A 121896-nucleotide genomic window follows, 5' to 3' on the forward strand; every position below is an offset into this window, starting at 1 on the left:
ATTGTTTTCACAAAATGCACTGGCTGCTTGTGTGTTGTCAAAGGCTGGTTTGGTGCTCAAGGTGTGTAGTACATCTGTCTTGCTTGATGCAACCCAACTGCCCTTTATTGCTCCCCAAACTTCCTTATGTCAAGCAAAACGTTCTGAACAGATTGTGCCATCTTCATACTCTATTGAGAAAAATCAGTGTCTGATTGATCCTTTATGTTGGTAACTTCTTGCTGGACTTGTTCAGTGGAGGGTAATTTATGGCAAGTTGAAAAAGAAAGAGCTAGAGGGAGAAATGATATATATGTGTGTATGATCAACCCTTTCCCTCAAAATATTTCTCTTCTTGATACCTCCACCATGTTACCACAGGTGACGTATCACTCATCTCATTTGTACTAAGATTGCAGTACACGCGAGATGCCTATTTGCTTCCACTGCTCTGAGTGGAATGATAAGTTCTAATAAATGTTCACCAACCTATAGTCTTCTTCAGCTGTTGTCCCCTGCACAGCAAATACAACGTAGGTCATGAATCCATAATCATGAAGCTGTAAGAAACTCTTAGCGAGGAACTGTTGTTTTAGAAATCATTAAATTTTCGATCAGTTTGTTTATATGTAATTCCACTCGCTTTTTATTGGCACAACACGAGAAACTGCACAATTACATTCCACTTTAGAGTCACAAATACTTTCCATTCTTCAACAATATAATTGACTGCATATTTCTGAAATTACAGTCACACTGTTCTCCACTAAATATTGCAAATTAGGTCTTAACTGATACTGCAGCATGCAACATGTCTCCCTTCCGAGGCTTACCAACCAGCTCTCACGTTTACAAACTAGACACTGAAAATTAAGTCTTAACTGATACCGCAATGGACAACATGTCCGTCCTCCGAGACTGCTGAACGAGGTCTGATCCTATGGCCAAACCACTTCGCCTGCTATCTAAGATAGGTGCCATCCAAAGATCACCGAAGTGCTTCATCTGCCTTTTCGTTTTGCAGTTGTTTATTATTCTACTTGTTATTAATACTTGTGAAATAATGGAATGATAGCATGCTATCGAGAGATGCTTTAATTTGAAATTCAAGTAAACTGGCTGTTTAGTTTGTCTAATATTAATGATAGAAGTGTGTCATTTTGGCGCGCAACTATCGAAAGCAGCAGCCAATCACGAGAAGGACCACAATTTAGGTGGTCTTTCTCACGACACCTGTACCGAACAAACTATCTTTCATCGGCACCTAAAACCACATTAATTCATCTTACCACAGTTACCTTCTCCACTGCCCTAAAAAGAGCTTCTTGTAGCCAAATATGATGGCTGCAAAATTAGAGATATTACACATCCCCCTCCTTCTGAGATTTGCAAAAACTGGGGTGTTCTCGCAGACAACAATCGATTTTGGAAATAAACAAATTTTGATTTGAATTTTTATATATTTTTCAGCTATCGTGTCTCAAGAGCCATACCATTTCACTATGATTGTACTTTCTTACTGTTTTTTCAGAAGTTGAATCTACTTTATAATTTTTCATTATCAGATTATTAATCAACTTATATAATCACAGACATAAATTCTTTTATTAAAAAGACTAATGTTGCCCTCAGTAAATTCATATATAACCTTATATCCCAAAGTCATTAATCTTTAGCTACACTTTCTGTACTAATTTCATTATTCTTTTAACAGTAAAGTTATTCAAAGTAGTATTATTCTGTACCTCTATGTTATTGGTAGTCTTTTGTTAGCTTACATTCTATTATTTCTACTAGAATACTCTATAGCAGTGCACTACCCCTACCCAATTCCAATCAAAAAATTTTATTTTACTGTTAAATTATTTTCGGCGCATTGTTCTCCATTAAATTCAACAAAAAATATATCATAAGTAGTTAAATTGTCATTCTCAACTATCAGCACATTGCCATCCATTAAAGAGACCAGCTACTATACCATTACTATCAGCAAATTGCCGTCCTTTCAAATCGATAAAACATTCTTTACACTTTACACTCTTCCTCACTATTATGTCGGCACCATGCATTTCTGCACTTATTTATATGAATGCACATAAAGAAGGCTACTTCACATGGTTACAAATAAATAAATACAACACTTATACATTTCACAAATATGTAGAGACAGAAGAACATTATTCTCACACATTTTACTAGAACATACACCAGCAGACCACAACAGCAACCGATATTGATGATTCTGTTGTCCATGATGTGGTCTTGCATTGTGAAACTCCAGACTTTCCAAAGTGGTGTTGAGTTCAATGACAATCAGTCCATTCTCCAGTCTCCAATCTCAACATAGAACTCCAATACAATTCCATGAAACAATACAAAATGCCTTAATTTAGTTTCCTAACAATCCTAAACAAATTTTAAATAAACATATTTTCATACATTATTACAATATAAAAATATAACACATAATTTTTTGTTTTGATTTAGTGTGTTTGTAAACAACGTCAATGTTTTTGTTTTGATCACAGCTGAAGCTACATAAAGCTAGGTCATTGCCCTTTGCATTCTTGAAGAGCTTTGTGTTTGCTCACATCATCTGTTGCTACTGACCTGTTTCCCTAATGAGTTATGCCACTAGCCAGCATCACCTGCTATGCTCTTTAAATCTTATATATGGAGGCTAACAATTGCAATTCACATATACATTGAGAGAACATTTCTGAATCTTGTTTCAGTCATAACGCACAAACACTCATTTACCACATTGTTGATTTAGTCCACAGTATGAGGTACCATTCCTTCTGTATTTGAGTGTCATTATTGCTACTAACTATAGTAGTGGAACTGTATTCATGTTATGACAGTCTGATTTCTGCAGACTTTCATATAAGAGGTTTTTGTGACTTTGTAATATGTGGGGGCTAATTATCTTATTCTTACCTTGACCTTTACTTCACATTCCTTTCATATTTAAACCCTGTGTGTTTTTCACCCTTATTTACTACATTTGTCTTCTGTGAGATTTCCATGTCAGTGTTGACTCTTATGTCAACAATATGTATACTCCCTTGTACTTCATAAAATAGTTGGCAGAAACCACTTCTTCCATACATACAACTTAATGGCTGACTTACATGTCGGCTTTTGCCTTTCCTCCCTCACTCTTCGTTAATGATTGGCTGACTTACCTGTCACGTAATAACAATACTTCACCTTTCTCTCTCTTTGTACGTAATTGGCCAACTCTCCTGCTGCCTAAACTATAATTCTCTGTTTACCTCCTTTCTCTCATCATAAATAATTGGCCGACTTTTCTGTCGCCTAATAACAATATCTCTCCATTTACTGTATACTTCTTTGGCAGAACAATACCTAGCCTATCAATGCATCCTAATTCATTATAGCAGAAACCACTTCGCCATTTCAATTCATACTAAAGGGTAATTATACATCTATTTTGACACAACCTGTACATCATCTCAAGACAACATTAAATTATGTCCATTATTTTTGCCACCTCAAATGCTTCTGTTCTACGTTTTCACATTCACTTACCTGGTTTAGCGTCTTCCGCTTCTGCAGCCTTCAGCTTATTTTTATGAATTATTTAATCTGTGTTGTGTATAATAGTCTTGCTTCTCTATTCTCAAAGTATTTTCAAACATAAAGTTTTGCTTATCGTTGTTGTAAATATTACAAAATTGTTCCACTACATAATTTATAACATGTTTCTTTTTATGTGCATTAATATGGTACTGGTGTCTTGTAACTATATTCTGTCTCCTCTTGCTGGTGTGTCTGTAATCCTATACTTTGTATACTCTGGCCTGTCCACATTACATACTGTCAAAATCTGTTTATTCATCCGTGTGATGCAGATGTTTATTCTGCTGTACTACTTTTCTTTTGTCATAGCTTCTTTCGTTGTTGTCATATTCAGTGTAAGAAAATTGATAGCGAAGACTATTAAAGAAGACAGGTAATAGTTCTGAATCAAAGAAGGGGAAGAACTAACAGCAGGAAAATAAAGTAAAATACACTGTCTGTTAACTCAGGCACCTGGTAATCATCAATTACCTAGCAATACAAAGAACCTTATTGCCTCCTGAGGTCAGTATTCATAACGTTTTCTCGTGTCACTGATTGACATTTCATGTAATAATTGTCGTGGCAGTATTTCCGTGGTACAATGAGGCACTTCATTAAAAACTTTCTCAAATTCAACCACGTAATTTAACCCCAATGTGATGCTTTGTAGAACTGAACTGATAGCTTTGTCTCCCACAAAGAATGCGGTATATATTTGACCATTTTGTTTATTGATATCTTGACTCCATTGTATTTTGGTACGGGACCTTCTAGTACTTTACTCATATCTATTCATGGTATAATGGCTTTTTCACCATCAAACCTTCTCTTCACATTTCGCTCTGTTTTGAGTCCTGCAAGACTAGTCTGTTCAAGAGTGCTTGAAGAAATTCTTTGCATGTCTTACATGTGTTATTGACTCGTTTCCCATGAGTTTACTTCTCCTTCTAACCTACTGGTCACGAATTCAGGTTTTTTTTTTGTTCAGTCATGTTTTCAGGAATGATGCCCTCAAGATGTCTAATGAATGATTAATTTTCCCCCTTACTAAAGAAATGGTGGAATTTATACACATCAGCGTAATTTGCTACATCACTTACATCAATCAACCAGACTTTCCTTTCTTTCTTGTTCACAACAGATTTCTACTTTTTGTTTAACTTCGTTTTCTATTTTGTCTTGCATCTTAGGATGTACTTTCTGCTCTGTTTCTCTCAATTTACACTGAATCGTACTTGTGTTGTCTTTATAAGAGGATTCTACACAAGAAATGTTACAACTAAGTATTTCCTGATCACATTTGATACTTTGTAAATTATTTGTGATTCCTTTGCTTTGCTCTTGTCTTACATTAATAATGTCATTGATTGTTGTTTTTGTTATCCCATTTGGATTCTGAAAGTCCTCATTTAACTCTTCGATTTCATGGTCAACCCTTTGATTTATTTCTGACTTACAAACTTCTTCTTTACCTCATTCATTTGTTTTATAATTTATTTTCTTTCAACACCCATCAGTTTTGCTTCAGGATTTGAATCCTTTTGTTCCAAAACATTGGACGTAATGTTAATTTGAGCTATTCCTACATTACTTCTCTTAACCACTTATGTATTTCACTGTGTGATTCCTTATATGTGTTTCTTGATTCTTGCAAAATTAATTTTAGCATACACATTACATTGGTAAAGTGTCGACTCGAGCTGTATCATGACTTAGTACACGTAATGCACACATTTTACTAAAATGTTCCAATTACAAATCTTAGACTGCTACACATAGGTGCAATACTTACACTACTTTTCTTCCTCGATGTACTACCGCTCATTCTCGTAGTGCTGGGCTGCACCGCTGTTCTCTGGGGCTGCCTGACGCTGCTCTGCATGCTGCTTCGTCTCGTAACATGAAGAATCATGAAGTGATGATTTATAACCTAATCCCATGGACTGTGCACATAACGTTAACTTCTGTTCTCGTCACACTTCAGCACTTCCCATTTCTGCTTTACACTGATGCTACATTCATTGTAACAGAAAAGTTGATTTTGCAGCATCAGCTATAATACTTCAACTAAAAATTAAACCAGTTCAAACACATTTGAAAACCCACTTATCACACTTCTTATGCAGTCCCTTGGTCATTTACAGTTCTTCCTAATCACAGCCTTTATGTAGTTCGCTGGTCGGTTTCAGTTCGCAGTTCCCGTTAATATAATCTAGCCTCATAATTCCAAAGCACTTTGACTTCAATGATTATCTCCAAAACGTATGCCACGTACGGCAAGTAGATAAAGAGAGTTAGATGGAGACATAGGATATACGTGTGTATGATCAACCCCTTCTCTCAAAATATTTCTCTTCTTCATACCTCCTGTGTGTTACCACAGATGACGTGTCACTCATCTCATTTGTACTAAGATTTCAGTGCATACAAGGTGCCTAATTTGATTCCACCGCCCTGAGTGGAATGCATAAGCTCTAATAAATGTTCATCCATCTGCAGTCTTCTACAGTTGTTGTCCCCTGTGCAGCAAACAGAACGTAGGTCGTGAATCCGTAATCTTGAGGCTGTAAGAAACTTCTAGTGAAGAACCATTGTTTTAGAAATTATTAGATTTCGGATCAGATTGTTTATATGGAATGCCACTTGTTTTTTATGGGTAGAACACACACATGGAATGCTACTTGCTTCTTATAGATAGAACACAAGAAACTGCACAGCTACATCCCACTTTAGAGTCACAATACTTTCCATTCTTCAACAAAATAATTAACTGCGTATTTCTGTAATTACAATCACACTTTTCTCAACTAAGTTAAGTATTAACTGATACCACAACAGACAACATGTCTCTTCCCCCAGATACCAACTTGCTCTCACATTTACAAACTAGACATTGAAAATTAAGGTCATAACTGATACCGCGGTGGACAACATGTCTGTCCTCCGAGACTACCGAATGAGTTCTGATCTTAAAGCCAAACCACTTCACCCGCCATCCAAGTCAGGCGCGATCCGAAGATCACCGAAGTGTTTCGTCTGCCTTTTCGTTTTGCAATTATTATTCTGCTGGTTATTAATACTTGTGAAATAATGGAATGGTGGCATGCTATTGAGAGATGCTTTAATTTGAAATTCAAGTAAATATGCTATTCAGTTTTCCTAATATTAATAATAGAAGACTATCATTTTGGCGCGCAACTACCATACATGGTAGCCAATCACGGACAAGGGCCACAATTTAGGTGGTCTTTCTCATGATACCCGAACTGAACAAACCATTTATCAATGATACCTTGCACCACATTACGTCATCTTGCCACAGCTGCCTTCTCAACTGATCTAAAAAGATCTTCTTGTAACCGAATATGATGACTGCAAAGCCACAAATATTACAAATTTATCTAATGTACACTGTGTACCTTCTTTTATTCCTTTAATTACATAGAGAATGGCATGCTGTTCGCTCTTTAATGCCTTGTCTTCTATCTTCCTAGAAAGCTGTGCTTAATGTTCATCAAAGTCTTCGCTATCCATTGACAAATTAGAAAATACTTCGCTAAGCTGGTTGATGGTAGTCTCTGTATTTTCCATGTCTCTTACTCATATCTTGAATGACATGCTTTATCTGCTGCAACTGAGTGGAAAATAGCTCCTATGCTTTCCAGAATTGTGTAATCTGTTTTATAGCTATTTTGGAGCCTTGAGATTTCGACATTTCAGTTTGCTGAGATGCAACATTTTCTTACTGAGATGAAATATTCTCTACCTTAGGAGGTATATTAGTCTGTTGAGATGATAAAAGCCTTAACTGTTTCAAAATTTCCGACAAGGAATCAACTACATTCTGGGTTGAAACCGTTGCTTCTTCCATTTCAGCCAAATCACTAATAGGTTGAACAGTTGTCTTTTGCTCTATCAACAGAACTAATTAACAATGTCCTCAAATGAGAGAAAAATGTTTAATTTTTAGGCACTTTATATGATCACATCACATTCTACAAGTGTAACTCCTGGAAAAAATAGTACAAGTGGAAAAGGTGCATAAAGAATGTCGTTTCAAGATGTGCTTGCCTGGGCAGAGCCCTGAATCGTCAGTCACGTATTATGTAATGGTACTTCACAGCTACAGATACCCAAACTCCATCAGATCATGAAACAACTTTTACAACTTTGATTAGTACTCTATATTAAAGGGTCATGTCATGGTCGCCTATTTTATACTATCGCAAAGAGAATCTGCCTAGTGTTTTCAATTAAGTTTAAGCCTCTTGCCAAGTTACTGGTTTGAATGAATTGCAAATTAAGTGTAATGTCTCTGAGTAATTAATGCTAAATAAATTCTTTGCACAAGCATAAGGAAGCTGATAACTTGAAAATATTAGTTCATAAAGTTAAGAACGTCTTGTCAACATTTATTTCAATGGAAGTTATAGTACAAATAATGATGGGTCTATAGTTCCAATGGAGCAGAAAAGTTTGTAGAATCAACATTCTGTATGCTGTATCTGTATTTGCTGGAAGTATCCCCATTGAAGCAGCAGATCTTGATGACAATGAAACATTAAATAGTCTTTATTCTTCTAGCATTAGAGCCATCAGGCCCTGTCCTTCAGCAGTGACAGTATCTTAATGAGAAATGATTGACAGTCCAATACATTTCCGTAATACAAGACAAGAGAATAACTCGACTCTTGTAACAGTAATGAGTGCAAGGAGGCTTATCCATCAAATCAGTTCACATTAATTCCAAAGGGCCCAAGCAACACTGTATTGCTGCTCATGTGAAATCAAGGGATTGTTGGAAATTGATAAATAAACATACCTTTTGATTCAGAATCTTATACTAAATTTTCTAGACAACACTTTCCTATGAGTTTACAAGTAATTAATTCTCAGTCAATATTATGACTTGAGCTTTCCCAAATGAAGAATTTATACAATGGCAGCCTTTACCAATAGACTGCAATACAAAGACTCTTCCCATCAGAAAACCTGACTATCTCATACACTGGTCCAACTACAAAGGAACGCTGAACACCAGCTCATCTCAGAAACCTCCTATGAAGAAAATAGTAGTTGGGAGTACTGCATTTTGGATGATGTCAGTCATGTGATTAGGCACTCCTTTAATTTACGGTAACTGTCAGACAACACAGGAGGTGGTGGTGATATCGTGAGTCTCTGGTGCAACAGCAGGCTCAAAGCTGCTTACAAAAAGGTACGGCCAAACTTTCAGGAAACATTCCTCACACACAAATAAAGAAAAGATGTTATGTCGACATGTGTCCGGAAACGCTTAATTTCCATGTTAGAGCTCATTTTAGTTTCGTCAGTATGTAGTGTACTTCCTCGATTCACCGCCAGTTGGCCCAATTGAAGGAAGGTAATGTTGGCTTCGGTGCTTGTGTTGACATGCGACTCATTGCTCTACAGCACTAGCATCAAGCACATCAGTACGTAGCATCAACAGGTTAGTGTTCATCACGAACGTGGTTTTGCAGTCAGTGCAATGTTTACAAATGCGGAGTTGGAACATGCCCCTTTGATGTATGGATTAGCACGGGGCAATAGCCGTGGGGCGGCACGTTTGTATCGAGACAGATTTCTAGAACGAATGTGTCCCGACAGGAAGACGTTCGAAGCAATTGATCGGCATCTTAGGGAGCACGGAACATTCCAGCCTATGACTCGCGACTAGGGAAGACCTAGAACGACGAGGACACCTGGAATGGACGAGGCAATTCTTCGTGCAGTTGACGATAACCCTAATGTCAGCTTCAGAGGAGTTACTGCTGTACAAGGTAACGTTGACCACGTCACTGTATGGAGAGGGCTAAGGGAGAACCAGTTGTTTCCGTACCATGTACAGCGTGTGCAGGCACTATCAGCAGCTGATTGATCTCCACGGGTACACTTCTGCGAATGGTTCATCCAACAATGTGTCAATCCTCATTTCAGTGCAAATGTTCTCTTTACGGATGAGGCTTTATTACAACGTGATCAAATTGTGAAAATTTACAATAGATAGGGGGCTGACGAGAATCCGCACGCAAATGTGCAATCACGTCATCAACACAGATTTTCTGTGAACGTTTGGGTAGGCATTGTTGGTGATGTCTTGATTGGGCCCCATGTTCTTCCACCTACGCTCAATGGAGCACGTTATCATGATTTCATACGGGATACTCTACCTGTGCTGCTAGAACATGTTCCTTTACAAGTACGACACAACATGTGGTTCATGCACGATGGAGCTCCTGCACATTTCAGTCGAAGAGTTCGTATGCTTCTCAACAACAGATTCGGTACCGATGGATTGGTAGAGGCGGACCAATTCCATGGCCTCCATGCTCTCCTGACCTCAATCCTCTTGACTTTAATTTATGAGGGCATTTGAAAGCTCTTGTCTACGCAACCCCGGTACCAAATGTAGAGACTCTTCGTACTCGTATTATGGACGGCTGTGATACAATATGCCATTCTCGAGGGCTGCATCAGCGCATCAGGGATTCCATGCGACAGAGGGTGGCTGCATGTATCCTCGCTAACGGAGGACATTTTGAACATTTCCTGTAACAAAGTGTTTGAAGTCACGCTGGTACGTTCTGTTGCTGTGTGTTTCCATTCCACAATTAATGTGATTTGAAGAGAAGTAATAACATGAGCTCCAACATGGAAAGTAAGCGTTTCCAGACACATGTCCCCATAACATATTTTCTTTCTTTGTGTGTGACGAATGTTTCCTGGAAGTTTGGCCGTACCTTTTTGTAACACCCTGTACGCATACACACACACACACACACACACACACACATATATATATATATATATATATATATATATATATATATATATATATATATTGTGAGGCTACAGTGAAGATCCCTAGCTCTTTAAATAAGTGTCTGCAGGATGATCTTGGATGAGCTCCAGCAATTATTCTGATTACACGCTTTTGTGCAATGAACACTCTTTTACTCAATGATGGGTTACCCCAGAATATGATCCCATAAGAAAGCAGAGAATGAAAATAGGCATGGTAAGCTAATTTACTGAGATGTATATCACCAAAATTTGCAATGACCCTAATAACATAAGTAGCTGAACTCAAACGTTTCTGCACATCTTCTGTGTGTTTTTTCCAGTTCAACCCCACATCAATGCATACACCTAGAAATTTTGAATATTCTACCTTAGCTACCGATTTCTGATCGAAGTCTATATTTATTAATGGTGTCATTCCATTTACTGTGTGGAACTGTATATACTGTGTTTTGTCAAAGTTTAAAGATAGCCCATGTGCAGAGAACCATTTAATGATTTTCTGAAAAACGTCGTTTGCAATTTCATCAATTAATTCTTGTCTGTTGGGTGTGATAGCTATACTTGTATCATCGGTAAAAAGTACTAGCTTTGTATCTCGTGAATATAGAATGGCAAATCATTAATATATATTTAGAACAGCAGAGGACCCAAGACCGAACCTTGCAGCACCCCATTCTTGATTGTTCCCCAGTTTGATAAATCACCAGTTTTTTGCATATTATGTGAACTGCTTATTTCAACTTTCTGCACTCTTCCAGTTGGGTATGATTTAAATCATTTGAGCACTGTGCCATTCATACCATAGTACTTGAGCTTACCTAGAAGTATTCCATGATTTACGCAATCAAAAGCCTTTGAGACATCACAAAAAATCTCAACAGGTTACTTCCGTTTACTCAGAGCATTCAATATTTCATTAGTGAAAGTATATATAGCATTTTCCATTGAAAAAGTTTTCTGGAAACCAAACTGACATTTTGTTAAAACTTTATTTTTACAAAGGTGTGAAGCTACTGTACAATACATTACTTTTTCAAGAATTTTGGATAAGGCAGTCAGAAGGGAGATTGGGCGGTAGTTGTTGACATCAGATGTATCCCCTTTTTTATGCAGTGGTTTAACAATGGTATACTTCAGTCTATCTGGGAAGAAACCCTGCTTCAGAGAGCTATTACATATGTGGCCAAGAATCCCATTTATCTCTTGGGAACAAGCTTTTATTATCCTGCTGGAAATACCATCAATTCCATGTGAACTTTTATCCTTGAGAGAATTTATTATCTTCCCAATTTCAGGAGGAGAGATGGGTGGAATTTAAAATTGTATCAAATTGTGTGGGTAAGGCCTCTTCCATTAACTGCCTTGCTTCTTCTAATAATCATTTAGATCCTATTTTCTCTACAATATTTAAAAATAGATTATTGAAAATGTTTTCGACTCCCAGCTTGTTGTTTGTCAACTTTCCATTCACTTTGATTGTAATGCCCTCATCCTGTACTCTTGGTTGCCCTGTCTTCCTCGTAATAATATTCCAAATTGTTTTGATTTTGTTATCAGAGATATAAATCACAGACATGATGCACATGCTTCTGGACTTTTCAGTAACCTTTCTTAATGTAGCACAGTAGTTTTTATAATATCTGGCTGTTTCTGGGTCATTACCCTTTCTTGTTGTTAAATACAGTTCCTTTTGTGGTTACAAAAAAATTTTATTCCTTTAGTATGCCAAGGTTTTTTTGCATGGTTTCTTATAATTACATTTAACTACTTTCTTGGGGAAACAGTTTTCAAATTCTCTTACAAGTGTATCATGAAATAAGTTATATTTTAAATTAGCATCGGGTTCCTTGAACACCTCATTTTCCCTGAAATTTCTAATTGTTGAGTCATTAATTGAATGCACAGCTTTGGAGGGTAGTTTTGAATTACTGGACGGAGCTATGTCATATACTGTAACTAGTTGAGCACCATGATCAGGAAGGCCATTCTCAACAGGACAAGAATTTTACGTTTTTAAACTTGTCTTGGTCTATAAAAGTGTTATCTAACAATGTGCTGCTGTCCTTTACTACCTGAGTAGAAAAATCAATGACAGATGGCAAATTGAAAGAACTGAGCAAGACTTCCAGGTCATTCTTACTATTACACTCTTTCAGTGAATCAACACTGAAGTCCCCACAAATAATAATTTGCTTTCCCCTACCTGACGGATAGCACAACAAGGCATCCAAGTTGTCCAGGAATAAATGAAAGTTTCCTGAAGGGGCCTATATACTGTTACAATTATAAAAGAGCCCTCCTTCAGTTTAAGTTGACAGGCATATGCTTCTATATGTTGCTCTAGACAAAACTTTTTTTGTATCTGAGCTTTTTACACAGTGATAACTTTTGACATATATGGCAACTCCTCCTCTCACCTTATTCTCTCTACTCATATGTGCAGCTAGTTTATAATCAGTGATATTTACCTTGTCCATGTCAGACACAATGTGATGCTCAGACAGGCATAGTATATCAATTACATTATCAGATTCAGTGTCACCTAAACAAACCAGGATTTCATCTAATTCATTCTTCTATCCCGGAATATTTTGGAGAAAAATGGTAACATTATTTTTTATTTTACTTTTGTGAGAATTTACTTTTTTCTTTAATCCACCAATATTTGGGTTAAATATGGTAACATTATCATTTACTTTACTGTTGTGAGAATTTTTTGAGTTTTGGACCTCTTTAGCACCTGCCTTCCTGAACTTCTCATTGGACACTGATATTAGTCTAAAAAAGAGGTACATCCAGGAGTACTAGTGTCCCCCCTTATCGATTTCGCTAACAACCCTGCCAGTTTACCCTTCCCTTTCCTATTGAGGTGTAGGCCATGCCTTGTGAAATCCCTCCTATCAATAGCCTCGACAGGAACCAATCCAATGTCTGGCAGAGTGGTCGCCCTACGCAACTGACCCAACTCCATATTTACCCTCCTGAGAGAGCGGTTCAACTGGGGCTGATCATGCTGCACGAAAGCAGGCAGCAGCCCAACATTGGTATGGGTCGTTGCAGAGGCAATTTTCACCAGGTCACACTCAATACTGTAGCCCTGATCCCTATCAATACTGTTTCCCACTCCACCCACTATCATCACGTGATACTGCTCAGAGAAACCCTTGCAGAAGGAACCTATGTCCTCTACCATCTGGCTAAGACATGCACTGGGCTTGAAAAAGTTTGTGACCTGGTAACTGTCACCTAATTTTTCCTGCAAAATCTGGCCCATGCCTCTTCCAAGGCTGCTACCTAGCAACAAAACTTTCCTCTTACTTTCTACTTTTTTGAAACAGTTTTTATCTATTTATTTATTAGTTGGTTTCCTAGTGAGATTCTCTTGCATCTTAACTACATCTACGTCTACTGGAGCCTCTTCCTTACTTAACTGTGGTAGCAAGGCAAATCTATTGGTTGGGCCAATTGGGAAACTGCCAGACATTGTTCTCTTTCCGTGGCCCCTGTTCCCCACTACCACTTCCCACTGCTGTTTACCCTCCTCCCCCCTTAACCTCTTCAGTTCCTCCCTTGCTCTGTCCAAATCAGCCTGAAGGGCTCTAAAGCCCGTATTACACGATGCGCCTAAACTGTACAGTTATGCACTAGCACCCCTAACGTGCATAACTGTAACTACAGACTGGTTCACTTCCAATCTATTACACCATACATGCTGGATATACCTAGCGCGCATGCGCTGCAGCAGATGAGATGTGCGAGCAGCAGACAATACGGCAGAAAGAAAATAGAACTGTCTGATGTCTTGTAAAGTCGTCCTTTCTACTGCCCGCAACTCAAGGGCGACTTTATGATATACTGGAACGTCATACTTTCAAATTGTTTCTGTGAACTCAAGATTGCTATTTAATAAGAAATTGTTTTTTACCATTATTTATTAAGCAATTGTTTTTCTCTTATATAGGTTAGTACTGTTCTGATTTACAGACTCAACAGTTTTATATTGCGACACTTGGTATATCTATATCGAAATTTACATTTATGCAGCATATTGCACGTGGAGGATCCACTTGTTTTTGGAGTTAATGGCCTCGCAGTGACAGTAAATCTTCGAATTAGGACAGAATCGCGACGAAAACGAAAAGTCAGACATTGTTGGGTTCGACCCTGACTGAAAAGATGGGACGAAAGCAGGGGAATACATTCACTGTTAATGAAAGAACTGAAGCCCGTAGATTCGCAAGAATTTCGGAACTTCGTTAGGATGGACATGGCCTGTTTTGAGAAGCTGCTGTCTATCACAGAAGATGGAATCAGAAAGTGTGACACAGTCATGAGGGAGGCTATCTCACCTTCTCGAAGGTAAGAATTATATGTTTATATGTTTTGTGATCATACCAGCCAAGATAACTGATAAAATACCGGTAAACGCCCTGTTATGTTGCAGGCTGGTTGTAACATTACGTTTCCTGGCGAATGGGGAATCTTTTGAGTCTGGCTTTTAGCCACAGAATAGCACAGCCCACCATTTCAAAAGTTGTTGTGGATGTATGCACTGCAATTTGCAGCACTTGAAAGACCAGTACTTAAAGGTGTACTTGTGTTATTTTTCCAAGTTTTGAATATAAGGTATATAAGTGCTCCTCAGAGTTTTTCAGCCCTCGTCTATCGCACTGGACGAAACTGCAACTCTTTTGTCGACAATCACTGCCAGTTTCTCTTTTCTGGCATGCTGAATAAACAAGAGATGCAATCGAAACAAACATGAACTTTCGTAAGCTAAGGCATTACGATACAAATCGAAAATCACCGTGTGGCGTTATATGAATATTGCTCAGAAAGAAACCATTGCCGACGTATCTTTTATGATACAGCGAGTCACATGTACACCTTTTCTCGCTGTATGCCTGAATTAAGACGCTTAACGCCTCTTTGCTCCATTTCATTTCTAGATTACGAAGTAATCAATAGAAATTACGCTTTCACAAACAGCTAGTATAATAGAAAGTCTACCGGCAAAAAAGTTTTTTCTCTCCGTTTATGAAAACCTACTTACTGAAAAAAAAACGCGGAAAATTTTCAACATGAAAATCTCAAATAAGCTACTAGCCACCAAGCAGTAAGCAAAAAACAAGCAGATAACACTGCAATAGCCCCTTCTGCACATGCGCGAATTATCGCTGCCTACTGCGCATGCACCGATTGATGGCAGTTTAGAACTGGTCTCTATTCCGGCGCGCGGATAATGTGTCTGCTAATTTTCGTAGTTTCACCAGCGGATCGTCGTGTAATACCGGCTTAATTTTCTCCTCCTGTTCAGCTATAATCCTATCTCTTGAGCAAACCCTGCAAAAGAATGGAGGAGTCTCGTTTGCTTCTTCCCCAATTCCTACGCCGCTACAATTTCCCCACTGAAGCCACCTGTCACAACAGCCGCACAAAACCTATGAACTAACTTTCCTACTGCAGCTCACACACTTAGTATCCATGGTAGTTTGGAAATTAGTTAAGAGATTTACTAAGTGACAACGATAATATATTAAATACAGATGTAAATGGACACTAAATATGTTTTGGAAACTAGTAGGTAAGTAAACTATCAGCAAATGTACTTCAATTTGTGGTATAACGCTACATATGCACGTTCAAAAATTAGGCCTAAACAGCCGAATGTAACCGAAACGAACTCTTTGCGATTACTGGAAGAACATGCAAACAAAAGAAAAACCTTTAATGGCAAGCTTGAAGAGCACATTAATGTACGTATTTAATCAGTTAATCTATAGCAAATGCACTTGAGATTGCGGTATAACGCTAAGTATGCACACTCGGAAAGTAAGGCAAGGCCGCGAAACGGAAACAAAACGAACTTTTCGCGATTACTGGAACAATACTCAAATAAAAGAAAAACCTTTAATGGTGAGCTTGAAGAGTATACTAACGAAAGTATTTAATTAGTTAAAAGTGTTCAACTACAATTAATTACAACCTAAATTACTTATCTTCCACGAGAGCTCTGTCTCCACACGTACGGCCTTGTTCAGGGCTGCCAAGGGGTAGCAGATGTAACTTTCAGATCTAGCTTAAACCTCAGACCTGTGACTCAGATTCATGGACACTTTGCAGTTGTGTGATAGAATACCTCTCTACATTTACTCTCTCATGAACATGTACTTTAACTCCAGCAGTAACAATGCAGTTTCAATACTATACACTACCAACAGGCGAGCGTATTTTATAACAATATAAAAAGTACAAATTTCATAAACTGTCGTTGACTTTCATTAACAAAACAGTTTTTAAGTTTTAAATCCGTATTTAGTATTTTTGGTCAAATGTTTGAGTGGAGGAAAAACCATACTCTCTATAAATTAAACTCTGGGTTTTCTTCCAAATTTTTATGGACAAACAATGAATGGAATACGGACAAATAGGGAATTGAATCAACAAGGGTGAGGTCTATCTTTGCAAGAAATATTTAATTGGTTTAAAGTACTCATAGTAATTAAGAATAAAGTAATTAGTGATTTGAGGAAAAATCACACAATGAATTTTAGTCTGAATTTTCATAGCCAAACAGAGCGTGGGAAATGGATGAGTGGGGTATGAAACTGACCAGCATGATGTCTAGTTTCACAATAAATGAATAAATAAAACATTAATTGCCTGAAAGCTATCATGGCAATTAAGAAAAACTTTATTTATGATATGAGGAAAACATTGAAATATTTCACAGACAGTTGCTGATAGCTATGGAAATAAAATGCCAAGAGGCCTAGCAATTTTGTGAGTAAAAAGTTATATTAGTATGATATTCAATTGTCAGATAGGCTTTCTTCGAATGATATACAAAATTCAGCACATTTTGAGAACAGAGGGCACTAGGAAAGCGACTGACGTGTCAGTAATATCATGGTTTCTGGACAGAGCTTGAAAATGAAACAAAAATTGAAAATCTATCAGCCAAATGTTTTGTCTAAAATTAAGAAATAAAATAGATTATATAAACATTTGCTGCAACACTAAATGATGCTTGAAATCACGAACAGTGAATGAGATGTGTCAAATGTTTCTCTAATCTATATTATTTCTTACTTTTACACAAAACACTTGACTGATATTTTTGCATTTTTCAGTTATTAAATCATTTAAGTTTGTGGCGACATTCACAGAAGTAGTTAAACATCGACCGTCACCAGCTAAGAAGGTTTGATTTCTCTTTGCCATGTTCTTTGGAGCGTCAAGCAGGGACCCACGTCTTGGCGCCCTTTTCTTTGTCTTTTGTGCTGTATACATTGTGCCATGAAGTACAACAAATCAGTGTTTTTAGTAATGGGTGTATTATTCGGTATTATAGTACCTATTTATGCCCCAATTGGTGACCCCGAGTTCGTTATGCCACCGTTTTGTACAAGTTAAGTGTTCGGGACTACCGCGCCACGAAAAACGCTATTTACATCCATCGACTTAACCACATCACGGAGACCATGACCACGGGCAACACACCCCCGGAGTTCAGTGTCGACCAGCACAACGAAGAAAGCGTGTTTAAACCGCGGAATTTCCAACACCCTGCTAGAGTGAAATCAGCTCACACTACATTGCCGGAACCTTCTTCCATGCCACTTCGAGTACATAACCTAGATAACAGTCCGAGTGACTCTGGTTTTGTGACGCCATGCTTCCCCCACGTTACGCCGAAATATGAATCCCACCAGCGGAACAACCCCTTCCCATCTCCTACATCTCCAGCAGTGCAACGAAACATTAATTACAGTGTGCAAGCAGACAGCGTTAATTCCGTAGATGGACCTGCTTCTGTCCCGTATAGACTTCAACAGTATTCTTCTGCGAACGTGGCACAGCAACAAGTTGCACAGTTCACGAACGCCTCTGTCAACTTGTTAGGCAGTTACTCTAGAAATGCAAGTGCTACCCTACCTTCGCCAGTGAATGTACCTCAGGACTATTTCGTACCAGTTCATGGAACTTCTTTTTATACGCGCCATGTGAACATTTTAAACAACGCACCATGGTCATGTAGTACCACACCGCTCCAGTCGAGTACATATTCTGCGAGCGGACCAAGTAACGTCAATTGTGAACGCTGGCACAACACGTGTTGTGCCAGCCGCGTAAGTTGACTGTTTCGTTGTGCAAAGCTACCCTACCGCCCAACCGCCCATTTTTACAGTGCCACCGAGCATGCTGGTCACGCCGCAAAGGCTCGAAGATACAGCAATCCCCCCCCCCCCCCTGCATGGGACCTGACATCCACGCCTGCACCTAACCTATCAGCCACTTCCAAACCGCTGCCACCCGAGAGGCTACTGAAACTACCAGCATTCACAGTAGAGCACCCCAAATTCTGATTCGCTTTCACAGAACAAGCTTTTCAATACTATTCGCTCAATGATGACTCAAGATTCATCTGTCTGCTGACCAACCTCCACGACTGTGTACACCTGATCCATGGTTTAGTAAGCACACTCCCACAGGTAGACAAATACACAACTTCCAAGGAGATAATATTGGACGCGTCACCCAGACGTCAACGGAAAAGGTTCAGAACCTCACCTATGAGGAGCACCTTGGTGGCAAAACTCCATCACAGCTGTGGGGAGGCTTACGACTCCTCGTCAATGAACGGGCCCTGCCCAATGAAACCCTCATGTCGATATCTCTCTGTCCAAACCATCGCCAGCCAAGAAGATCAATCAACTGAAGAACGCATCTGCACTGCTGACCATGTGCACTCCACTCTCCAGGCGCGAAATTCCACGCCCAGCAAACCCTGCCGCGCTACAAACTCCCCCCTCCCCCAGCGGCAGGCCGCAGACAACGGCACAACTTAGACGCCAGGCACAACTCACCGGGCCAGCCGAACCAGCTAAAAGCCGCACAAACAGCAGCGACTACACCACCTCTGCCCCTACCCCCTAGTCTCAAGACTTCCTATGATCCAGAGCCGCAAGAGCACCCACAACACTTCCCATTCTGCTACTACAATACCAAGTTCGGATCGGGCGCTAAGAGATGCAGTCCTCCTTGCTACCACCCAAACGCACCACGCAGGTCGGTCTAGGCGTCGCCACCTGCAACGAAAAAGCCAGGCGCCAGACGTCCCTCCACTCAGTAGAGGAGCAACTCTCTACGTGCACTCACATGTACATCAAAGACTGTGTAACAGGCATTCGTTTCCTCATCGACACAGGTGCAGACGTGTCTTTGCTACCACTGTCGATGAAACCAGCAAACATCCGACCACACCGTACACAGTTACGAGCAGTCAACGCTACGTGTCTAAAGTGTGTAGGCTCGACGTCATTTTCCGTACACCTTTCCCCCAAGTGCGTGCCTAAGTCGACTTATCTGGTGGCAGACATTCCAGAACCAGTTCTGGGCATTGACTTTCTTAAACACCATGTACTTTCGCCTAACATAGTGCGCGATACTGTATTTCATGAACCCTCAGGCGAACATTTCCAGTGCACCACTGCGAGTACTCCTACTAATAAGTTTGTGTGACTCGCTCTCAGTCACTTTACAACAAACTAGTGACAAACTGTTCACCGAGACAGACGAGAGGACACGTTCACAAGAACGAGATCAAACGTCGCATGGAAAAGGCTACACCCGAGCTTACGGCCGCCAGACGCCACATCGAGGCGCTACAGCAACACATCACAGAGCACAATACTAAGGTTAGTACCAGTGCCTCGATTTAGTGTGCGAACAGTGATTCTCCACCCACACACAGTGCTAATCTTCCCTCGGCAGACTCCACACAACTGCAACCCACAGACACGGATATTTGTAAACATTCAGCCGTTACCATGACAACCGCGTGCACAAACAGTGATGTCTCGCGCACGGCAGTTGTCACATCGCCACTAGCGCCAGTTTCCAACACCGCGGTTGAGGCTCGTACTCCCTCACCACCAGCGACGCCTCCTGTGCCAGACCAGCTAACTAAAGACAAGGCCGCCACTACATGCAAGCGCAATGCACTTTTTGTGCCGACTCCAAAAGCGTTTGTCACCCCTGCACGGCAGACATCTTCCCTAGAAACGCCCGTCCTGCCACCAACACAGATTACGGCCACATGGCACACTATGTCAGCAAGGACACAAACAGCTGACCTGAAGACAACCGAACAGCACCCTCAGAATACTTCGGACCTGCTGAACCACAGAGGGCGCGTTGACTTCGCGCCACTCCAACAGGCTGCTGCACAACACACGAGTGCTCACAAGTACGCGGCCGCATGCATCGACCCAACAGTCTCGGTCGTTACAAACGTAACCGTCCACAAACCGCGCCTAACTGTCGGATCTCCAATCTTTTGTAAAACTAGAACTCATGCAGACCGCGAAGGAGCAAATTACTGAGCTTTTTCAAACCAAAGTCCTGGAGGCCTCCTCCAGCACATGGTCTACGCTGATACATTTCGTAGATAAAAAAGACGGTAGCAAGAGAATGTGCGGAGACTACCGACTACTCAACGCCCGCACTATTTTTGACAAGTACCCTGTACCCAACATAGCCGATTTTACACACGTACTGTCCGGCTGTAGTTATTTTTCGGTCATCGACTGCAAACGTGCGTATCATCACATACCTATGGCACTCGTGGAAAAGACGGCCAGTACCACACCTTTTGGCCTCTTTGCATACCGTTACATGCCTTTCAGTCTTCGTAACACAGCCCAGACTTGGATTCATAAATGAGGTTCTCTTTCACCTTCATTTCTGATTTGCTTATTTAGACGACATCCTCGTGTTCAGCCCTTCACTAGAGGACAAGACCCTTGTACAAACTGTACTCGATACCTTGCAGGCAGCAGGTATCGAAACAAACAATAAGAAGCTGCAGTTACACCGGATCTCTGTCAACTTCCTAGTGTTTGTGGTGTCATCAGCGGGCATTACCCCCCGCCCGCTAAAGTGCAACCAGAGTTAGAGATGCAGCGCCCAACTACTTACAAGGAATTGCGCTGTTTCTTAGGAATAATAAACAATACAAATACAATACAATACAATACAATACAATACAAAAACAATACAAATACAATAATAAACAATACAAAATAATACAGGAAGCATACACCTGCCGCAGCAGAAGTCCGGGCTCCACTTATGGATGCACTCGCAGGACGGTTAACTTCAGGCACACTACCCGTCCCTTGGACAAAAGAAATGAACTCCGCTTTCGAGAAATTAAAAAAACTTTTGGCCTCAGCGGTTACTATAGCACACCCTCACCCAGAGTCAGAAGTATTCATAACTACAGACGCTAGCGAAAACGCGGCAGGCGCCGTCCTGAGACAAACGGTCAGCGACTCTACCTTCCCTCTGAGTTTCTTCTCGAAGAAATTGAACAACGCGCAGAAGAAGTACTCTGCCTTCAATCGTGAACTATTAGCACTCTACGAGGCCATCAAACATTTTCGTCCAGAGATCGAGGGCCGAGGACTATATGTACTCACGGATCACAAGCCATTAGCCACTGCCATACAGAACCCCCACCCCCACCCCCCCGAAAGACCCACCCCACGCCGTTTTCGATATTTCGACTTCATATCACAGTTTACCACTGACGTGTGGTATATCAGGGGCGCCGACAACGTCGTCGCGGACTTCCTATCGCGAGTGGACGTGGTGAATTCACTTTTCGGTATACCGAACCTTGCTACCTTGCATGCAGCGGACGAGGAACTCTTGATACAGATTTCCGACCAAAACTCGTCACTCAAACCAGTACACACTACTTACCTGGGCGTAGTTGGTGAGATTTTGTGCGACGAATCCACCACGACCCTACAACCGTTCATCCCACGTCCCTTACAGTGTGAAGTGTCTCTCAAGCTCCACAATTTAGCGCACCCTGGCATGCGCTCATCCACAAGACTCGTGACGGAATGTTTTGTTTGGCACAACATGAAGCGTAACTTCCAAGAGTGGGCCCGCAACTGTACACCATGCCAACACAGCAAAATATCATGCCACACTGGGTGTTGTGTGCTGTCCATAAGTTAGTTAGGTTTACGTAGTTCTAAGTTCTAGGGGACTGATGACCATAGATGTTGAGTCCCATAGTGCTCATAGCCATTTGAACCATTTGAACCATGCCACACCATACCCCTCGATGCATAGTTTCCCCACACCCACAAGCCGGTTTCAACATGTCCACATAGACTTAGTGGGCCCCCTCCCCTCTCCGATGGCAACAGGTACATCCTTTCAATAATTGACAGGATGACACGGTGGGTGGAAGCAGCGCCCCTGCCGAACATTACCACAGAGACTGTAGCACGAGAATTCTTCCCCGTGCAGATCGCTCATTTTGGTTCCCCTGCCACCGTCACCCCTGACCAAGGTCGCCAGTTCGAGTCTACATTGTTCAACTCACTCTGCGCCCTTTGCGGCGTTGCCTGTGTTCACAGCAATACAATGGATTAGTTGAGCGATGGGACAGGACGCTAAAGACTGTGATTCGATGCCACGGAAAGCTATAGACAGAGGCACTGCCATTTGTACTGCTTGGCCTCCACACTACCTACAAGGAAGACGTGAAGGGCACAACTGCCGAGTTTGTGTATGGACAGACACTCGTCTTACCTGGTGAACTGGTCATCCCTCACCTGAACCCATCCTCTCCGAGCTACCCACCTAACTCGAATGTGTCAAACTGCATTGCTCTAAACTCCTACCACCCCCCGTCCCCCTCAGCCACACTTCCCCACACACACACATCGCACGAACATTGGAAACCTGCACACACGTAATGCTCTGTGACGACACAGTGCGGACTCCCCTAAAGCCTACCTATACTGGCCCACATAAAATTATTAAACACACAGACCAAACGTTAGACATCGAGGTCAAAGGCAACCCAGTCACTGTATCACTTTACCGGGTAAGAACAGCGTATGTGGAGCCGACATCCCCACCCCCTCCTGTCGAGGACGCAAATTCCTCTAATCACATTCACAGCTCACAATCGAGCTCCCTTATTTCGCCCCCAGCCGCTCCCACTTCTAGGCCCCCTGCAACTTGCAGCACTCCCAGCTCATCCTTCCGAGGTTTCTCGCCCCAACCTTCACTATCCAATTCATCCTGAGCCGAGTCGAGTGACACCAACAATTCTCCATCAAGCTCTTAACCCCCCTCTCCCGCCTCCCCCCTACGCCGGGAACATCAAGATACTCCAAACCAAGCACATATTATCCCCACACTCCCGTGCCCCCAAAGGCAGGTCGGCACAAACCCCTGACCCCTCCCAGCTCCACATTCCGAGGTTTCTCAGCACCAATACCCAGAACTGACCAGGGACTTCCACCAGAGACCCGCATGATTGAACTGCGGATGGACATATCCCCAGAGGACATCACAAACCTCTATATCACCATCCAAGGTGATTCTGCTTACAAACAGTTGGTAAAATCGAGTGTGTCGCCCCCTACTTCCACACCAGCCACGTCAGTAGTGCGACAATTCCCACTCCCGTCCTCCACATCCGTCGACGCAATCAGAGCATTCGTGTGCCCTAATGGGTAAGTGTTCCTGCGTGTGCCGTGTGCATCACAGATCTCAACACACCCACACTCCAGGGTCGGCCAACGCATTCGCCACCCTCAGAGATTCGACGACTACTCCGTCCAGTGCCCCCCCCCCCCCTCGAGCTGCGAGCACAACCATCGCCACCAATTCCAGGAGTTACCAATCATATATCTGCCTGTCGGCCCATACTGACGAGTACTCCATACTGAAAAGGGGGGGGGCGTTATGTGGCGACGTTCACAGAAGTAGTTAAACATCGACCGTCACCAGCTACAAAGGTTTGATTTCTCTTTTTCTCTTTGCCGTGTTCTTTGGAGCGTCAAGCAGAAATCCACGTCTTGGTGCCCCTTTTCTTTGTCTTTTGTGCTGTATACATTGTGCCATCAAGTATAATAAATCAGAGTTTCTAGTAATGGGTGTATTATTCGGTATTATAGTACCTACTTATACCCCATAAGTTTATTTACTCTTTTTATCTTGAGCAATACCTATTTAAATTAGTAGTAAACATTGTTACAGAATTCTTGAAGAAAATGTTATTACAATTCAAAAATATTGTAAATATTTTGAGGTAAAATTCAAATAGTTCACATAACACAGTTTGTGAAAAACTTTAGTCATCACTTCCTTTAAAATATACTTCAAACTTACAACATGTAACAGTTTATATACTACATTTCCTGCATGTGTTTCCCTTAGTCATTGCAGACAATTTTTGTTTTGTTCACATTGTTATCATTTTCTGCTTTTGACAGACTTTCACTTGTACAACAAATAGCATCTACCTTCATCTAGACAAGCTTCCTTTGCTCTGAAGTTTTGCTTGCTTGTCAGTCTTGAAATATCCCTTCATTGCTGAAACCACAGACTTCTGCAGTCCAGCAACATTTGTAGCTTTTTGTTCAATGAGTGGTTTTGTGAGCAGTAGTCTCAATTTCTGAAGAGAAAGTTACCACTTACTAGATTTCTTCTTATTCTAGTCAGGGAAGCTGAGCAGAAACGATGTACAGGGCAACCCAAAGGCCCATTAACATTTGAAAAGTCAATACTTCTGGGAATAATGTAGGTATACAGGAAAAAATGATACACATGCTTGAAGTGATATGAAGTTTTATTGAAATCAAAAAATAATCGATAGATGACATTGCCTTTGATACAAAAGCAATAACTAGCAATACAATTGTTTTTTAGCAAAGACAATGTTCTTTATAACAAATGCCTACCATACTGGCCATCATTTATCAACAATACCTGTAGTCAAGAGACAATGTGAACAGCATTGTACAGCATTTTATCTGGATGCCATAGGTGTTGGCTGAGCACCGGAGAACTCGGCACAGGCCAGTATATGGGGGTTGGAGGGGAGCACAAAACAGTGTCATCTCGGAGCATGACATACTCGCAATTGTCCAGAGATTTCGGGATGTGAACCTTAGGGCGGGAATGGCTGCTGGGCGGAGGGATGTAGAGGTTGATGAAGTGGTGTCTGACGCAGTCCATGAAGGAAGGTAAGTCAGACTGAGGGAGAGAAGCGGAAAGGCTCACAAGTTCGTAACAGCTCTTTGAATGACGAAGGTCTGGGTAGGTTTAGTATTGTTAGTACCTTCTCAGGGGGCGGTGAAATGCCGTCGGCAGAGACCTGCAAATCGAGAAAAGTGACAGCAGGTTGATGTAGCTGCAATTTGTCCTGGTTGGTCTCGATGCCTGCTGCCACGAGAGTGTTCGTAACAGTTTGTACATGTCGAATGTTGTCCTCGAAGGAGGAGCTGAACACAAGAATGTCATCAAGAAATGCACAGCAGAATTCTAGTTCGAATAGCACTTCGTTGATGAAGTGTTGCCAGGTCTGGGTTCCGTTTTTCAGACCTAAGGGCATGAATCGAAACTGAAATAACCCGATGACAATGTTCTGGCCGTATATGAACTCAGCTATTGTGCCTTTGAGGTCTTCGTTATAGATCGCACAAATGCCGAGTAGCACAAGGGGAAGGGCACCCATCCATAGAGAGTTGTGGCATCGAAGAGCTGCCTTGAAAGTGCGGTGCCAGTGCTCGACTAGCCCTTACTTTGCGGGTGGTATGCTGTGGTATGGATGCGCCGGATGCCGCAAATGTTACAAATCTCGTTGAATAGGGCTGACTCAAATTGTCTGCCCTGGTCAGTCGTGATGATAGCTGGACGTCCGAAACGCGATACCCATGATTCGACGAAAGCTCGAGCAACAGTTTCTGCCATGATATTGGGGAGGGGGACAGCCTCGACCCAGCGAGTTGTTCGGTCGATAGACAAGAGAACGTAACGAAAGCCGTTAGAGGTGGGAGAGGGCCGACAATGTCAATATGAATATGCTGGAAACGTCCAGGAGGGACCGAAAAAGCGCTGAGGGGGGTGAAGTTTGCTTGTGTACTTTGCAGCGTCGGCATGCGACGCAGGAGCGTGCCCATTGCTGGCAGTCCTTGTTGACATTTCTCCACACAAAGTGCTCCGCGCAAAGCGTTGAAGACAGCTCGACAGAGCGTGGTTGAGATGAGGGGGCGTAACGTGCCCATACTGTCGTCGCACCAGATCTCACCAGAAATGCCAGGGAAGGTGGTGCAGACGAAGTGTAGTGAAGAGGCAGAGTCTAAAATCAGGTTTTGCGTGTCCTCGTCAGTGGGTTGTAGGTTAGGCAGTTCAAAGAGGTCTAACAGCGAATGAATGGCGTTGACTCATGAAAGGAAATCAGCAACTATATTGTCAGCACCCTTAATGTGTCTGATATCGGTGGTGAACTGAGAAATGAAGTCCATGTATCTGAAACGGCGAGGAGGCGGGTCGGCTGGCGGGTTTGTAATGGCTGCAGCCAGAGGTTTGTGGTCTGTTAAAACATAGAAAGGGCGTCCCTCAACGTCAGTCTTAAAATGCTTGATCACTTCGTAGACTGTGAGCAACTCCCTGTTAAACGCGGAATATTTCCATTGTGCATTGGTGAGCTTGCGCGAGAAGAATTGCAGAGGCGAAGTTTGGCCAGCGACTGCCTGGCTAAGGACAGCATCGATGGCAGTATCGCTGGCGTCTGTGGTGATGAAAAGCTGCGCATTGGGATGAGGATGCACGATGGTGCAGGTCGGCAAGAAGATTTTTGAGTGCAGTGAAAGAGGCAATCATAGCAGGGGTCAATGGAACGGGCCGAGATCCTGAAGTCTTGGTGCCTGGCAAGGCGTCCGTCAGTGGAGCCTGAGGTAGATGTCAGCGATAATAATTAACCGTCCCCAGAAAGCGCCGGAGCTCTTTGAATGACGAAGGTCTGGGTAGGTTTAGTATTGTTAGTACTTTCTCAGGGCGCGGTGAAATGCCGTCGGCAGAGACCTGAAAATCGAGAAAAGTGACAGCGGGTTGATGTAGCTGCAATTTGTCCTGGTTGGTCTCGATGCCTGCTGCCACGAGAGTGTTCGTAACAGTTTGTACATGTCGAATGTTGTCCTCGAAGGAGGAGCTGAACACAAGAATGTCATCAAGAAATGCACAGCAGAATTCTAGTTCGAATAGCACTTCGTTGATGAAGTGTTGCCAGGTCTGGGTTCCGTTTTTCAGACCTAAGGGCATGAATCGAAACTGAAATAACCCGATCGGGGTGGTGATTGCTGTCTTATCAATGTCTTCAGGTACCATGGGGATCTGGTGGTAGGCCCGTTTGCAGTCAATTACAGAACGTGGTCGCACCTGCGAGGGAACTGGGAAAGTTGGCAGTGTTGGGTATGGGGTAGGTGTCCATAATTGTTCATGCATTTAGTCGATGGTAGTCTCCGCACATGCGCCACGACTCGTCTTTCTTGAGTGTCATATGTATGGGCGTAGACCAGCTACTGGCAGAGCGTTCAATGACGCCGGAGCTTAGTAGTTCAGAAATCTGTTTTTTAAGGTCGGAGAGGCGCTCTGGACAAAGTCGACGTGGTTTACTGGAGATCAGGTGGCCTGACATGAGGCGAAGCTTGTGAACCGTGCCGTTAGTGATGACAAAAATGTTGCCGGCGGCATGCAAGGCGGTTTGTTTACGATGTGTGGTGGGCGGGGCAGGCGAGACGGGTTGTGGTGTTCGGAGCCACTCGGCGGATCCGACGGGAGCTGAGGCGGTGAAGTGTCCCATGAGTCAATGTGCCAAGATGGCCACCGGGCTGAAGCAGTCGCACCGTGGTCGGGTGAGCTCGCTAGAGCTAGTGAAGCGCCGGCCTTTGGCAGTAGGATCGCGGGCGAAGCGCTAGACGCGAGTGCACTGTTTGTGTTGTCAGTGACAGTCACACGGCAGCGCACAGGAGCTGAAGTTGCATAGTTCGAGGTGCTGTCCACGAGGGGAGGGGTAGGAGCTGTCAGTTCGGGAACACGTAACGTTTGTCGCGCATGCGCACTCAAATGCTGCCATGTTAGATGGGTGTGGTCCTGTGGAACTGTCAGTACACATTATGGTAGACTTGATAGCACAGTTGCGAGGGGTAGCGGGAGGTAAGCACACGGAGGCTCGATTGCTAGGACTGCAAGCAGATTTGGCGCACTTACTGACCTTGCTTTGTCCTTGCTGCAGTGTCTAATTCCATTGCTGTGTCAGAGAGCTGGAGCTGAGTTTCGTGGAGCCGGAGGGAGAGCTCGAAGTTTTCCTTGTGTAGGTGAGTGACGTTTTCGAGCTCGACAAGGCACTTATGCGTGGTTTCTTGTAACGTCATCGACAGAAAAGAGCATTTATGGTTGAGATGAGCCTGGATTGTTTTATCACAGAGTGGTTTGCACGACAGAGCACAGGGGAAGTGTGTCTTGGATGAGTGATGAAACACGGTGTTTCGCACTAGGTCCGGTGAAAGTTTGTGGTGTCACAAGAAGTCAATGCCTACTACAGGTTCGTCAATTTCGCACACTAAAAAAGTCCACTCGTGTTTGCAGTTTGCGGAGAGTGAGATGACATGTGAAGTTGAACCCGAGCATTGTAGTTTAGTTGAATTCACGGCTTCCAGTGAAGTATGATGAGGGCGGATGTTCGATGACGCTATGGACGTGGGCAGCAGTGAAACATCGGCGCCTGTGTCCACTAGGAAAAGGTATCCCAACGAAATGTCTTTAATGTAAAGTCGTCCACAATCATCCAGCCGTTCTGGGACAGAATATAGCACTGGGGGCTGCCTGTCATGTTGTGTGCAGGAGGCATTTTGGAAGTCGCAAGGTGGTCTGCAGTTCCGTGCCGCCTCACCAAACCGTGTGTGGAAGTAACAGTACGGGTGGTGTGGTTGCATTTCCTGCGGAACGTGCATTGCCAGTGGCGGTGACCGAGCTTCGGTGGTCACAGCAGGCTCAGTTGCAAGAGGGGGCGTGACCGTGGGCAGAGCCGGTGACGTCCCTGTGGTGTCACCGCCAGACACCACACTTGCTAGGTGGTAGCCTTTAAATCGGCCGCAGTCCGTTAGTATACGTTGGACCCGCGTGTCAGCACTATCACTGATTGCAGACCGAGCGCCGCCACACGGCAGGTCTGAGAGACTTCCTAGCACTCGCCCCAGTTGTACAACCGACTTTGCTAGCGATGGTTCACTGACAAAATACGCTCTCGTTTGCCAAGACGATAGTTTAGTATAGCCTTCAGCTACGTCATTTTGCTACGACCTAGCAAGGCGCCATATTCAGTTACTATTGATATTGTGAATCATGTACTGTCAAGAGCGACGTTAATCATTAATGGATTAAAGTTAAGTATTCCACCAGCTACGTCCGTTTTTCTAAATTCTAATTTCCTTATCCTGTTCCAGACCTCACGCCAGCCTGCGTGAGCTAAAACGCGTGCGTTTCGGCCTCCTTTAGTAAAACGGTGTTGGCTCTCTTGCCAACCACAACATTGGCGACGAGGCAAAACCGCGTTCTTATCGATATTGTCCTGATTTACTTGTGTAATGGCTTCGCCACAATCTCCAGATGTACTGTCCAAATTTTATCGCTTACAGAATCAGCAGACGCAGACCTTACTGGATGCCCTTGGACAGCTCGTCCAGGGTCAACGTGCGATGCAAAACGATGCTGCAGCAGCCGCTCCACTGCTAACGCAGCCACAACACGCAGTTGCACCAACTTTTCGACCTTTTGATGCTGCACTGTAAAGCTGGACAGAGTGGTCACGCCAATTTGGATACCATCTCGCCGCCTACAGAATTCAAGGTAACGAGCGGCAGCCCTTTTTGTTATCATCAGTCGGGGTGAACATGTACCGTGTGATAGTCAAATTATTTCCCAAACGCGACGTAGCAACTCTGTCCTACGAAGAAATTTTGTCTGCATTAGATGCATGTTTCAAAGAATCAGTCAATGTAGTTGCAAAACGGTATACCTTCTTTCGTACAAAACGTACGGCAGGTCAGACTAATCGGGAGTGGGTTGCAACCTTGAAAGGCCTTACTAGGGATTGTGCTTCTGAGTGTCAATGTGGACTCCCTTATTCAGATACTATGGCATGTGTTGCAATTGCACAAAACGTTTCTGATGTTCATATAAGGGAACAGATTTTGAAACTAGTCAATCCCTCCCTTCAACAAGTGATGGACATATTGGATCGGCAGGACACACTTGACTTTGCTCAGGAATCCTTTGAAACTTCGCCAGCCGTGTGTCAGGTTAACCGGCCCGCTGGGCGAGCTGCATGCAGCAGTAAACAGCCCTCGCGCCTGGCCGCGCCGTTGCCGCCAGGCTCTCAGCCACGTGTACCGCGCCGGCAAGCAAATGCAGTGCTCAAATCATGCCCGTGGTGCGCTCCTAGACATTCGCGTGAGAATTGCCTGTCACGCCAAGCTATTTGCTTTTACTGTGATAAAAAAGGACATGTTCAAAGTGTTTGCCAGAAAAAGCTCAGATCGGAAACTCAAAATCATTCCAGGCCCTTTGCTTCGCGCTAGAATCGGAATCGAACCAATGATACTCAGGTTCGCGAAACTTCGCCTATGGAAACTCATGCAGTTCATTCCACTCCGCCCAGTGCCACTCTCTCTAACAGTAACTGTGTTCGTCCCACAAATAGTGTGCGTCGACATCGCCGGAACTCCCATCAAGTCACAAGTGATTTTGTACCAGTTTCAGTTCCCGTTGCACGAGACAGTCGCTCTTGTCGTCAGCAGGACAATAAACTTTATGTGGACTTGGCCATTAACGGCAAAGTGATACCATTCCAGCTCGATACCGGGGCTGCAGTTTCACTGATCAATCAAGACACTTACAAACTGCTGGGCACACCTCCGTTGTGTGCCGCAAATGTTAAGTTAACTAGCTATTCAGGTCAAGAGATCCCTGTGTTAGGACAGTGCAGCCTTCTTGCAACATACAAAGAACAAACAAAACTTATGTCATTTTACGTCCTTCGTTCTTCTTCTGCAGTGAACTTGTTTGGTTTAGATTTATTTCAGTTGTTTAACTTGTCTATAGTAAATCAGGTCCTATCAGTGAACCAGACTGTGCCTTCAGACAGTGTTTCTCGTCTATGTGAAGAATTTGCAGACATTTTTGCACCGGGCCTCGGTAGCGCTAAGAACTATAAAGCACATTTGGAACTGAAAGTAAACGCGCAACCGAAATTTTTCAGAGCGCACAATGTTCTCCACGCATTGTGTGATGAGGTCGCAAAAACATTACACGATTTGGAATCACAAGATGTAATTGAACGTGTGCAGGCTTCTCTCTGTGCATCACCCTTAGTAATTTTGCCAAAACCTTCGGGAAAATTGAGACTTTGTGTGGACTTCAAGGCAACAGTGAATCCACAACTAGTTTTGCAACATTTCCTTTACCTTGCCCAGAAGATCTTTTTGACAAACTGTGTCTGGGTAAATATTTTTCGAAGTTGGACCTCACAGATGCGTACTTGCAAATACCAGTGGACGAAGAATCCCAGCGCAGCCGGCTGAAGTGGCTGTGCGGTTAAAGGTGCTGCAGCCTGGAACTGCAAGACCGCTATGGTCGCAGGTTCGAATCCTGCCTCAGGCATGGATGTTTGTGATGTCCTTAGGTTAGTTAAGTTTAACTAGTTCTAAGTTCTAGGGGACTAATTACCTCAGCAGTTGAGTCCCATAGTGCTCAGAACCATTTGAACCATTTTGAATCCAGTGCGCTTTGGTGGTTAACATGCATCTTGGGTTGTATCAATTCAAACGACTGCCATTCGGGTGTGCATCCGCCCCTGCATTGTTTCAGCAATATCTACAAACTGTTTGTGCGTCTGTCCCTACCACAGCAAATTATCTGGACGATATTGTGATCTCCTGAAAGACGGAAGAAGAACATATGGCCAATCCCAGAACATTATTTCAGGTCTTGCGACAAAATGGTCTTCACTTGTGGAAGGACAAATGTGTGTTTTTTGCTCGTGATTTGCCATACCAGGGACATGAACTCAATACCCAAGGCATACATCCCAGTCCCACGCACCTTCGTGCCATACAAGACTTGCCTTCGCCACAGAATTTGAAGCAGCTACAGAGTGTGCTGGGAAAAATAAATTACTATACTAGATATGTGCCACATGCCTCTTCCATTTCAGCTCCGCTTCATCGCTTACGCCGTAAAGGTGTTCCATTCGTCTGGACGACGGAATGGGAACGCGCCTTTCGCCAGTTGAAATCAGCGTTGCTTTCCAATACTTGCCTTACGCCATTCGATCCCCAGAAGCCCCTTTTGTTGATGGTGGATGCATCGGATTTCGGAATTGGTGCTGTGCTTGCGCACAAAGATGGATCGCACGATCGCTCTATTGCCTTTGCGTCCAAATTGCTCTCGTCTGCGCAAAGACATTATTCACAGATCGAGAAAGAAGCATTGGCTCTCGTATTTGGCGTTACAAAGTTTCACAATTTCTTGTATGGTCGTCACTTTACCATCATCACAGACCACAAACCTTTGACATCGCTTTTTCATCCGACCGAGCTTGTACCTCCGTGTACAGCGCAGAAATTCATTCGCTGGTCTATTTTCCTCTCGCAGTACCGCTACGATATCTTGTATTGGTCCACTGCTAAGCACAGAAACGCCGATGCGTTGTCCCGCTTGCCTGTTGCTGAGGATAGAGCATTCGATTCCTCTGAACTTGCTTGTAGGTTCATTGATTCGGAAACCGATGACGTGGTCGAATCGTTTCCAATTGATTTTCGTCGTGTAGCTACAGCCACAGCTGCCGACCCTGTCCTTGCTACCGTTCTGCGTTTTGTTGCTACGCAATGGCCCTTGTCAAAGTCATGGATCGGGGACCTGTTGGTTCGCTGATTTTTTCCTCACAAGGAGAGACTTTTTGTTTGATGTGGTGTTTTGCTGTTGCGTTCTGATAATGATCAGTCCAGGGTCATTGTCCCACGTTTGTTACAGTCCTCTGTCTTACAGCTTCTCCACCAAGGACATTGGGGTATAGTGAGAATAAAACAACTTGCTTGTCAGCACTGTACTTGGTTTGGAATCGATGCCGCGATTACGAATATGTGCTCTTTTTGCATGGTGTGTGCCGAACAACAATCAGCACCACCGCAGAAATTCTTTGCATGGCCAAAAGCCACTTCCCCTTGGCAACGCTTACACATCGATTTTGCTGGTCCATTCTGGAATGCTCGGTGGTTGGTTGTGGTAGATTCATTCAGTAATTTTATTTTGTTGTCCGGATGTCTTCCACGACGTCATCTGCCACCATCCAAGCGTTATCTGCTATCTTTTGCATTGAAGGTCTTCCACAGACTATTGTTTCCGACAATGGTCCACAATTCATGTCCACCGAATTTCAGTCACTCTGCAAGGCCAATGGTATTCAACATCGGACATCTGCGCCGTTTTCGCCACTGTCAAACGGTGCCGCTGAACGATTGGTCAGGACTTTCAAGTCACAGATGTTGAAGTTAAAAGAGTCACATTCTCAGGAGGACGCCTTATTGCTCTTTCTGTCCTTGTATCGCCCTCAGCCCCAAGATGGTCGCTCGCAGACTGAGTTGCTCCACGGTCGCCCTCATCAAACCTTGATCCGCCGCATCAGGTTCCTGTGCAGCGGCAGACACCTGCTTTTGCCCCAGGCGACGTTGTCTACTACCGCCACTACCGAGGTTCACGGTGTTGGTTCGTAGGGCGCATTCTTCGCTGCCCAGACGCGCTATGTATCTGGTTTTGGGGGCCTCTGGTGAGGTGCGCCGCCATCTCACTCAGCTGCGCCTCTGTCGTCGCACGGAATCTGCCGCTCGCTGTCCGTTTTCAGCGACGGTGCTGTCCGGTCAGCGCCCTGGGGACCCATCTACTGGCTCGCCTCAGCCCCAGGTGTTACCAACGCTGCCTTCCATTTTGCCCCATGGCGACGCGCCACCGCCTGTTCTCCCGCCGGCGATGCCCGCAGTGGACGCGTCGCTGCAACCGCCGGGCGCCTCCCTGGGTCATGCGCCGCCAATCGCTTCCCGTGACCAGTTGTCCTCCGACATGGAACTCTTGCCCGCTCCGGACCATATGTCGTCTACGCCCATCAGATGCCCCGGCCCGATGGAGGTCGACCCTTCGGCCCCTCCTGTCTCTCACTGGGCGCATACACTGCATGTTGGCGTGCACCCTGGAGCAGGTTTGCAGGCGTTTCCTAGCTCCCCGCGGTCCAAATGGCAGGGTGAGGGTTGCACAGCCTCGCCTGTTGTTAGGCTCCCCACCTCACCGCATACGTCAACATGGGGTCCTCCCCACGGCGGGCGGAAGCCTATGCCACAAGCGTACGCCGATTTGCGGGGGAGGAATGTGGTGTCACCGCCAGACACCACACTTGCTAGGTGGTAGCCTTTAAATCGGCCGTGGTTCATTAGTATAAGTCGGACCCGCGTGTCGCCACTATCAGTGATTGCAGAGCGAGCGCCGCCACACGGCAGGTCTAGAGAGACTTCCTAGCACTCGCCCCAGTTGTACAACCGACTTTGCTAGTGACAAAATACGCTCTCATTTGCCGAGACGATAGTTTAGTATAGCCTTCAGCTACGTCATTTTGCTACGACCTAGCAAGGCGCCATATTCAGTTACTATTGATATTGTGAATCATGTACCGTCAAGAGCGACGTTCATCATTAATGGATTAAAGTTAAGTATTCCATCAGCTACATCCATTTTTCTAAATTCTAATTTATTGTCCTGTTCCAGACCTCACGCCAGCCTGCATGAGCTAAAACGCGTGCATTTCGGCCTCCTTTAGTAAAACGGTGTTGGCTCACTTGCCAACCACAACAGTCCCAGTAGCTTGTTTACTGCTTTCCGGAGCGAGTGGAACGGTCGGCACAGTGCGGCCCTGGCCGTGTCCGGCCACAGGACGATGAGCCTGAACCTGAGCCTTGACAGGTAGGCAGTGGCTGGCGAAATAGAGCAGTGATGCATCGTGTAGCTTGTCAGCAATTGTCACTGTTTGCTTGACAGGTTTGGGAGGCCTCTGAGCCAGAGCAAAGCGGATGTGAAGAGATAGTTTATCTGACCAGATGGCGAGGAGAGCTGTGTCAGAGAGTAGATCGGCGCTGACCATGGAATGTAGCTGTCTCCAGAGTTGGGAAGGTTTGTCGTTGCTTAGTTGCTCAACATGGAGCACTTGCTGTATTGCTGCCTCAGTTGAGCGTGCAAGCTGACGTAGAACTGTCTGTTTGGCTAGAGTGTACCGGGTAGATGAGTCCGTGGTGTCGACCAGGTCATCAATCAAGTTCTCCTGGTCGTGCAGGTGGGTGATGAGGCACAGAAATCTGGCTGACTCGTCGAGTTTGTAATGGTTGAACACTTTGTCTACGATTCTGAACCAGGTTGTTGCTCTGTCAGGATTAAACGGCGGCAGCATCGGTAAGTATTGTAGAATGTTCGGAAGAACAGGTTGAGTTGAATTCGTCTGAGCACTGCCTGAAAGAAGCTATTGTTGCTCTAGTATTCCAGGAGAATGTGCCTCCCTGGTATGTGGCGACGATGGCTGGTCGGGTGGCAGCGTGAAGGTGATGCGTCGTGGTTGAGCGCAATCCGTCGCGACGCGGAAGGCCGACGTGGGTGAGACACCGTAATGTGTCGATTGTGGTTGCGGAAGCTCAGCACGTTGCGGTTGTTTTCGATTTGATCTGATGTGTCGCAGAAGACCGGCGCGGATGAGGCACTGGGTTGTGCCGAGAATGGTAGCGGAAGCTCGACTGGTGCTGGCTGTCCAGAAGCACAGTGTGGAAAATGATGTCAAACATCAGATGGAATGTGTGAATGTTCACTGTTTGTAGTCACTCCACTCAAAACGGTGTGTGGATAAGGTGAATGTCGTGGCACAAAACATTGAGGTGTAGCAGTGGGACGGAGATGGAGGTCAGGCACAGATAACAAGATATTGTTCCTGTTGCAGGCCGAGGTATCGAAGCAGGAAGGCATGTGCTGATGCTTAACCGAGGCAAGTGTGGGCGTGGTAGAATGCTGAGGAGGTTGACCTGTGAACAAAGCAGTTCCGGCCACGTGGCAGGAATCCGCGTGGTACTGCACAGATTGCGGCGTGGCAAATCATTGTCCTGGCGGTGGCAGGTTGTCCAATGAAGCATTTGCAGAAATCAGCATTGGTCCCGCACTGCACAGAGATCCGTAAGAGGTAACTGCACCGTCGATGAGGGAGGGCACATGTGGTGGGAACAAAGGTGTCAGATAGCCAGAGTCATGCACACTCCTAACCTCACTTATTGTTGCAGGCTCAAAATCGGCATAATCGTCGAGTGAGAGGCATCGTGTTGCAGTCCTGGCGGGTGTACATCGCCCGCAACACGATGCATGTCGATCACAAAATCCATTTTTAGGCATTGAGCCGAAGTCATTGTTCGAATGCTGTGTCGAAGTAATACACGCGAACATAACCAACGTGGAGGCCGTGGACACAGTAAAACGGCGAAAACTGAAGATGTTACAACTCGGGGTCACCAGTGAGGAGGAAGTTCTGGTCGGTTTCACCAAACAACACTCCCATCTTGCAATAGCTCATTTATTCACCTCTTTACACAAGCAAGGATTACACAGAACTCAATGGCGGAACTGCACAAAGATAATGTTTAGCTTAGTTCAAAGACGATACTTAGATCGATACTGGTGTCGACCTCATCGGCGCCACAGTATAGGGAAGACTTTGTGATTATAATACAGGATAGATATTGTAAAATAGCTACATATTTTAGTAGCATGGATGGATTGGAGCTCTCTTTGGGAACCCGCCCCAACTGTAAAAAGCATAGAAGTAATGTGGCACGGTCTAGTTGCACTGCATAGAAGGTCCACTCATGCGATTAACTTCCAGAACGGTGACAGAAAATTATTTGTAAGGTACAGTTGGCACACACTTGCAGTCGGGTGACAGATTGTGTATGTAGTGGAACATATTAATAACCATTCAGTAGTAGTAAAGTGCAAAGGATACAGAATATTTTGTATATGCACACTGGGAATTACCTATTTCTGCGTACGACTACCATATTTGAATTAAAATAATTTCTGCTAATTCTTAATTAATGATGTATTTGTTTAAGGACGAGTGTCATTTGGTCCAGAAAAATTGGGATAACAAAAGTGTGATGCTGAACCTGAGAATTAAACAGGTGTAATGCACAAAGGCAACAATAATTATGTGTGTGTCCGAACTTTGACACCAATTATGTATTAAGTTAGCTTCCGACAATTAACCTGGTATTGTAAAGTCTGGATCCCTAGATTCCTAATGGTTGTTGTATTGATTAGCTTAGTCAGAATGTGTCATTACATGGTGTTATGGTAATTTCACTTATTCACATTACTTTTAATCACTAAGTTTTCTAGATAAACTAAACACATTACTGTATTTAGCATAATGCAAATTATCATCTTAATAATTCATTTACATGAAATATGGCCTGAATAACATCCTGACAGATTTAGGAATGCACTACATATGCCCAACATGGATACCTAGTCTCAAAATGAAAAAAAGAAGAGAAAAAGTTTAACTATTAATAGGAGTGCAACAACAGTGTAGAATGGTTCTAGCCATTTTGTTCCAAACAGAAGGTTTATTTTTTTGTTTTTCACCAGGGGATATAACAAACAGCTGTGACAAATATTTCAAGTGCTAGAATCACTGAAGAAAATTTACTAGACTATATCCTCTCTTGAAACACCTTACAGTTCTTGAGGTATATGTTTCTTATTGACTTGCAAAGTTCCCAGAACAGTCACAGTACCTAGCAGTTGCTCCCCGGATCTTTGTCCAAATCAAGTGAAGTATTATATCTGTCGATTGTGATACTGTGCCCTGAATTTTGTATAGGAATCACCATGCATTTCACCACAGCTGCAGCTGAATTTGATTGTTATGTGCCATCGTTTTTCTTTCCTGCAAATGGTTCCGTGCTGACAGTGTTATATTGTTTTAGAATCTGTAAGCATGCATATAGCATACTTCTCAGGTTTTTCTTTCATGAAGACCTTATAGGGACACCTGCAGTGTAATGACAATTCAACAGTAACTCTCAACTTCCCTCTAGTACTGAATCAGTGATCCCTCGATGTTTCAGAATGTGTCCTATCAACTGATGCTTTCTTTTGGTCAAGTTGTACCATAAATTACTTGTCTCACAAATTCTATTCAGTACCTCCTCATTAGTTACATCATCTACTCATCTTATCTTCAGCATTCTTCTGTAGCACCACACTTCAAAAGCTTCTGTTCTCTTCATGTTGAAACGGTCAATCATCCGCATTTTACTTCCATACATGGCTACATTCCATACAAATATTTTCAGAAAAGATTTCCTAACATTTAAATCTATAATCATCGTTAAAAATTTCTCTTCGTCACAAAATCCCATCTACTTCAGCATCATGTCAGTTTGCAGCCCAAATAACAAAACTCATTTAATATCCTAAGTCTCTCATTTCCTAATGTAATTCCCTGAGTGTCATCTGATTTAATTTGACTATATTCCATTATCCTTGTTTTGCTTTTGATGATGTTCATCATACCCTCCTTTTAAAAACACTGTCCCTTCCTTTCAACTGCTCTTACAAGTACTATGCTGTCACAGGCAGAACTACTATGTCATCAGTTATCTCAAAGTTTTTATTTCTTCTGCCTAAACTTTAATTCCTACTACAGATTTTCTTTCATTTCCTTTACTACTTGCTCAATGTACACACTGAATAACATCAGGGATATTCTACAACCCTGTCTCACTCCCTTCTCAACCACTGCTTCCTTTTCATGCCTCCTTGACTCTTATAACTGCCAGCTGGTTTCTGTACAAATTGTAAATAGCATTTCCGTGCCTATATATTATTCCTGCTACCATCACAATTTCAAATGCTACAAGCATAAGTTTGCATTTCCTTAGCCTATCTTCCAAGGTAAGTCATAGGGTAATTTTGTCTCGTGTGTTCCTACAGTTCTTCCGAATCGAAAATGATCTTCCCCAAAGTTGGCTTCTACCAGTTTTCCATTCTTCTGTATGTTTGTATTTTCCAACCATGACTTATTAAACTGACAGTTCGGTTATATTCACACCTCTCGGTACCTGTTTTCTTTGGTATTTAAATTAGTATATTCTTTTTGAAGTCTGAAAATATTTTTCCTGTCTCATATATCTTGCACACCGAATGGAAGAGTTTTGTCATGGCTGGCTTTCCCAAGACGATCAGTAGTGCTGACAGAATGTTGTCCACTCCCAAGGCCTTGTATCAGCTTAGGTCATTCACTACTCTATCGAATTATTATCATAGTATTATATTTCCCACCTCATCTTCATCTACGCCCTCTTCCAATGTATTAAGTTGCCTTCAAGTTCATCTCTCTTGTATAGACCCTCTATACACTCCACCTTTAGTTTGTACTTCCTTGCTTAGGAGTGGTTTTCCATCTGAGCTCTTGATATTTATACAGCTGCTTTCGTTCCTCCAACAACCTCTTTCATTTTCCTGCAGAAGGTATTGATCTATAACCTAGTGACACATGCTTCTAAATCCTTACATTTGTCCTCCAGCCATTCCTGCTTAGCCATTTTGCACTTCCTATCAATCTGATTTTTTATAGGTTTGCGATCCCTTTCCCCTGCTTCATTTGCTACATTTTTATATTTTCTTCTTTCATCAACTGAATTCAGTATATCTGTGTTATCCAAGGATTTCTGCCTTGTCTTTTTACCTATTTGATCCTCTGCTGCTTTCAGTAATTCATCACTGACAGCTACCCATTCATCATCTACTATATTCCTTTCCCCCGTTCTAGTCACTCATTGCCTGATGCTCCCTCTGAAACTCTTCAACAACCGCTTGTTCTTTCAAATTATTCAGCTCCCATCTCCTTGATTTCCTACCTTTCTGCAGTTTCTTCACTTTTAATCTACAGTTCATTGCCAATAAATTGTGGGTAGAGTCTGCCCCTGGAAATGTCTTACAATTTAAAATCTAAATCAAAAAAGCTATTATACAATAAATCTGAAACTACCTGGTGTCTCCAGGTCTCCACATATAGAACCTTCTTTCACAACACTTAAACCAAGTGCAAGCGATAATTAAATTATATTCTGTGTAAAATTCGACCAGTTTCGTCTTTCAGTTTTTTCACCCATTCCATATTCACCTACTAGTTTTCCTTCTCTTCCTTTTCCTATTATCAAATTCCAGTCTCCCATAATAATTAAATTTTCACCTCCCACCTATCTGAACAGTTTCTTTTATCTCACCACACATTTCTCCAGTGTCTTCATCATCTGAGGAGATAACTGGCATATAAGCTTTGGTTACTGTGGGCTTTGTGTCTACCTTGGCTATGATAAAGCATTCATTTATGCTCTTCCTGGTACCTTACCCACCTTCCTGTTTTCTTAGTCATTATTAAATTAATCCTTGGATTACCCTACTTGATTTTGTATTTGTAACCCAGTATTCATCTGACCATAAGTCCCATTCCTTCTGCCACCAAACTTCTCTAATTCCCACTATAACTTCAACCTATCCATTTCCCTTTTTAAATTTTCTAACCTACCTGTCTGACTAAGGGATCTAACATTCCTTGCTCCGAGTAACTGCCACCCAGAGAACTCCATATGGGACTATTTTACTTCCAGATTATTTCACCCAATATGATACCATCACTTAACCATGTAGTAGAGATGCATGGCCTCTGGAAAAATTACAGCTGTAGTGTCCCCTTACTTCCAGCTGTTCACAATACCATCACAGCAAAGCTGTTTTGGTTGATGCTACAAGGCCGGATTAGTTGATATCCTAATTGGTGCCCTTGCAACTACTGAAAAAGCTGATACCCCTCGTCAGGAACTTCGGGTTTCAGGGTATGCTAATATGACAGCTCCTTACTTAGCAATCATACACAAATGCTCGCTCAAAGAAAAATTCTTATCTAAGGACTGGGAACATGAACATGTCACACTAATAGTCAAGACAGGAAATAGGAGGAATGCGCTGAATTACAGGCTTGTATCATCAATTTCAATTTGCAGTAGTGTTTTGGAACATATATTGTGTTTGAGTATTATGAATTACTTCAATGAAAATGCTGTATTGACACAGTCAGTACAGATTCATAAAATTTCATTCTTGTGAAACACAGCTATTTCTTTATTCACACACTAAGTCATGAGTGCTATTAACAAGGGATCACATACGGACTACATGTTCTAGATTATCAGAAGGTTTTCAACACTGTTCCGCATAAGAGATTACTAGCCATATTGTGTGCCTATGGAGTATTATTTCTATTGTGCGACTAGATTCATGGTTTCCCATCAGAAAGATCGCAGTTTATGATAACCGACATAACGTCGTTAAATAAAACGTAAGTGATATCTGACATCCCCTAAGGAATGTTATAGGCCCAGTGATTTAGGAGATAATCTGAGTAGCCCTCTTAAGATTGTTCACAGGCGATTCTGTCACTTATCGTCTAGTAAAGTCATCAGTTAAGATCAAAACCAATTGCAAAATTATTTACACAAGAAAAGTGGCAACTGTCTCTAAATAGTGACAAACCAAATCTACTCCTAAACGACGGAAACTATATGACAACTTCAACAGTCTTAAATTTTTTGATTAAGTTTAACTGATAAATTTAAAACAACTGTAGAATCTGATAGAAGAATTCATTAAAAAATTATTTTTCAAAATTTTAAAATACAAAAGTACATGACTACACAAAACATACTGAAGATGCACGTCTGCCACATTGTTCAAATTTACCAGATGACTCAATACATTCATTACAGTCATTCAACAATCTATGATTGAAATTAACATTCGACAGTCTAGTCACAAAAGTAGCATGTGCACTACTCTTGTCCAAAATTATTTACACTGAATATGTAATTTCATCATAATGTACATCCATTAGATTCTTCTTGTAAGCTAGTGCTAACTGGACACAAATTTAGGTTGCACTGATTCCTATGACAAACAGCCCAGACTAATTCTTTAAAATTCATTCAGTGTTAGACATTTGATTAATATTACAATAAAATGAAATTTGTGATTACAGTTTTGTAATTTATGTTGGCAAGAAACAATTTGAAGTACATGATGAAACATACTTCACAAAGTTGACAGAAACATTTTTTTTATAATAAGTTTGTATTTCATATAAAAAAATAATCATATTTTACACTGTACACAAAGTAATATTTCTAATATCAATCATCATCATCCTCCGCATCTTCATATTCAAAGTCTCTGGTCTTTACATCTGAGTCCTCACCAAACTGAATCATGTTATCTATTGTCAACATAATGTCTGCTATGTTCTCCTCGTCTCTTACATCAAAAGGGTAGAATCTCACTAAGCTGTAATCTTCAATTAAGCGTCCAATTGCTTCTGTTAATCTGTTGTACTTTTGATTCCACTTTGAAGTAGTCTCCATTTCTCCTAACAGTGCATGAGGATCTGGTTCCAAGTAACTGAAAATGCAATCACAGCAATATGAGAATTTGAGAAAATATAAATAAAAGTAGTTGAAATCGGTACCCTGCCTTGATCCTCAAGCACCGAGAAACTCCAAAGACATCCAATATTTTGTTTCCAAAAAGGATAAGATGAGAGCAGAAAGCAAAGCTATTTGCAATATAGTAATATCAATTTTATTAGCAGTTTGAGTTACAATAAAAGAACTTGAAAGCAACATACAAAAGCAAGACTACAGTTTTCATCTTGGACAGTGGTGCATATTTAATACCGAGATTTTGGTGAGTGACAAAAAAAACAAAATATTAAACACACAAATTTAACTTTTTGGTGATGATAATTAAAATTTTATGATCACCCCTCGAATATGTTAATTACTTCCTTTTCATTGACTAAATTTTCATGAGATGATTCAAGCACTGCAATTATTTGTTATTTAACAAGCAGCAAGATTATGGACATCAGAGTTAAGCAAACTTTTATGGTTATGCTACATGTTCCTGTTGCTCTCACAGGAATGTACTTTTATTTCTTGAGTTAGGTATAATGGCATATAATGCCAGGGAAATTTCTAGATTTTTTTCTGTTCTATTGTCAGTTCTATGTTTTCAAGTTCACATACTGCTGAGATCACAAACTTCTTTGGAGTTATGTTTCCAGGATCAGTATACATACGTAAACCAACTCACAGATTAGGCCTTAGGCCTGTTCTAACTGACAGACTGCTGCCTCCAAGGCTGTACGAGGAACAACCTATGACTGTAGGACATGTGATACTCATGGCTACGAAGTTTTTCACAACAGAGGCCATGGCTAAGATGTTAGTTTACTTGCTATATCAAATAAAGTTAAAATGCCAAGCTTTTGATGACAACCTCCACCATCGTCTTCAGGTGCTAAGCCTGACCATGATGAAACTGGAAAAGATTCTGTCTTTTATATTCTGGAGGACTGCATGTGATTGGCTGGATTACGTCTTAGTGACATTACGGAAATGGTGCGAACTGAGGTGGTGGGACTCCTTACATCCACTGATTATGTTTGCACTCTTTATCTGGCGTCGCTTGCAGCATCATCACTCACAACAAGAAGTCTTCCTCCATGCTCTTTCTTTATCCAGTACATGTTTCCATACATTGCTAAGTGCATAGACGGTGTGCCTATTAAAACAATAATCACATCGTTTTACTATCAAGTACTTCTCTGACCACAGATTCCCAATACTTTGATGTGTGGGCAAGAATTCTTGTGTGTTTCAACAAAATCTTGTTTTTATTTAACAAGCTGTGTCGGCCTCTGATGATTTTTCAAAATTCCTGTATACAGGGTGTTACAAAAAGGTACGGCCAAACTGTCAGGAAACATTCCTCACACACAAATAAAGAAAAGATGTTATGTGGACATGTGTCCGGAAACGCTTAATTTCCATGTTAGAGCTCATTTTAGTTTCATCACCTAAGCTTCCACCTACACTCAATGGAGCATGTTATCATGATTTCATGCGGGATACTCTACCTGTGCTGCTAGAACATGTGCATTTACAAGTACGACACAACCTGTGGTTCATGCACGATGGAGCTCCTGCACATTTCAGTCGAAGTGTTCGTACACTTCTCAACAACAGATTCGGTGACCGATGGATTGGTAGAGGCGGACCAATTCCATGACCTCCATGCTCTCCTGACCTTAACCCTCTTGACTTTCATTTATGGGGGCATTTGAAAGCTCTTGTCTACGCAACCCCGGTACTAAATGTAGAGACTCTTCGTGCTCGTATTGTGGACGGCTGTGATACAGTACGCCATTCTCCAGGGCTGCATCAGCGCATCAGGGATTCCATGCGACGGAGGTTGGATGCATGTATCCTCGCAAACGGAGGACATTTTGAACATTTCCTCTAACAAAGTGTTTGAAGTCACGCTGGTACGTTCTGTTGCTGTGTGTTTCCATTCCATGATTAATGTGATTTGAAGAGAAGTAATAAAATGAGCTCTAACATGGAAAGTAAGCATTTCCGGACACATGTCCACATAACATATTTTCTTTCTTTGTGTGTGAGGAATGTTTCCTGAAAGTTTGGCCGTACCTTTTTGTAACACCCTGTATAAGGTGACGCTGGTGCTCAACACAGTGATAGGCAACAGTCCATACAGACTGGCCCGCATAACTTTTACCACACTCAAACTAAATTTATAAATCCCTGGTACTCTCAGGCCCAGATTATCTTTAACGTGTCACAATATTTATTTAATTTCCCTAGCTGGCTGGCAGACTGGTCAGATTCCTTCTCTGTTTAAGACTCTACCCACCTTGCTAGATGCTGCACTGCAGAATGGAAGTCCTGCTACATGGCATTCCTCCTGCCCTTGTGGAAAAGTGTCACAACCTTGTTTTCGTGACAGTGTTGAACCGATATCATGGACAGAATACCTGTTCCTTCTTACAGCCATCATCAGGTGATTAATCTCCGAGCCGAGATGGTCCTGGACCAAAATAGTTCTGGCACTGTGTAGATCCCTTCTGAGCTGGATGGTGAAAGTCACTCCTGCTGAGATACACGTCTGTAAGCATCGCTTTTCTATAAACAGAAAGGCCAAGTCGCCCATCTGAGTTACTTTCAACCAACACATTTACAAAAGGCAACTCCATTTACACTGTAAATCTTATGTTACAATGCATACCACTCATACAGTTGATGAACTGCTGTGGCACCTCACTGACAAGCAACCAGATTAAAAATGTATTGTCACCATATCTGAAGAAGTAGGATAGATAGAAGGGATCACTGTTCAATGCTCGTTCTTCTCAATCCTCCAGGAAAAAAAATTAGTTATGGCTGGTGACAGTGGGGAACCCATACCTGTTCCATCATCAGTTATTTCGTACTAATTTCCACTGTGCAAAAAAGGAATGGTCATCTACATGTGCCAAAATAATTTTAAATTTTCAGCATAGAAATGAGCAGCCAATAGTTGCAATGTTGCTTCCACTGGTGCCTTCATAAAAAAGGAGACAACATTGAGGCTGACCATGACTTCACTTGGGACTATCCTCATCTGCTTTACGATAACAACAAACATATACGATTTCTTAAGGTGATTTCTACAGGTACCAATAATTCGGTTAAGAACTTTGCTAGCCTTTGGGTAGTAGAATTCATAGCACTAACACTTGATCTCAGCAGTACACCGTGTCTGTGTATTTTAAGCAGACTTTACGTCCTGGGTAGTTACTCAGAGAAAACACAGTTCTTTAGTAGCTCCCCTCTCTTCCTGGTAAGTGCAAAGTGGGATCCTGTTGAGAATTTGATATGTCCTGTCTTTCAATAACAGACCACCTTTCTTATGATAATATGTAGCACTGAGGACATCTTTAGCATTATGCTTGCCAGGGAATAAGACAATTCCCTGAATGATTTCACCCAAATAATATTGGACTTACAGGGATTGGCTGTCGGTAAAATCCAGCTAGTAGCAAGGCTTACCTCATTTGCCGCTTCTTCGGGATTTGCTACACTGCTTGTTCTATTCCATTCAGTAACTGGTAGCAATTGTGAAACTTGAGCAAAGTTCATATCTTTACTGAGAATTGAGATGGAGGCTTCGACAAGTTCCTTATCGGAGAATTTGACAATAGTATGGTGAACATCACTGGACCTAGGAGTTCCTTGTTCATCGTTAAGGTGCTCAAATTTATTGGCCTGTTTTGCCATTGTCTTGCTTAAATTAGCTCATTGATGTGTAGTCCAAGTCATGTCCAGTGCAGTATTCAGCAATGAAAACAAAGTCTGCCTGCACATAATTACAGGCATTTGTGTTTAAGAGGTAAACCTCGTGATTGGTATCTCAAAGAGCATATTCGTCAATGATATGCTGATTCCATCGTAGGCCATATGGACTGGGATGTAGTAAGTTACCACTCTTCTTCCAATTTCATGTTTGTGGAGAGAATCCTGACAGTGGCCGGTACATGCAGAATGTTATTCGCCAGTTTTCATGCTGTTCTAGCAGCAGGTGATGATAGGCTGTTCAAACATAATAATTCTCACTAACATTCTGCCCATGAAACTTAATATACTGCACAAAATGTGCAGCCAGCACAAACTTGGGATTTGTCTCCAATTAGGCAAGTAGGCAGCATGAAGGAATGACAAGTAATTCACGTAACTCATCCGCCGAGACAACAGAGCTACCCAAACAGGTGAGCACGCATAGAATAACATATTTCAAGCTAGTATTTGCCACCTGTAGGATTGTCCACATGGCAGAGTTAGTGCTTGCTAAACTGTGCACCAATATGAATGTTTCAGCAATGGCCCTTACATGATATCTCAGAACTACTTGAGCTACTGAAACATAAATGTAATAATTTCATGTACTCTACATTTACTGTTTCTGTAATAAACGTGTAGTGAATTGTAAAACTCTCAATTGGTGTTCTTTTTTCTGGCATTGTATTGCACACAAGATCCAGGGGGGCCAAATCTGTCATGTGCCCATACTGACAAAATTTCGAAATATGTGCTCAATGCAGAAAATAGTTATTTCTTTCAAATAAATGTACACTGCAAACAGGTAATTGCATTATTTTATCAGGTCTGTTATTCATAAGCTAGCTGAAATCAATACCACACAAAGGAAAGTTGTAGTACGAAGAAATACTGAAAAAACATACTGGCCTACAAGGGTGGTTTGATAAGTCTGGTAAAAAACAAGAAAGAAATATCTGTTCTGTACACAACTCACCTTACTTCTCGATGTAGTCTCCTTTGACAGATATACAGCTGGTCCAGCAATCCCCCAGCTTCTTCATCCCCTTGGAAAAATAGGTTATGTCAAAGTCTACAAAATACTCATTGACTGCAACTATTCTTTCCCCATTTGATGAAAATTTCTTCCCAGCAAGCCAAAGTTTCAAGTTGGGAAACAGAAGAAATCACTCGAGGCCACGCCTGGTGAACAGGGTGGATGAGGAACTGATTCAAAGCTCAATTCATGCACTTCTGCTATAGTTGTCACTGACGTGTGAGAAGGTGCATTATCCTGGTGAAAGAGAACTTTTCTGCATGCCAACCTTTGTCTTTTTTCAGGCACTGCAAGTTTCAAACACTCCAACAATGGTTCTATGCTTTTCCAAGTAATCTATGAGAATTATTCCTTGGGAATCCAAGAAAACATTGGTCATCACCTTACCAGCTAAAAGAGTGACCTTTGCCTTCATCGAAGCATTTTCACCAGACTTTATATATTGTTTTGAACGTCATTTTGACAATGGCATGAAATGATGGATCCAGGTTTCATCAACAGTCACAAATAATCATAGAATGAAGGCTTCCATGGCAGGTGTTGTCATCACTTAACATTTCCGGGCTGAGATGCCGTGGTCCACACATAAGACTCTTCCCTGACATTTCGCCTTCGACTGTGGAAGGCATCCTCCGAGGACAATCGGCGAACTGCAACGAGAGCAATAGTGAGCGCCATATATACAAGCCATCCAGAGGGCGCCACTGTCAATCATGTGACGTTGGCTGTGCTGTGATCTCTGATATTGCCAACTTTCTCAATTGAAACTAACCGATTGTCACGCTGTTGCTGCAACGTTGACATCCATATCTTATCCAGCTTAATTCCTTCATCTTTTGTATTAAAATTATTGCAGTGTTTGGCAATCTCAATAGCCTCTCTGTACATTCACACATAATAATGCGACGTCTTTGCTATGACGGTCATCTCACTAAACTTTATTTCATGATTACCTTAGTTTCAATTGAGAAAGTTGGCAATATCAGAGATCACAGCACAGCCGACATCACGTGATTGACAGCGGCGCCCTCTGGATGGCTTGTATATATGGCGCTCACTAGTGCTATCGTTGTAGTTCGCCGATTGTCCTCGGAGGATGCCTTCCACAGTCGAAGGCGAAACATCAGGGGAGACTCTTATGTATGGACCACGGCATCTCAGCCCGGAAATGTTAAGTGATGAGTCACAAATAAGCACAAAAAGTCTTGCAGATTTGGATTAGATATCACCAGATATTGTGTTGAAATGTATCGCCAGATGCACTTTTGATAGATTGTGACCAATCGTTGCACCCACCTCATATACAGCTTCTTCATAGCCAATTCTTCCTGCAGGATATTATGCACTCAGTCAGTTGAGATACCTACGGTCTCAGCAATCTCACTTATTTCTAGTTGGTGGCCTTGCATTACCATATCATGGCTTCTCTCAATGGTTCCCTTTGTGGTAACCTCAACTGGACATTCAGAGGGCATATCATCTTCGATGTTTGCCCAAGCATGTTTAATGTCATTAATCCAAAAGTAAATGGTCATCTAAGTTGTTGCAGCACTTGCATGAACTTCTTCCAATTCTGTTTTGATCTATATGGCAGTCCACCCTTCAAATGATAACAGCACAAAACTCAGTTTTCCCCATTTTCAATCATAGCCAAGACACTGAACAATTCATATGGTTGTCAAAAATGAACTGAATGCAGTGCATTGTTAAAATTCTTCACACAATCCTTGAAATAATCAAGATTACCATCCATGAAGGTGCAAGAAAAATGTTCCATTTTTTATGGAAATTTACCAGATTTATCAAACCACACTCGTATTTGAGATGGGAGGTTAGTGTTTGCATAGCAGTTCCTGAAACAATGACTACTAGAGAACAGCTTTTATAATTAATCAGACTCCCAAGATAAACTGTTAATTTTTGCAACGATAAAATAGTTTCTCAAGGTGGTGAAAGGGGTTGAACAGACAACAAAAAAAAGGACATAAGCAATTTAGGATTATTTAAATAATCAAAGTTTGAAAAATGGGGAAGAGTTTTCAGAAAAGAGGCAAAAAATCATTATTCTACACAAGATACAGCACAGAAGCTTTACCTGTCAAGGCGTGATCGTGCAGTCTTGCTTAATAGGTCCATCTTGCTCAAGACATTTATGTGTGGAAGTTCTAAATTTGTCATAACACTTAATGCTGCCATTGTGCCAGACAGAAACTTGGCAGGATCTACCATAAACTGAGAGTCTATGAGGAACACCGCACAAAGGCGAAAGTCCTGACGCTGCAGATGTTCAACAAGCTGCCTCATGACTGTCATGTGTGTGTACAGCTCTATCTGCCCAGGACAGTCAAACAGAGTGTAGTCGTCCTCATCCTCACCTAGCTGCTCTTCCAACCAGTCGATATTCTCCACCAGGTACCTATACGAGAGAAAACACAATGATTATTTTTTAGTTTTCTTAATATATATAACTCACTGTTAAAAATGGTGTATCTGCAATCCTCTTCCTTTTCTTGGTATACTACCCCAACATCACAAAAAAGGCAAGGGTATCTGTGTGTGTGTGTGGGGGGGGGGGATCACTAACATTTTCTTTTACAAATAGACTCCTTATGCAGACTTCAGAGTAATGTTCCTTATGCTGGTGCAGAGGTCTTCAACAAGCTCCCAGTTGGACATAAGGCAATAAACTGTAAATCCCAACAAATTCAAAAGAAAATTGAGGTTCATGCAGGGTCAGCTCCTCCTGCCACATGTTACCTGATGATCTACTTTCTATGGACTGAATATCTGTGTTAGCTATATGGCAACTACAATCAAAGGCTAGTAATTACACACATCTGCAACCAAGCAAACATCTGTTCGTGCACCTGAAAAAACTGTTCTGTGCATATTCCTGTATACATAACTATGTCAAATAAATTAGGCTACACCACATAACCATACATGAAAGATGTCATCATAATCACATTGAACAAAATCTTTCTTGAAATACTCCAGGTTTTACTTTTGTTTCAAAGTATACTTAAAGAAAACAATGAAGACGTTGAACATACTGTTTAGAATGAAGTAGTTAGGGACAAGAGTATCATTCAAGGCTTGGATAAGAGATAGTGGAAATCAGCTACAGTCTTTTCAAAGGAGGCATCTCAACAACTGCATCAAATTATTTAAGGAAACCATGGAAAAACAAAATGAGGATGACCAGATAGCAATGTGAATCTCAATCCTGCTAAATGCAGGTCCAGTAGCTTAGCCATGGCGCAACTTCACTCAGCAAGGACACCACTTGCCATTTACAATAATATACTGCATGACAAATTCTATGGGTTATTCAGATATTATAGAAGTGGGTCATTCAGATATTATAAAAGATACTCCTTATATTTACCTGTTTGTTATCAATAGATAGTGGAGTATGCTATTCAATCCCTATCAGAGATACAGGCGAGAGGACTTTACTATTCACTTACATTCATAATTTCATGAAATCTTGTTAAATAAGAGCCAGCAATGTTTCACAAAGTCAATTCTGCCTTTACTAATACTTCTTTGGGGAGGGAATCATTTCTCTCCCTCGGTCATTAGTACGTTACATTTAGGAAGCCCACAACAAACATTGGCGAGATTGGTTTATGTATCTTTGTAGTGTGAATGAAATTAGCTGTCCAATCTGTCACCACTTCCCTACCAGCAGGCAAAATATATCTTATATTCCTTGTAGGTCTTCAGTCCCCTGACCATGACAGCACTGGGTGCTGACCTTACAGTACGTGTTTCCACCAGGGGTAGTTATATAATATAGGACAGGAAGAAGGTCACAAATACACAGCAAAAAAGCAGTAAGTCAATGGAATGATTATTTATTGCCCATTTAAGTCAATGGAATGATTATTTATTGCCCATTTAAGAATATATCTGGATGATTTTCTATAGCAGGGACAACATCAATCCACAGTTCCGAATAACTTGATGGATAAACAGTCATGTTTGTCTGGCCCCCATGGAGTCCTAATTAATGAAGCGTGGGACTTCATCTTAAGAATAAGGCAGGCGATACTGTTGCTGACCCTGAGAGGTAAGGGACATGAAAACAAAGGTTGATAAGCATGGCAATTCCTACCCCATCAACATCGGTGCATAGTATACAGACAGCTCATAGAGCAAGTTGTGTGTGCATATAATTATAACGGTCAAGGCCGGCACATGGCATAATCCCATGGCGTAAGTGGATGTTACCGCTATGATTTTGCACACAACTGATTCCAAAGTAATGAACACCAGTTCATGTTAACACAAGATGACAGTGACTTCCACATTAATGTTTTAACAACATTTCAAATCTGCAACAGAATGGGGGCCAGAGAGCAGCTCTAAGAAGTTTTCCTACCTTGAAGGAAACACAATGAAGTGCATGCTCCTGGAAAAAGCATTTCCTATAGCCAACAAAAGAAGTAAATCCTTTATTCAGCCTTACCAAGGCAGGAGAGAGAATTGGGGAGGGGGAGGGGAAGGCAGTGATGTTCATTCCTGTGGCTTTTTATGGCTAGAGTTGCCAGAGTGGTGGGTTGGTTGGTTTGTTTAAAAGAGGGAAGAAGGGACAAAACTACGAAGTCATCGGTCCCTTGTTCCTAATAAAACAGCGCCACAAGTGTGAGAATAAAACAGACAAGACATATAACACAAAATGGAAAGAAAGGAAAAACCAAAAGAATGAAGGAAAGGCAACAAACACTAAAAGGACCAAAAAGGACAAGAAAACAACAGAGAGACTCTAGAAACAGGAGAGAGTAAAACAAGAAAGCAGATTAAAGTGGCTGGCCAACCTAGAGAATAAAAAGGAAATGCCAGCCACTCTGCAACACCTTAAAACCTCCACCCTAAATGTGCTACGGTGTAGGACACAGAGGAACAAAAGACATGCTTTAAAACTTAGATCAAATGATAAAACCCACCCTCGTGAATAAAATGTAAAATTAAATCAGCCAATGAGGGATAGTCAGATAAAATGAGTGGCAACGAGTCTGGTAATCCAAGATTTCATCAGCGGACAGTCAAAGCCGGACAGTGCACCAGAATATGGGCCACTGTCAACTGGGCGCCGCATGACACTGAGGTGAGTCTTCACGGCACAGGAGGTAACTTTGGGTGGCCCAAGCATGGCCAATGCAGAGCCAGCAGAGGACAACATGTAACGCCGGAAATGCATGGCCTCCTATTTCCATCTATTGTACTATTTTTTTTTTTCCTTGCTTTGTTACCTCAAGATATGACATTTCTGTCTCTTTGTATATTGTAATTGTTTTACTGTTTGTATATATATATATATATATTTATACATTTATGTCGATGTATAATTGGTTTGTTTCGTAAATATTATTTGTATTTTTACGCTGGGTCTTGCCTAGGGAAGACTGCTATCGAACGATTACGTCGATAGGTCGTGTGAAGAATCAAAGTGTGTAGGATCTTTGGTAGTGTTAACTCTGCCGCGTGGAGCGCGGGCTGAGCAGAAGGAGTGTGGCGGGAGTAGCGAGTGGAGCAGGTGTGTTGTGTGACGCTCCCGCGAGTTGCCGCGCTTTCGGGGTTTGGCAGCATGTAATTGCGCTCGACTTGCGATGATAGTTTCTGACATGGTGTCGCGGACGGGAAACATTAACTAGCGCACATCAAGAGCCCGTTTCATCTGGTGACCGTGTCGAGAAGAAGGCGCGCCAACATCCAGCTTCTGCAACAGCGACGGCCGACAATGAGTGACTGTCGCCACCTCCTCGACCGACGGCTTCAAACCTTCAATCAACCGACAAGGAAGACTGGACGCACGTAAAGTTTTAGAACTGTATGGCAGACCTCAGCTTTTCAAACTGTTCCATTTTCGTCACTATAATTACAGCAACTTAGCATGAACGTTTGTTGCTCATTGTCCCAATTGCATTACCAAGCAGAGTCCCTTCCTTTTCCGAAATGAACCCGAGTGTCGTTGAAATTCAAACGCCAGCATTAAAGTAATATAGCTAACTCGTTTTCACTGCTTTAATTTCAAAATTCTGTTATAAAGTATTTATAGCTGGCTACACTATTTAGATTACACAAGCACAAATTAAGAGTGCGAGTTTCGTTACCATATTTTAGCTTACCTGTGACTGCAGCTCAGCTTGGTACGTACTAAATTTTACTATTGTTAATTGTTCAGAATCATTTAATTCAAGTTCAAAGTTAAATCTCTTCTTTCTAAATTGCATAGATTCAAGTAGTTTTTGGAATGATTGTTGAGGTAGTCCAAGACTAACCGTATTTTACTGAATTTCGATGTGCTACAGAAAGAAAGCTCACTATTAACTTCAGTCACTAAATTAACTTTCGATTTTCCTGTTTTATTAATTCTTTTGCTAAATCAAGTCAGAGTGTAGCGAAATTTATTACTTCTGAAAAACCCTGCTGCGTAAGTCAGAATGCAGGTCAGGTTCAGATTTGCCTATCTCCAGAAGCGGTTTTCGCATAGCCTGTTTGGCCAGCCTGCCAGCAAGTTCGTTGCCTGGTATACTGACGTATCCTGCAGTCCACACAAACACCACTGAACGATGGGACTGGTCCAGGGCATAGATGACTCCTGGATGGACACCACCAAAGGATGGCGAAGGTAGCACCGGTCGATAGCTTTTAGGCTGCTCAAGGAATCAGTACACAGAAGAAACAATTGCTCAGGGCATTAACGGATATACTGAAGTGCACGAGATATGGCCACCAGCTCTGCAGTGAATACACTGCAGCCATCGGGCAAGGAATGCTGTTCAATATGGCCTCTGTGGTCAAAGGCGTAGCCAACATTACCATCAGCCATCGAGCTGTCGGTGTAAACCACTTCAGAGCCCCAGAACACTTCAAGAATCGAGAGGAAGTGACAGGGGTGAGCCGCAGGGTTAACGGAGGCCTTAGGGCCATGCAAAAGCTCCAGGCCAAGCTTCGGCCTACAGTTACACCACAGAGGTGTACGTGAATGGACCTCAAGGAGAGGTGGTACAGGCATGGACTCCAGTTCAGACAGAAGCAATCACTCACGAACCGAAATCGTTAACCCTCACCTGGGCCGCCTATGCGGGAGGTGAACCGCCGTGGTTGGGAAAAGAAGACAATAATTAGGATGTTCAGGGGAGCTATGAGTGTGTGTGCAACATAACTGGTGAGCAGTTGCGCACATCTGATATTCAATGGAGGGTCTCCAGCCTCCACCAGTACGGTTGCCACCAGATTTGTCCTAAAAGCTCCTGGTAGTCAAAGTCTGCAATGGAGCAATGGGTCGAGCAAATGCAATGCTGAGGGCACCACCAAACCATAAATAACACTACCACAGTCAAGGCGGGATTGTGTAAGGGCTCTGTAGAGTTGCAGCAGCGTGGAGCGATCTGCACCCAAGGCAGCGGAGGGCACTGAAGTGCTGCCAATACTTCCGTTTAAGCTGACGAAGATGAGGAAGCCAAGTAAAACTAGTGCCAAAAACCAGACCTACGAATTGATATGTCCCCACTACAGTGACTGGATCGTCATCAAGGTAAAGTGCTGGTTCCGGATGAACGGTATGATGCCAACAGAAATGCATGACACGTCTTCATGGCGGAAAACTGGAAGCCATGGGCTAGAGCCCATGACTGCACCTTGTGGATGGCTCCCTGTAGGGACCCCATTCTCCTGGATATGGATGAAACTATGGGAGTCACCAACTTGGACATGGAAAGTATGGAGCGACAGGAAGTTTCGGATAAAAATCAGGAGTGGTCCCCAGAGACCCCACTCATAAAATGTGGCAAGGATATGATGTCACCAAGTCGTGTCGTATGCTTTATGTAGGTCAAAAAAAGACGGCAATCAGGTGTTGCCATCTGGAAAAGGATGTTCAGATGGCAGACTCGATGGATAAAAAATTATCAGTGGTAAATCGACCCTGGCGGAAGCTGCCCTGACATGGAGCCAGCAAGCCACGTGACTCCAGGACCCAACCCAGTTGCCGTAGCTCAGCCAGGCGGTGGAAAAAACCGCTGCAATTCCACTGGAGGATGACGTCATCGTGAGACTGGGAAGGCATGCAACATTCAATGAGGCATTTTATGTCTCAGGGCCATCTGCTGCCACCCACTTTTTGCCTGAGCAGTCTATATCCATTGTGTCTGAGGGTCTGGCGAGATTTAGGTCCTCAGTGGACGCCAGAATCTCCACCCCATCGTCAGACACAGAGCTGGTAGGTAGCGGTGGGGTGGGTGCCATCGCAGTTTCCTTGGTCTTATGGGTCTACTTTTTTTTATTTCTCTTGCTGCTCCTTGGGTTTCCCTGGCTTGGAGGAATTCACTGGCTCAGTCTCGGGGACTGAGGATGAGCATGAAGACCTACGACCAGCTGCTTTTGAGCTCTTCAGCCACTGGTGGGTGCCATCTTTCCCACTAGCAGAAACCTGGGAAGGGAGTGACCCAGGGGACCCCATCCTAGCGAGAGAAGCCAAAGAAGACTTATGCTTCTCCATCTTAAAGGTGGGGACAGACGTCCCTGATGTGTGTGTGTGTGTGTGGGGGGGGGGGGGGGGGGTCCCGAACTAAGTGGTGCGTGCGGAACCAACAGGGAGGGAAGTGCCCCCCCACCATCAAGGAGTCAGGTGTAGTCTTCCGGCTCAGAGAGGTGACTGGGGTTGGCGGAGCTGATGGTGCCAGAACTATTGTAGCGGTGGCATAAGACAATGTCATACATACAGGATGCAGGCGTTCCAATTTTCTCTTGGCCTCAGTGTAGGTCAGTCGGTCCAGGGTCTTGTACTCCATAATTTTCCTTTGTTTCTGAAGAATCCTGCAGTCTGGCGAGCAAGGTGAATGGTGCTCTCCACAGATGACACAGATAGGAGGCGGGGCACATGGAGTAATGGGATGTGATGGGTGTCCGCAATCTCGACATGTAACGCTGGAATTACAGCGGGAAGACACATGGCTGAACTTCCAGCACTTAAAGCACCACATCGGGGGAGGCATATAGGACTTTGCATCACAGTGGTAGACCATCACCTTGACCTTCTCAGGCAATGTATCACCCTCGAAGGCCAAGATGAAGGCACCGATGGCAACCTGATTATCCCTCAGACCCTGGTGGACACACCGGACGAAATGCACACCTCACTGCTCTAAAATGGCGCACAGCTCATCGCCACACTGCAATAGAAGGCCCCTGTGAAACATGATACCCTGGACCATATTTAAGCTCTTATGGGGCCTGATGGTTACAGAAACATCCCCCAGTTGTCACAAGCGAGTACCGTCCGTGACTGGGCAGGGGATGCTGTTTTCATCAAAACTGACCTAGATCTCATTTTGGACAATCCCTCCACCTCCCCAAACTCGTACTCTAAATGCTCAACAAAAAACTGAGGCTTCATCATCATGAAAGATTCCCCATCAGCTCTCGAACATACAAAGTACCGGGGCGAATAAGATCTGCTGGCATCCTTAGCCTGACGTTCCTCCCATGGTGTGGCCAGGGAGGGGAACGATTTGGGGTCATACTTCTGTGCGTTGAATTGAGCTTGTGAACGCTTAGAGACTGCTGGTGTTTCACCACCAGCAAGAGATGATGGACTATGTTTCACTGCATGTCATCTGCCCTGATGCCACCCACTCCAACCAGGGCCACCCAGACACAGCAAAGGACACCTGGCAGGATGGCCACTGCCAGGAGTCCCGATGCCCCAGGGGGATGGGCATCTACCCCTTGGCATAAGCGGGGAGCTAATGGCGCAGGCATCAGAAGAGCAATCCCTGTGTAGTCAGGGGGCTACAACCAACAGGGTACATGGCGACCCCACCACAACGGGCTGGCTACTGTGCTGGATATCAGGTGCAAAGAAGTCCACGGTCATCGTCGACGCAGAATGCGACACTGCATAGTGCATGGTGGAAAACACACCCAGGAAGGTGTACTCACCGAAGAGATAGAGAATGAGCGAAACTGAAACGCGACAACGAGAAAGTAGGCTAAATATCTCAATGCATAACGGACAGAATGCACCATGTAAGGCGCCCTTCCCCAATTGGTTCACTCTTCGGGAAAATTTTGTAGAATGGAGGTCAAACCCTACAGGGGACCATCACAAGAAGGCTGAAACATGTGAAACTCCTTTTAGTCGCCTCTTACAACAAGCAAGAATACCTCGGGCCTATTCTTACCCCCGGACACCCGGACACCCAGGGGGGAGAGTGGTGGGGAACACTTCCTGTCATTTAGGTTGGTCATTCAATGGAGGTGCCAGGAGGGTGTGCCCTGGAAAAAAAAAAAAAATGGTATCCTTTCATGGTGGCATGTCTGCAGCTTCAGTTTGAGCACAATGTCTCTGCCCTTTACCGACTGACGACATCTTGCGACTTTCTTCAACTATCTGTTTGGCTGATATTAAAACTACTTTACCACCACATCCAATAGTTCTTCATCTAGGCAACACATTGATGGGTCCTGATGACCGAGAAAAATTGATATTACAATAGAAATTTGGTTATCAAGTTTTCCACCTTGTTAAATATTCATGCAATCAGGCATGTGACTGAGGTCATTGGATTTGAATTTTGCCTCTTGTCTGAATCAGTGATTAGAAATATTATTGTTCAAATAATTAAATACTCTCCCTTTGTAAGGACTGGATGACACTGCTAAGGCCTCTCCACATGCAGGTGATAATATGGTGGAAAAGTTTCAGATTTACACCTAGATGGGAACAAGAAATTGCTTGACAGTTGTGTGCAGCTGAACATACAAAATAATGATATTGTTACTTCATCATTACTCCCACACACAGTATGGCTATGACAGCAATAGCTGTGCACTGACAGACTGGCTCAAGGCTCAAGTCTAATATACAGGCAGGACTAGCCAGGGCAATTTCCTGTATACAAGGGTGGTTCGAAAAGTTCTCAGAATGGAATAGAAAAAAGTACTTATCTCACAAACTTTTTTTTTATTTTTCAATGTAATCTGCTTGTAAATTAATGCACTTGGTCCAACGATGTTCCAGTGCCTTGATCCCATCTCAAAAACGAGTTTCCTCCAGGTCTGCAAAATAGTTGTCAACTTCGGCTATCAATTCTTCGTTTGAGGTGAATCTTCATCCACCAAGAAAAATTTTCAGTTTCGGGAAGAGATGGAAGTCGACAGCCATATCAGGTGAATAAGGCTGGTGTGGCAAAAACTCATACCTTAGTTTGTGTCATTTAGCCAAGGCAATGGCACGTGTGCGGGCATGCATTGTCATGATGGAAGATGACTTTCTTCGTTGCTAAACCTGGCATTTTTTCGCGTTATCTTTTGTTGCAATTTGTCCAGGAGGTTAGCATGGTATTCTCCAGTAATTGTTTGGCAAGTGGGGACATAATCTACAAACAGAATCCCCTTTGTATCCCAGAACACTGATGCCATGACCTTTCCCACAGATGGAATTATCTTTGCTTTCTTTGTTGGTGGAGAATCAGCATGTTTCTACTGCTTTGACTGTTGTTTTGTCTCTGGGGTATAGTAGCACACCCAAGTTTCATCTGTGGTCACAAACCGGCACAAAAAATCTTGTTCATTTCTCCTAAAATGGGCCAAACATTGTTACATTATATCCATTCTCATGCGTTTTTGATCCAGCGTCAAGAGTCGCGGCACCTATCCTGCAGATAATTTTTTCATTTCTAATTCTTCAATTAAAACATGAAATACCCTTTCAGATGACATCTGGCAAGCGTGAGCAATTTCACTCACTTTCAATCGGTGATCCTCCATGACCATTTGGGCACTTTTGGAATTATTTCCAGAGTAGTGACACATTTTGGCCAACCACTGCGTGGTTCATCATCTAAGTGCTCCCGACCAAATTTAGATTCATTTGTCCACTTGGTAACAGTTGAATATGAATGAGCAGAATATCCCAGTATATTCTGGAAATCAGCCTGTATGTCCTTTGCTTTCATACCTTTCTTTATGATGTACTTAATCACTGCTCGGACCTCGATTTTTTCCATCTTCGCAAATTATTAAGCAGGAACAACAGAGCCATGTCACAGCCACAGCTCTCTTCCAAGAGAACTGATGTGGCAGATGTTTACATGCAGCAATCAATTGAATAACTCGTTGCACTAGTGCTGCCCTCTCGTGGTGATTCTGAGAATTTTTCAAACCACCCTCGTGCTAAATACCTTGGTCATGTGTCTGTTCCATGTATCTAATGATGATAGTAATTGGTAACCGATGAGAGGCAAGAAAAGCTACAATATATTCAAGCATTGAATTTATTCAGTATTATTTGTAAATAATTCATACTTATGTTGAGTCATAGACGGTTGTCTTAAATTGCCCCTTCCACAGTTCCAATATTTTCTTCTAGATTTTGGATGCAGGTTGTGGTAATAGACGTAACTGTAGCACAGCCTCAGGTTGAAAGGAGATAGTTCGTTTATAAGATGACCAGGTCAGTGTGACGTCATGAGAAAAAGTAAAGGCTTTGAACAGATTACGCAGCACATTTAATTTTTTCATTTTTTTTAACAGCAAATATGTTGCAAACTTTAGAATCACAACTGCTGTAATTATATTCATATTTGGATTTGGCACAATTACTTTCAATCTTTGTTAAGAAACAAATCACCCACCAACTGTTCTCGCATTGTGTATTCAACACGCCATCTCGCCTTCCCATCACACTTCACAGTAAGTCCTGCCAACATTACCCCACAAAAAAGATAATGGCACTGTTCTCATCCTACCTCTTGTCCTGCTACCAACACATTATGCCCAAGTTCATGTGAGTCAACGGGCTTTTCTACAGAGGTTGAACAAAAATAAGGAAATGCCACGAGAAATGCAGCAGGCTTGAATATAAATGCAGATGCTACACAAGCCTGCAGGTTTTGCTGTTGTATATGATCATGAACAGTACCTGTGCAATGTCCTCAACACATTCACAAGTGACAATAGTGGTCAGAATAGTGTTCGGTGTGATTAGAGAGCATTATGTCAGAACTAAGAGTATTTGAACATGGGTAGACAGTTGGTGCTCATATGGTGGGTGCTTCCATAACCATACCGCACACAGAGAAATCGGAAAAATATCATCTGCTATCACAAAGCAGCTGAAAGTGTATGTTGAGTGATTCAATGAAGAAGATTGTGGTGAAATATAAAGAGGACAACAGCTGCAAAGGTCACTGCAGAACTGAATGTCTCAATCATGAATCCTATCAGCATCAAAACAATACAAGTGGAGCTACATACGCATGGAATTGCAGGGCGAGTTGGAATTCCGAAACCACTCATCAATCATGCAAATGGCCATAACAGGAAAATGAGGCGCCAAAGCCAAAAAATGTGGACTGTGGAGCAACGGAAGAGTCTTGTTTCCCACTGTTTCCAACTTCTTGCCAAGTTTACACCCCAAGAGCAAAAAATGGCAGGAGTTCAGTGAAGATTGAGGGAGTCATATCTTGGTATTTGATGACTCCATGTTTACTCTGCATGGTCACCCCTACTGCCTAGAATTATATAACTATTTTGATTGATCAGGTCCATCCCCTACTAAAATGTTTGTTCCCCAACAGTGTTGTGTTCCAAGACTGCAGGGCCTCTGCTCACACAGTTTGCTTCATCCAAGATGGGTTTTGTGAGCATGAGCTTGACCCCTGGCCACCAGAGTCCCCAGATCTCATTATTAGTGAGTCTTTGTGGTCTACTTCCGAGAGAAGGGTACATGATCACTATCTAACTCCATCATTGTTAACTGAACTTGTCTCTATTTTGCACGAACAATGGTAAAAGATTCTCCTGAAAACCATACAGGATGTGCACTACAATTCCAAGATGACTGGATGCTGTTTTGGATGCCAGCAGGTTTCTTACTCTGTACTACCCATGATAATGTGTTTCTTATTTGGTGTTACCACATTTTTATCTACCTCCTCCACATCAAAAATCTGCAAACAGCTGTGAACTGCACAATGGGAAATTACACATAGTATCACATATTATGGTTTCTTTCCATGCCACTCATGTAAGACGTGTAGGAAGACTGGCTTCAATCATACAGGCATTTGTGCAAGCTGCAATTAGTTGCTCTACTGACAATGCCATTGACATAATCACTCACCATATTTTACAAGCATTATGTATGAAAATAGCACTGGTTGGTATTTTCCGTGATCTTTCTAAGGTACTGTGTGTATCACAATATTCTCCTGCATAAATTGAGGTTTTATGGAATTGATGCTACAGTTACACAATGAATAATGGCATACATAACCAAAAGAATGCAGAAATTTGTACTTAGTAACTCAGTCAATGTAATTAGGGAAGACTCTTGTGACCAAGGAGAAACCACATATGGGGTTCCCCAAGACTTGTTCCTCATATGTGTAAATGATCTTCTGTCTAATATAAAACAAGCAGAATTAGTTCTATTTGTCAATGAGACTAGTTTTGTAATCAATCCAAGCCTACATACAGGAACAGAAGAAACAGTAAACAAGGTTCTTAAAAGTGTCACTGGCTGTTTTTCTGTGAACAGCCTAACTCTCAATTTTAAAAGGACACAATATATTCAGACCTGCAGATCTAAAGGTACGACACCAATGATAAGTGTAACGCATGGAGAGGAAATAATAAATAGGGTGCAAACTTCAAAATTATCAGGTTAAAAGCTGGAAAAAAGCACGGCTTAGAAAAGTCTTCATTGCTCAAAAAGGTGCTGTAAGAATAATATGTGGAGACCACCCATGCTCATCTTGTACATATATTTTTAAGGAGTTGGGTATTTTGATTACTGCTTCACAATACAAGTATTCCATCATGAAGTTTGTTGTAAATAAACCACTGCAGTTCAAAAGGAACAATGATGTACATAATTACAATATGACAGGAAAAAATGGCATTCATTACTCCTCATTAACATTGTCTTTAGCACAAAAATGGGTGCACAATCCTGCAACTAAAATTTTTGAACAGCTACCCAGTGATGTAAAACATCTGACAGACAGAAAAGCAAAATTTGAAAATAAATTGAGAAAGTTTCTCCTTGACAACTACTCCTATTCCATAAAATAATTTCTATTATTGTAATCTGTAAAAGGTGCTAGGTAGGAATTACTAACTCACCTCTGTATATTTAAAATAAATAAATATAATGAACAACAACAACTTATACACGTTCAGCATGTCATTATATTTACAAATTAATGTGTGATGTGTATGTAAAATTACTTGTTCCACATTATTACAGTTTATTGCACAAAGGGAACATGAAACTGACTAAAACTATGATCATAGGTCTCTACAGGAGTGATATGTAGGGAGCTGCAGTATAGTCCTAGGATCCCCACTTAATACTGGTTCTTAAAACTGTGGGTGTTGTTAAAACTGGCAACTGGCTCAAAATAATGAGTATTAAAAGAAATTCACTAAATTTTGGTTACACATGAAATCTTACAAATTTAAAGGCTTTTAATTCAACTAAATACTTTGGCACTACAACTATGAATAACTTAAACAAGAATTATCACATAGATAATGTTGTGTGGAGAGTTAACCAAAGGCTGCTATTTATTGGCAAAACACTTAGAAATTCCAACAGTGTCTGCTAAAGAGACTGCCTACACTATGCTTGTCCATCCTCTTCTCTAGTATTGCTGCATGGTGTAGGATCCGCATCAGATATGGTTGATGGAGGACTCAAAAAAGTTAAGAGAAGGGCAATGTGTTTCATATCCTCATGAAATAGGGTACAGAGTGTCACAAATATGACACGTGAATTTAAAAGGCAGTCACCAAAACAGAGGCATTTTTTGTTGCAGTAGGATCTTCTAATGAAATTTCAACCACCAACTTTCTCCTCCAAACGCAAAAGTATTTTGTTGGCACCCACTATGATCATCACAACAAAATAAGCTAATTCAGAGCTTACATAGAAAGATTTAAGTGTTTGTTTTTTCCGGGTGCTGTTCAAGAGTGGAAAGGTGGAGAAATATCCTGAAGATGGTTTGACGAGACCTCTGCAAGCTATCATGTATGTGAGTGGGCTTTCACTGTATAGTTGATGTCTGTCTTCAAGTGTTCAGTTCCTTCAGTATCACTGTGACACTCTCCCATGGATTAAACCAACCTGTGACCATTCGTGCTGCCCTTCTCTGTATACGTTCAATACTCCTGTTTGTCCTATCTGGTACAAGTCCCACACACTTGAGCAATATTCTAGGATGGGTCGCATGAGTGATTTGTAAGCAATCTCTTTTGTGGACTGATTGCACTTCCCCAGTACTCTACCAATAAACTGAAGTCTGCCACCTGCTTCTACCCACAACTGAACCTATGTGATCATTACATTTCATATCCCTACCAGGTATCTGTATGAGTTGGCTGATTCCAACAATGACTCATTGATGTTATAGGATATTACATATTTTCGTTTTAAATGAAGAGCAAAATTTCTGAACATTTAGAACAAGTTGACAATCTCTGCACCACCTTGAAATCTTATCAGACGTGACTGAATATTTATGTGGCTTCTCTCAGATAGTACTTCATTACAAATAACTGTATCATCTACAAAACCTAATTTCATTATTAATATTGTATGCAAGGTCATTAATGTACAACATGAACAGCAAGACTCCAAACACACTTCCCTGGGGCACACCCAAAGTTACTTCTATAACTGACAATGACTCCTCATTCAAAATAACATGCTGTGTCCTTCCTACCATAAAGTATCATCCAGTCACAAATTTCACTTGATACCCCACATGATCATAGTTTTGATAATAATTGTAGGTGTGGTACTGAGTCAAATGCTTTTCGGAAGTCAAGAAACACTGCATCTGCCTGGTTGCCGTGGTCCAAAGCTTTCAGTATGTCACGTGAAAAAAATGTGAGATGGTTTTCACAAGATCGATGCTTTCAATATCCATTATGGTTGGCATTGAGGAGGTCATTCTGTTCAAGGTACCTCATGTTTGAGCTCAGAATACATTCTAAGATTCTATACTCGGTGCCAAGGATATTGGACAGTAGTTTTGTGGATTACATCTAATACCCTACTTGTAGACGGCAGTGAACTATGCCTTTTTCCAAGAACTAGGCCTGGTTTTTGGTTCAAAGGATCTCCAATAGATTTAGTTAGAAGAGGCACTAACTCAGTCGCAAATTCAGTATAGAATATAGATTCAATTGGCCCGTGCCGCTTAGTTCAATTTTAACGATTTCAGCTGTTTCTCAACATCACTGACACTAATACTTATTTCATTCACCTTTTCAGTGGTACGATGGTTAAATTGGACCAATTCTCCTGGGTTTTCCTTTGTAAATGAATATTTAAAAATGGAGTTCAGCATTTCAGCTTCTGCATTGCTACCCTCAATTTCCGTTCCTGTCTCATCGCTAGGGACTGGACACCAACTTTGGTGCCACTAACAGCCTTAGCACATGACCAGAATTTCTTTGGGTTCTGTGAAAGATCATTTAACAATATTCTGCTATGGTAGTCATTGAAGGCATCATGCATTGCTCTCTTGACAGCCAAATATGTTTCATTCAGCATCTCTCTATCTATAGCCCTATGCTTTGTTTTATACCTATTATGCAGTAATCTCTGTTTCTTTAGAATTACTGTATACCATTAAGGTTCCCTTCCGTTATGAACTGTTGTACTGGGTACACATCTATCCAGTGCTTGGTCAACTACTCTTTTACATTTGAGCTGGAATTCCTCTAGTTGCTTCTGACCTGTGTTGAAAGTTTCAAGTTCCTCACTGAGATATGACACTACTGATTTTTTATCTAGTTTGATGAACATATACATCTTTCTGCTTGTTTTAGCTGTCCTTTGTACTTTGGTAATCATTGTTGCCATGACTGCATCACGGTCACTGATACCAGTTTCAATGTGGACATCCTCAAAAAGGTCAGGTCTATTTGTTGCCATTAGATCCAATTTGTTTCCATCATGAGTGGAGTTCCTACCTATCTGTTGTTTTCAGAGAAGGTATTTAGTATAGTTTCACAGAATGTGTTATCATGCCCACGACTAACAAAAATAATTTTCCCAATTAGTTGTTGGATGATTAAAGTCTCCACTGGTGATTACAGTATGACTGGGGAACTTACGTATAAATGAACTGAGGTTTTCTCTCAAGTTTTCGGTTACATTAGGAGATGAGTCTGGTGGGAAATAGAAGAATCCAATTATCATTTTATGCCCACCCTGATACTGAGTCTTGCCCAAACACACTCACATGCAGCTTCAATTTCTATTTCAGTGGATTTGAGTTTTGTTTTGTTTTTTTTTTTTTTTTTTTTTTGTCTAAACACCTCCATTTCCCATTTGCCTATCCTTTCGACATACACTTAAATTTTCCCCAAAAATCTCAATGTTAACAATTTCAGGTTTCAACCAGCTCTCTGTATCTAGTATTATACGAGCTTCACTGCTTTTCACAAGTGCTTCAAACCCTTGCAGTTTGTTGCAAATGCTTTAGCAGTTTACCATTATGATTTTAACACTCTAACCTTTGGGAGGCATTTCTTTCAATCTCATGCTGATACTTCTGGGTTTCCTTCAGGTATTGAAAGGAGAGTCGCCTAATCTAAAAAACCATTGAACGCACCCGACACAGTCAGCTACCTGAACAGCAGCCTCTGACGTGTAGTGAACATATGACCTAGTTTCTCAACCCTGTGGCCCAAGTCCAGGAAGTCACAGCCTAGCTTATCACAGAACTTTCGAAGACTCTGGTTCAGTCCTTCCACTCGACTCAGAACCAAAGGGCCACGATCAGTTCTGAGAACTATGCTGCAAATTGTGAGCTTCGTTGAAACTCCATGCACAAGGCTCGTCTTCTCAACCTTCTCTGCCAATCACTGGAACGACCCAACAATGACCTCGGAGCCCAGATGACAGGCACCATTTGTTCCAACATATGCCAAAATCTGCAGTTGACTGCACCCCGTTTCCTCAATGGCTGCCAGAATAGCCTCCTCAACATGTTTAATGAAGCCTCCATGAATACAAACTGAGTACACTAGTGTCCTTTCCTGCCCCATACTGCCATTTCCCTAAGGGGTATCACTGTCCGCCGTACGTGTGAACTTCCGACGATTAATAGATACCTACCCTTTCGCGTTTGCCTCCTGCTGACACGAGACAAAACACGATTCCCCAAAACAGGTGAAGTGAGTCCCAATGGCTGTTTCAGTAAAAGATAGCACCTCAGACTTGTTGGTTAGGGAGATTGGTACAACACACTGAGTCCTCCCTAGTCCTCGTCCACCCTGTACAGGAAGCCTAGATCTCCCCACTGACATACCACTCGCAGTCAAGTGGGCGTGTATTGACAGATCTTGTACTTTCTGCAGGGGAGACAGGATTCGCAGGAGAGGTTAGTACTTGAGGTACCTATGGTATAGGTATCACAGGTACATGACTCTCAGGAGCTCATCCAACACGCCAGTTCGCAGCAGCTGTCAATCATTTGATAGCAGTTAGGGCTATTTCCAGATGCTTACAAATGTCAACCAACTCTTCCCGTAGTTGAGAACAACATTCACAGTGGGTCTGCATTTTGGCTGGTGCAATATATTACAAGGCAGAGAAAAAATAACATTAAATTAAGCCTGCTGATTATATTTTTATCAGTTGAGCTAAAAAGTTGCTAATCCCCAATAAGAATTGAAGGAGATTCACAAACGAGTTTTCTATTAAGGCAACATAAAAACCCATGGTAAAAATTACTAGTCTCCTAAATGATTTTGATGTTAATTATAGTTGTCAGCACACTCGAAAACCGAGTTAATTTACGATAAATGCAGATAATATATAGGGCTACTCCTCTTTAAGGGAAAACTGGATGTAACACTGTATCTTAGGAAACTTCTACTGCAACTAAATCATAAACCCCATCCTGTTGAGCAAAGAACAATGGTAGCTTCCAAAAACTCTGACAAACGCATGTTTATTTGCACTGATATACAATGAAATTCATCGGTGATGTCCACTTTGGCTGAACTGTGAACCACAACCAATTTTACACAAATTAAATAAAGTGTCAAAAACATTCGCACTAGTAATTTACGAAAATATAGTTTCATAAACATCTGAAAATTCTAAAACTAGCCTGTTTATCATGTAATTGCACAATGAAATTAGAGAAAGATTGTTTTCAATGAGGATAGGCCTACTGTCTTTAAAAACTTTAAAAGACCACAATTTAGTTCAAGCCTACAATTGACGATAACAATATTAAGTTTATCACGGCACTTGCGAATGTCTATTTCAATCAAAACCTCTAAAATGTGCAGCAACAACAAAGCACGTCTTCTGCCTGTTGCAGCTAACAATGAGTAGCCTACATCACAAATTTCTTTTGTAGCCCATACAACTACTTTTGGTACTAAGTGTTGGTTCGTTACTGAGTCAAATCATCCTCATATCTCACAAAATACTGCATCTACCTGACTGCCTTGATCTATGGCTTTCAGGATGTCATATGAGAATAGAGCAGACTGTATTTCACTTGAGTGATGTTATAAGAATCGATGCCTGTTGGCATGGATTTGCGTTTAAGATATATGTACCATATTTCCTTAAGTTTGCACTCGGAATATGTTCTACGACTCTACAACAAATGGATGTCAATGATACTGGATGGTAGTTTTCAGGATCACTTCTGTTACACTTTTTTTTTTTGGGGGGGGGGGGGGGGGGGGGAGGACTGTTCCAGATTTCAGAACATCTGTATTACATACTAGACAAATGTGCAAAGAGTATTTTGGTGCATACTATGTACACATATTACACCTCCAGAATTAAGGGGAAGGGGTAAGTGCATACCTCTTAGTGAAAATTAATGTTCCTTTTAACTTAGAATACAGAAGATTAGCAATCCTTTCACGAACTTAAAAAAAAAAAAAATTATGTTTCCCTCTATTTGCTGAATGAGTAGGCACCTATAGTTACACCATAGGGTCTGGCGAAGGATTCCCCTGAATAAATTATGCCAGCATCTGCCTGGAGCAATGACTTGTCTTTTAGAGAACTACAACATGGACCCTTCCTAAGCCACCTACTTTACCAATTCCCCCAGGATTCAAACGAGTGTCATTCGTCGCTCTTCAGGCTTTCCTGGTAGATCTATTGAATGTATATGCCTCTCACACCAGTGGCTAGATTATGCTGTGTAAATTCCACAGTTCTTAGTCGACGCAACTCCTCAACATCATTAGATGGTTACTGCCTCTGAGCACTATGGGACTTAACTTCTGAGGTCATCAGTCTTAGATGGTCACTGCTGATGAGTAGCAACTGCTGGTGTGCACACTAAGAGGTGGTACTAATATGGAGGCCTCGTAAAAAAGTCGCACATGTGACCAAGTTGTTTCCAGGTGCATGATGGTAATGTGTCCAGTATTTGTTCAATTCTGTAAAGGCCAATTTGGTCTTAAGAGAAAAGGCACATAAACAAGATGCCTTGTCAATGTGGAATGTCAAATTGGTCAGCTGTGCCATACAGTGCAAGAATTGGGATTAACTAAAGTGTTTGATATTGCTTTGCCAACACATAATGACAATGTCACCTTTCAAACTAAGCTATACCTCGAGCTACACTACAGATAAGGTAAGTCATTACATGTAAGATTTCACATTCACATTTGTTGGTTGACTTCGGGCCAAGCTACTGATCAGTATATCACCACATCCTGACTTCTAAACTGTATTAAAGGTACAAAAAAAAGTATTGTATAGTATGATGTGATGATATCACATGTCACATCATTATTAAGTTACAGGATGAAATCTACTTATGGTATCAGAACAATATGATGAATACCATCATTATACAGGCATAAACACCTGAGCCACTGAGATAACCTGCAATATCAAAGCACTGTCTAAGCACACAACAGTGCATGACAAATGAGAAGTCGAAGATTATTAAGTTCAGTTTCATCTGTCTGGTAGTGTTTGATGCAGGAGGTGATACATATATGCACATCAGATAACCTTATAAGTAGAAACTCATATTTACAACTAACTACAGCTTGGAATACCAACACTTACTGCCATTACATACAAAGGAAAACAAGGGTTTCCAGTAACATCTCCAGTGTAGTGTAATGGAGGATACACCTAGTTACCAAATTTGGGTTGGCTCCCTGACAGTGACGCCCAGAAACAATACCTGCGGTCCAATGCATGTGTGGAAGGCTGCAGCTTGGTTCCCAGTAGGGGGGCCCTGGATACATTACAGTCATATACCAGGAAGGAACTCAGTTCTCCTGTGCAAATTTTGGAAAACGCCTTCAAAGCAAGATCCCACAATGTGCAGTGTGTATTGTTTAATACAAATTACAACTGTTGCTTCCATTGACATGCAATACCTGATACCTATAAACAGTCTCTCACAACCTCTTTTTCAACCCTGCCTGTCTTGTAGCACTCATAATGGTTCATTCTTTTACTTACGTCCTTCCCCTCCAATTTTTCGTATCAAATAGTTATGGTAAGTAATAAATCTCCAGATATCACCCTCTTAAGCACTGAAGTGAACATAACACCACACAAATGGTTGGCATAAACTATAATAAAAAGAAAATAGCACCAGTAAAATCAGAAATACCAGAATGACATGTAAAATAATCGTAAATGAAAGAGAAAAAGGACTTATTCAGAATGAATGGAGTGTCAAGATTGTATAGAATTAGAAACATGACGAACATTATTACTGTTTCAAATTGTTTAAACATACAGAAGAACAAAAGGAGCAAACCCTGCCAGGTACTTCATAATCTCTATCAAAGTGATGTAACTCCAATTAAACACAAACAATGAAGCTGATGATATCCTTCTCGTGGCAGCAAAATGAAAAAGCTGTAACGTAGCTTCTGTCGAATACTCCACGATTTAAAACACACAGTTTCAATGAAATGCTTCAATTCTTTACGACTGACAGTCGACAAACAGCACACATAGCATCTAACACAGAAAGCGTGTAACTATTTAAGTAAGTTTCAAACATAAAATATATTCCGGATTCATATTTGATATTCATGCAGGTAACATTTGAACTTACTCCATACAAAATACCAAACCACCATTTGGTCCAAACTTCAATTCTTCGTCTTCCATTGCATCATCAACGTGAATAAGTTGCCGAATATCAACGACAGGATCATAGTCAAAAAATTCTGCTGCTGGATCCAGATTCACAACGTTGATTACTTTCTTCTCATCCGCTGCATGTTTCACTAACGTAGAACAGTATGTGGACTGTAAAGGGAGGACTTGTAATTTATGAACGATCACTCACAATTCGATAAATGCAATCACAATCGGAGAAAAAAATCACATTACCTTCCCGCTGCCAGCAGGGCCCATCACAAGTTGGCCATATCTCATGTTTGTATAATTTATGTATTCACACGACTCAGAGCATAAACGTGAAAACACATAACCTCATCCTCACTGCAACAACACAATACATTAGCACAAACAATACCAAAGTATTCGCCTATTCGGCATGGCAAACGCTAGAACGATACATCCTTGGTTTAGAGATCGATACCTGCAAGCAGTTAAACTGGCGTGACGCCACCGTCCGAGTATGAGGAAAAATTCATTACACATTCAGATGTGCTTGCTTATTTATTTATTTGCTTATTTATTTAGTCCTTAAAATCCTATATGTATAGAATATATACAAGGATATTGGACATGGTTAGGTATTTACAAGATAAAATACAGTTTGTATTGCAATCCAAAGGACTAGATATTGAAGTAATTTAGCACAGATTCATAAATATAACAAACATTACAGGCAACATACAAAGCAGAATATTAATAATGCATCTTTATTTTTGTTGTTTGGCTTTTATATATTCTGTCAGACTGTAAAAGCAATGATCAATTAAATATGCCTTTACTTCAGCCTTAAAACTACAGAGTTTAACTATTGATTTTATATGTTTAAGTAAATTATTGAAAATCTTTATCCCAGTATGTAGTGTGCCTTTTTGGCACAATGATGTTCTCATCTGTTTCATATGAAGGTCACATTTTTGCCTTGTAATATGTGCATGTATATCTTCATTTTTTAATAAGATATCTGGGTGTCTATCGATATATTGTTTGATGAAAACTGATGTTCCGTAGATAAAAATGCAAGGAAGAGGAAGAACTGACAGTTTTTTTGAATGTGGGTCTGCATGATTTCGTATTGTTTACCCCTTCAATAATTCTAAGTATTCTCTTTTGCATCCTGAAAAGTTTAATATTTGTTGTTGTATTGCCCCAGAAGATTATGCCATATTTAATTACAGAATGCACATAGGAGTAGTATACATTTAACAGGCTGGCTTTGCTGCAACGAGTTTATAAGATCCGTATCATGTAACAGGTTTTGCTCAGTTTTCATTGCAAATATTCAATGTGCACCTCCCATTTTGTGTTGTTCTGGAGCCAGAGTCCCAGAAATTTAGTGCTGTTAACACTTTCAGGAACTCTGTCCCTAAGTTCTATTTCTATGTTTGGGTGGTGTCTTCCTTTTACATTATAGAAGTTCAGTGCTACTGTCTTTTCTTTGTTTATAATTTGCTTGTTGTAGCTAAACCACTCTTCTACACTGTTCATTGTTTGGATAGCGGAGTCTTTTAGTTTTTCTTCTGTTTTACCACTAATAACGAAGCTTGTATTGTCTGCAAATTGGAGGGTAGTTTGTCAATACTTGTTGTACATAAGATCATTGACATAGAGCAGAAACAGAATGGGTCCTAATACTGATCCTCGAGGGACACCATATTTCACATTTTCATATCCTGAATAGTAGTAGCTGATTTTGTTATGGTCAGTATATTGCACTTCAACCACCTGTTTGCGACCACATAGGTATGTCTAGAGCCACTCATTGGATATACCTCTAATTCCTAACTGGTCAAGCTTCTGCAGTAAGGCATTACGGACAATGACATAAAAAGCTTTAGATAAATCAAGACATATACCTGTCACAAACTCACTTGCATCCAGTTTAGTATAGATTTCATTAAGAAATTCAAATATTGCACTTTCAGTTGAATAGCCTTTCGTAAAGCCATGCTGTGAAGAAGAGAGAATTTTATTTTTATTTAGGAAATCAGACAATCTCTTATAAAAAAACTTTTTCTAAAATTTTTGAAAATACAGGCAATAGGGCTATTGGTCTATAATTTGAAACACATTCTGGATTTCCTTTTTTGAATAGTGGTTTCAGCTTTGCTGTTTTTAAGCATGAAGGGAAGGTTCCTGATGCCAGTGAGCTGTTGCACAAATGTGTCAAGGGTTCAGCTAAGGCAAGACAGCATTTTTTAATAATTGCATCTGGTATTCCATCAATTCCACATGAGTACCCTGTTTTCCAGGTTTTTATAACTGATAAAATTTCTTCAGAATTTGTGGGTGAAAGGAAAAAAGAAGCAGACACATTTCTCACACTATTGCATGATGGAGGTGATATTTTGTTGTGTTCTTCCAGTCCACTCACCAACTGTTCACTTACGTTCGCAAAATATTTGTTGAAGGTCCCTGCAATTTCTGTTGGGCAAGAAATCATTTGTTCTTCGTAACATAAGTTCATATTTTTATATTGTTTAGTATCACTTGTTTAATTTTTTATAACTTCCCATATAGCTTTAGATTTGTTTTTTTGAATTTTCAATGTATTTGTCATTTGCCATTGTTTTAGCTATCCTTACAACATTTTTGTGGATCCTCTTGTAATTCTTCAGGTACAAATGAAATTCATGCGGCATGTTCTGCGTCTTTGCTATATCGTGTAATCTTCTTTTCTCTGCACAAGAATTTCTAATACCTGTTGTAATCCATTTGTTCTTTTTGAAGTTAGGTTGACATTTTTGCTTTTTTAATGGAAATGCAGCCTCAAAGTATGACATGAAGATGTCCATGAATTTTTCAAATCACTTAGTCTCTGTACAAAAAGGTTTATTTGTGTGTTAGTGAATTTCCTTGCTTCTTTTACAAGTTCCTCTTTCTCAGTTGTTTCACTTGGGGTGTGCGAAGCAATAAACTGTGCATAGTGATCACTGAAGCCAGTATTAAGATTTCCAGCACAGAAATTGTGATTTACATTTGTGTTTATTAATATCTGATCTAGTTGTTGGTGTAACTCTTGTAGGAGAGTCTATGTTTCCAGTAGGGTCATCAAGCTTTGCTGGTCTTTTGAGATTTCTTGAAAATCAATATTAAAATCTCCACATATGATCACTGTTTTGTTGAAGTTTTTTATAGTTTTTAAAGCTGCTTCTAGTTGATGATAGACGTCATTTAAGTTCCCATCAGGGCTCCTATATACACAGATGATTATTAATTCTAATACAGAAAGTTCAACTGCGGATACTTCAAAAACTTTCTCTTCAGCTAACAGTTCAATGGGTTTTATGTTACAATAATCAATGCCACTTTTAACAAATATACATGATCCTCCATGACTGGATGTAATGCTAGAAAATGATGATGAAAGATTGAAGTCTGCAAGTTTTGTGATTGACATTGCATCTTTAAGCAGCCAGTGTTCAGTTATACACACTACAGAAACGTTTTTTAGCTCATCAGTACATAAAATTTCAACTTCACTTAATTTGTTTAGCAATGACTGGACATTTTGATGAATCAGCATGAAATTAAAGGGTTTGTTAGTCTTTGGCGTATTGTAAGACTTTGGCATATTTAATTGATCACTTACCTTTACTTTGTCAATAAAAAATCATTCAGGTGTGCTGGAAGTACTGCTTTTATTTTCCCGCCTGCACCAATTCTTCTATTATCATCTGCAGCAGAATTTTCTTCTGTGCCTGGCTCCCCTGGTAGTTGTTCAGCTGCTGCTCCTACTGTTGATAATATTGCTGCTGGTGTTAGAGCAGGGTCTGCAATTGGTAGAGCTGTTACAGCATTCATTGTTGTTGCTGTGCCTGAATATTGGAGCACCTAGTTCCTTCTTTTGTTGTTGATGTTGGTGAGTGAGGTCTTGCTGGCGTTGTTTCCTTCGAATATTTGAGGGACCAATCCAGGATGATTTTGCTTTTGAGTGTTTGATGCCTCTTGATGATAATTTCTTCAATTTTTCCGACGAGCAGTTTTTTCCCCATGTTGTTAACGTGCAATCCATGTAATGTGTGGAATCTGCGCCCAATATTGTTAACATTTACGAGTTCTGCATTTCTGAAATGTTTGCAAAGTAACGAAATTTGTTGGTTAGCATTGATTATTTCTTCATTTACGCATGACCAGGACGGTAAGTCATGCCGATGTGGAATGTTCAGCACTAAAACATTTGTGTGTGTCAACTGTCCTAAGAACCTTTTCAGTTCTTGTTTTGCTTTGTGGGTTTCGTTTTTATGCTCTCCTTCTTTTAGAAATCTATAAATCACAGGTGAGTTAAGTTTTATAATAAGGATGAAAAGTTAAATTTGTGATAACAAATATTAATTTCTTTGGCTTACTCCATAAAAGTGATGACATTGCGACTTTTAATAAAGTTCCAAAATCAGATGTAAAAAAACGCTGTTTTGCTCTTGGAAAACAAAAACTCTGCAAAGTGGGATAAAATATCTAACAAATGGATTAAATCTGTCTATGATAAAATAACACACTCTTTATTTTCAACAATCAATCATTTGAACAGACCAACTTGCCTGAAATACTCAAGAGTACATCTACGTATAAATTCTGAAAACCACCGTAAGATTCATGGCACATACCAGTTATTAGGGTTTCTTTGCGTTCTATTCACGCATGGAGTGAGGGAAGAATGATTGTTTGAATGCCTCTGTGCGTGCAGTAATTATTCTAATCTTATCCTCACGATCCCTATGTGAGTTATAAATAGGGGATTGTAGAATATTCCTAGAATCATCATTTAGACCCAGTTCTTGAAACTCTGTGTGGAATCTTTCTTGGGATAATTTATGTCTATCTTCAAGAGTCTTCCAGTTCAGTTCCTTCAGTACCTCTGTGACACTTTCCCACGGATTAAACACACTTGTGGCCATTCATGCTTCCCTTCTCTGCAAACGTTCAGTATACTCTGTTAGTCCTACTTGGCCCAGTTTTCATACACTTGAGCAATATTCTAGAGCTGGTCACACGAGAGATTTGTACACTTCTTGCACTTCCCCAGTACTCTACCAATAAACCAAAGTCTACCATCTGCTTTACCCATGACTGAACTTACGTGATCGTTTTTGATTAATCGTGCCTTTTCCTGTCTGGTTAGACAATACCATATACAAACTTTGGGCTCTTGATAATAGCTTTTTGCGTAAGGTCTGTTCGTTGTAAGTTTGACTGTGAGTGATTTTTCTGAAGATAATTCTCTATCGGACTTTGTAGATTGAATAATTGCAAATATTTGGTTCGTGCTGGAACATTTGTAATATGGAACCTTTAGCCATGCCAATACGCCGTTTAATTGGAATAATAGTTTGCAACATAAATGAAACACAAGATTAAATAATATCACTGTATTCACAAAATATTATACTAAATTAAATTACATAGACACATTAATTCTGTTTCTGTGTGCAACTATGAGTACACCTAGTGAGATGGCGTCTCAATAAAATAGAATAATGGCGGGGTGCCAAATACTTATCTGCAGTGATGGCAGATATGCATCCGATTTGGAGTGCTTCCAGAACAAAAAAGGTGTCGTCCTCTCGGCAAAACAACTGAACTGCGTAGTTAATCTAATGTTTCGGTGGTTACACGCCACAATCGATAGAACCGCTTATACTAATTAATATCTTAAGTAATTCTTTATTTATATTCTGAACTTATATCTACATTTTTGCAATACATCCACGCCCATCCTGAAAATGTGCCTTTAAATGTTCCGCTTCACATCACTACATAGTGTTGATTCCAACAGTGATTTATTGGTATTAAGCTCATAGGATAGTACATTTTACATTTTTGCACTACTTTGATATCTTATCGAGATCTCATTGAACATTTTTCTTTCAGATAGTACTTCATTATACACTGAAGCGCCAAAGAAACTGGTATAGGCATGCGTATTCAAATACAGAGATATATACAGGCAGAATACGGCGCTGTTGTAGGCAATGCTGTCTAAGATCACAAGTATCTGCCACAGTTGTTAGATCTGTCACTGCTGCTACAATAGCAGGACATCAAGATTTAAGCAAGTTTGAATGTGGTGCTATAGTCGGCATATGAACGATGTGACATAGCATTTCCGAGGTAGCAATGAAGTATGGTTTTCCTGTGCAACCATTTCACGAGTGTACTGTTAACATCAGAAATAAAGTAAAACATCTACTCTCCAACATCACCATGGCTGGAAAAATGTCCTGCAAAAATGGGACCAATGATGACTGAAGAGAATCGTTCAGTGCAGCCTTTCCACAAATTGCTGGGCCATCAACAAGTATTAGCATGTGAACCATTCAACAAAATATCATCGATATGGGCTTTCGTAGCTCAAGGCCCACTCGTGTACCCTTGATGACTGCATGACACAAAGCTTTATGCCTCGCCTGGGCTGGGCTGTTGATGCCTGGGAACAAGTTTCCTGGTCGAACGAGTCTCATTTCAAATTGTGTAGAGTGGATGGATGTGTACAGGTATGGAAACAACTTCATGAATCTGTGGTGTCTCTAACGCGAAGTGTAACTTCTTTGATTACTCTCTTTGGCTTTGCATTCTATCTTTGTTCGCTCGCGCCATGTTCGACATCCATTTCTGTATTCGCTCTGTTCAGTGCAGAAATAAATGTTAACTCTTACTCTAAAAGTGTGTTATTACAGTTCTAAGCCATGTATAACCCACAAATCCATGGATCCTGCATTTCAGCAGGGGACTGTTCAAGGTGGTGGAGGCCCTGTGATGGTGTGGGACGTGTGCAGTTGGAATAATATGGGACTACTGATATATCTAGATACGACTGTGACAGGTGACACTTGTGTAAGCATCCTGTCATAACCATTGTGCATTATGATGGACTTGGGCAATTCCAGTAGTACAATGTGACACCCCACACGTCCAGAATTTCTACAGAGTGTCTCCAGGAACACTCATATGATTTTAAACACTTCCGCTAGACACCAAATTCCCCACATATGAACATTATTCAGCATATCTGGGATGCCTTGCAATATGCTATTCAGAAGAGATCTCCACCAAGCGTACACTTACGGATTTATGGACAGCCTTGCAGGATTCATAGTATCAGTTCCCTCCAGCACTACTTCAGACATTAGTCGAGTCCATGCCACATCGTGTTGCAGCACTTTTGTGTGGTCATGGGGGCCTACATAATATTAGGCAGGTGTATCAGTTTCTTAGGCTCTGCAGTGTGTAATCTTTTATGGTTAAATTTGTGTAAATTTTTATAAAATAAAATGCAAATGATGTATTTAAAATAAATTAACCTTCATGTAAAGAACCTCCAATAAATATTTCTAATTTTCAGGGATAATCACTGACATCCTTTGTTTTGAAATTCGAAATAAATAGTTCATATTGGTATGCAAGTCGCTAACACACAATGAAATGTAATTGCCAACCTTATCGCTGCAGGTTTCGAGACAGAAAACTAAAATCTCACTGTGACCTGAAACTTGTGAACAAAACATCGCCATCACTCTGTATTTCTAATACCTCTGTTATTTAAACACTTTTTTTTATCCACAGTAGCCTTTGTATTTTCTTTTCCTGTATCCTCTTCATCATAACAGATCCAGCAGAAACTCTCAAGCAAAGGAGGGATATATAGCAGATTGCTTGCACATTGAGGTAAAATGTGGACATGGGAACGTGCTTGGATATGTTCATTCTTCTCATTAATTTTTGTACATGTACTTTTATTCCTGTACATCTGAGTTTGAGCATGAGGAAAGAGGCATTGTGTGGACATACCTTAAAGTTGTCAACCGCTGCAGTCGTTTTCGAGAGACATGTGATTTTGACGACGCTATCGAGTACTTGAGGCCCACGAGAAAGACAGGCCACGGTCCGTATGTCACAGTACGTGACACTATGGGTGTTACAAGTGCCAGCAGTCATCTCTGGTGGGGAATGAGGAACTATTTCAGACGAATTTAACGATTCTCGAGTGCATGTTTAAATGCTTGCAAGTTCGCGATAGAACAAGAGAATATTACGACCTTTGTGGGTACTTTTACAATTAAATATTGATTTCTCGTGACCCTGCACGAAGCCGAGCATTAGTGAAGAGAGCGGACACAAGAACTAATGTGACATCACGAGTTTGCTGCTTGGCCTGTTTATCTTGTTGGCCCCGTGAGTACATCGAGCATGTCACGAACCACAGGTACTGATGCAAAGTCTTGTAGTGGCAACATGCAACTACCTAGTAAGCCTGTACACAGGATCTCAAAGACGTATCTCAACTCGCAAGTAACTTCTTCAAGTACTTGCGGAAGTTTACTTCTGCAGATTTTATTGGACAAGTTAATGCCAGGAACTTGCTGCAGGTACTTGGACAAAAGCTTCCGCTAGGTCGCCTCTGAGGCAGTACTGTGGTGAAGAACCAGAGCAGCGGCCATCATTGTTGCATTTCTCTTATTGAGGAAAAACAAATAGTTAAGCAGAAAAAATATTTAGGCGGAAAATGGATACAGAGGGGTGCATACGTCAGTTATCAGGAAGCACTATTGAATAACATTTAATCAGAGGACTTCGCTCAGATTAAACTCTTTCATACAATTTGGTATACAAGTTCCGAAAATTTCTTGGTTGTTGTATAATAAAATATTCGAAAACCCAATACAAAAATGATGCAAGCTGTGTCACCAAGCGACAACCTTACAATTAGTCTTCGATTTTTTGCAAATAACATTTATTACAAACGTTTTGCATTGTGCTTACACTAACATTGAAACATCAGCTAAAATTAAAAGACATCCCTGCTGTCACTATACTTCCCCCTCTAGCGAAACAAAGTAACCAGCAAATTAATCTCGAACTTCATTGTCTGACTTCGCCAATTACACATGTACAGAGAGATTCCAGTGGTCTATTTATTTCGGCTCATCTGTCTTCGTTCCACATAACTTCTGTAAGCAAGAAAAAAACTTCCAACAACGTGGACATTGGCAAGTACTTGCAGTGAGATTCAAAGAACTGTCTTCACTAACTCGCAGTAGCTACTTTTGCAAGTTGACGAAACTTCTGGAAGTTGGCTTGCTACGAATGTTCCCATGTGAAAGAAATTCCTGAAATACCTTCTGCAAGCGACTTGTGGGGGGTTACTTGCAAGTGGATACACGTCTTAACGATATTGTAATAGCATGAGTGACAACAGAGAAAACTTTGGGTGTCATCGATTATGCCAAAGTATATCTTTGAAAGGAGAAGAGCCACTTCTAAATACCTTCAGACATACATGATGTATGTTTGTGCTAAAACACATCTGGAGTGAGCGTTGTGTTCTACGCCTATCGTCAACGTTAAGCTGGAATTGTCACGTAATATTGGAACGACGCTATTTGTTTGGATTAGATTAGATTAGCACTTGTTCCATAGATCATGAATACGACACTTCGCAATGATGTGGAACGTGTCAGGTTAATAAAAGGTGTTTATACAAGATATTACATTAGACAAAATATTACAAGACACTCAGTAATATTTTTTTGGGGAGGTAGGGAAATTACCCACTTACTATATCCAAAAATTCATCTAATGAGTAGAAGGAGTTGCCATTAAGAAATTCTTTTAATGTCCTTTTAAATGCTATATGGCTATCTTTCAGACTTTTGATGCTATTAGGTAAGTGACCAAAGACTTTTGTGGCAGCATAATTTACCCCCTTCTGAGCCAAAGTTAGATTTAACCTTGAGTAGAGAAGACCATCCTTTCTCCTAGTGTTGAAGCTATGTACACTGCTATTACTTTTGAATTCGTTCGGACTGTTAATAACAAATTTCATAAGTGAATATATATATATTGTGAGACTACAGTGAAGATCCCTAGCTCTTTAAATAAGTGTCTACAGGATGATATTGGATGAGCTCCAGCAATTATTCTGATTACACGCTTTAGTGCAATGAACACTCTTTTACTCAATGATGAGTTACCCCAGAATATGATGCCATACGAAAGCAGAGAATGAAAATAAGCGTGGCAAGCTAATTTACTCAGATGTATATCGCCAAAATTTGCAATGACCCTAATAGCATAAGTAGCTGAACTCAAACGTTTCACCAGATCCTCAGTGAGTTTTTTTTTACAGTTCAACCTCTCATCAATGCATAAACCTAGAAATTTTGAATATTCTACCACAGCTACCGCTTTCTGATCGAATTCTATATTTATTAATGGGGTCATTTCATTTACTGTGTGGAACTGTATATACTGTGTTTTGTCAAAGTTCACATTGGATGTCACATCAAGTCATGTCAAAACATTCCACAATGCACTCTGAATGGAGGCATTCACGGAGGTCGTCAAAAGACCCTCACGTGATATCAGGGAACTTCAGGGTTTCTCGGAAATGAAGTTTTGACAATATTCTCGCTTACTAACACCGTACGTTAACCTATTTGCTCCATACTCATTAGTGTTATAATAGTTGATTTTGTGTTTTTGTGTCATTGTACTACTTATTTTTAGATTACGGTTTTTTTTTCGTGGTAAATTGCCAATATTCCATGACAACTTGGATGTTTGAAAGCGAAAGTAATTTGGGTTTTACAATAACAAAACATAACTGACTCCCACAATATATACACTCCTGGAAATGGAAAAAAGAACACATTGACACTGGTGTGTCAGACCCACCATACTTGCTCCGGACACTGCGAGAGGGCTGTACAAGCAATGATCACACGCACGGCACAGCGGACACACCAGGAACCGCGGTGTTGGCCGTCGAATGGCGCTAGCTGCGCAGCATTTGTGCACCGCCGCCGTCAGTGTCAGCCAGTTTGCCGTGGCATACGGAGCTCCATCGCAGTCTTTAACACTGGTAGCATGCCGCGACAGCGTGGACGTGAACCGTATGTGCAGTTGACGGACTTTGAGCGAGGGCGTATAGTGGGCATGCGGAAGGCCGGGTGGACGTACCGCCGAATTGCTCAACACGTGGGGCGTGAGGTCTCCACAGTACATCGATGTTGTCGCCAGTGGTCGGCGGAAGGTGCACGTGCCCATCGACCTGGGACCGGACCGCAGCGACGCACGGATGCACGCTAAGACCGTAGGATCCTACGCAGTGCCGTAGGGGACCGCACCGCCACTTCCCAGCAAATTAGGGACACTGTTGCTCCTGGGGTATCGGCGAGGACCATTCGCAACCGTCTCCATGAAGCTGGGCTACGGTCCCGCACACCGTTAGGCCGTCTTCCGCTCACGCCCCAACATCGTGCAGCCCGCCTCCAGTGGTGTCGCGACAGGCGTGAATGGAGGGACGAATGGAGACGTGTCGTCTTCAGCGATGAGAGTCGCTTCTGCCTTGGTGCCAATGATGGTCGTATGCGTGTTTGGCGCCGTGCAGGTGAGCGCCACAATCAGGACTGCATACGACCGAGGCACACAGGGCCAACACCCGGCATCATGGTGTGGGGAGCGATCTCCTACACTGGCCGTACACCACTGGTGATCGTCGAGGGGACACTGAATAGTGCACGGTACATCCAAACCGTCATCGAACCCATCGTTCTACCATTCATAGACCGGCAAGGGAACTTGCTGTTCCAACAGGACAATGCACGTCCGCATGTATCCCGTGCCACCCAACGTGCTCTAGAAGGTGTAAGTCAACTACCTTGGCCAGCAAGATCTCCGGATCTGTCCCCCATTGAGCATGTTTGGGACTGGATGAAACGTCGTCTCACGCGGTCTGCACGTCCAGCACGAACGCTGGTCCAACTGAGGCGCCAGGTGGAAATGGCATGGCAAGCCGTTCCACAGGACTACATCCAGCATCTCTACGATCGTCTCCATGGGAGAATAACAGCCTGCATTTCTGCGAAAGGTGGATATACACTGTACTAGTGCCGACATTGTGCATGCTCTGTTGCCTGTGTCTATGTGCCTGTGGTTCTGTCAGTGTGATCATGTGATGTATCTGACCCCAGGAATGTGTCAATAAAGTTTCCCCTTCCTGGGACAATGAATTCACGGTGTTCTTATTTCAATTTCCAGGAGTGTAGATATAAATAACAATGTAAGATGACAAAGCACCTTAAACAAGAGAGGAAAAGAGTTGTTTATGACGTTATTAGTTATGTATGGAGTAATGGATAAGCTAAACAGGCTCCATTTATTCCTTGATAAGTATTTTTTGATGTGTTTGTATGTATATATTTCCTGTAGCAAATAAATTTCATGTTTTGAAATGTCGTTTCACTTCTCAGGACTTAACAGAACATCTTTGATCAACAACATACGTTATGAAGTTCGGTTTGGCCATTTGTAGCCTTTGTCGTTGTTTGTTCCTCAATTCCAATACTATAATCTGACATATTGTATCACAGATGGTAGAACATAACCTCACTTTCACCCTTTGGTTCGGGGCTAAGCAAACTGACATTACATAATGTGCCAGATAGTGCGAATACACGTTGACATGACTGTGTTGCTGGTTGATGCCCATTTATTTTGCACCTCAAAACTACGTGCCCAGCTTATTCCTGGTATTAAATGCAAAAGGCCTATATCAAATCCACAGCACCTACAAAATAGGTTCATCCATGTGATGCCTTTTTTGTGTTCAGCTTTGTGCATATGCATAAATTTCCAGTAGCACAGCTGCACAAGCACATGTATGCATGCGAAATTCCTGGAAACCAGGGCAGTGTGTAAAGCTCACCTTCAGTTAGAATATTTGCATCTTTTAGTAGACAACAGGCAGATGGGGCACATGTGTGTGTGATTGTGTAGCGTGTTGAGGTCATACTGAGGAGCGATTTATGTGCAATAATGCCTGTTGACTCCAAAGGAAGTTTATAGATGATTACACACAAAGAAAAAAGTCTTATGGAATGGAGAATGTCTCACGACAGTAAAACGCCTGGCTCCACTGAGGTTTTGGATGGGAAACTGCCATCAAGTCACCATACCCACCAGGTTTCACAGAACACCCCACTGTGCCTGTTCTACCTTTCTGAAAGTTACTCCTAAGGTGTAGCTGCGCTTACCTCCTCGATTATCACTTGCTCATTCTCATTTCGCTTCCTTTCTTTCTTATTTCTAGTTTTATATTTGCTGCTGGAATTTTTTGTATTTTATATAGTTTATGCTATTAAAGAAATGAAAGCAGTAAGCAGGTTCAAAATAATATAGATTGCAGTAGTTATTTGGAGATGAAAAGGACTGTGTGTAATAGAGTTGTGTGGAGAGGTGCATGAAACCGGTCTTCAGTTTGAAGATAACAACAGCGTTATGGTGCTAATTGTCAGTGTTTAAATAGTCTGCTGTTCCTTGTCCATTACGTTAGTCTTAGAAATCGAGAGCCTCCATGATACATGTATACACGAAACTTAGAATACCTAAACACTTAAACAAGGGCTTACAGGAATTTCTAGTTTACATCCTTCATCATTCTGTGGCATGTAAAACTAGTATTGTGATAGAATTACTCTTGACCTAGATGACAGACGAAAAAGAGTCTTTGCTCTTACTTTGTAACCTAGTGATTGTATGTAATTTCCTTGAAATTTTTAATGTGTGTTGGTTTCTCAGAGTTATCAAGATGTCGAATGTGATAAAAATAAAGTTACAGAATCTTTAATCGATTGTGAAGTGTAGTGCCACAAGTGGTGACCGACTATGGAAGAAGATACATCAGTTAAGAGTAAAATCAGTTTGCCTATTGGGACGGGCTTTATACTTGCGAAACGCAGGACCAGATGAGGAATGTTAGACTGTTCTGCAACCAGTGTTAACGTCCAACCAAGTCACAGTCAACGGACTGCAACATATGTTCAGCAGCGCATAGTAAATTCGTTGCGCCGCTGTATATGCCACAGCAGCCAGATCTTTGGTTTCAACTTCTCAACCTCTCTTTCGAAGCATACAGAATGGTGGACGATACCATGTACTTCGTCATCACTACATGAGCATTGGACTTGCAAACACTATTGTCACTCTCGGACATGGTGCACAATACTCCTCTGAAAAGGAAATATACTCACATCAAAACTGATGTACTCCAATGTGTGCCCAAACCAGTGGACATTCGCGTTTAATAAGTGCTGCAAAGAGAAACAATGGGAGACAAGTTTCCTTTGGTCTTTTGGCAACACTTACGATCACCTGTTTCTGCAACTGCGCTTTCTGAGGCTACACTTAGGCAAGTTTGGATGGGCCAGTTACCTTTCATAGTCAATAGTGCAGTGATTCCTGGCACGTCGTCTTCGTTCAAGTTGCAGCTATTAATCACAAACCTACTTTACCACTCGCTGGAGCTCTCAGACAGAAATTGAATAGCGCAGTGCAGGGAGTAGAGAGGCAGATTTTGAGGATAAAAATCAACAACTCCCGTTAGAGAACTAGGTGAGTACCCTAAAACGCAATTTCGATGCTCTCCAGCGGAAAATACGTGCAGTCCCAAATACTTCCATCGAGATGCAACCTAAATAGACGACGCAGAACACGAATTGACAGTAGGGAAGGGAAAGTGTGCTGGTATCTTGCATGCTTCAGCAGCTGGCAAGCAAATTTAATCAGCCATGTCCTTAACCAAATGGGTATAGCAACCTGACTTAGGCATGGTTGGTCGCTCCAGTGGACAACGCCTGGCATACTGACAAAGGTTATATTCTCATGTAGCAAGTCAGTAATAAGTTACCTTACTCTGTCTTCAAAAGTACAAAAAACAAGTTCTTAAACTAGTATGACATTCACACAACTTGATGGGACAATATTCAGTGCAGTGGAAATTTTCTTCCTCTGTATTGCTCAGCACATTGTAATACTTATTTACAGGATTAACTATTTAGCATAATATAGCCTACAGCTGAATTTTGTCTTTATCTTGATACATAGTTATATGTGCTTAAAAGTGACAGCTAGTGGCGTTATAAATTCCAGCATATCATCAGGTCTACTAAGTGCCATTACAATTCAGATCTGCTTTGAAACACCTTATGGTAATATTAAATGCAGAGGAAGGATGTTCACAATGTAATGAGTAGCTTAATGAACAGATATTTAGTACTAATGATAAATTATTTTTTTTTCATACATTGTTGCAGAGACAAATATCTCTTAGTATAGGGGGGTTGCAGACCACTTCTGTGTTAAGATGCATTAGCATTAAATAAAAATTAAAAGCTTAATTCCATTTTCATCGACATCTACATCTGTACTCTGTGAACCACTGTGAAGTGTATGGCAGAGAGACCCCTTTGTATCAGTTATCAGAGCTTTCTCCCATTCCAGTCACATAAGGATTGTGGGAAAATGATTGTTTGAACGCCTCTGTGTGTGCTGTAATTAATCAAATCTATCCTCATGATCCACATGGGAGTGATATGTAGTGGATTTTCATATATTCCTAGAATCATTATTTGAAGCCAGTTCTTGAAACTTTGTAAGTAGACTTTCTCAGAATAGTTTCCATCTATCTTCAGAGTTTGCCAGTTCAGTTCTTTCAATATTTCAGTGACACTCTCCCTCAAGTCATACGAATCTGTGATCGTTTGTGCTGCCCTTCTCTGAAACATACCACATCCACTGCTAGTCCTATTTGGTATGGGTCTCCAACACTTAAACAATATTCTAGGATGGGTCACAAATGTTCTACAAATAAACCAGAGTCTGCTATTTGTTTTACCATCGACTGAGCCCATGTAATGATCATTCCACTACATCTTCCTACTAAGTGTTGCATCCTAGTATTTGTATGAGTTTACAGATTCCAATTGTGACTCACTACTGTTATATACATAGGATACTAAGTCTGTTTTTTTTTTTAACTTTTAAAGTAAGCTGCAAATCATTGCACCATTTACAAACCTTATCCAGATCTGAGTGAATATGTGTATAGATTTGTTCAGGCTGTACTTTGTTGTAAATAAATGCATCATCTCCAAAAATCTAAGCTTGCTACTTATAACATCTGCAATATCGTTATTATACAAAGTGAACAGCTAAGGACCCAACATACTTCCTAGGGACACACCCCAACACCTTTTGATGACTTGTGCAAGATAACATACTGTATCCTCCCTACCAAGAAATTCTCAATTTAGTCACATATTTCATCTGATACCCAATATCATTGTACTTTTGGTAACATATATAGGTGTGGTACTGAGTCAACTGCTTTTTGGAAATTGAGAAATACTGCATCTTTGTGACTGATATCAATGGCTTCCAGGATGTCATGTGAGAAAAGTACAAGTTGGATTCCACATGATCAATGTTACCAAATCCATGTTGGTTGGCATGGAGGAGATCATTCTGTTCGAGATGCCTCTGATTTTTGAGGTCAGGATATGTTCTAAGATTCTACAAGAAATGGGTGTCAAGGATATTGGACAGTAATTTTGTGAATCACTTCTGCTACCATTCTAGTAGACAGATGCATCCTGTGCTTTCTTCCAGTTACTGGGCATACTTTCTCATTCGAACATGTCTGAAAGTACAGACACCACTCGCGAGCATGCGCGTTTGTTTGTGTGTGTGTTTGTGTGTGTCTGTATACATGCACCATGAAGGCTAATTAGATCATCAGTGCAATTCACTCTTTGCCCAAACTCGTGTGAGGCTTCATGTGATACAACAAGCAGAAAGAAAAAAAGGGCTAGAGGATGTTATCTTGGTAGTGTACAGCAAATATTACTTTGGTCTGAGAGAAAGCATGCTTGGGTAGGCCACACATTGTGTCTGGCCACTGTGCTGAGGTGACCTACATGGTTAACGCATCTGCCTATTGAACAGGAGACTCATGATCGACTCCTGGCCTTGGTACAAATTTTCATTTATCGCCGATGAATTGGCAGATAAAATTTATACATGAGAGTCTGATTTATTTCTTCCAATTTATGTAGGTTTTCAATCCCTTGCATGTTTCTAAGTATTTCTGCATGACACGAATTTCTGAACAGTATCACTGTGACCTCATTAATTAGAACAGATTCGACAATGTGAATAAGTGCAATAGAAAACCCAAAAAATAATATTGTTCACTGAAAGTTATTTTATCGCACCAAAATTTAAGCATTAATCTTGTATTTTTTGTTTTTTGTGTGTAGTGTATGGTTTTACTTTTATAAAGAGCTGGCGAAATAATACTACAGAAATTTTATTTGTCTATAAAAAGCAGAAGGGTAAATAAGAGAAAACTGAAAATAATAATGGACAAGCAGGTGGCGCAGTTCACTAACCGGATTTACTATAACAATTTCGTGGCTCTAAATGCGTTTGTTTTTCGTGACATTCAGGAGCCATCTACAGTGTCATTGTAACGTAATTAATTGGAACAGAGATTCGTCAGTATGAATAAGTGCAATAGAGAATGTAAAAAGAAAGTATTGTTGGCTGTCACTTCTTAGACTGTTAGTGGAAGAACGTAAATAAAATTGAACATGAGCTATGATACACTCGGAAAAAGCACAGTACTATTGCATCTCACATCTTTAAGCCAAATTCAATCCCTGGTATCAAATTGATAAAATGTCTGTGAAACGTGTAAACAAAGTTTCATGGTACTTCTGAGGGTGATGTATCCATAGCAGCGATGTAATGAAGTTGGTTTCAAACACGCAACCGATGCAGCGCCACACCTTATTGCTTTCTGTAGTGGCATCGTGAACTACCTTTGATATAGGACGCCACAAATTCTATGTAGTTGCACAGCTTACAATATGGCGTCAGTTGAAATCATACAGGTGGGCATGAATGTTGTAGTGCAGTTTATGGCAATAGAGTTGCGGCAAGACTTAAATACAAGTAAGTTGATTCAGAAAATAATTTCGCACAGGTGTAAATCAGGGGCCACAAATATATTTATAAAATAAATAACACTCAGAGAGGAAAATCTGTCTGCAGTGGCAACTAACCAACAGTTGGCATGTAAATATCATCTACAGACACGCCACTCGTCAAAGAGTTTATAGTCTTACTGTATTCGTTCATATAGGCATTTCGAATAACCAATTTTTTAGTTTAACAGCTGCCACATGACACTCGGGAATTACATCTCTTTATCTATTTATTTATTTACACGTCAATTTCCGTAGGACCAAATTGAGGAGCTAATCTCGAAGGTCATAGAACATATCAGTACATGAAATTACAACATAAAAAGTAATAACAGATAAAAATAAATGTTCATTTTTATTTATTTATTTTTATTTGGTGTGTGTATTCCATGGATCCATAGATGCAAGTGATTTGCCTGGATGTGGAATGTGTCAATACAATTGTACAAATACAATTAATGCTAAAGTATAGTAATATAATACAATGATATAGATATTAATAAGTATCACTTTTTCTCATGTACAAGCTGTCATTTAACTAGTATAGCAATTCACACTATAACATTATAACTATAAAATTAACACTATAACATTAACATAATATTGTATTGTCCATCTAATAACTAAGAGAGTAAATTCATCTATTATTAAGGGATTGCATTACTTCTGCAAAATAATTCATCTAAGGAGTATAGTGGATGGTCAAGCAGGTATTTTTTTAACGTACCTTTGAACAGCATTTCATTTTCTCTTCTACATTTAATATAATTAGGCATTGCATTAAAAGTCTTTATAGCAGCATCCTTTACTCCCTTTGGTACAAGTGATAAATTTTTTAGTTCGACATGCTGATCATCTTTACCTCTAGTATCGTAGTTATGGTAACAACAATTTGTTTCATACTGAGCATAGTCTTTATTAACTATGTTCATCAGAGAGTATATGTACTGACATGTTGTGGTCAGTATACCTAACTGTGTGAAAAGTTTTCTACATGAGGTTCGTGGAAGAACGCCACACATGATTCTGACTTCTCTCTTCTGAGCAGTTAAGATTTTTTTTAGGCTGGTGAATTACCCCAGAAGATTATTCTGTAACTCATTAATGAGTGAAAGTACCCAAAGTAAGCTGATTTTAAAATGTTGATGTCCCCAAAATGAGTAATGATTCTTAGAGCAAAAGTTGCTGATGAAAGCCTTTTTAGAGTAAGGGACACATGCTGTTCCCAGTTGAGCTTACTATGAATGTGAATCCCCAGGAATTTAGTTGAGTGCACACGTTCTAGTTCCTGGTTGTCATGAGCAATTTCTATATTTCCTAGAGTTTTATTTTTTGTATGGGACTGTATAAAATTAGCTTTTTAAATGTTAACTGAAAGAGAATTAATTGAAAACCAAGCTGTAACGTCTCTGAGTATATCATTAACATTAGTCTCCAGATCAACAGTAGACTTACCATCTACTACAATGCTTGTATCATCAGCAAAAATTGTGAATTCACAATTTTTACTAATGGACAGGGGTAAATTATTAACATATATTAAAAACAGCAAGGGTCCAAGGACAGATCCCTGGGGAGCTCTTTGCTGAATTTTGCCCCATTCAGAATCCCCCAGATTAGAAGATCCTTTGTTGTAGCCATTTAGAACCACCTTTTGTTTCCTGTCTTCAAGATATGATTTTAGCCAGTTACCTATAGGCCCTTTGATTCCGTAATGATAGGCCTTCTCCAAGAGTATCTTGTGGTTTACACAATCAAAGGCCTTGGAAAGGTAACAGAAGACACCAAACGGTGACTTCTTACTATTAATAGACTCCAAGACATCATTTGTGAGTGAATATATGGCACACTCTGTGGAAACCCCTTTTTGAAAACCAAATTGTTTCTGGTTAATAATATTAAGTTTATCAAGATGTGCCACAATCCTGTTATACACTGCCTTTTCAAGAATCTTTGAAAATGTTGTTAAGAGAGAGACAGGACGATAATTTTTGTCATCTGTAGCATCCCCAGACTTGAAAAGGGGTCTCACAATGGCATATTTCATTCTCTCTGTTTCGTCTTCTCTCACTAATTTCATTTGTCAGAGTTTCTCTTGTGCATTGGGTGCAAACGAGTTTCTTGTAACTATAGCAGATATTGGAGCACTTTGACTTTCATTAACGGTTTCTTTGAGTGTGTTGTAGGTTTCACTTTCTACATTTTTCACACAAGTATTAAAACCGACAAACAAAGAATTAATTAACGATTCGATGTTATTGATATATTTTTTTTAACTATTGCGAGTTGTTCTTTCAGCACATCAGAGATGAGTCCTTCAGTACCAGTGTTATACATCTTGATTGCACTATTTCGACCACTGCACTGAACAAAGTCATATACACAATTCGGATTTATCACTTTTCTGTTCTTCATACACGATAGATGGATCCATATATGTGAGAAAGAGCACAAACGGAACCTGAAAAACGTCAGTCCATATGTTTAAGTAAACGCCATCAGCAATACAATAAGAATCAGCTTAATTTTTCAAGGAACTCCTCGACAGAATAGAAGGAGTGACCCATGAGGAAACTCTTCAGTTTCGATTTGAAAGCGCGTGAATTACTGCTAAGATTTTTGAATTCGAGTGGCAGCTTATTGAAAATGGATGCAGCAGTATACTGCACACCTTTTTGCACAAGAGTTAAGGAAATCCGATCCAAATGCAGGTTTGATTTCTGCTCAGTATTAACCGAGTGAAATCTGCTTATTCTTGGGAATAAACTAATATTGGAAACAAGAAACGACCATAACGAATATATATCCTGCATATGAATACACAGTTTACACAATGCTTGATGTTACAAGTCACGAAATTTATACCACTCGCTTTTTTGGTTATATAGATTAAGTTTATTCATCCAAAAATCTTTTAAGATTGTAGGATACGTCATTGGTTTGAAAACATAGCGCGCGCGATTGCTCCCGCATGCAAACACACACACACACACACACACACACACACACACACACACACACACACACTGCTGCAGAAAAAAAACATAGGTTGCTGTTCTTGTAGTTCCAGAAGCTGCGGAAGTGTATGTGCCGACCACTGTTTCCATTTTTTTTTCTTTCAGGAATAAAATGATACACTGAAATCTAATGCGGTACAGCAGCAATTACTCTACGATAACTGCGACAGAATGCTCGTGATTCGAAATGCTGTCACCAGGAAGAAAGGGTGGAAGGGAACTGGCGTAACAAAGTACAACCAAATTGAACTTTTTGTGGCATGACAAAAGTTGCGTCTCTTAGTCGCGCCACTAAATTCTGGGAGTTCTCAGACGCAAATGCGTAATGCCACTAGCTATGGCTTTTGTTGCTTGTGTGAGCCTGACTTGGCACTCAAAATAAGCTAAGCGCCATATAGGCTAAAAAGCGCCATCCCAAAATTACAAGGCATGAGCTGCAGACAGTAATTCTCGTTCTGCGCTTTCGAATGTCCACTCCATAGCTAATTATACTGCACGAACGTCGTCACAGACATGCATAATTTATGTCTGTGGATAGGCTTTGCACTTCTGATATACTGATATACTGTGGTTGTTGCTAAACAAAGCAGACGACATTCAACGAAATGGTATACTAGCAAATGAATGCATGTCGCGCGGAAAGTACTTGTCTGGTCATTTCAGCTCGTTGGCATCTGAACAAAAATTAAATCATCTGGAAAGCCGGGTTTAGTTTTTCTTGGGAGTGAGTAACAGAAGTGTGCGAATATTGTACTCATCCCATCGAATAATCTGACAGCAATTAAGGCGACTTTTTTTTATATAGTCGCTCGGCCTTGTTAATTATGAAGGCTGTCATCCAGAGAGTATTAAAAGCAAGTGTAACAGGTACATTATGTAAATAATCCGTTGTGAAATCAACTTGTAAAGGATATTATTTATCGACAAGGGAAGCTTGTAACAATATTGTCATACATCAACTAGAGTAACAACATGCAATCGCACATCAGTTAACTGTTTTGTTTAACTCTAATTAAAAATTTGGCTTATTTTAAGACCACGTAAACAGCATTTAAATATTAAGTATGTAGCCCTTATATTACTGTTACCTGTAGACATAAACTTCTGGGATAATTGTAAAATGCAGTGGTATATAGAAAATGATTAAAACTGATTGAAATTTTATACATTTATCGATTTTTTTTCCCCTCCATGTCACATGAGATGCCATTAGTTTCGAGCATTTTGCTGGGAATCCAATTAGTAGGAAGTATGGGAGGCATGACTTAATGACCGCAGTTCCTAATGTATGGAATTAGACTTTCTCCCTGAAATGTTGGTTGTGGTGACAAACTGATCTGTAGTGCAGCCTGAGGTCGTGGTTAGTTTGAAAGGTGACGATTTGGTTAGTTGATGAAGACAACAAATGTGAAAACAAAATGAAGGTGGTTGTAACAAACTGAAGATTGTGTAGCTTAGTGTTTATGTCTGAGACACATTGAAAAATACAACGTGGGTGAAGGTTTATTTTGCATGAAATGATTTGGTCTATGTTAAGAGTGTTTGGGTCAGTCTGAAGAATAACTCACTGCTTCAGTTATGAGTTGTCTGCTGTTCATAAGTGTTAGAATTGTTCAGCTGTGAAAACTGTCCTAAGCTTGATTCTGGAAAAACAATTAGCGAGTGCTACTGTGTTGGGAAGTGATGCATAGCATGTGATAAGCACCATGGTCTGTTGAGACATAAGCTCCAATTACAATGAGTCTTCACACTGCACATGCATTCAGAACGTTGCACAGCACACTTCATATCTGCTCCTTTTGTGGAAAAAAGATGTGCACTTTTAAGAGGATGGGACAAACAACATACAATTTATGCTGTCAAGCTCTAAATTCCCTGGCCAAATCTGTCAGCAGATGTGGCTCTTGTAGGTACATACAAGATATGTGTAGATGGCAATTTACTTGGTTTCCAACTTAGCAACATATTTTGATCCTCTGTGACATCAGGTGGATGAAATTGACCTCACTTTCACAACATGAAGTCCTGTTCCTGTACAATATACTGTGTTTGTGATTGCTTGTGATGCAGGTAGGTGGATTGAACTCACTACTGACATGTATACTTAAAGGATATTGAAGCTCATATGCTTAGTTGCATTTTGTAGGAAGACTGTGAATAAGAGATCAAGTTGTCTCAGTTTATGGCTTAGCAATGTTTCTTTTTTAACCTTCCATGTGGATAATTCTGTAAATATTTATCATCCCCCTATATCATTTCTCGTTTTTCCCTGGAGGCCTAGTTCTCTGATTAATTAATCTGTTCAATTGTAGATGTGCTGTACTATCCAGATCCAGTATTGTAATTAAAATTTGTTTGTTTTATTTTCCGTAAAAAAACTTTTATGTTTCAGTTGATGGAGAGGTTATCAGCTCCATAGGAAAAGGATTATGTGTTCTTGTCGGAATTTCAAGAGATGACACAGAGGCAGATATGGAGTACCTGTGAGTAATTTCTCTTTGCAGCTGGAAAACATATTATTTGCCAGTTGAAGAATCAACTGTAGAAGTAACATTCATTTTTAATTTACAGAGCTCGTAAACTTTTAAATCTTCGAATATTTGAAGATGACAATGGAAAGAGGTGGAATCTAAGTGTAAGAGATAAAAACTTAGAAATCCTGTGTGTCAGTCAGTTCACACTGTATCATGTACTAAAAGGTAACAAACTAGACTTCCACTGTGCAATGCCTGCAGAGAGCTCAGAGGAATTTTATAACCGATTTCTTAAACTGCTGAGAACTCAGTACAAGGATGATTTTGTAAAAGGTGAATAACTTTGCCATTTTCCAGAGACAGGGGGGGGGGGGGGGGGAGGGTGAGAGAGAGAGAGAGAGAGAGAGAGAGAGAGAGAGAGAGAGAGAGGCTGCGTTCGATTTATACATCTACACTCTGCAAACCACTGTAAAGTGAAAACTTATGGAATGCTTGGTTCCAGTATAGTTTGCATCTGTCTTCAGATGTCTGCCATTCAGTTCTTTCAGCATTTCCACGACCCTCTCCCATCGATCAAACAAATTGGTGACCGTTTGTGCTACTCTTCATTGTTTATAATCAATATCATTGCTAGCACCACCTGGTAGGGGTCTCATACTCCTGAACAATATTCTAACGCAGGTCACATGAACGTTTTGTATGCAGTGTACCTAGTAGACGGATTGCATTTCCATAGTATAAGATGCATTCAAGTTATAACAACTTGTGAAAGTGTGACAGAGATGCTAGCACTATACGGCACACACAAATGTAGCGGCTAGAATGAGGGACTGTTTTTTATACTAAAAATTGTTGTTTTCTCCATTTGTGTGGTGTCACCAAATGAAATTCATCAATAGTTGAGTGAGATGTAGTGATGGTGTCATCGATGTGTGTGATATGCATTCGCAGATGCAACAGTTCAAAGAAGGTAGAACATCGTGTGACAGTAAAAAAAGACAATCTTGGTCTCACACTAGCCAAGCTGATGACATGATCAAGCCAATGGAGAAAGTTGTTTTGGAGGATTGCCGAATCAGTGCAGAACAAATCGCCTTCAGTGTTGGCATTTCCATGGGGTCTGTGCGCACAGTGTTGCATGAAGACCTGAAAATGTGTTAAGTGTCATCCATGTTGGGTGCCACTAATGCTGACAGAGGACCACGAGAATGTGTGCATGTCATGTTGCCAGGCAACATTGATGCATGATGATTGCATGAGTGTGACTTTGTTTTTGTTGATTGTGACAAACATGGATGCCATTTTAATCCTGACATGAAGCACCAGTCAGTTGAATGAAAGGGCAAACATTTACTGGGGCAGAGATGGCATAATTTTTACTCATTGCATTCCAAAGAGCACTAAGGTGACAGTTGCATCCTACCGGGATGTTTTGAAGCAACAGCTCCTTCCAGCAGTGCATGAAAAAGGCTGGAAAGGGCTACTTGTGTGCGCTTTCACAAAGACAATGCACCAGTGCATCGGGTGAATGTGACTCTGTAGTTTCTTTGCAACAGAAACTTTGAAGTGATTTCTCATGCTCCTTACTCTCCTGACATGGTTCCTAGTGACTTTTGGCTGTTTCCAACTATTAAAAACAGTTTTAATAGTCACACATTCACTAGCTGTGCCACTGTTTCTTCAGAGATTTTCCAGTGGTCACACCAGACTCCTAAAGAAGTGTTTGCAGCAACTGTGGATCATGGTGTCAACATTGTGAAAAATGTGTACGGCTACAGGGAGATTACATAGAGAATAGAGAAGTGACACAAGTTTCACAGTTTCTGTATCATTAATTTGTGTGGGGGGGGGGGGGGGGGGGGAGGAATCAGGTGTATTATAACTTGAATACACCCTCATATTCTACCTATAGTAGTAATTGCATGTGGCTCAATGGGTGAGTGCAGGTCTGTCAATTGGACACCACTTCGGTGAATTGCATGTCTCTGATTACATCAGCTATCCATCCAGAGAAAGGGGATATACCCCAGTTATCCATGGAATGGGGACCAACAGTTCAATAAGGAATCCAAACATATCATTCCTGGCGACTCCTCACATCATTGAGAGGTGAAGGCTAGATTAAAGGCAGACTGATACTTCCCAGCATTCAATTCTGTGATGTTTCAGTTTTAAGGCATGCGCTTTACCGCTAGACCACCAGGCTTAACGTATTCTTAACAGTGAGCCACAGTCTCTCTCTTGCCTTGCCTGCAACTGAGCCTATGTGACTGTTCTCTTTCGCATTCCTAAAAATTGTTGCACCCAGGTATTTAACTGGGTTTATAGTTTCAAACTGTGGCTCATTGCTACCGTAATTATATGATACAGTTTTTCATTTTGTGGGGTGCAAGATTTTACATCCCTAAACATTTAAAGCAAGTTGCCAATCTTAACACCACTTTGAAATCTTATCAAGAGCTGACTGAATATTTGTGCAGCTTTATTCAGATAGTAATTCATTACAGATAAATGCATCGTCTGCATGAAGTTTCATCTGCGAGGCCATTAGTTTACAATATGAACAGCATGGATCCAAACTCACTTCCCTGGGTCATACCTAAAATTAGTTCTACATCTGTTGATGATGACTTTTCATCCTAGATAACATGCTTCATCAAGGATAACCTGTCAGCTTTGACCTGTGACCTCATCAAAATGGAGGACACCCCTATTCAGAGCTTGATTTGTGGAGGAAAAAAAAAAGGTTCCAGTACTGTGACCTTCCAGTTGTTTCTTCTTGAAATTCTGACATATTAAAACGCCCGATGGGAGAGCCCCTGGTCGGAGTGGGTGGCATCGGGGCGGATGATCTGCAATGAAGCAGATGAAGTCTCAATCTGGTGGTCGAATGACTGCCAACGTCTCTAAGCATGGTAAGGTAGACTTTAACGCTGTGACATATCATCCCAAATCATTCCCTTCCCTAGGCACGCCCTGGGAGGGATGCAGGGCTGCGGACAGACAGGAGCCATATTCCCCGCGATACCTTGTGTACAGCACAACCAATGGAGATTCGTTTTTGGGGACTAAGCCTCTCTTCTTTGTGAACAATCTTGAAGATAAGTTTGGGGAAGTGACGTCTCTTTCCAAAATGAGGAGCAGGGCCATTCTGATACAAGCAGCTTCATCTGCACAGTCACGGGCATTACTCACCTGTGAGAAGCTCGGTGACATACCCGTTAATGTCACTCCCCATAAGTCCCTAAATTTGGTCCAGGGGATTATCTTTCATAAAGATCTTCTGCTACAGTCTGATGACGAGCTACAGGAGAATCTGGCATGACGAGGTGTACACTTCGTCCGTCATGTCTTTTGGGGGCCCAAGGTTAATAGGATCGCTACCGGTGCTTTCATCCTGGCCTTTGAGGGCGACTGCTTGCCCGAGAGGAAGTTGGGACACATGTCCTCCAGATGCACTGCGAGCCCCACGTGTCGAGATTGTGGACGACCTTTGCATCCCAATGCTCCATGTGCTCTGCCTCCCACCTGCGTTAACTGTGGGGAGCATCATTCTCCCTGCTCGCCAGACTGTGCAGTCTACCAGCGAGAGCGGAAGGTACAAGAAATTAAGACCCTGGACCGTTTAACTTACCAAGAGGCAAAGAAGTAGCTAGAACGACTCAACCCCACACCTATGTTGAGGAGTTATGCTGCTGTCACACTGCCGCCAACAGTGCCTGCAAAGACTCCTTTCTCAGTTGGCCCACAGAACAGTCAAGTTACGCCTGCCCCACCGCTGGTAGGGGCCACTCTATCTTCCACTACTCAGCCGGAGAAGCAACAGCCTCCTCCGGCCTCACTCATTCGGAAGGGGTCCCTTAGGGGAGACCCTTCCAAGAACTTTACCAGTGTCTCACAAGACACTAGCCAGTGGCTGAAGAAACCACCAGCTGCTGGTCGAAGGGCTTCATGCTCTTCCTCTGTTCCTGACAATACGTCAGGGAAGCCCTCCCAGCATGTGAACCCTCCTCCCAAAGACAACAGAGAGAAGAGGAAGCTCTCTAAGAAGAATAAGGACCCAGTGGTTCCCGCGCCACCGCTTCCTGTCAGCTCAGCCTCTGAGGATGAGGTCGAGCTCTTTGCTTCCCCTGATGACCTGGATCTCGCCATCTCCTCAGAAACGATGGACGTTGCGACGTCAGTGCCTCAGTCGGTGGCAGCATGTGACCCTGCGAAGTAATTTGCCTTTTCAGTGCCTTCATGCCCCTACAGGACATGCTTTGTACAATCCTCCAGTGGAATTGTGGCGGTTATTTTAGCCATCTGCCTGAGCTACGTCAGCTTCTAAGCATGACACCTGCTTTCTGCATTGCCCTCCAGGAAACCTGTTTCCCGGCAATGCGGACCCCTGTCCTTCATGGATACAGAGGCTATTACTGTAACCGTAGCGTTTACAATAATGTGTCAGGTGGAGCCTGCGTGTATGTCCTTAACTCTGTATATAGTGCTCCTGTGCCCCTTCACACATCATTGGAAGCTGTGGCTGTCAGGGTAAGGACTACCCAGGACATAACCGTCTGCAGTGTCTTATCTCCCTCCAGGTGGTCCAGTCCCGCTGACCGAATTGGCTGCACTTGTCACTCAACTCCCCACGCCTTTTCTTCTCCTGGGAGGCTTTAACGCCCACAATCCCCTGTGGGGTGGAACGAAGATTACTGGCCGAAGCAGAGATGTTGAGAATCTCATCTCCCAACTCGACCTCTGCCTCTTAAACACTGCCGTCGCCACATATTTCAGTGTGGCACATGGCCTGTTCTTGGCCATAGATCTGTCATCGTGCAGCCCAGGGCTTGTACCATCGGTCCACTGTAGAGTCCATGACGACTTGTGTGGTAGTGACCATTTTCCCATCTTCCTTTCACTACCCCAGCATCGCTCCCCCGAACGTTTGCCCCAATGGGTTTAGCAAGGCAAACTGGGAAGTGTTCTCCTCTGCTGCCACTGTTGAATCTCTCCCCCATGGTAACATCTATGTGGTGGTTGAGACACTGACTACAGCGATTGTTTCCGCTGCAGAACGTACCATTCCTGGTTCGTTGGAGTGCCCCCAGCAAAAGTCAGTGCCTTGGTGGTCGCCAGAGGTCACTGAAGCCATTAAAGAGCGTCGGCAGACTCTTCAGTGCCATAAGCGGCACCCGCCTTTAGAGAACCTCATTTTATTCAAACATATCCATGCCCAGGTCCGGAGGCTCATTAAAAGGCAAAAACAGGAATGCTGGGAGAGGTACGCTCCCACCATTGGTTCCCGTACTTCACCCTCCCAGGTGTGGATGAAGATTCGGCACCTCTTCGGATTACAGCACTCTACAGGTGTCCCAGGGCTTTCCATCCATGGGGCGCTATGCACCGATGCCGATGCAATCGCTGAGCATTTCGCTCAGCACTATGTTCGGGCCTCTGCGTCGGGGAATTACCCACCCGCGTTTCATGCGCTGAAACGCCGGGAGGAAGGCAAACGACTTTCTTTAGCTTCTCGCCACCCTGAGGCGTATAACGCCCCGTTTAGTTTGTGGGAACTCCAGAGCGCCCTGGCACAGTGCCCTGATACAGCCTCTGGGCCAGATGGCATCCACAATCACATGCCCAAACACCTGTCCCCAGACTGTCAGCAATGTGTTCTTGTCCTCTTCAACCACACATGGGGCGATGGTGTCTTTCCGTCGCAGTGGTGAGAAAGTACCATCATTCGGTTGTTGAAGCCTAGTAAGGACCTGCTTAATGTGGATAGCTATCAGCCCATCAGCTTAACAAACGCTCTGTGCAAGCTAATAGAATGTATGGTGAGTCAACGGCTGTGTTGGCTGCTCGAGTCTCGGGGTCTCCTGGCTCCGTGCCAGAGCGGCTTCTGCCAGGGCCGTTCCACCACCAATACTTTGGACTTCCTTGAGTCTGCAATCCGCACTGCTTTTTCCAGGTGCCAACACCTCGTTTCCGTCTTTTTTGACCTCTCCAGAGCATATGACATGACTTGGCGGCACCATATTCTTACCACGTTGCACAGGTGGGGTCTCTGGGGCTCTCTCCCCATTTTTATTCAGAATTTTTTATCTGTTCGGACATTCCGCATTTTACTTCGCACATCCCATAGTTCCCTTCATGTTCAGGAAAATGGCATACCACAGGGCTCTGTATTGAGCGTGCCACTTTTCCTTGTGGCCATTAATGGCCTTGCAGCAACAGTAGGGTCGTCTGTCTCACCCGAGTTATATGCTGACGATTTCTGCATCTTTTTCAGCTCCTCCACCATTAGTGTTGCAGGACATAGGTTGCAGGGAGCCATACGCGAGGTGCAGGCGTGGGCTCTCGCCCATGGGTTTCACTTTGACTCGATTATGGGAGTGTGGCGTATGGCTCAGCGTCGCCCTCAGCATTGCAACTGCTGGACCCCGTTCACCACTGTGGGGTTCGACAGGCGACAGGAGCATTCCGCACCAGCCCTGTTAATAGCCTACTTGCTGAGGCTGGGGTTCCTCCACTTCGTGTCCGGCGTCAACAACTCTTAGCTGACTATGCTGCACACGTCCGTTGTTCGCCCCGTCACCCTAACTACTGTCTCCTTTTCACTAATGCGGCAGTCCGTATCCCACACCGGCTGCCACAATCAGGACATACAATTGGGATCCGTGTTTGGTCACTCCTTAGTGACCTTGAGTCTTTGCCTCTTCCATCTGCTTTCCAGGTCCACCCACATATACCACCTCAGTGTATTCATTGGCCGCAGCTTTGGCTGGACCTCTCACGATGGTGAAAAGATTCAGTTCCTCCTGCAGTCTTGCGCCACCAGTTTCTTGCTCTCCTAGACGCATCCTGTTACTCGGAGGTTATCTATAACAATGGCTCGATGATTGATGGCCGTATGGGGTACGCTTATGCTCATGCGGACTATGCAGACCAGCGCTCCTTGCCAGAAGGCTGCAGTGTCTACACCGCAGAGCCAACAGCCAGTTTTCGTGCCCTTGAGCATATTCGTACCAGCACTGGAGAGTCCTTCGTCATTTGCAGTGACTCTCTCAGTAGTCTGCAGGCTCCTGACCAATGCTACCCACGCCATCCCATTGTTGTTGCCATCCAGGAGTCCGTTCACACTCTTGAACAGTGTGGATGTTCAGTGGTGTTCATATGGACCCCGGGACACGTTGGGATAGCGGGAAACGAACTCGACGATAAGTTAGCCAAAGAGGCTACCCGCAAACTGACGCTGGAGATCGGCCTACCGGCAACTGATCTCCGAAAGGTGTTGCACCATTGGGTCTTTGGGATGTGGGGAGACGAATGGCACACTCTGTCTGCACCCAACAAGCTGCGGCGAGTAAAGGAGACCACGACTGTGTGGGGGTCCTCCATGCGGGCCTCTCGCAGGGATTCTGTTGTTGTCTGTAGGCTCCGCATTGGTCACTCTTGGCTGACGCATGGTCATGACCCCCGTCATTGTCCCTGTGGTGTAAACATGACGGTGGACCATATGTTGTTGGAATGCCCTCTTTTAACTACCCTCAGGTGAAATTTTAATCTCCTGGGTGATTTATCATCTGTTTTAGGTGACAATGTCTCTATGGCAGATCGGGGTTTAAGTTTTAAGTTTTATTCGTGCAAGTGGCTTTTATAGGTCCATCTAATTTTATTGCGTCACCCTCATTTGTGCTGTATATTTTACTTCATTTTGTGTTGTAATTTGACTCCACCCTAATCTTTTAGGCTGGAGGTTTTAACGTGTTGCAGAGTGGCTGGCTCATCCTTTTATTTTCGTGATCAGCCAGCCACGGTCCTCTGCTGTACAGTTTTAATTCTTTCTGCCTTTCTTCTATATGTTGCCTTAACATTGACCTTGGGGCTTTTCTACCCCCGGAATTATTATTTTAGTGCTTAGCCTGACTGGTGGATGGTTTCAATATGCTGTGTGTGTTTATGAAACAAGGGACCAATGACCTTGGTAGTTTGGTCCCTTTAATCTTTAAACCAACCAACCAACCATTAGCATTTCTGCTCAATACACATGATCAGATCTGTACATGGTTATTAGAGCCATGGTTACATTTTTAATGGCAGGGTTGCCTACAGAATTGGCTCAAACAGAACATAAATACCTTGGTGCCAGACTTATACAAGCCTTTGTAACAGATCATATTAAATACACAATAGGTTCATACACAGTTGGGAGCAAGCTTGGCAACAGCTAGTAGAATTGTAAAGGTGAGATGAGGAGGACAGTTGGTGCAATAACATTCACCAATTCAAAGAAAGTCAGCTTACTGCACCTCGGGGTAACACTATCCAACTCACAGTGTTCCTCCTCGAAAACGTCTTAGACCCTGATGCCAGACGATTGTTTGTAGGCCACCGTCATGTTTGCCATGCTGATATTTCCATTTTGAAGAACAATCAGTTGACAACAACTGGTTAAATAAATACCAAGAAAGGAAGAAAAACCATCCTGCTTACTAAACACAATAAAATAATTCTGGTTAACTGTGCAATCAGCAACACAGATTCATCTTTGAGATTGAAAAAGGGAATAAAATTCCAGGACATTGTACAATAGACTTTCGTAATATATGTGGCGAGCAAGGTTGTGAATGACTGGAAGAGACACTAGGGTTCAATATGACTCCTAGAAAATTGCTGCTGGAGAATGCATTCAACTCGGTGATCGTTTTTACCAAACCATAGGACAACAGAGAGAAGTCTGAAATAGCCTTCTGTATTGTCTCCCTAAGTTGTTTCACCAAGAAAGATAGTACTATTGGTTATTATTTTCAGTTGTGACACAGAGGCCAAAATGACAGGTATTGAGAGAGGTGAACATGGGTAAGAAATAAAATCAATTTCTCAACAAGGGAAATGCAACTAGACATAATGAGACTTAAGAAAGTTGTCCACAAAGTAAGTTCCATTTCTATTTCTATCCGCGGCAGCGCTATGATCGCAGTTCCGAGCATGAGTAGCAGTTACTCAGGCTCAAGGAGAAGACATGTATACCATTTTCAAATCACTGCTGCCAACTTGTGCATTTTAGTGCTTCTTTGTAATGTCAGCCGTAATGGAAAATGCCACCATGTGTGGAATCAGATCTGTGATTCATTTCCTTAATGCAAAGAAAGTTAAACCAAAGCAAATTCATTGGCAAATCTGCAAGGTTTACGGACAAAATGCTATGAGTGATTCAATGGTTTGAAGATGGGTCAGACAGTTCAGTGAAGGACTTGATCAAGTGCACAATGAAGAATGAAGTGGACGCCCGTCTGTGGTTACTGATGAACTGGTTCGCACAATTGAAGAGAAGATTAAGCACAATTGAAGAGGAGATTAAGCACAACCATAAGTTTACAATTAGTGCCCTTGCTATGGAAGTTCCGCAAATCTCATGATCACTAATTCATGAAATTGTTACTGAAAAACTGAAATTTCAAAAACTTTGCTCACATTGGGTACCCAGAATTCTTACTGAACAACACAAAAAACAATGGATGGGCAGTGCCCTTGCTATGGAAGTACTGCAAATCTCAGGATCACTAATTCATGAAATTGTTACTGAAAAACTGAAATTTTGAAAACTTTGCTCACGTTGGGTACCCAAAATTCTTACTGAACAACACAAAAAAGCAACGGATGGGCAGTGCACTTCAGTTTTTCTACAGTGAAGAAGGCGATGGTTTTCTTTCTTGGATAGTCACTGGGGATGAAACTTGGGTATCGTACAACACCCCTGGAACAAAATGGCAATCAATGGAATGGAGGCGCACACATCATCCCCAATGAAGATTAAGCCTAAGCAAATCTTGACACCTCGAAAAGTCATGTGCACCGTTTTTTGGACAGGAAAGGGGCATTCTGCTGATTGATTTCTTACCACAAGGCCAAACAGTCAATGCACATGGTTACTGTGAGACCATTAAGAAATTGTGCTGCGCAATACAGAAAAAGTGCCGAGGATTACTGTCAAAAGGTGTTGCTTTTTCACAATAATGTTCGACCTCACATGGCAATGTGATCAAACAACTCTTACGGGAATTTCACTGGGATGCGTTTGATAATCCTCCGTACATCCTGGACCACACTGCTAGTGATTTTCATCTCTTCTTACACCTAAAATCTGTCCTTGGTGGTCAACACTTCAATGATGATGACGCGCTGAAAGAACATGTTACCACATGGTTGAATACACATGCGGCACCTTCTATGAAGAAGGCATACAAAACTTGTGCCACGCTGTGACAATTATCTACAAAATTTTGGAAGCTGTGTATAAAAGTATTTAAAATTTGTAGATTTTTTTCTGTATCTGTATCTGTACATGTTTGTTTTATACAAACAAAATGGAACTTACTTTGTGGACCTACCTTGTATATTGCAACAACATTCTGTTGTGTTATGGACACACTTAAAGCTGTATCCAGAGGGCAGTAAACAGCAGCACCCAGGGTGATATGATGTTTCTAGTCCTTCAAAAGTTGATTAGTTAGGCATTGGTGGCTAGTGAATGAAATACTAGCTTATGGAATATTAGACCAGCTTGTGATTGAATTGAGGAATTCTTAAGTTCAGCTGTCCCAAGGAGAGTATTATAAGGTGATTACTATTCATGATAACTGTGAATTATCATATAAGACAACAATGGAAGCTTTGTGATTCTACAATTGTATCACATTGCTAGTAGCAAACTACGGGAAGATGGGCAATGCGTCAACACATGCTGCAGTAGTTGGCACTCGCAATAGTTAAATGTCAAAGAATATGTGGTCAGAGTGATTTAAAGTGGAATAACCATAGAAGCAGTTATAGAAAAGGAGATGGCAAGATTGAAATTCATCGGGAGAATTTAATGAAATGTAATTACATTGTAAAGATTGCATGTATGATTCTCTTTCAACCGAGTCTTGAGTATTGCTTATGTGACACACTTACAAGCTATGTTTATTAAAGGAGATGGAAAAGTTCCCAAGAAGAGTACTTCATTTCATCACAGTCCCTTCTACCAAGCATGAGAGCATAAGAGAGATGCATACCAAACTACAGTAGTAAATGCTGCTGGAGATGATGTTCATCATAGTCATCTGGAATACCATTTCCTCTCACATATATCTTGTGTAATGACAACGACAGTAAAATCAGAGAATTTCAGGTTTATATGTAATCTTACCAGCAAGTCCTTCTTCCCAAATACCATTTGTGAATAAAAGAGGAAAGGGGACCAATGATAATGTTACGGAGAGAACCCTACACTGTATACCTTAAGATGGCTAGTAGATGTAATCATTTTTGTTAATTAAAGACAGGAGATCTATATAAAGTTCTGTGACCATGATATGCACTTTTACAAAAATGGTCCTGAATTGCTGCTGCTATAGATGCAACTCAAAATTCATCAGAAGAGGAGAAGTAGTTATTTTCTTTAGGTATGATGATGGCAGTCTGCCCCAAAAAATGTTATCCACGAAGAAATAGAGCGTGAGCTACAAAGACAGTTCTCTTGTTTGTTGTTGTTCTCGTGGTCTTCAGTCCAGAGACTGGTTTGATGTAGCTCTCCATGCTACTCTATCCTGTGCAAGCTTCTTCATGTCCCAGTACCTACTGCATCCTACAGCCTTCTGAATCTGCTTAGTGTGTTCATCTCTTGATCTTCCTCTATGATTTTTACCCTCCAGACTGCCCTCCTATACTAAATTGGTGATCCCTTGATGCCTCAGAATATGCCCTAACAACCGATCCCTTCTTCTAGTGAAGTTGTGCCACAAATTTCTCTTCTCCCCAATTCTATTCAGTACCTCCTCGTTATTTATGTGATCTACCCATCTAATCTTCAGCATTCTTCTGTAGCACCACATTTCTAAGGCTTCTATTCTCTTCTTGTCCAAACTATTTATCATCCATGTTTAAAATCCATACATGGCTAAACTCCATACAAATACTTTTAGAAAACACTTCCGGACACTTAAATCTATACTCGATGTTAACAGATTTCTCTTATTCAGAAATGCTTTCCTTGCCATTGCCAGTATACATTTTATATCCTCTCTACTTCCACCATCATCAGTTATTTTGCTCCTCAAATAGCAAAACTCCTTTACTACTTTAAGTGTCTCATTGCCTAATCTAATCCCCTCAGCATCACCTGATTTAATTCGAATACATTCCATTATCCTTGTTTTGCTTTTGTTGATGTTCCTTTCAAGACACTGTCCATTCCGTTCAACTGCTCTTCCATGTCCTTTGCTGTCTCTGTCAAAATTACAATGTCATCAGCAAACCTCAGAGTTTTCATTTCTTCTCCATGGATTTTAATTCCTACTCCAAATTTCTCTTTTGTTTCCATTACTGCTTACTCAATATACAGATTGAATAACATCGGCGAAAGGCTGCAACCCTGTCTCACTCCCTTCCCAACCACTGCTTCCCTTTCATGCCCCTTGACTCTTATGACTGCCATCTGTTCTCTGTACAAATTGTAACTAGACTTTCGTTCCCTGTATTTGACCCTTGCCACCTTCAGAATTTGAAAGAGAGTATTCCAGTCAACATTGTCAAAAGCTTTCTCTATGTCTACAGATACTAGAAATGTAGGTTTGCCTTTCCTTAATCTATCTTCTAAGACTAGTTGTTACATGTTCCAACATTTATATGGAATCGAAACTGATCTGCCCCGAGGTCGGCTTCTACCAGTTTCTCCATTTGCCTGTAAAGAATTTGTGTTAGTATTTTGCAGCTGTGACTTATTAAACCGACACTTCAGTAATTTTCACACCTGTCAATACCTGCTTTCTTTGGGATTGGAATTATTATATTCTTCTTGAAGTCTGAGGGTATTTCGCTTATCTCCTACATCTAGCTCACCAGATGGTAGAGTTTTGTCAGTGCTGGCTCTGCCAAGGCTGTCAGTAGTTCTAATGGAATTTTGTCTACACCCGGGGCCTTGTTTCGAATTAGGTCTTTCAGTGCTCTGTCAAACTCTTCACGCAGTATCATATCTCCCATTTCATCTTCATCTACATCCTCTTCCATTTCCATAATATTTTCCTCAAATACATTGCCCTTGTATAGACCCTCTATACACTCCTTCCACCTTTCAACTTTCCCTTCTTTGCTTAGAACTGGTTTTACATCTGAGCTCTTGATATTCATACAAGTGGTTGTCTTATCTCCAAAGGTCTCTCTAATTTTCTTGTAGGCAGTACCTAGCTTACCTCTAGTGATGTATGCCTCTACACCCTTACATTTGTCCTCTAGCCATCCCTGCTTAGCCATCTTGCACTTGATCTCATTTTTGAGACATTTGTCTGCTTCATTTACTGCATTTTTATATTTTCTCTATTCATCAATTAAATTCAATATTTCTTCTGTTACCCAAGGATTTCTATTAGCCCTTCTCTTTTTACCTACTTGATCATTTGCTGCCTTGACTATTTCACTATTTCATCCTTCAAAGCTACCCATTCTTCTTCTACTGTATTTCTTTCCCCCATTCTTGTCAATCGTACCCTAATGCTCGCTTTTGTACTCTCTACAACCTCTGGTTCTTTCAGTTTATCCAGTTCCCATCTCCTTAAATTCTACCTTTTTTTCAGTTTCTTCAGTTTTAATCTACAGTTCCTCACCAATAGATTATAGTCAGAGTCCCTATCTGCCTTTGGAAATGTCTTACAATTTGAAACCTGTTTCCTGAATCTCTGTCTTATCGTTATATAATCTATCTGAAAGCTTCCAATGTCTCCAGGCATCTTTCATGAGCCTTGAGCCATGAGCCTGTGCAAAATTCTACCAGGTGGCTTCCTCTTTCATTCCTTCCCCCATTCCATATTCACCCACTACTTTTCCTTCTATCGAATTCCACTCCCCCATGACTATTAAATTTTTGTCTCCCTTCACTATCTGAATAATTTCTTTGATCTCATCATACATTTCATCAATCTCTTTGTCATCTGCAGAGCTAGTTGGCAGATGAACTTGTACTACTGTGGTAGATGTGGGCGTTGTGCCAATCTTGGCTACAATAATGTGTTCACTGTGCTGTTAGTAGTAGCTTACCCACACTCGTTTTTTTTATTCTTTAATAAACCTACACCTGCATTACCCATATTTGATTTTGTATTTATAATCCTGTATTTATGTAACCAGAAGTCTTGTTCCTCCTGCCACTGAACTTCACTAATTCCCACTATATCTAACTGTAACCTACCCATTTCTCTTTTTAAATTTTCTAACCTACCTGCCCGATTAAGGGATCTGACATTCCACACTCCGATACATAGAACACCAGTTTTCTTTCTCCTGATAATTACGTCCTTGTGAATAGTCCCTGCCTGGAGGTCCGAATGGGCGACTATTTTACGTCCGGAATATGTTACCCAAGATGATGCCATCATCATTTAACCATACAGTAAAGCTGCATGCCCTTGGGAAAAAGTATGGCTGTAGTTTACAGAGCGAGGTGGCGCAGTGGTTAGCACACTGGACTCGCATTCGGAAGGACGACGGTTCAATCCCGTCTCCAGCCATCCTGATTTAGGTTTTCCGTGATTTCCCTAAATCGTTTCAGGCAAATGCCGGGATGGTTCCTTTGAAAGGGCACGTCCGATTTCCTTCCCCGTCCTTCCCTAACCCGAGCTTGCGCTCCGTCTCTAATGACCTCGTTGTCGACGGGACGTTAAACACTAACCTCCTCCTCCTCCTCCTATGGCTGTAGTTTGCCTTCGCTTTCAGCTGTTCGCGATGTCAGCACAGCAGGGCCATGTTACAGGGCCAGATCAGTCAATCATCCATGTTTTCTTGTAAGCAATCATTTTTATCAGATGCTGTGGGAAGAATGAGTTTGTATGCTGTCTAGTCCAACCAGTCAAGCCACAGTGCCGTGAGGAGAGCGCGCGCATGCGCTGTCCCCCCCCCCCCCCCCCCCGCCTCTCTCTCTCTCTCTCTCTGTCTGTGTGTGTGTGTGTGTGTGTGTGTGTGTGTGTGTTTTAAATAAAAGCTGAGTTACTATATTGTGGTTTACGCATATGTGCATATGTGCCAATCCACCTCCATTGCACTGTATGTCAGTAAGTTGTTGTATGCTGAAAATTTAAGTTATTTAACTTTTATTGGTTTGCTGTTTCAGATGGAAAGTTTGGTGCTTACATGACCGTGAACATTGAGAATGATGGACCTGTAACTGTTGAACTTGAATCTCCCTCAAAGAAAAGTAAAGAGGGTGATGGACAAAACTAATTTTAAATTGGATTGTTATTCTTATTTCTGTAATTTAAGAATAAATTTCTGAAATGGAGATTACATAAAATATGGAAATACTTGCATTAAAGTTTTTTGTGTAACTGCAAGCAGAGGAGAGAAACATGAGAGTACTTCAATGAGGTTTTTGGAATGTTTGTTAATGATCTAGGTGAATGTTGGGCAGGTGACCAAGTGTTGCTTCACTTCTTGTATCCACACACAGATTACAGAAACAGTACTTATTTTGGTAATAAGTTTTGTATTTCAACAGTGTTTGTTTGAAATGTCATTTCCACTTTATATGTGATTTGTTACACACAGGTTTGCCACAGATTATATGTAAAGACTACGAAAAAAATGAAGATGGCACAATTTTGAGGGGGTCTGAAGTCAGTTTTGCTTATTGATGCAAATGTGCCTTTGCTTAGTTATGTTTTACTATTTGAAAGCAATTTTCTTTAGCTGACAGCTATAATTCCCATTCTTCTTGTAAGGGAGTATGATTTAACCTTCATAACAGTAACCCTGCATTTGGACAGAGTGACATACACTGGGACACTTGAATGGAAATTTTGAGAAACCCCACATGTCCAAAAAATTAAACTTTTCAAGAGACACAAAAAATGTTCCAGATTTTAAAATTGTGCCGAAACTCCATTTTTCTTCTCAGTTTTTGTTAAAATAAATGTAGAGGGAAGAATGCCAATGCACCATAGACAATCTCATTTTCTTGGCGGTAAGTTAAAATTTATGTAATAAATAAGTGGGTTTTCTCAGCGTTTTGAATGAGAGGTCGTGTGGTGAGGGCCTTCCGGCATGTAGACTTGATCGTCTAGTGCAAGTCTTTTTAGGTGAAGCCACTTCGGTGAATTGTGCATTGATGAGAAGGAAATGGAGATGATGATGATGGTGACAAAAACACCCAGTCCCTGAGCAGAGAAAATCTCCAACCCAGCCAGTTGGATATTCAACTTAAAAGCTTTTTAAATATGTAGTTATGTCATTCCTAAAGCAGAAATCCATCAAGATGTGTAATGGTGTTGAAACATTTGAAGTAATGAATTTTTTTGTGAGTGATCCTCTTCCTTCTGACAATTACACAAGGATACTTTACACAAAATATGTGGACTCCACAAATCTGCACACTTTTCCAAAAAAAAAAAAGTGAGCAACATTTATTTTACATAGGGTATCCCAGAAAGAAGGATCAATATTCTGGGATATTACAAGAACAATCAACTGCAGCAAAACAGACTGTACCTTAAGAGCTATGAGCACTTGTTCAGTAGAAGTGATGTTTCATAGTACTGAAGATGAACAAGTCTTCACATAGCTCTTAAAATGTGCACTTTAGACCCAATGTTCACTGGACTCTCATACCCTTTGAATGATCATTCTAGTACATTCCTGAATACTGACCATTCCTCCTGGGACACCCTGGCACAGTTATTGTTTCTTCCTTTACCTTAGCCATAAAACTACATTATTGTAAATGTGAATTACATTACATTTAGACCAATCTTCTACATAGGTATGGTGATGTTGCAGCTCTGCATTCCATGACAGTAGTGTCCAATCTGCATTATTCTTCACATATTTCCAAATTAGATGTTCTCAAATATTTGAAAACAACCAGTGCAGTCTTTTATGTTGATCTGCATTTTGAGCACAGTTTTGTAATCTGTTATGGAATTGTGTCATATACATGCTTCACAATGCTATAATTTTCATACTAATGTGTATTATCTCACTTTGATAATATATGATCACAAGGGCAACAAATACGCAGCACATGCAGAATATTCCCACTGAATGCAATGGTGGTTGTCTGCAATTAGGAGTGAGTAACAGTGTTCAATGCAGATCTTTCTTATAGAGGTGTGATACACAATGTCATCATATTCGTAGTACACATATTCTTATGCTAAAATGTAACTACTGTATCTCTGTTAAGCCATCTTGCATTCCAGTGCAGACACTTACCAAAGCACATTCAGTGTGACTGTGCCGGAAACTATCGTGATACTGTATTGTTAATGAAGATAATTGTTTTCTGTGGTGTTGAAAGTACTTACCTTACAATGGGTGGTACCCAAGAGCCACCACTGTATATGTAGGCTGGGGTGGTTGTAATCGAGTTTAGGAATCAATTCTGGCACTGGAGTTCAGAACAACTCTTACATACTAGTGAAGAATACCACTGACAAGTCCTTGCCAAGGCAGGAATAGGGCATGTACTAAATGGAAACATTTAATTACACAGAAACATGAGTGGGTGTTAAGAAAATAGTGAAGAGCTTACCTGAGTTGTTCCAAAGTTCCCAAAACCCCCAATATTTCAAAAATGTTCTGTACTTCTGACCTAATACACTGGGCACAATGGAATGCATGGTGGTGTTTGTTTATCTTCACTTACTTCACAGTAAATAGTCCAGCCGTGACAAAGGCGAAAGCACTTGCCACGTCATGGTTCTATGATCCTACACCAGCAGCTGTCTGTCGCATACGCTGTGATGAACATGACTTTGCAAAATCACTGGCAGAAAGGGTTCAATGGAACAGCTCACACTATACGAAGGAGATTGAAAAACTAGTATGTGGAAAAATGCTGCGGGAGATATAGAATAGAGGCAAAACCAGAAAATGATTAAAATGGAAAGTCGCGTGTTTTAGGTAGTTAAATGGAATGCCTCTCTGCTCACATTGTAAATGAGGCTTGTGGATAATGAAACAATCACAGTTGCTTATTGACTTGCTGTACTCAAGAAAAATGGGAAAAATTAAGTAGCAGTAACCAATAAAGCACAGTTTTTACCACAAGAAAATGAAGCAAGCTGACTAGAGTTTGGAGTAATAGACTTTTTAGCACAGTAAATTTAAAATTCAGAATAAGTCTGCCCCAAATTTCGTATGGCGATAGAAATATTTGCTTCCCCATAGATGGAAGAAGGAGTTTATGGATGTGGAGTGAGATCTGACCACACACTGATTATGTTTGCTAAATTTTAAGCAAGGTTTTGGTTCAGTATGTAAAGAGTATTTATACCAGAGCAGATTTGACATACTATGATGGAAGCTTACAGAAATACTTCCTTGATTATTATGAGTAACATTTACATTCTGAAGACCTAATTAAAACTGAATTGTGTATCACCAACTGCACACAAGTCATCAGTTTCAATGAATGAAAAATGTATACATAATATGACCAAAATATGAGTACAGAATATGAGAAAAATATCAAACATTAAGAGGATAGTAATAGTACTGATGTTTGTCAGATATCCAAGTGACAGAAATGTCACAAAAACTGACAATGGGAGATCAGCAGCACTCATTAGGGGACAGAGAAGATGGTGATTGGCTGGCATAAATCATCAATACTAAGTATTTCTGCATTAAATTTGTACTCCAGATGTGCATGCACGTTAGTGAGGATGAAATGAGTGGGAAACAAGCAGACCAAGGCAGAGAATACATGACTAACTGTAATATGGTGCCTCATTTCAATCTTTGTACCAACATTGAAATGATAGATATTGGGATAAGTGATCACACAACAGAAAAGCAACTACAATCTCTTAATAGTGGAAAGGCATCAGGAGCCTTCTACAAAGATTATGCACAAGAACTAGCTTCCCTTCTAGCAGCAGTTTATTTGTAGGTACTGGAGCAATGAAGGATCCTCCCTAGTGACTGGAGAAGAGTGCAGGTCATTCTTGTTTTCAAGGAGGATCATAGGACATATGCACATAATTATAGGCCTGTATCGCTGACATCAAAGTGTTTTAGAATTATGGGAAAAGTTAGATGCTCATGTATTATGATGTTTTTGGAGAACAAAAATCTTCTCAAAAATCAACACATTTTCCGCAATCTTGCAAAACTCATCTTGCTCTGTTCCTCCAAGTTTCACAGTGCTGCAGACATGAGTGGTCAGGCTGATGCTATGTTCCTAGAATTCAGAAAGGAATTTGACACTGTCCCACACTGCCATTTAATGAAAAGATATGAGCTTACTGATTTTCTGACCAGATTTCAACTGGATTCAAGACTTCCTGGCAGAGAGAACTCAATACATCACTCTTAATTTTAAAAAAAAACAACAGATATAAAGGTAATTGTACAAATGATCTAATAGAAAATGTTGGAAGCTCCATGAGGTCGCAGATGATGCAACCATCTGCAAGAAGGTAGCAATGCCAGAAGACAGCAGCAATTTGCAGAGGGACTAGAGGATTGATAAATGATGTGGGGACTGGCAGTTGACTATGAAGTAAATAAATATATTGAGCATACACACGAGAAGAAGTCCACTACTGTACAACTACACCATTGATGACAAACCGCTGGAAACAGTACCCGCCATAAAATATCTATGGGTAACCATCCAGAGCGACCTTAACTGGAGTGATCACATAAAACAAATATTAGAAAAGGAGATGCTAGATGAAGATTCATAGGAATAATCCTATGGAAACATAATTCATCCATGAAAGAAGTGGCTTACAAAACAATAATTTAACTGATATCTATTATTGCTCATCATTCTTGGAACCTTACCAAGTAGGTCTAATAGAAAAGATAAGAGAAGATCCAACAAACAGCAAGGCGTTTCATCACAGGGTCGGTTCAGTCAGCACAAGAGTGTTACAGAGATGCTAACAAGCTCCAGTGGCAGATGCTACAAGAAAGGTGATGTGCATCATGGAGTGATTTACATTGAAATTACGAGAGAGCACATTCCAGGAAGAGTTTGACAATTTATTATTTCCCCACACATTCATGTTGTGAAATGAGCACAACGCGAAAATTAGAGCCAATACAAAGTTCTACCGACACTCATTCTTCTCACATGCCATTTGCAAATGGAAATGGAGGCCAGATGGAGGTAAGAAATACAGGGCAAGTCCAAAGTCCTTGGACACCTTCATAAGTTGGAAGATTAAAGGGAAAATTGAAATGTGATGATGGGAACATAGGTTTGTCGTGGGGCTGCAACTTTTGAAGTGAATGTCATTCATGGCCGCCATCTTGAAATCCGCCATTTTGGATTCAAGTCATTTTTTTTTTTTAATGGGAAGGTTTTTTTTTTAACTGATCTTTATTTGTAACTAAATTTTTTATGTTTGCTGCCAAATTATTGAAGATGAGTGTTCCTGAGTAGTGGACCCCTCTTTGAACTAAAGTAAGTGCTTTTAAGTCCTTGTGCAGATCATTTTTGTTCCTGGTATTGTATATATCAACTGAGCTGTTTGTTGGAAAAAGAGATATATTATTTAGGACAAATTTCATTCAGGAGTAAATATACTGAGAGGCAGTAGTTAGTATACCCAGTTCTTTGAAGAGGTTTCTACAGGACGACCGTGAATTTACTCCACAAGTAATACGTATTACACGCTTCTGGACTCTGAAAAATGTTGTTTGACTTGAAGAGTTACCCCAAAATATTATACCATTATGGAATGAAAGTAGGCAAAGTATGCAAGCTTTTTCATTTTTATGTCACCTATGTCTGCTAACACTCGAATTGCAAATACAGATTTGTTAAGGCGTTTCTGCAGTTCTGTGGTGTGCTCCTCCCAACTGAATTTATTATCAAGTTGTAATCCCAGGAATATAATACTGTCAACCTCTTCTATCTTCTCTTCTTCATACTTTATGCATATGCTGGGTGGGAACCTCTTACAGGTTCTGAATTGCATATAGTCAGTCTTTTCGAAGTTTAATGTCAGTGAGTTGGCTTTAAACCATTTATTAATATCCATGAAAATATCATTAGCTGATCTTTCTAGAACTACATTTGACATACTATTTATTGCAATACTTGTGTCATCTGCAAACGAAACGAACTCTGCATCTGACACTGTAACTTATGAGAGATCATTAATGTACACAAGAAAAAGCAATGGCCCTAAGATAGATCCTTGTGGGACACCACATGTAATTTCTTCCCATTCTGATGATGACTGATGACTTAATTCACTAGTCCCTTGCACTGACACCCTTTGTTTCCTGTTAGCGAGGTATGACTTGAACCATTTTGCAGCACTGCCCATGACATCATAGAATTCTAATTTATTTAAAAGGATGTTGTAGTTCATACAGTCAAATGCCTTTGACTGCTCAGAAAAAACCTGCTGCTTGTAACTTGTTATTTAATGAATTAAGTACATTTTCACTGTAGGTGTAAATAGCCTTCTCGATATCAGAACCTTCAAAAATCCAAACTGATTCTTGATAAAATGTTATTTGTGGTCAGATGGTTGAGAAGCTGCCTGTACATTACTTTTTCTAAAATTTTTGAGAATGCTGGTAAAAGTGAAATCGGTCTGTAGTTTGATGGTATCTCTTTATTCCCTTTCTTGAATAGAGGCTTAACATCTGCATATTTTAGCCAGTCAGGAAATGTCCCAGTTATAATTGACTGGTTACACAAGTAACTTGTACTAAACTCACAAGAACATGCCTTAATTAACTTTGTTGATATTTCATCATAACCAGTAGAATGCTTTCTTTTTAAAGGTTTTATTATGGAAGTTATTTCTTTTCGTGAAGTGAGTGACATATTCATGTACCTGAAGCTATTTGTAAAGGCTAGTTTCAGATATTCAAGGGCATTATTTACTGATCCTGACAATCCCATTCTATCAGTAACGGATATAAAGTATTTGTTAAATAGATTTGCCACACTATGCCCATCGGTTACTAATGTGTCGTCTACCCTTAATGCTATTTGCTCCTGTTCCTTTCTGGTTCTATCAGTCTCCTCTTTCACTATATCCCATATTGCTTTGATTTTGTTCCCTGACATTGCTATCTTCTTCTCGTAGTGCATTTGTTTAGATGTGTGAATTACTTTTTTAAATATTTTACAGTATTCCTTGTATTTAGCTAAATCATCAGCATTGGAGCTATTCTTGGTCGACAGATACATTCTCCTTTTTGTCTTACAGGAAATCTTTATTCCTTGTGTAGTCCATGGTTTTATTATACAGTTCTATTTAATTTGAGTAACTTTTAGAGGAAAACAGTTTTCAAACATGGTACTGACATTGTTCATGAATGTGTTATATTTTCATTCATGTCATGTGCACTATAAACATCTTTCCAGTTCATATCTTTGAGCAGTTTTCTAAAACACTCAAGTTTTGGTTGACTGACTACTCTCCTGTACTCAGATTTAGCAGTCTTGATAATCTGCTTAGAATTTACATCTAAAACAAGGAGCTGCATGTCATGACCTGATAGTCCATTTATTACAGGTTTTATGATATGATTTTGTTCCTTTGATTTGTCTATAGAAATGTTATCAATGGCTGTCCTTGAGGATTTAGTGATCCTAGTTGGAAAGTTTACAGTGTGAGTTAGAATGAAAGACAACATTACTAACTGCAGTAAATGTTTACTGGAAGATTGCATTAAAAAATCTGTATTAAAGTTACCAGTAATCAAAATTTCTTTGTTTCTTCCTGTTAAATAACCCAAAAGAGCTTCTAGATGATTTATGAATAAATTATAATTTCCTGCAGGTGCTTGGTAAATAGTTACTATTCCATAGGATCTGTTATGGAACTCTACTTCTGTTGCACATGCTTCTAGATGCTGCTCTAAACAGAATTTATTAATGTCAATGTTCTTGAATTTATGGCAGTTTTAAATAAATGTGGCAACTCCTCCTCCATCCATATATGTGCATGACACATCAAATAACATTCGCTTGAGCTCTGGAATTGAGTGGTGTAATTTGTTTTTGTCTATCTTGTACAGTTTAGAAGTTATTAATGTTCAAAGTTACCTTGATACCGACCCATGTCTCTCTTTGTTCCGGGTGATCAAAAATGGGTCTGACCTGTGAACAGAAGATCGAAATTATCCTTATATCAGGGGAACGCAAATACCGAACAATAGCAGCGGACTACAACAGACAGCACCCAGACAGAGAACCGGTATTGCACAGCACGGTGGCTCACACGATCAGCAAATTCCGGGAGACGGCCTCTGTTCACGATAGGGCATGTAGTGGGCGACCAAGGACTGCCACCAATGAGGAAACTGCAACTGTGGGTGTTGCTTAATTTGTGAAAATTTCTTAACGAAGTACCCACCGTGTGGCCCTAGCATGTGCAATGAGCCAAACCTCCGTTGTCCAGATATTGCACACCAATATGTGGCATCCTTATAAGCTGCACAGCAACGTCGACTTAATGAGGATGACCCTGATCACTGGTTGGAGTTCTGCCTGTGGGCTACTGAACAACATGAACTGGATCCGGGGGGGGGTTAATTGACATAATTGTCGATACTGGAGTGATGCAAAGCCGAACTGGGTTGCTCCAATTTGAGAACATAGTCCAGCGAAGGTGATGGTGTGGTGTGGCATGTGGGACACCCGCATCATTGGTCATTTTTCATTTACAACACCTTAACTGCACCACAGTATCTGATGCTGCTGCAGGACCTTGTGTTCCCTTTCACACTGAATGCTGACGGCATTTTTCCATCTTATTTTCAGCACGATGTATTTTACACATATTTAACATACTTTAGTTGTTTTTGTACACATATTTCGTGAATTTCACCTTGCAGTTTTGTTAGCACACAGCTCAATATTTACGGTGGTCCTTAGACATCAAACCCATGGCAAACATGCTGTTCGTCAAGTGTGTGCTTGTCAAGCAAGTGCACAGATGTTCAAACAAACCATCAAGTCTTTCCTGTAAACAGTTTGCCATGCCTAAAGTGCTGAGTAGCTGGTCTTGGCTGCACTGTCATAACTCCTCTCATGCATATCCCCCCCCCCCCCCCCCCCCCCCCCCCCCACACACACACACACACACGCCAAAGGCACATATTAAACTCATCGATCAAAAGTTAATAAATGGCTTCACTTGAAATTTGAGTTTATTGCTGACAAATTCTCATTTGTACATTGAAAATGATTACCAATGCAGATAAAGATTATATTGTATTGTATTGTATTGGCTGTAGCACAGTGCATGAAAGACGACGACACCGATGGCCCAAGGAATCGGTGAAATTGCTGTCTGAAATGTTACTCACTGAACCTGACAATTACAGACACTTACCATGAATGGACAATCAGATTTTTAATGACATGCTGGAATTATTTCGCCCACATGTTGAGAAGAAGGCACTACATCAACAGAGATAGAAACTCCGCGTGATCTTTCTTTTTTCCACATGCTCATTGGTACAGTGCAGTATCTTACTTGATATGCTTTTTGTTTTTTATTTTGAGTGTTGTGTGAATAACATGCAGTATGGAGTTTATTGTTGCTAGTGTTCACAACAAAAGTTTGACAGTGAAACTGTTTTAGAGGAGCAATAGGGAGCTCTCCCTCTATCACTTCTGTCATTTTTCTAGTGACAATAGAACTTTTATTTTCGACCATGTATTCATTGCTGTGTATCGACCACAACTCTGTAAATTCTCTGTAAAGGGAAATAAATTGTATCTGTGTATGTGCAGATGGATATGTGTGTAAGTGCGAGTGTATACCTGTCCTTTCTTCCCCCTAAGGTAAGTCTTTCCGCTCCCGGGATTGGAATGACTCCTTACCCTCTCCCTTAAAACCCACATCCTTTCATCTTTCCCTCTCCTTCCCTCTTTCCTGATGAAGCAACCGTTTGTTGCGAAAGCTTGAATTTTGTGTGTGTGTTTGTGTTTATTTGTGTGTCTGTCGACCTGCCAGCGCTTTTGTTTGGTAAGTCTCATCATCTTTGTTTTTAGATATATTTTTCCCACGTGGAATGTTTCCCTCTATTATATTCATATCATGAAATAAATTTTAAGGTATATTCCTTCTCAGTCACAAAAGACATTTCAGAAAATGCAGTTTTCACTACTTGCTTTCATAAAGAAGAGTCACTGGCATAAACATCAACACACATGCAGTCATAGGTGATTAATTAACTGGAGGATGACTGACCCATCACAGCTGTCAAGCATGTCTGTCAATCCACAGCTTCAAGAAGCATGGGGTAGGGGGTGAAGTCTTGTGAATTATGATCATATTCCTCATCATTTGAGTTGTAACACCTATATCGATTAGGAGTAGGTTTATTTTAAGTACCTGTGTATCTGCAATTTATGAAGTGTGCATTCTGTGTTGTTTGAACTCCTTGATGTATGGCAAGAAAATTAAGAGTTTTGTAATGTATATGTGAGAAAAGCAAAAGAATATGTTGAAATTTTAAGTTATTGTAATACGAATATGTTCATGAAAGAAGTATGTTTGTTAAAAGCTGGTTCATGCTTAGGGCACTTACACTTGTAACAACGAAAGTGGCATGGCGTGATGTGAAAGGTGGTTTTGGCGGTGAGTGGCTCCTCTGTGTGAATGGCACGAAGTGTGTGGCAAGCCTTAGCACAGTACACCTCGACGGTGCTAAGAGAGACAATTGGAAGCAGCTTTATAAAGGATTGCCTCGAATGTGGATCTGGCTATTATTTGGTATTCACGGAATAATGGAATAGCTTTAATATGTTGAAAATCTGACACCAAGAAGAGATTTTATGAAGCATTCGCACATCAAGAGTTGTGTGTACAGTTTGCCGCCATTTCACCTGCCACTAATCTTCACCATTGCTTCACAGACTTCATACATTCAGTTATGTGATGTATATTGGCATGGACCAGTTAATTTGTGTTCTGTTTCAATAATAGTCACATAAAACTTCAATTAGTGTTCGAAACCATAACTTCAATCCTGATCACGAACCTACACCGAGTCCTCACCTAAGTGCTACTAAAACTGAGTATCCTGATTTAAATGAACAATTCTGGCATTCATGTGTTTAAAAGTGTTTTTTGTCTAAAGTAAAAGGAGTAGCAAAAGTTGAAGTAAGAGTAAAATTTGGATGCTTTGTTTATGGACTAATCCAAGTAAAATTGTTAAGGTAGGAAGTTTATGTAGAAAAATTTAAAGATCAATCAATACGAAAGTGAAAACTGTAATTATTTAATGGCTAAAAGTTGGATAGGCTTTTGCTAAAGTATCCTTAGTTTATTATAAAATATAGTTTTTGTAGGATTACAGTGCAAGATTGTGTAAATATTATGGCCAAGAATATGTGCTTCACAGGTGATTAAAGTACAAATACATATAAATCTTTAATGAACCAATTTGTGGTAGTACTATTAGAAGTGAAGTTAAGCACATTTTCTAAGATAGTGTGTCGTTTTGTTACCTATCATGAATGGTTCCTTTTGAAGCTAATTAAGCCCAGTGTTGCATTTTATTACTTTCCATAGTAATTTAAGTAAATTACTACCTTTTAGAGATATTTTTTTACTTTTGTAATAATCAAAGAACCTTGGCTAATGAAACTATACCAATTTATGGGTCCCCATCATATTGTCCTCCTATTAAGAAAAAAAAGACCTATTACTGTTACTAAGTAAAACAGCTATATGCAAGATGTTATTCGTGTTTATTTATGTTAGTCAAGATAGAAGTACCTCATATCCAAAATTAGTTCTGCACTTCATGCAGTGATGTTTCAGTATTTTGATTAAGTGATGCTATTGATTGTGGCTGTCATTAGTATGAGCTTGGTGCAATTTTGCTCCCCATAATTTACTGGCGTGTGTGTTATTGGTAACTGCTCCTACACACAGTACAGAGTGCAGTGTGTCAGTTTGTATCCTGTTTGCTATTCAAAGGGAAATCTCAACACAAGTAACTTCAATAACTAATATCCAATTTTCTCAAATATATATTTCCAAATCAATGTGCCTAATTAGGCTGGCAACTGTTTATTTTTTTCATTCACTTATAATTAATTTTACCACTTATGTTAACTGCCAAGTTTAAGGCCCGTTTGGTTTTACTGTTGGCTGCACAAAATTCGAAATTATAGTCCCGATACCCTCTTCCATTATACACACGGATATACTTTGAAATCCTCTCAGAGGGTAACATTAGCCTGTTTCACGGCACGTTAATATTATATGTAGCTTCTCCCATGACAGAACTAAAGGTTCAATTATTAGGAAGTAGTGTTATAGAGTGATGCATGCAATGCAGGTTAGATCATCTATGGGTTACTTATGATGTCATTATCTCTGAACTGTGGGTCTTAAATTGATGTAATTTTGCTGGTACATTCAGTGGTATATGTGAATACTATCTGCAAAATGTGTTGCAAATAGAGTTGGTAGTAAGGAGTAATAAATTAAAATGAATTTTACTGCATGAACAGCAAAAATGTAGTGATAAAACTTTTTCCTGTCACCAATTTGTGGGTGGTGTCAGGAACAGGAAGTCTCTAAAGATGTATGTGTAAAGTTTGTTGCACGACATTAAGTGCTCTCACTCTCAAATACTGGATGAGTATAGTCTGGATATTTGTGTGTCACGAGTTACAGGTCAGTTGCGAAAGCTAGATTTTTGCGTGTATGTTTGTGTTTGTTTGTGTGTCTATCGACCTGCCAGCGCTTTTGTTTGGTAAGTCTCATCATCTT

General features: G+C 41.2%; 2 protein-coding genes across 2 annotated transcripts; one reads left to right on the forward strand and one right to left on the reverse strand.

Annotated features, from left to right (window-relative positions):
- Window positions 1–41523: 41523 nt before the first annotated feature.
- Window positions 41524–71217, reverse strand: LOC126094608 (GPN-loop GTPase 3). Its single transcript, XM_049909088.1, has 4 exons — window positions 71060–71217; window positions 70779–70975; window positions 49769–50089; window positions 41524–42864 (listed from the first exon to the last, which is right to left on the reverse strand). The coding sequence occupies exons 1-4, from the start codon at window positions 71102–71104 to the stop codon at window positions 42600–42602; spliced, it is 828 nt and encodes a 275-aa protein (XP_049765045.1). The 5' UTR covers window positions 71105–71217; the 3' UTR covers window positions 41524–42599.
- A 21006-nt stretch (window positions 71218–92223) lies between these two features.
- On the forward strand, window positions 92224–109480 carry LOC126163482 (D-aminoacyl-tRNA deacylase 1). The gene is made up of 4 exons (XM_049920179.1): window positions 92224–92555; window positions 94081–94171; window positions 94260–94495; window positions 109293–109480. Exons 1-4 carry the CDS (start codon window positions 92513–92515, stop codon window positions 109400–109402), a joined length of 480 nt encoding a protein of 159 aa, XP_049776136.1. The 5' UTR covers window positions 92224–92512; the 3' UTR covers window positions 109403–109480.
- The last annotated feature ends 12416 nt before the right edge of the window (window positions 109481–121896 follow it).

The sequence above is a fragment of the Schistocerca cancellata genome, chromosome 1 (genome assembly GCF_023864275.1).
Source record: "Schistocerca cancellata isolate TAMUIC-IGC-003103 chromosome 1, iqSchCanc2.1, whole genome shotgun sequence".
In the NCBI taxonomy this organism is placed as follows: Eukaryota; Metazoa; Arthropoda; class Insecta; order Orthoptera; family Acrididae; genus Schistocerca; species Schistocerca cancellata.

What these genes read in the sequence shown, in the direction of transcription:
- LOC126163482 (XM_049920179.1), top strand. Translation starts at nt 92,513, where the DNA reads ATGAAGGCTGTCATCCAGAGAGTATTAAAAGCAAGTGTAACAG. An exon ending in ATTAAAAGCAAGTGTAACAG is followed by an intron (nt 92,556 to 94,080) that starts GTACATTATGTA and finishes TTTATGTTTCAG; the next exon opens with TTGATGGAGAGGTTATCAGC. An exon ending in CAAGGATGATTTTGTAAAAG is followed by an intron (nt 94,496 to 109,292) that starts GTGAATAACTTT and finishes TTGCTGTTTCAG; the next exon opens with ATGGAAAGTTTGGTGCTTAC.
- LOC126094608 (XM_049909088.1), bottom strand. Translation starts at nt 71,104, where the DNA reads ATGAGATATGGCCAACTTGTGATGGGCCCTGCTGGCAGCGGGAAG. An exon ending in GCCCTGCTGGCAGCGGGAAG is followed by an intron (nt 70,976 to 71,059) that starts GTAATGTGATTT and finishes CTCCCTTTACAG; the next exon opens with TCCACATACTGTTCTACGTT. An exon ending in GGTTTGGTATTTTGTATGGA is followed by an intron (nt 50,090 to 70,778) that starts GTAAGTTCAAAT and finishes TCTCTCGTATAG; the next exon opens with GTACCTGGTGGAGAATATCG.